Source organism: Acomys minous (assembly GCF_964271855.1).
Source record: "Acomys minous genome assembly, chromosome: 7".
In the NCBI taxonomy this organism is placed as follows: Eukaryota; Metazoa; Chordata; class Mammalia; order Rodentia; family Muridae; genus Acomys; species Acomys minous.
In genome coordinates this window covers 104,016,272-104,150,357 of record NC_140488.1, presented here as the reverse complement: position 1 = coordinate 104,150,357, position 134,086 = coordinate 104,016,272, and the positions used below count along the sequence as shown (strand labels likewise).

At 43.3% G+C, this 134,086-nt stretch overlaps 2 protein-coding genes and 1 pseudogene across 6 annotated transcripts; 2 read left to right on the top strand and 1 right to left on the bottom strand.

Annotated features, from left to right (window-relative positions):
* Nucleotides 1-20,657: 20,657 nt before the first annotated feature.
* LOC311602307 (chromobox protein homolog 3-like) lies at nt 20,658-21,214 on the top strand (annotated as a pseudogene). The gene has a single exon. The product of its transcript is annotated as a chromobox protein homolog 3-like (transcript).
* Nucleotides 21,215-55,568: 34,354 nt separating this feature from the next.
* On the bottom strand, nt 55,569-63,608 carry MAGED2 (MAGE family member D2). 4 transcript variants are annotated; one of them, XM_084790206.1, is made up of 13 exons: nt 63,510-63,608; nt 61,896-61,962; nt 61,044-61,541; nt 60,108-60,416; nt 59,888-59,951; nt 59,552-59,631; nt 58,942-59,036; nt 58,199-58,278; nt 58,065-58,107; nt 57,676-57,738; nt 56,733-56,847; nt 55,875-56,334; nt 55,569-55,707 (listed from the first exon to the last, which is right to left on the bottom strand). In XM_084790206.1, exons 2-12 carry the CDS (start codon nt 61,938-61,940, stop codon nt 55,882-55,884), a joined length of 1,845 nt encoding a protein of 614 aa, XP_084646332.1. In that variant the 5' UTR covers nt 61,941-61,962; nt 63,510-63,608; the 3' UTR covers nt 55,569-55,707; nt 55,875-55,881. The 4 variants fall into 4 exon arrangements, with proteins under 4 accessions (XP_084646332.1, XP_084646333.1, XP_084646331.1 ...); XM_084790207.1 differs by having other exon boundaries at nt 63,437-63,575; XM_084790205.1 differs by lacking the exon at nt 63,510-63,608 and adding an exon at nt 62,847-62,936.
* Nucleotides 63,609-72,465: 8,857 nt separating this feature from the next.
* ITIH6 (inter-alpha-trypsin inhibitor heavy chain family member 6) lies at nt 72,466-105,338 on the top strand. The gene is given in 14 exon segments (XM_084790204.1): nt 72,466-72,605; nt 73,672-73,826; nt 83,691-83,801; nt 86,587-86,834; nt 89,968-90,137; nt 93,648-93,764; nt 95,457-95,628; nt 96,127-98,018; nt 98,020-98,182; nt 99,916-100,008; nt 101,366-101,401; nt 101,669-101,782; nt 103,175-103,552; nt 104,654-105,338. Coding segments are annotated over 14 exon segments (3,963 nt in total). The 5' UTR covers nt 72,466-72,503; the 3' UTR covers nt 104,866-105,338.
* The last annotated feature ends 28,748 nt before the right edge of the window (nt 105,339-134,086 follow it).

The following is a 134,086-nucleotide window of genomic DNA, read 5'->3' as shown; positions in this document are numbered from 1 at the left end:
TAGTATGCAGCCATTGTTGGACTAGCTGGACCACAGCCTGTAAGTCACTTGAATAAACCCCCTTCCTATAAATATACAGATAGATCCATTCTCTCAGTTCTGTTCTGAGGGAAGGAACAGAATGTGATCAAAACATATTGTGTGAAATTCTCAAAGGATCAATAAAAACATTAAAATGTATTTACACACATACAGATGGTATATGTGTATATAGTTTGATTTGGGAAGAAATTTTAACTATGCTATAAGCCTTAGGAAAATGTCCCAGTTCTTGTATGGAGCTGATATTATATAAAACTTAACAGTCATGTTGGTTTAAAAATGTTAAGCTTATTCTTCCATTTATATAAGAATAATATACTCTAATAAATATGTAAGACTTTATCTACATTGTTTTTATTATTTATAACAATGATGTTATAAAGTGATACATGTATGTTTATTCACAATAGCTAAAATAATGGCACCGATCTAGGTGTTTGGATAAATGAGTAAAGAAAATGTGTTCAGATAGGTATAGATATATGAGCCATAAGAGAAGGAAATACTAACATTTGGAGCAAAATGGAACTGGAGAACATTAAGTTTTATTAAATGAACCGGAAACAGGAAGGCAAGTATCCTACTATGGAATGGTCCTTAGTAGAGGGTAGGCAGATGGTTGATAAACACAAAATTTGATAACAGCACATTTTGCACATGTGTTAAAATATCACACAGAACCCACATTAATATGTGTATAATGTTAATATGAATGTGTGTGGTGGTTTGAATAGGATTAGCTCCCATAGACTCATGTGCTTGAATACTTGGCCCATAAGGAGTGGCACTGTTAGGAGGTGTGGCCTTATTGGAGGGGGTGTGGCCTTGCTGAAGGAACTGCGTTACTGTGGGAGTGGGCTTTGAAGTCTTAGATATGTTCATGGCGGACCAAGTGTGGCATTCATTTCTGCTGATTGAGGCTCAAGATGTAGAGCTCTCAGCTCCTTCTCTAGCACCATGTCTGCCTGCACGATGCCACGCTTCCTGCCATGATGATGGACTGAACCTCTGCAACTGGAAGCCGGTCCCAAGTAAACGGTTTCTTTTGTAAGAGTTGCTGTGGCCATGGTGTCTGTTCACAGCAACAAAACCCTAATGAAGACAGTGCATTAATAAAATATTTTTACAAATTAGAAGAATCACCTACTTGTACATAACTGAGTCTGATATTTGCAAATTCCAATGGCCATTTTCCATAGGGGTAGATATGACAGGGAAAAATCTAGAATTCATTCTCTCAAAAGTAGTCTGGATCTTTTTACCCTGCCCAAACTCATACTTAAACATTCAGGTTAAATGCATGTACCCTACTGAGTCACAACCCCAACTGCTTTATTAAGTGTATGTCCACTGATAGATATGTCATGGTCATCCTCAAGGATTGATTTTCTCCTTTAAGGGCCTACCTAGGAGCTGGAGAGATGGGTCAGTGGTTAAGACGTTTTGCTGTTCTTATAAAGTACCAGAGCTCAGTTCCCAGCATCCATGTCAGGTGGCTCACGACTCCCTTTAACTCCAGCTCCAGGGAATCCAATATTCTCTTCTGGCCTTGGAGTGCATTGCATGTGTGTGTGTGTGTGTGTACACACACATATAGCGGCTACCCTATCTTTCAGTTTTACTTAGGGTGGTATACAGTATTAAAAGAATAAACCATATCTGTGGACCTGTTTTCTATTGAACAGTTTTTGCTGTAAAGGCAGTGCTAATTAATGTCTAATATGTTCAGAACAATTCAAACATGTAACATAATCTAAGATTCATCAGATACTGTCCTATATGTTTGCTAAGCAGATAGAGATGGCAGTGATGTACAAAAAATGATCTGTAGAAGCCAGTACTATCTTCAAGAGGCAGGGAGGGGGAGGCTGGGGGCATGGCTTAGTGGTAGAGCATTTGCTTAGCATCTATGAGGGCCTCAGGTCCATCTCCAGCACCACACACACACACACACACACACACACACACACACACACACACACACGGGTAGGCTGTCAATAGGTACCCCATTTTCCATAACTGGCCAGGTCTGGTGCCTTTGAATATGCGCCTCAAACCTCCCTTTATCACATAGCTATGTGCTGTTTGTCTAGACATAATTGCCAGAATTTTAGGCTTTGTGTTCTGAGATCACTACATCTTGATTTTGGGGCTCAGTTCTGAGTCACAATTGCGCAAGGCCATAACTGAGTGGGAACTTCTCCAGATGTATGCTTCTGTGTAGTGCTGATTTGATTATCCCGTTATTGCCCTTGATGCTCATCCTTAAAGAATCCTTTGGACTGGGTGTTCATGTGGGTCTTAAACAGGGGTTGTGGATCTTGTGTAATTTTCCGCAGTAGTGTTTTGTCTTCGTGCAGGAGGCTGTGTCATTGTTTAGGCATCTTACTTCCAAGCACTATACTGTCAGCTTCTCCACTCCTGCCCATGAATCATTAAAGGTGTAGCAGGGCTCACTCTCTAGGGAAAAAACCGTGGAAAAAACGCAACTGGTCACAGCAGTTCCTGCTCCACACACAGTTATAATGCATAGCTTTCTTGGAGCACCACAGCAGCAATGCCTGAGGACCCTTTGGCCTTGAATTTAGTTGATTTACCTGTGAAGCAGGCCTAGACATCCTCTAGGACCTTACCACACTAAAGTCCCCAAAGTCCAAGATACCAGCACAGACCCCACATCTAAGACGTACTCATCTAGAATATAACCAGCTAAATTTTTACATAGCCAAGACTTTGTTAACCCTCAACTTTCTTTATTTCTTGATATATCACTTCTGCTTAGTAACAATCACTTTTCTGGACAGCAACCACTTTGTTGGCAGTTTCATTTCTGACCTATTTCACGGTAGTAATGTCCAAGGGTCACAATACTGATTATTGCTTCCTTAGGTTCTAATAGTCTTATTAGCTTCTCGTGACAACCTAAATGGGGTGTATTATGTGGTCATGTATGACAACTGCTGTGTCCAGCACCCCAGAAGACATAGTCTGCTGGCCACATGGCATTGTCACCACTTGTCAGTCACTGACACTTGGAACATTTAAGAATGGCTTCTTGAGGATGACTGTAAGTCTGTAAAATCATTTTCTTAAGTATGTTTGTCCCTGAAGTCTCTAGAAAAACACCATCTCAAACCCTGAGTGACAAGTCTTTCTGCTAACCATTGTTCTGGTTCTTACAAGACATTACCTAGCCAGGCCAAACAGACATTTGGGGTGGTAGCTGCTCACTGCTGCAAAGCCAGGTCCTGAACTGAACCAGACAAAATGGACTTGAGATATGAAAGACACCTTCTGTGAGGAAGTCATGTCTAACCTTCTCCCTCATTGCCTACCCTTCTTTTCTCCCCTTGCTCTTAAAAGGACTTCTGTTCTTTGTTTAGACTAGAAGCTCATCTATGACGGAGTCTTCCCAGCTTCTCCTTAGTCTCTGTTCAAAATCTAACCTTTCCTTCACTGTGGCTGTCAATTTGTTATGGAGTCCGTAACTCTGTGAGGGAGAAAGAAGACAATTGAGAATTTTGACTCTGTGGCTGGGCTGGGGGAGCTAATTGGATCTCAGTGCTGCACTTATCCTTCTATTGTTATTAGAACTGTGAAATGACCCCCATTTGGAACATCCCTTAGAAACAAGAGAACTGTTACACATGTTTAACACATCTCTTCCTGCAATTCATTGACCAGCATTAGTTCATTTAGCAGCACTTGAGCATGCATTGGCCCCAGAAGACTTACTCAAAAATTACATCATTCCATTGTACAATCTGAGTCAGTGCCAAATCTAGTTAAAGTCATTTCCCCAACATGCTCATGGGTTTAGCTCAACACCACAGTAGCTTATTTCTCAGTTTCCAAAAGATCTGAGAAGGCTGTTGTTTAAAAAAAAAAAAAGATTTATTTTCTGTGTAGGAGTGTTTTGCTAGGATGTATGTCTGTGCACCACATGCATGCCTGGTAGCCATGGAGGTCAAGGGATCAGATATCCTGCGACTAGAGTTACTGAAAGTTGTGAGAAGCAAAGCAGGTGTTGGGAATCGAACCTGGGTCCTTTGAAAAAACAAGTTCTATTAAGTGCTAAGCCTCTAGCCCCAAAGATTAGAAAATTTGACAGTGTGGTTATAACATCCCCAACAAGCTCTGACTAGAGGGTCCTGGTCTTACCTTTTTTTGAGCAGATGGGATCCAGGTCAAGACTGTACTGAAATTAGTGGGTAAAGCATCAGTGTTACCAGCACAGCAAGAGGTTCTGCTCACTCTTACTTCTTCTCCCCTTGTGCATCCTAACCGCAAAGGCTGACCACAGAGGCCTCTGCTGAATCTTTTTGTAAGAATTCTTCCATTTTTTAGCCCTTTAGTGGCCTGACAAGACAGACTTTTTCTCATGGAAACAATTATCAATCTATCTTTGGGACCCTCCTATACAGTAGCCAAGTCCACAGAACCTTTAATTGCCACCCTTTTCTTCTTTGTCCCAAGGTCCTGTTTCCTAGTCCTCTGTTGAGGCTCTCATTCTGGACCTTTGTTTCGCCAAAGCTAAGTACTTTTCTAGAGACCATCTCAGAAGCACAGGAGATTTAATTATCCCTCCTAGCCTGGTGGTACCAACTAAACAAACAAACACAATAAAAATCTCATAGCTTCAGGCCCTTTCTTGAGTGACTTGTCCTTTGACAGCACACGTTCTCTATTACAAATCCAGGTTGGAGCAATAGTGATGAAATAAAAGTCTACAGGTCAGCCCAGTAGTGGGGAGAAGGACCATCATTCTTTGAGGCAAGGCAAGGGCTATAAACGTGTTCCTCTCCAATTTTAGACGTCTATCTCTCCAGCTAAGTTGAGGCTAGTGAACATTGAATATAGGTTCTTTTTATTCCACTCCCCCCCACTACTCTTTCCTCCATCCTAACAAGATATAAGTGTTAGGAACACACTAGTGTCCTCGTGGGTATGTAACCATGGTGATCTTGGGCTCTAGGAGCTACCAGCAAATGTGTTCTTTCCACCAAAGAATGAACCTGGAAACCGTAGTGGCATATGCCTGTAATTCTGTATGCAGGAGACTAAGGCCAAATATTGCCAGCTTGAGGACAGACTGGACTATGCAGTCATTCATAGAAAATATGTAAGCACAGCTCCATCCTTTAGTGGGGGCTAGGAGCCTGTGTGGCTCTCCTCTCCCATTTTCTGCAGTTGCTGGGCACAGCAAGATGGGCAGGGGTGTAGCAAAGGTCAATTGAGCTGTCTGTCCAGAGACAATTGGTTTGGTCAGGTATGGATGCCTCGGGCTGTCCTGATGTGATTGGCTGCTGGTCCATTGTCCTCACTCCCCCTCTCCCTCTGCAGATCCTGAGGACTGGGTCAGGGAGACAAGTGGAAGGGAGAAGGCCAACACCCCACTCTCACCACCACAACCTCCAAGGTCCAGCATCTACTTAGGCCAGTGAGTCCAAGACTGACTGGGGGCTGAGGCTACTCTATAGTGTTAAATGTGAGGCCTGAAGTCCTAGGAAGACTCTGGGAAAGTACCCTATCTTCTTCCCTGCCATCAGGTACCCTTTGGCTACAGAGCCAGATCCTGCTTTTTCCTTCTTCAGAGGGAAACAAGAGATGGAAGGACAGTAGGGCAGAGTCTCTGACATGGCACTCTGACCTCCTTATGATCATGTAAACAAAGGCTTAAATTGTAGGTGTTTGAAACAGGAGCTCCTTATGAAGCTCAGATTGGCCTCAAATCAATATACCACACATATCTAACTTTATTTAATGCCATTCTTGGTTGAATGTCTGTCCTTCCCAAATATGAACTGATGGGAGGATTATGAGGAGCATAGAACAAAGCCATTTCCCACTTACTTTCCTGACTTACCTAAGAGACTGTCTCCTGGTTGTAGTAAAGTATGGCACACCTGGCTTTACCCTCTTCAGAATAAACTATAACAAAGAAAACTGTTTAGCTGGAGTCTGGAAATAACTTCTCAGAAGCAGGGCATGCCACAGTGTGTGTTGTAATAATATGACCTCTTTTGTGGTAATGTCATTCTTCTTAATGTATGAGAAAACATCTGAGAGGGGTCAGCATATTTTAATGTATTTTGAATCTGCTCAAAATATATTATATGAATTTCTAGATAGATACCACTTACTAATGCTAAGTAAGATCAGGTAAACATATAAATATACCTGTAACCCCAAAAGGAAATAGAAGCATCATTAATAATCTCCCAACCAAAAAAGCCCAGGGTCAGGTGAGTTCAGCTCAGAATTCAACCAGACCTTCAAAGAAGGGCTAAAACCCTCAAATTATCCCACAAAACAGAAGCAGAAGGAACATTGCCAAACTCATTCTATGAAGCCACAGTCACCCTGATACCAAAACCACACAAAAACCCAACAAAGAAAGAGAATTTCAGACCAATTTCCCTTATGAACATTGACACAAAATTACTCAACAAAATACTCACAAACTGGATCCAAGAACACATCAAAAATCTCATTCACCATGACCAAGTAGGATTCATCCCAGGCATGGTTCAACATACAAAAATCATACATGTAATCCACCATATAAACAAACTAAAAGAAAAAACCACATGATTATCTCATTAGATGCTGAAAAAGCTTTTGACAAAACCCAACACACCTTCATGTTAAAAGTCTTGGAGAGATCAGGGATACAAGGGACATAGCTAAACATAATAAAGGCAATTTGCAGCAAGCTTATAGCCAACATCACATTAAATGGAGAGAAACTCAAAGCAATTCCACTAAAATCAGAGACAAGACAAAGTTGCCCACTCTCTCCATATCTCTTCAATATAGTACTTGATGCTCTATCTCGAGCAATAAGACAACTAAAGGACATCAAGGGGATCCACATCAGAAAGGAAGAAGTCAAAGTATCGCTAATCACAGATGATATGATAGTATACATAAGTGACTTTAAATATTCTACCAGAGAACTCCTACAGCTATTAAACACCTTCAGCAAAGTGGCTGGATAAAAAATTAACTAAAAAAAACAGTAGCCCTCTTTTATACAAACAATAAACAGGCTGAGAAAGAAATTAGAGAAATAACACCCTTTAAAATAGCCACAAATAATATAAAGTATCTTGGTATAATTCTAACCAAGCAAGTGAAAGACCTGTATGACAAGAACTTCAAATCTCTGAAGAAAGAAATTGAAGGAGATATCAGAAAATGGAAAGATGTTCCATGTTCACGGATTGGTAGGATCAACATAGTAAAAATGGCCATGCTACCAAAAGCAATCTACAGATTCAGTGCAATTCCCATCAAAATTCCAACACAATTCTTTATAGACTTTGAAAGAGCAATTATCAACTTCATACGGAAAAAAAAAACCAGGATCACTAAAACAATTCTGTACAATAAAACATCTTCTGGAGGTATCATCATCCTTGATTTCAATGTGTAGTACAGAACAATAGTAGTAAAAATCACATGGTATTGGCATAGAAACAGACTAGTTGATTAATGGCATCAAATCAAAGACCCAGAAATAAACTCACACACCTATAAACATATGGTTTTTGATAAAGAAGCCAAATCCATACATTGAAAAAAAAGAAAGCATCTTCAACAAATAGTGCTGGTCTAACTGCATGTCTACATGTAGAAGAATGCAAACAGATCCATATTTATTATCCTGCACAGAACTCAAGTCCAAGTGGATCAAAGACCTCAACATAAAACTGGACATACTAAATCTAATAGAAGAGAAAATGGGGAAGAGCCTTGAACTCTTTGCCATGGGAGACAACTTCCTGAAGTGAACACCAATAGCTCAGGCTCTAAGATTAACAATTAATAAATGGGACCTCATGAAACTGAAAGGCTTCTGTAGGGCAAAAGAAACAGTCAACAGAACAAAATGACAGCCTATAAACTGGGAAAAGATCTCTTTTAGTTGTCTTATTGCTTAAGATAGAGCTTCAAGTACCATATTGAAAAGACAGAGGACTAATATCTGAAATATATAAAGAACTCAAAAAATTAGACACCAACAAACCAAATAACCCAATTAAAAATGGGGTAAAAAGAGACTTCTCAACAGAGGACCACTGAACAGCCAAGAATCATTTAAAGAAATGTTCAATATCCTTAGTCATCAGGGAAATGCAAATCAGAATGACTCTGAGATTCCATCTTACACCTATCAGAATGGCTAGTAAAAAGTTCAAGTGACACCACATGCTGGCAAGGATGTGAAGAAAGAGGAACACTCCTCCATTGCTGGTGGGAATGTAAACTTCTACAACTACTTTGGAAATCAATCTGGCGCTTTCTCAGAAAATTGGGTATAGTGCTACCTCAAGACTCACCTATTCCACTCCCGGGCATAAACCCAAAAGATGCTTCACCATACAGCAAGGAGATTTGCTCAACTATGTTCATAGGAGCTGTATTTGTAATAGCCGAAACAGGAATTGGCATATCTTATTATGTTTCTGTGTAATGTTCATATAAATAATAAAAAGCTTGAATCTGAAATGGGCTCATTGTTATAAAGATAAACATATATTTTGTGCTCTGTCTGTAGTACAATAATTTTAGCAGCATTTTCCATAAACCATAGAAATCCTCCCCAAGCTAGGCTGTGTTGGTGCACACCATTAATCCCAGCACTCGGGAGGCAGAGGCAGGCGGATTGCTGTGAGTTAAAGGCCAGCCTGGTCTACAAAGTGAGTCCAGGGCAACCAGGGCTACACAGAGAAACCCTGTCTCAAACAACAACAACAATAATAAAACAAAACAAAACAATAAAAAAAGAAAGAAATCCTCCACAAATATCTGTCTTATTCTGGTTCCTCAGCTGGCCACCCTCATCCCCAGATCTTTTGCCTGGAACCACTCACTTCCCTGGAATGACTTCAATGTCCATCCATTGTCCCAGCCTTTCCTGAGGCCCCACAGCATGCCCTGGAATTTAGAAGTAATTCTCTATGCCACAACTCCTTACATTCTCCTATGCCAGACCTCTCTCTTGCTTTCTTTTTGCCCCACTCTGATACATGGCTCTACTAGACAAATCCCTATTTAGAATGTATTCTGCCTTTGCTATATCTCAGTCAGGATGCTGCAGATGATGAAAATAGTGAAGTCAATTCATTTTTTTTGAAAAATAAAAATATTTACTTTCAACTTTTTATTTATTAGTGTTTCATAAAAAGTCATCTCTGACAAACAAATGAATATTCAAATGTGATGTTAAGATTAAATTCCACTGACCAAATCTGTGTTACTCGTCTAGCAAATTAGCAGCTGCACAACAGACTATGTTTTATAGTTAGAAGCAGAACTCAGTCTTTGTTTCACTGAAAGCTCACAGGCACCTTGTGATGCTCCATAAGGAGCCTCTCAGGCTAAGATATGAATCATGTCCTTTGACTACTCTATGTCAGATGCATACATTTCAAACACCAAAAAGCAAATCACCTGTATGTTAGTAAATTAATAAGTCCAACAACTTCTATTACTAACACAAAGTTTAAAAATTATTTTATTGGTATAGGTGTTTTGCCTGCATATATATATATATATATATATATATATATATATATATATATATATATATATATATATATATATCTGTGCATCACATGCGTGTCCAGTGCTCACAGAGGCCACAAGAGGGCAATTAATGAACTGGAAGTAATGATGATTGTGAGCCTCCACGTGAATGCTGGGAATAGAATTCAATTTCTCTAGAAGTCAATATTCTTTTTTAATTAATTTTTTATTAACTCATTCATATTACATCTCAATTGTTGTCCCATCCCTTGTATCCTCCCGTTCCTCCCTCCCTCCCGCTTTCACTCTGTTCCCCTCCCGCATGACTGTGACCGAGGGGGACCTCTTCCCCCTGTATATGATCCTAGGGTATCAAGTCTGAGAAGTCAATATTCTTAACTACTGAGCCATCTATCCAGTTCCTTCAGCAATTTCTTTTTTCTTTTTCTTTTTTTCAGGTCAGAGAGTTTATTTGGGGAAAAAAAACTAGTACAAAAAACAACTTGTTGAGAAAGCTTCTCTGTTACCAATTTTTTGTTTTGTTTTGTTTTCCTTTACACATGAATAAAACTACATACAGCAGGGAGAACCATGTGACAATCATGAGTTCTATAAATGTTACATTCATAGTGGTTTGACTATTTGTATTTGTCCAGCTTGAAGTAAACGTCTTTCCTGTCTTGTTGGGTCTAAATTTCTGAATGAAATTCAATATTTATCTCCACTCTAATAACAACTTCTTTATCTTGATCTAACAAGACCTTATCACCTAACCAACTAAACTTGATTCTAAAATTATACTATCTGGCCTTCAATACCCCTCAGAGTCTTGAAAAGGAATAAAACTTAAATTCCTGAGTGAACCAGCAGCGCGGGTTAGCAGCTTCCAAAATGTACAAATTGACTTAGACTGTTTACCGCCTGAACAGTCACCCAACACTCTCTATAACGTTGGAGCCCAGAGTAAAGGGCTGTAAAAAAATTTCCAAGCAAATAGACTCAAGAAACAAGCAGGAGTAGCCATTCTAATATCTGATAAAGTAAACTTTCAATTAAAATTGATCAAGAAGGATCAAGAAGGACACTTTGTCCTAATCAAAGGAAAAATCCACCAAGAGGACATCACCATCCTGAATATCTATGCCCCAAATACTAGGGCACCTGCATTTGTAAAAGAAATACTTTAAAGTTTAAATCACTCATTGGTCCCAACACAATAATAGTGGGAAGCCTCAACACTCCACTATCACCAACCGACAGATCCTCAAGGCAGAAATTAAATAGAGAAATAATCAAGCAAACAGAGGTCATGAATCAAATGGACCTAACAGACATCCACAGAACTTTTTACCCAAACAGAAAAGAATATACCTCCTTCTCTGCACCACACGGAACCTTCTCCAAAATAGAGCATATAATTGGTCACAAAACAAGCTTCAATAGATACAAAAAAAATCAAATAATCTCCTGCATCTTATCAGACCACCATGGTCTAAAGCTGAGCATCAACAACAGTAGAATTAACAAAAAGCCTGCAAACACACGGAAACTGAACAATGTTCTACTCAATGACAACTGGGTCAGGGATGAAATAGAGAGGGAAAGCAAAGTCAATACTTGACTTCTGACTTTTAAAAGCCTTGATCTGTCAGTAAAGCATCCCCCTAGTTATTTTCTCCCTTTAAGATTGTTTTAAATTTCTTCAGTATCAGATGGGGGAATCTGGATTTACACTATATTTTAGCCAAGAGCACAAGAAACATTTAGATTTCAAAAGATTATAGGAACAAAATAAAGAGAAATAGACTAAAAATAATTTAATCCTTATTCTCAGCATAGTAAAAATTACTTATCTAGAAACTATATCTAGTCACCATGGACTCTGAAGACAGAAATGATAAGCCTGGTAGAACACAAGCTGAGATGTAAAGCTTACATATTGGTCTGAAAATTGGAAAGAGGAGAAAGCACTGTCTCTTCTCACCCCACCCAACCCCCAGTATAGAGAATAAGTATCTGGCAAGGTTCCAAAATCTTTACATGAGTAAAGAATTGCCTCTGTAGGATTTAGGCAAATAAACCTATTCATAATTCCTGTAGGTGGGAGCAGCACACAAACAATGGCACATTTCCTAGGAAAGGCAACTGAAGTCTATGATCAGAAAAGGAAGATGTGTGAGAGACTAGCACAAACAAATGACTGAAAGCCATATAAGAATATCTCAATGATATTGGGAGATAAAGAGTATGGAATATTAGATGCTCATTGCACATCCACTCTAGATTTTAAATATCAGCAGCAGAGGCTCAAAGGGAAAGGGGTCAATAAAGAAATGAAATTGTCCACCATCCAATGCAACAGTAAAAGAAAGGATCGGTGTTAGAAATAAAGTAGAGTACAACTTACACCTTTAACGTGATGTGTGTGATATTTGTATTGTTGATATAGGTAAGTTTAGAAATAGTCATAAGTGGAAAAGCCCAAACTTTTTAAGTGAACTAATCACCTCTGCCTCAGAGAAAAAGAAGACTTTTCCAGCCACCTGGTGGCAGTATACTCTGCTCTGTTTTGAGGGGTGAAAAGCTTCTTTCTACTTGCCATACTGTTTCATGGTCTTCTATGTGTGGTACGGTTCTCCACATGCTGTCCTTTCTGACTAGAAGCATCCTTGAAGAACTATGCCCATGGAATGAAAGTCAGGCTTCATTTCTGCTTTATCTCAACTGAAATACACATTTTCCCCTCTGAAGCCTTTTTGTTTCTCTGTTTATGGTTCCTCACCTTCAGAGCAAGGAGAATTTCTTCCTTGTGTTTTAGTAAGTTAATTTTGATGTCTTAATGTCATCCAGACCAATTATTGCTGTCACTTGCTTTCCTCATATCTTCCTTATCAATAATGGTTAGCTCACCAAGGGCATGAAGCTAAGTCTAAGTAATCTTGATGCTTCCAAATTAGAAAGCAGAAGCCAGCCAGATTATGAAAGCTTAGTGGTTGTTCAAAAACATGTTTTATGGATATATAAAGAAAAAAATCATTGTCCTTATTCGAAAGACGTGTTTATATATTATATTTCACCAATAAAAGCTAAATCACTTTTATTTTTTGTGTGATGTGCTCTGTTTCAACATAACAATGTAAATGTCTACAATAAATGCACGTTTCTACTTCCTGTTCTAATGCTTCTGGTGGTAGGAATTTGGCTCTTATGTTGTTATGATTCTGTCAGAAAATAGAACATGTTGTCATCATTGGCAACATTCTTCATCCCATTCAGCAATCTGACGCTTAAGTTTCACTTTGTTTAGGACAAATGTGCGTGTGTGTGCGTGTGTGTGTGTGTGTGTGTGTGTGTGTGTGTGTGTGTGTGTGTGTGTGTGTGTGCTTTTCATGTCAAATATTCCAGGCACCTCTAAGTCTAGAGACCTCAGCTGACTATGGGACTTGACCATACTTCTGTAGCTAGGGAATGGAGACCAACTGTCAATTCTGGAGTCCATTCTCTCACTGTTTGTCCAGGTTTGCTCAACTCCACATCTCCAGTGATGGACCTTAAAGTTTTCCAAGGTGCCTCGTTTGGTGAAAGCCAGTAGTCTCGAAGTGGCGAATGGTAGAGGATATAAATATAGGCTTCTCCCCTCCCTATTGTACTAGAAGGGAAGCAGTCCACTTCAGCTGTATGCAGTGGCGGTTAAAGTGAGGGGGACTCAGTGGACACAAAAGACAAGGAAAGGGAGTGTGGAATGGAGGAAATATTAATAGAGATGCGGACCAAGCAAGAAGCATGTTGTATGAATGGAGATAACAATCTACTACACATCTCTAAAAGAGGAGTGAAAGGGTTTTGAAAAGTTTTATCATGAAGAAATGATAAATGTTTGAAGATATAAATTTTTAAGTATTATGGAGTGTATATATATTGAAATATTAGATGATATCCTGTTAAGGAGTACAGCGCCTGTGTTTTGTTTGTTTGTTTGTTTGAGACAGGGTCTCTCTGTGTAGCCTTGGCTGTCCTAGACTCAATGTGTAGGCCAGGCTGGCCTCGAACTCACAGAGATCCACCAGCCTCCGCCTCCCAAGTTCTGGGATTAAAGGCGTGCGCCACCATGCCTGGCCCAGTGTCTGTGTTTTTATGTATAGGCTTTAATAAAACCAGACACAGAGGCAGCAAGAGGAATACTGTGTGAGACAGTGAGAGGTTGAACCATGACCACTGCCTGTTGCCTCCCACGTCCTCCATGCCCACGTAATGGTAGATGGTCAGGTCAGCCATGATGCCTGAGCTGGAGAATGCAGACTGGTCCTGCAGTGTTGGGGAGAAGGTGATGCAGACACAGGTCTTCAATCCAGAGATGCAGGCATGGTTCAACACACATATATCAATGAATGTAATTTACCATATAAGTAGAGTCAGAGATTAAAAACATATGATCATGGCATTAGACTAGGAAAGGCCCTTGATAAAAAAAAACCCAACCTCCTTTATTAATAAAACCCCTATAGAATCTAGGAATATAGGGGATATAGCTCAACATAATAAAGGCAATATATAGCACTACAGCTAACATCTTGTTAAATGGAGAAAAACTCAGTGTCTATCTACAATTCTAGCCATACAGACGGTGTTAGAAAGACAACTCCAACCTAAGGAGGTTAACTACACCCATGAAAACATAGGACATACATAATCTCCAACCAGAAAAATCAAAAGAAGGGAAGCACACACTCATACCACCACCACTACATCCACCAACAACAAAATAACTGAAATCAACATTCATTGGCCATTGATATCTTTCGATATAAATTATCTCAATTCCTCAATAAAAAGACACAGACTAACATAATGGATGTGAAAACAGGTTTCATGCTTCTGCTGAATGCAAAAACACACTTCAACATCAAGGATAGACATTACCTCAGAGGAAAGGTTTGGAAAAAGATGGACCTAAGGTCCAAGGAAATGGACATAAGTAGCAAATTGGTATAGCCATTTTAACATCTAACATATTAGACGTCAAAACAAAACTAATCAAAGGAGATGGGAAAACACACTACATATTCTTCAAAGGACAACATCCACCAAGATGACATTTCAGTTCTTAACATCTATGCCCCAAACACAAGGTCTCCAAAGTTTGTAAAAGAAAGACTGCTACAGCTTAAATCACATATTGACCCCCAGGTACCAATAGTGGGACCTATCAAACCCCACTCTCACCAATGGACATGTCATCCAGACAAAACCTAAACAGAGAAATGATGGAGGTAAAAGACATTATAAAACAAATGGGCCTAACAGATATTTACAGGGCATTCTTATCAAAACACAAAAGGATATACCTTCTTTTCAGCATGTCATGGAACTTTCCCAAGTCTCATCAGATAAAAAAAAAATTGAAATAACTCCCTGCATCCTATCTGAATACCACAGATTAAAGCTGGACTTCAGAAACAACAGAAAACCTACAAACTTATGGAAACAAAAAGAAATCAGACTTCCTAGAATTTAACGAAAATGAAGGCACAGCATGCCCAAATTATGGAACACAATGAAAACAGTGTTGAGTAAATTTATGGCACTAAATGCCTACATTAAGAAAGGGCAAGGTGGGAGGGTGAGGGAAGGGGGCTGAAGAGATGGCTCGGTGGTTAAGAGCACTATTTGCTCTTCCAGAGGTCCTGAGTTCAATAAGTAGCTCACAAACATCTACAATGGGATCTGATACCTTCTTCTGGCACACAGGTGTACACACACATAGGGCACTCATATATACAAAATAAATAAAAATAAATAAATCTTTTTAAAAGGAGAGATATTCATACTAGCAACTTAATAGCCTACCTAAAAGCTCTAGAACAAAAACGTAACCACACCCAAGAGGAGTAAATGGCAAGAAATAATCAACTGAGGTCTAAAATTAATAAAATAGAAACAAAGAACAATACAAAAATAATTTAAACAAAGAGTTGGTTCTTTAAGAAAATCAATAAGATAGAAAAACCCTTATCAAAACTAAGTAAAATCCACAGAATATCCAAATTAACAAAATCAGAAAGGGGGACATAACAGCAGAGACCGAGTAAATCCATAAATTCATAAAACCCTGCACTTCGCCAAATAGAAAATCTAAAAGAAATGGATAATTTTCTTGATACATACCATTTACCAAAGTTAAATAAAGATTAAATAAACAATTAACACAACCCTATAACCCCTAATAAAATAGAAGCAATCATTAAAATCTTCCGGCCCATCCCACTCCCCAAAATAATTAGAGCCCATTTGGTTTTAGCACAGATTTCTATCAGAATCTCAAAGAAGAGCTAATACCAATACTCCTCAAATTATTCCACAGAATAGAAACAGAATGGACACTGCCTGGTTCATTTTATGAGGCCACAGTTACCTTGACACCCAAACCATGTAAAGACTCAAAAAGAGCATAGCAGACAAATTTCTCTTATGACCATAGATACAAAGATACTCAATAAACTCTTTGAAACTGAATCCAAGAACACATCCAAAAGGTCATCCACCATGATCAAGAGATATAGGCTTGCTTCAATCAGTAAATGTAATTTTTTCTCCCAAATCAAATGCCCTTTTCTTGACCAAATTGCCATGTTTTTGAAATGAAGGCCCTCAAATTTGCATATTTAATTTAAGCCATTACAATAGATTAGATGGCACCCTTCCCTACTGAAGTACAACCACAAAACAGTCTTAGTTATTTTTTGTTTTGTTTTGTTTTGTTTTGTTTTAAGACAAGGTTTCTCTGTGTAGCCTTGACTGTCCTGGACTCACTTTGTAGACCAGGCTGGCCTTGAACTCACAGAGATCCGTCTGCCTCTGCCTCCCGTGTGCTGGGATTAAAGGTGTGGGCCACAATGCCTGGCTGTCTTAATTATGTCGTAATTATTTTCTCTGCATTAACGTTTGAATGCTATAAGAATTGTTTTCAAGTATTTTTAAATTAATACTTGTTTGTTTGGTTCTGTTTTGTTTTGTGGCACGGGGTCTCACTAACTAGCCCTGGCTGGCCTGGAGTGGCCATGGAGACCAGAGCGCCATGGAACTTCCAGAGCTCCTCCTGCCTCAGCTTCCTTAGATTAAAAGCATGTGCCATCACACCTGACTCTATTTATTTTATTTTATTTTTTATTCCTTTGAGATTATACTATTGTCTTAGTCAGGATTACTGTTGCTGTGGTGAAACACCGTGGCCAAAGCAAGATGGGGAGGGAAGGGCTTACATGTCCATACCACTGTCCATCACCAAATGAAGTCAAGCAGGGCAGGATCCCAGATGCAGGAGCTATTGCAGAGGCCATGGAGGGGCGCTACTCACTGGCTTGCTTAGCCCGCTTACTTACAGAACCCAGGACCACCATCCAAAGGGTGGCACCATCCACAAAGGGCTGAGCCCCCACTAATCACTAACTAAGAAAATGCCCCACAGGTTTGCCTACAGACTGATCTTATAAGATACATTTTCTCAGTGTTCCCTCCTCTCAGATGACTTTAACTTATGTCAAGTTAGCATAAAACTAATTACATCATTTCCTACTTTCCTCCCTTTATTCCCACCCCCCACCCCCCGCCATATACCTTTCCTACTCCTTCCTCTCTTTGAAATTCCTGGCCTCCTGTTTCAGTAATTGTTATTACACGCGCGCGCGCGCGCGCGCGCGCGCACACACACACACACACACACACACATTGTTGTGTTCAGCTAATGTTTAGGCAGTCATGCTGGGGAGACTGTCTGAGTGTAGCTTCTGCCATTTCTAGGCGACACAGTCTAAAGCAAAGTACCTCACCCTTTGGCTCTTACAATCTTTCCGATCTCTCTTTCACAATGATCCCTGAGCTGCAGGTGTGGGACTCCACAACTGTGCATTTATGTTTATTTTTAAACATGTAAACACTCATTAATTGGCTATCATGTGATAATTCAAAATGCACACAGCATACACAAATCAAATCGAACTAATAGCATTTTCATTTTGGTTTGTTTTTTAGTGGTTTTGAAGCAAAGTCCTACTCTGCATCCGAAAGTGGCTTGAAATGCGCTTATAGAAATTCTTCTTCCTCCATTCCTCAAGTCTTGATATTATAGACACATGCCAGCAGGCCTGGATTTTCTCATTATTTATGTTTGGGACCCTATAGTGACTCTCTTCCAGTTCTTCATAAAGTACTGTGCTGTGGAACATCAGCAATGCAGAAGGTAGACAAATACCAATATTATTTGTGACCAAATTTATCTAAGATATATTCTGATGTTTGGCTGACAATCATAAATCAAAGTTTGAGTAATAGTGAACTATCTGAATAAATGTTTTGCTAATATTTATTGTCAGGCTAATAATATTACTTTCAATGAAATATGCTTACTTAGTGGATTATTCATTTAGTGGAAATATGTGCAACAGTTATCCCAAGGCAGAAAAGGGAGTAAATCTTCTCTTACTTAAAATTTATTTTAGGTCTGTACCTCATGGTTTATTTGTTTGTTTGTTTACATCTCCAACAGATTTAATTTTTAAAGGAGTGGTCTTAGGGAAAAAATGGGGTCTAGAAGTATGGACTAAAAAATAAATACAGATGTAAGCTGTTTTACTAATTATTTTATAATCACAAACTTGTACAAAGGATGATGCTCTGTACAAAACAGCAGATCAAATGAGGCTTAAGACTCAGCCTCTGGTATTTGGAAGTTAGAATGCAGTCCTTGGTTTTGGATGGATCACTGGGTGTTTGGTCATCTGACTCAGGTAGAAGTAGATGAAGTGTTTGGTTTTATGTGTCATATAACTACCCAAGTTCCATCCCACAATGCAGTGCCAGGTGGGGCTGTACTTCTTATCAAACTCCTTCTTGATATGGGCCGCAACATCCTTCTCAATGTTGTACTTCTCCAACGCCTGAGTAGCACACTCCACCGAGTCCTGTTGCATCTCTTCTGACATGTCTGCATTTTTCACCAATGCCTTCCAGTCGCACATGGTTACTGTGGAGTAGGGGACTTCTGATGGAGGTGTTGGTGCTGCTGAAGCAGCAGGAAGGGATGCTCACTATGGAAGCTGTCGTGCATCTCTGTACCCCATTTTTAATTGGGTTATTTCATTGGTTGGTGTTTAATTTGATCTCTATATACATTTTGGATGAAGAGATCATGTTAAAAGCTGTCAGACTCCATTTTGTTAGAAACAGCCTAACTCTATCCCAAAGACCACCAGCTCTGGGATAATTCCCAGCCTGAGGGTCAAACTGACCTTATACCAAGATACTTTGTTTGCACCCTTGTTATCTATGAGTCAATGGTGTTATAACTCATACTTTGCTATCTATATACTTGGTTACACTTTGGATGTACCCTAAACACTACCAGGCACATTTTCAACATTAGCAGGATCTTGTTGTTAGCAAAATAACTTGAGTCAGAGCTGAACACTGTGTTCCACCATCCACCCCCCTGTAAGAACTAATTGAGTTTTTCAGCTTTAACTATGCAATACAACTTCCCCTCAAGGATGAAGTTCAGATCCCAAACTGACCAACTCCCTGAGGTCAGAAAATAAAGCTTTAATTTTAAACTTCTGCATTTGAAGTGGGTTTTCTGGGTTTCCACCCCAACCCAAAATTGATATTAGCCTTCTGTGGAATGCAGGGTTGGTGAAGATCTTTTCCCATTCTATAGGCTGCTGTTTTGTCCTACTGACAGTGTCCTTTGCCCTACAGAAGCTTTTCAGTTTCATGAGGTCCCATTTATTAATTGTTGATCTTAGAACCTGAGCTATTGGTGTTCTGTTCAGGAAGTTGTCTCCTGTGCCAATGAGTTCAAGGCTCTTCCCCACTTTCTCTTCTAATAGATTTAGTGTATCTGGTTTTATGTTGAGGTCTTTGAACCACTTGGACTTGAGTTCTGTGCTGGGTGATAAATATTGATCTATTCAGATTCTTCTACATGCAGACATTCAGTTAGACCAGCACATTTGTAAAGATCCTTCCTGTTTTCCATTGTATAGTTTTGGCTTCTTTGTCAAAAATCAGATGCCTGTAGCTGTGTGGGTTTATTTCTGGGTCTTTGATTCAATTCCATTGATCAACCAGTCTGTTTCCATGACAATACCATGCGGGTTTTATTACTATTGCTCTGTAGTACACCTTGAGATCAGAGATGGCAATTCCTCCAGAAGTTCTTTTATTGTACAGGATTGGTTTTTGTTGTTGTTGTTGTTGTTGTTTTTTTTTTTTTTCTTAGCTATGCAAGGATTTTTCTTTCTTCGTGAAGTTGAGGATTGCTCTTTTAAGGTCTGTAAAGAATTGTGCTGGAATTTTGATGGGAATTGTATTGAATCTCAGCAGAGGAATCTCTAATGGCTGAGAAGCACTGAAAGAAATGTTAAACATCCTTAGCCATCGGGAGAATGCAAATCAAAATGATCCTGAGATTCTGTCTTACACCAGTCAGAATGGTTAAGATCAAAAACTCAAGTGACAGCACATGCTGGCCAGGATGTGAAGCAAGGATAGCATTCCTCCGCTGTTGGTGGGAGTGCAAACTTGTACAACCACTGTGGAAATCAATCTGGTGCTTTCTCAGAGAATTGGGAATAGTATTACCTCATGACCCAGCTATACCACCCCTGGGCATATACCCGAAATATGCTTCACCAAACCACAAGGACATTTGCTCAACTATGTTCATAGCAGCTTTATTTGTAATATCCAGAAACTGGAAACAATCTAAAAGTAGCTCAACTGAAGAATGGATAAAGAAAATGTGGTGCATTTACACAATGGAATACTACTCAGCTATTAAAAACAAAGACATCATGCAATTTGCAGACAAATGGATAGAACTAGAAAAGATCATCTTAAGGGAGGTAACCCAGACCTAGAAAGACACACATGGCATACACTCACTTATAATAGATATGAGCCGTATAGCACAGAAGATTCATACTACAGTTCACAGACCAAAAGAAGCTAAGTAACAAGGAGGGCCCAAGGGAGGATGCTTGAATCTTACTCAGAAGAGGAAATAAAATACACAACTGGGGATATGGCTGAGCTGAAATGCGCAGCCAGGAGACGTTTGCAGGCTCCACTGTCCCGAGCATCTGAACGCTCTTCAAATCTTCGATTAAAAAAAAATGGCCTCCAATAAAACTACATTGCAAAAAATGGGAAAGAAACAGAATGGAAAGAGTAAAAAAGTTGAAGAGGCAGAGCCTGAAGAATTTGTGGTAGAAAAAGTACTGGACCAGCGTGTAGTGAATGGGAAGGTGGAGTACTTCCTGAAGTGGAAGGGGTTCACAGATGCTGATAATACTTGGGAACCAGAAGAAAATTTAGATTGTCCAGAATTAATTGAAGCATTTCTTAATTCTCAAAAAGCTGGTAAAGAAAAAAATGGTACAAAAAGGAAATCTTTATCTGACAGTGAATCTGATGATAGCAAATCAAAGAAGAAAAGAGATGCTGTGGACAAACCAAGGGGCTTTGCCAGAGGTCTTGATCCTGAACAAATAATTGGTGCCACAGACAGCAGTGGAGAATTAATGTTTCTCATGAAATGGAAGGACTCGGATGAGGCTGACTTGGTGCTGGCAAAGGAGGCGAATATGAAGTGTCCTCAGATTGTCATCGTCTTCTATGAGGAGAGGCTGACTTGGCATTCTTGTCCCGAAGATCTTGGGTTTTGAATTATTAGTGTGAAAAACATAGTGTTCTAATGAAAAATGAGTTTGCTATGCTGGTTTTGAAAGTATTGACAGTGGTTAGGATATTTTGGGGTTTTGTTTTGCATCACAAGTCACTGATTGCATTGAGCATATAAGAGCTTTCTGTAGTTGCTTCCTTTAACAGTAGAGTGTTTGATACCGTGTTGTATCTCCTCGGCTTTGAGAAACAGCTTCTCTTAAATGCTGGGGAGAAATTACAGTCATTACTCAATCAGAACTTATTTTTAAGTGGGACACAGAAGGACCATTCTGGGTTTTTCGTTTGTATGCGTGTGTGTGCATAAAACACGTAACTGTTTTTGGTTTTGTCTTTTTTTTTTTAATACTCAAAATAACAAAAGATGAAAACACAAGTTGATGAGATTCCATCGTTGTGAACGTTTTTCCTGAAACCATAATCTTCCCAATTAAGCAGGTTCTGTAATTTATTTGATAGTTTTAAAAGCAACCACACCAGAATTTGTGTATTGCCACATAAATACAGTAGTTTATTTACAAAATTTTGTCCACACCAACCCCCCCACTTCAGAAAATGGAATTAGACAAAGTAGTAGTATGATTTAATGACAAGACTTAAGTGTGGTGGCGCATGCTGTTAATCCCAGCACCCAGGAGGCAGAGGGATCTCTGGTTTAGAGGCCAGCCTGGTCTACGAGCGAGTTCTAGGTCAGCCAGGGCGTGTAAAAGTTCCTCTGTAGAAAGTTGAAATCTGTACTAAAAGGTTATGATTCGTGGAATCTGTTTGCTGTGGAGGTGGAATCGTGGTTAGAGATGTCGGCAGTTACGGCCTGCCGGCATAAGCAAGTGAACAACCCTGGCTGACATCAGTTAATGCCCGGCATAAGCAAGTGAACAGCCCTGGCTGACATCAGTTAATGTCCTGCATGCCTTTTCCTTACCCTGACTCATTCCTTCCAGTAGGATCAATCTCTTCAGTATTTGGTTCTGGTTCAGTGAGCCAGAAAAGTAACTTTGTAGTATCAGAATGTCATCCAACTGTATATTTACTTTATTGTAAATAATGGTGAGCAGTGGTCAATAAATAGTTTTATATTCCTTTAAAAAAGAAAAGAAAAGAAAAGAAAAGAAAAGAAAATACACAACTGAAGTAGATGGACGGAAGGAACTGGGTGGGAGGGTGGTAGAGAGGGTAATTAAAGGTAGGGATCAGCTATAGAGATAACAGCAATGGGGAACGGATTGGGTGAGAGAACGGAAATTGGTGTGTGTGTGTGGATGCATCTCTGGAACAGGAGATGCTCCTGGAGTCTGTGGGGGTGACCCTAGCTGAGACTGCTAGCAGCAGCAGTTAAGGACCCTGAAGTTGTCACCTCCTGTAGCCAGGTGGGACTTTCAGTGGGGGAAGGGGGACACCAAGCCACTCATAAAACCTTCAACCCTAAATTCGTTCTGCCTACAAAAAGTGTAGGGGTAAAGACGCAGCAGAGATTGAAGAAATGGCCAACCAATGACTGGCCAATTTGAGACCCACCCCTTTGGAGAGAGAGCCAACCCTTGTCACTATTAATGATACTCTGCTATGCTTGCAGACAGGACCCTAGCATAACTGTCTTCTGAGAGGTTTCATCCAGCAACTGATGGAAACAGATGCAGAGATCTACAGCCAAACAATAGGCTGAGCTCCAGGAATTTTGTGGAAGACTGGGAGGAAGGATGGAGGGAGCCAGAGGGGTAAGGAGACTACAAGAAAATCTACAGAGTAAACTAACCTGAACCACCAACCAAAGAGCATGCATGGGCTGGACCTAGATCCCCTATGCATAAGTAGAAGATTGCAGCTTGGTCAACATATGGGTCCCCAAAGACTGGGAGTAGGGGCTGTCTCTGACTCTGTTGCCTGACTCTGGATCCCTTTCCCTTAGCTGGGCTACCCTGTTAGGCCTCAGTTGGAGAGGATGCTCTTAGTCCTACTGCAACTTGAGATGCCAGGGTGGGTTGGTACCCATGAGGAGACTTCCCCTTCTCTGAGAAGGATAAAGGAAATGAGGGAGGGGTGCATAAGGGTGGTACTGGGAGGAGAGGAAGGAGGGATACAGCTGGGATCAGGCTGTAAAGTGATGGGAGAGGGGGGCGGGGGAGGAGGGAGGGAAGGAGAGAGAAATTACTTAGAGCCTGGAAAGATGGCTAAGTAGTTAAACAGCACTTGTTTCTCTTGCAGAGGACTCAAATTCAGCCCCTAGTGCCTACTTTGGTGGTTCACAGCCACATGTAATCTAGCTTCTGAGGATCCATCACCCTCTTTTGGCCTCAGTGTGCAATGCACTTATGTGCACTAACTCACACACATATACTCATAATTCTAAAAAAAAATCTTTTAACATTAAAAAATTAATGTTTAATTTGTATTCACACACTTTTCCATTTTAGAAAAGAAGACTATGAAAAATTAAGTCACCATTAAAATAAACGATATTTGAAGTTTTAATTTAAAAATTGCCTCTCATATATTACAGCCCAATTGCGATTTGCCCTCCTTCCCTTTCTTCTAGACTCTCCCCTAGATTTCCCACCCCCTTCAGAAAAGAGCAGGCCTCCCAGGGGTATCAACCAAACGCAGCATAACAGGCTACAATAAGACCAGGCACATAGCATCATACCAAGGCTGGATGAGGCAACCCAAATAGGTCAGGAACATACCCCACTCCCACTGAACACCAAGCCATTCAGCCATAACATATACATAGAGGACCTTAGTCAGGCCCCTACAGGATCCCTAATCTTTGCAAGTTTCCGTGATTGCTAGTCAGTTGATTCTGTGGGCCATGTTCTCCTGGTGTGTCCCTGACTATTCTGGTTCCTCCTATCCTTCCCCACCTCCTCCACAGGACTCCCCAAGTTCCACCTAATGTTTGGCTGTGGGACTTTGCATCTGCAACTGCTCCATCAGTTTCTGGATGAAGTCTCTCTGGTCTCTTTGATGGAGATTCACACAGTGCCAGAACCAGCCACCTTCTGTAACCAGGCAAGGCCTCAAGTAAAGGGATTGGGACACCAGCACAGCCACAAAAACCTTTGACCTACAGTTTGTCCTGCCTACAGTGTGTGCTGGGACTAGAGCCTAGTAGAATCATCATTAAAGAAATTTATTTTTTAATGTTTAAAAATGTATTGTGTGTATGACATGCATGTGATCACATGTAACAGCATGTGTATGAGGTCAGACAAGAACTCCATGGGGCCATTTACTCTTTCCACACTTATGTGGGCTCTGGGGATCAAACTCAGGTTGCCATGTTTGTGTGACAAGTGCCTTGCCACTGAGCCATCAGCCTAAATTTTACTCGAGTCCATGTTCTGCATTATCAGACCCAGTTAAAAAACAACTATGCTGGAAAAAATAGTGCTGACATCACAGGTAAGTTATGATCCTATGTTTTTATTGATGTACGTACTAGCTGTTCTCTACGACAGCCAGTGATTTTCATTCTATGACTCCTTAGTCATTCTTTAAATTTCAGTGCAAGTTTAAAACCAGGGAGAAATAAATTTATAAAATTTTGTGGATGAAGATCTTTCAAATACGAGATTGGCTTTCTAGGTAACAAGTCACAACCCTCTAGGAGTACAAATAAATGTCATAAGGTCCAAAGCAAAAAGCCAGGCCATCCACAACCCAAATCAGGACAGAATCTTGTGCAAGTCACAATATCACACACTGCTCACTGGAAGATAAAATGGTATAACTATGACAGTTTTGTATATCCTATGGCAAGACAATCATGTTGTGTTATTCTCTCATACATATACATGTTACTGTGAAGGTATGCTGTACACAGCAAACCATAACATCAGTTAAAGTAAGGTTGATAATATAGATGCACCTGATCTAACCCCTTAAAAGGTCTTAACAACACAATTTAGGAAATTGCACATGTGACCTTAGCTTTAACTAAGTTTCTACTTGTTCTTTCTGTTTTCCTGCCCTATAGGTGTTTTTACTTATTATGACAGCTCTTACTGTCAAGGAAGTCAATAAATTGTAGTAGTAAATTTTTAAAACATATTTATTCTATTTGTTCTGTTATGTGGTGGATTGGACCATGACTGATAAAATGACTTTGAAAAACACTCTAGATTTCCTATTAAAAGTGAGCATGCATCTGTCGTATGGCCCAGACATTACATTTTCTAGAAATAAGAAAGCATATAGTCATACAAAGACTTGTATAAAAATGTTTATAACACATTTGCTTGAAATAACTAAGACCTGGTTTATACTCAAATGCCTTTATCAGCACATAAATAGATATCAAAATATCCAAAAGACATTACTCAAGAATATAAAGGAATCAACATGGAATACTTTTGGAATAATTTAGCTGGATTACAAAAATCTAGACAAATCAAGGAAACATCCTTCAGTAAAATGATACATCCCTTTTATACAAAGTTCTAGGAAATGAAATCAGACTTATAGCAACAAGAAACACTTCAGTAGATGCCTGGGTTGAGAAAGAAGTGTCTCAGAGAAAGAGAAAACGAGAATTACAGAAGACAGAGAGAGGATGGCTCTAGAGCAGTGATTCTCAACCCTCCTAATGCCTTTAACACAGTCCCTCATGTTGTGGCGACCCTCCCCCACCTTAAATTATTTTTGTTGTCACTTCATAACTGTAATTTTGCAACTATTATGAACCATGATGGAAATATCTGATATTCAGCTCCCAAGGGGTTTGAGACCCACAGATTGAGAACTGCTGCTCTACAGCTAATGGCTACGCTCATTATCTGGACTGCGAAAATGGCTTCTTGGGTCTATACGTATTCCATGGGATAACATGATGCCTCAATACATGCATGCTTTCTGTAAAGTTTTTCTCTTCTTTTTCTTTCTTTCCTTTTTTTTTTTTTTTTGGTGTTGGGATTCAAACCCAGGGCCAACATGTATTCAAGCGGTATGTAGTTTGTTTTATACATGTGTAATAAAATAAAAGTATTAAAAATGTATCAAATACAGTTAATTTGGACTCAGGTGGCCTGGGAGACCCAAGAGATAATGCAGCCTTGTGACTTTGGGCAAATTATTCCCAATGCTTAAACATCAGTCTTCTTAGATGTAACACAAATGGGAAATAGACATCTTTTTTGAGTGGGGGAATAATATTATCTGAAATAAAGAAAACATACAAATTATATTCAACCCAGTGCACTCCCAGAATATTATTTGGGGGGAAACTGGGCATATTCACACAGGAAAGTCATCCAGGTTTTTATTGAGACCACCTGTGTAAAGCACTTGTGCAAGGACCTAGTCCACAGGAAGCGCATGCTGAATATGTTGTTATTTTGCTACAGCTAGATGCTTTGCAGATACTGGTACTTGTTTTCTCTGTGATCATTTTAGACCTCTCTTCTTTGTAGACAGAGTTCAGTCTGCACCAGCTCTGTCTGAGAGCCAGAACATTAATATCAAAGGCAGAATGTGCACTCAAGTCTGTACTTTGTCTTTCCAATATGCCACAGTTCATGGGGCCAACATACAGATAACCTTGACAGGGCGAAGTAGAAACAGGCTCCCATCTCTAACCAAGATGCTTTCTTTCTCCAATTGACATTGCTTGCAAAGAAAAAATTAGTTGTCTCAAATGAAGACTCACTGGGCATATAAGTCACATTTAAAGTAGGTCCCAAGCCTAGCACATGTGCGTGCACATACACACACACACACACACACACACACACACTCTCTCTCTCTCTATAAAAACACAAAATCAGAAAACATAACATGCAAGCAAATAATTAGTAAGATAAAAAAATACCCAAACAAAAAATATGAGACCAAAAAAAAAATCTACAAAAATACCTTAGGGATTGTTCTGTGTTGGTCACCTACTGTTAGTATGGGTGCTTGGGATTCTGCAGTTAGAAATATTACCCTTCCATCACGAGAAGTCACAATGATCAAAGTCATTCGGAACTTTGGTCTTGGACTTCCTGGCTTCCAAAAGTGTGAGAAGTGAATATCTGTTGTTTATGATACAGCACCCTGAATATGAATCATCAAGCATGACTCTTGTTCTTAAGTTAACATACAGACCACACCTGACTTTATGTGATTAAACTTTTCATTTTCCTACTTTGCAAGCAGTGAAAAGTGATATGAATTCAATAAGAACTTTTGGGCAGAAATAGACAATGTCTGTGCCCAGTCAGAGATGCAGTTACAGGAGCAAATAATAAGTAATCTACATTGAATTATGTTTGCAGCCCTTTAATGTAACCCTGTTAAGTTGAGGAACATTTTTTTATATTTTAATAAAAATATCAAAGTAGTTTTAACAATATTTTATTAATTTTTGAGAATACCATACAATGTATTTTAATCACAATCATAACCAGAATGCCTAACTCCTCCAAGATTCACCCTACTTCCCTTCCTGTAGGAGAAAATCACTGGGCATTGGCACCTAACCCTCTTTTGTTATCACTGTTGGCGGTCAGAGGACCTTGTCATCATCAGCTGTTTGCTAATAACTCTAACCTATCTCCTGATATGGGTAGTACAGGAGAAGATTCTAAAATTTGGAATGACACCATTCCCATGCCCAGATACTTTCTCTGCTTTCATAACCCTTACAACCTATTTACCTATGCTATTGTCTCTTTAGTTGTAATATGTTGGTTGGCATATTCTTCTCATTCATCAGGAGACTCTCAGCTTTCCATAAAGCAAAATAATATAGTGGGGGGGGATTGTAGGATAAAATGCAGGCATACTTGGCACACTGTGCTTCTAAATAAGCAGCATGGCACACCATGCCCCAGAAAGTCAGAACACTTAATTTTGAAGTAGCATGAGTAGCCAGTAGCTGGCCTGTGGACAAGTTTGCCCTCTCCACATCTCCTTTAATGTGCTTCTTCTGCATCGAGCCCCTGGGGGTATGAGTGCTCACCATCCAATCTGAGATAATGTGCTAACCAACCGTAATCAGTAGGTATCCTCTATATAAGTGGTTGCTCATGTGTAATAAAGAAGATGTTGCTTCCTGAAACCATCTCCAGAGTGGTTTATCTCCACACCCTTTAATGACCCATGTGCATTACTGTCTTGTGGGGTAATGCCCCCATAACAACAGCACTGTCCCCCAAATTTTATGTCTTTAAAAAAAATCTCATCTTCAAAGTGGTTGTACAAGTTTGTACTCCCACCAGCAATGGAGAAGTTTTCCCTTTTCTCCACATCCTCACCAGCATGTGCCAGCACTTGAATTTTTGTTAGCCATTCTGACAAGTGTTAGATGGAATCTCAGAGTTGTTTTGATTTGCATTTCCCTGATGACTAAGGAGATTGAGTGTTTCTTTTAGTGTTTCTCCTCCATTTGATATTCCTCTGTTGAGAATTCTCTGTTTAGTTCTGAGCCTCACTTCTTAATTGGATTATTTGGTTTGGTGGTGTTTAATTTCTTCAGTTCTTTATATATTTTGGATATTAGACCTTTGCCAGATGTAGGGTGATCATTTCTCGTTCCATCCATTTGCATGCAAATGTCAAGATTTTCTTGTTTTTAATAGCTGAGTAGTGTGGTACATTGTGTAAATGTACCACAGTTTCTTTATCCATTTTTTGACTGAGGGACATCTAGGTTGTTTCCAGATTCTGGCTACTGTGAATAGAGCTGCTATGGATATAGTTGAGCAAATGTCCTTGTTGTGTGGTGGGTCATCTTTCAGGCATATTCCAAGGAGTGGTATAGTTGAGTCTTGAGGTAGTCCTATTCTGTTTTCTGAGAAAGCGCTAGACTGAAGATACACATGGTGTATACTCACTTATAATTGGATACTACCCCAACATAGATGTCCTCTGAGAGTGTTCACTCAGCGGGGGACTGAGACAGATGCAAAAACTTGCTATTGGTACTCCAGGTGAGAGTGGAATGGGAGAATGGGGAGGTAGAAGCGCCCAGAGGGTCCAGGAACCCTACAAGAAGACCATCAAGGCTGGTGGATCTGGACCCGGGGGGGGGGCTGCAAAAATTGCTGTACCAACCAAGGACAATGTATGCAGTAAACCTAGACCCCCTATTCAGATCTAGCCAATGGACAGCACACTTGCCACAGTTGTGTGGAGAGTGGGGACTGACCCTGACATGAACTCTGATGCTCCCTATTTGACCACTTCCCCTTGGTGGGGAGACCTAGTGGCACTCAGAGGAAGAGTAAGCAGAGTATCCAGATGGGACCTAATCATCATGGTCATATGGTGGGGGAGGAGGTCCCCTTCTCTCAAAGACCTACGGGAGGGGAATAGGGTGAAAGAGGGAGGGAGGAGGGAAAATGGGAAGATACAAGTGAAGGGATAGCAATCGGGATGTAATCTGGATAATAAAATTTAAAAATAAATAAATAAATAATATTTCATCAAGTCTAGTTTGTGCTGCTCATATACTCATGGGCATGTGACTATCAACTGGACCTAACAGGGGCACAGCCTTAAAGAAGATTGCCTCATCTTCCCCCAGAAGCAATCGACTGTCAATAGCTCCTTAGTCATAAGTGGTTCATTCACGACCCTTTATATCTCCATAACAAAATGTTGAGTACCTTGATCTTATGCAGGCAACAACAGTTTCTGTGAGTTTATGAATGCATCACTCATGTTCTGTCAAGAAGAAATGTTTGTTCTGGTCTTCCATGACCTCTGGCTTTTATGATTTTTTCCAAACCATCTCCTATAATGGTCACTGATCTCTCTGTCTCTGTCTCTCTCTGTCTGTGTCTGTGTCTGTGTCTGTGTCTGTGTCTGTGTCTGTGTCTGTGTCTGTCTGTCTGTCTGTCCATCTCTCTCTCTCTCTCTCTCTCTCTCTCTCTCTCTCTCTCTCTCTCTCTCTCTCTTCTCTCTCTCTCTCTCTCAAAAAGAGAAGGACAGTAGTGGTTTAAATAAGAGAGGCCCCTCATAGATTTGAATACTTAGTCACCAGGGAGTGGCACTATTTGAAAGGATTAGGAGGTGTAGCCTTGTTGAAGGAAGTGTGTCACTAGAAGTGGGTTCTGAGGTTTTCAAAAGCCCAAGCCAGGCCTGGTGGCTCTCTTCCTGCTGTCCACAGATCTGTATGTAGAACTCTCAGCTACTGCTCCAGTGTCTGCATGCGTGCTGCCATGCTCCCTCCATGAGGATAATAGACTAAACCTCTGAAACTGTAAGCAAACCCCAATTAGGTGCTCTTTTTTAAAAAATAAGAGTTGCCTTGGTCATGGTGTCTCTTAACAGCAATAGAACACATACACACAAAGAAAGAGAGAGAGAGACAGAGACAGAGACAGAGACAGAGACAGAGACAGAGAGAGACAGAGACAGAGAGACAGAGAGACAGAGAGAGACAGAGACAGAGAGACAGAGACAGACAGAGAGAGACACAGAGAGAGAGAGAGACAGACAGACAGACAGACAGACAGACAGACAGACAGACAGACAGACAGTGCTAGTTCTCTGGTATCTCCTGTCTGGCCTGTGATCTTATTAAATCAGGACCCTCTTATGACACCATTTAGCCTTACTTACTTTTCTTGAGGTTCTATCTTCAAATACAACCACATGAGGCTTTCCTTGTTGCAGGATGGGCACAAACAAGTTTTATGTGTTTATTTGCAAGTCGAGTCTAGTTCTGCTGGAACATCATGGAAGAAATGCGCCTTTTCAACAGGAACACCTTTGTCCCATTACTAAGTGTCATTGCTTCCTCAATATGTCTGCCAGCTTCCTCCCTTCTAAAGATGCAGTTCTCAGCATTATAATTAAGTATTTTGTGTGAAGTTGTTTGAGTTATAAAAATCTCATTGCTCATCAACTTTTTAATGACATGATTTTAGTATTTATTGATGATCCATCCATTTAAATTCAAGGTAGATACCAAGTGATTTTAGAATTTCATTATTAGTCGACATTTATTAATCAATAGTTTACTAAAGCATAAGGTTTTCCCTTAGCCTGTATTTATCAGCATAGGTTAATAGATTTTTCATTTATTTTATCCTTCTACCTTTCACTTCATTCCCTGGCATATATATGCATTTATGTATGTAACTATGAATCTATCTGGAAACACATGTGCGTATAACAATAGCTCTGTCCTGGACTGAATATTTGTGTCCCCTAAAATTTGTATGTTGAAATCGTAGTTGCTAACATACCAATTTAGGGGAGGCCTTTGGGAGGAAATTAGTTCATTAGCATAGGGCCCTCATGAGTGGAATTTGTTCTTTTATAAATGACACACCGGGAAATTCCCCTTGCCCTTTCTACAGTGTGAGGATACAGCAAGAAGATGGCCACCTACAAACCAGACAACATGCTCTTACTAGATACCAAATCTTCTAGTACCTTGCTATAATGCTTTCGAGCTACCAGAACTGTGAGAAACACATTTCTGATACTTAGAAGTTTTGTCTCATTTTATTATAATATCAAAGTCGATTTAAATTTTAACAGAATTGTTTGTCTACTAAGAGAACAGTGTAGCCTTAGTGCCTGAACAGTTTCTGGATGTCAGTAGCTGCTCTCTTCCTTCTGGCTTGCTGCCACTTTCATTGAAGGACAAAGTCAGGCCATAAGATAGTAATCTAAGATATCCAGATTTTACCACCCTAAGATTTGGCTAATTACGATCAGAATGATATCCCGTGGATGTCACCTGTAGTAGATTCAAGGTGGGTCTTTCCTGCTCCTGCTACTGGGGGAGTTATTTGTTGGATCTTCAGGCATGACAGTGGGTGCATGTAGCATTTGAGACTTTGTAAAAGATAAGTCAGCCAGATGCAGCATAGGTAATTATCAGAAATAAAATTACTTTTGTTTTTTTTTGTGGATTCATATATAAAATCATCAATTTTATTGTGGCATTTTCATACATGCTTTGGGTTTTTCCCTTGTTTGTTTTGCCCTCCTTTCTCAGTTCCCTACCCTCTCCTGAGTGGTACCCTTTCTGTGTTCGCATCCCATGTATCCTATTATTCTCTCTTTTCTCCCTTAAGTTCTCTCTTTTCCCTTGTCATGATTCCCTTTCTCGTCTCATTACCTACACTCACATATAAACATATACACATATGTAAAATGAAAGTCTAGCATCCATCTGTGGAAGAGAACATTCAAAAATTGGCTTGTCTGAGTCTGAGTTATCTCACATAGCAGAACAATCTCCACTGCACCAGTTTTCTAAACAACATAATTTTATTTTTCCTTATTGCGACATAAAATCCCACTGTGTACATATATATCAAGGTTTCATATCCATTCGAGTGTTACTGGGCATCTAACTTAGTTCCCCTTCTCTGCCTCTGTGAATACTGCAAGAGCAAAGTCTGGTGTGCGGCTTCCTCTGCAGTAGGATGTGTATGTGCTCAAGAGTAGTAGGGAGGGGCCACATAGCAATTCTAGTTTTAGCGTTTTGAGGAACCTACACACTGAGGTCCACAGTGACTGTACCACTTTATATTCCCATCAACAGCAAGTTAAAGGCTTCATTTTCTCTGTATCCTTGCCAGCATTTCTTCTCATGTGTTTTCTTTACAAAATTATTTCCTTCCTTTTTCTTCCCTCCCTCCCTCCCTCCCTTCCTTCTTCCTTTCCCTCCTTTCCCTCCTTTCTTCCTGTCTTTTTCTTTCTACATATATACAGTGTATTTGCAAAATCATGAGAGTGGGGAGAAATTCTGTGAAACAGTTTTCTGTATGTTACATGGCCATTGTACTCATGAACTCAGTTGCTTTCTTTTTTATCATTAAAGAGATTTTTCTTTATTAATCTCTTTTAAAAATGTATTTGTTTATTCACTTTACATCCTGACTGTAGCCCCATCCTTCCTCACCTCCCAGCCCCACCCTTCCTCCCTCTCTCCAGACTACTCTTCAGAAGAAGGGAGCCCCCCTTCCCAGCTCATCAAGTCCTATCAGGGTTGAGTGTGTCCTCTTCCTCTGTGTGCTGACAAGGCAGTACTGCCAGAGGAAAAGCTGGCAAGAGAGTCCATGTCAGAGATAGCCCCTGGTCCCCTTACTAGGGGACCCACATGAATCCTGAGCTGCCCTCCTTTCTCAGTTCAGGTTTTAAAAAAAGCTATCCTAGGCTTCCTCTGTCTCCATGTGAAGCTAAAAATTGTCCTTTTTAGGATTTGTCAAGAATTGTGTTAGAATTTTGGTGGGGATTGCATTGAGTCTGTCTGTAGGGTGCTTTTAGTAAGATGGCCATTTTTACTATGGTAATACTGTGTTCCATGAGCATGGAGATTGTTCCATTTTCTGATATCTTCTTCAATCTCTTTCTTCAGAGACTTGAATGCTTTTTTCATACAAGTCTTTCACTTGCTTGGTTAGTTGCCCCAAGATATTCTGCCTCCTTTAAGGCCATCATGAGAGGGGGTTTCCCTGATTTCTTTCTCAGTCTGTGTTTCATTTGTCTATGGGAGAGCTACTGACGTGAGTGAGTTAATTTTAACTTTACTGAAAGTGTTTATCATCTGTAGGAGGTCCCTGCTGGAATGTTTAGGGTCACTTATGTATACCATTATGTCATATGCAAATAAAGGTACTTTGATTTCTTCCTTTCCAATTTGTTTTAGTTTTTTGTTGTTGTTGTTGGTGGTGGTTTTTTTTTTTCTTTTTTTCTTTTTTTGGTTTTTCGAGACAGGGTCTCTCTGTGTAGCCTTGGCTGTCCTGGACTTGCTCTGTAGACCAGGCTGGCCTCAAACTCACAGCGATCCACCTGCCTCTGCCTCCCAAGTGCTAGGATTAAAGGCATGCGCCACCACGCCCGGCTACTTGTTTTAGTTTTTTGTTGTTTTGTTGTGGTGGTGGTGGTGGTGGTTTTGGTTTTTCCAGACAGGGTTTCTCTGTGTAGCCTTGGCTGTCTTGGACTTACCTTGTAGACCAAGCTGGCCTCGAACTCACAGAGATCCACCTGCCTCTGCCTCCCAAGTGCTATTCCTTTTCAATTTGTATCCCCTTGATCCCCTTCAGTTTTCTTATTGCTCTAGCCAAGACTTCAGGTACAATATTGAATAGTTATGGAGAGTGTGGACAACCTTGTCTTGTTTCTTATTTTAGTTGGAAGTGCTTTGAATTTCTCTCTGTTTAGGTTGATGTTGGCGATGGGCTTGATGTAAACTGTCTTTATTGCATTGTGGTATGTCCCTTGTATCCTTAAACTCTCCAGAACTTTTACTTGATAAATTATATTTATCAATTTACACATGATGAGTCATCTCTGCATCTCTAGGATGAAGCACACTTGATCATTGTGGGATTTCTTTTTGTTCTAGAGCTTTCAGATGTGCTGTTAAGTTGCTAGTATGAGTGAGATATCTCCAATTATTTTATGTAGGCACATAGAGCTATGAACCTGCCTCTTAGAATTGCCTTCATTGTGTCCTATAAGATTGTGTATATTGTCTATTCATTTTCATTCAATTTTAGAAAGTCCTTATTTTTTTCTTAATTTCTGTCACAACCCATTTTTCTTTTTAAAATTATTTTTAAAAATTTACTTATTCACTTTACATCCTGAGTGCAGCCCTCCTCCTCACCTTCCAGTGTGCCCCCCTCATGGACCCCTCCCCCACTCTCCCCTCTCCTTCCCCTCAGAGAAAGAGGAGGTCCTCCATGGTTACCAAACCGCCCTGGGACACTGAGTCACTGCAGAACTAGGTGCATCCTCTACCAATTAGGCCAGACAAGGCAGCCCAGTTAGGGGAACTGGACCCTATGGGAGGCATCAGAGTCAGAGAGGGTCCCCAATTCAGTTTTGGGGTATCTACATGAAGACCAAGCTGCACATCTGCTACATATGTGCAGGAGGCCTAAGACGAGTCCATGCATATTCTTTGGTTGGTGGTTCAGTCTCTGTGAGCCCAATGGGCCCAGGCTAGTTTATTCTGTAGGTCTTCTTGTGGAGTCCTTGACCCTTCCAGCTCCCTCAATTGGTCCTCCAACTCTTCCATAGAACTTCCCAAGCTCTGTCTAACGTTTGGCTGTGGGTCTCTGTATCTGTTTTCATCAGCTGCTTGGTGAAGCCTCTCAGAGGAGTTATGGTAGGCTCCTGTCTGCAAGCATAGCAGAATAACATTAAGAGTGTCAGGGATTGGTTCGCCCCTATGGGTTGGGTCTCAAGTAGGGACAGTTTTTGTTTGGCCATTCCCTCAATTTTTGCTCCATCTTTGTCCCTGCACATTATGTAGGCAGGGAAATTTTGGGTTGAAGTTTTGGAGGTGGGTTAGTGTCCTTATCCCTCCATTGAAAGTCCCACCTGGCTACAGGAGTGGCCACTTCTGGCTCCATATACCCCACTGCTAGGAGTCTCAGCTAGGGTGGCACGCATAGACTTCCTAGAGCCTCTCCTATCCCAGGTCTCCGGCAAGTCCCAGAGATGGCCCCCACCTCTGATTTCGGTTCTCTCATTTGGCCTTTTCTCCCCTGCTCTCCCTACTCCTAATCCTCACCCTTGCTCCCCTCCCCATCTCCTTTCTTACCCAGTTCCCTTCCTCCATCTACCCCCAATGCCTATTTTATTTCCCTTTTTAGTGAGATTCAAGCATCCTCCCTTGTACCCTCATTGTAACTTGCCTTCTTTGGATCTGTGGATTATAGCAAGGTTATCCTGTACTTTATGGCTAATGTCCATTTAGAAGGGAGTACACATCATGCATGCCTTTTGGGGTCTGGGTTATCTCACTCAGAATGATCTTTTTTTAGTTCCATCCATTGTCCTGCAATTTTCAAGATGCCCTTGTTTTTAATAGCTGAGTAGTATTTCATTGCATAAATGTACCACAGTTTCTTTATCCATTCTTCGGTTAAGGTACATGCAGGTTGTTTCCAGTTTCTGGTTACTATGAATAAAGAGGCTATGAACATAGTTGAGCAAGAGTCCATGTAGTTTGTTGGAGCATATTTTGGGTATATTCCTTCCCAGTAATGGTATAGCTGGGTCTTGAGGTAGAACTATTCCAAACTTCTGAGAAACCTTTCAGTTGATTTCCACAGTGGTTATACAAGTTTGCACTCCCATTAGCAGTGGAGGAGTGTTCCCCTTGCTTCACATCCTCTCCAGCATGTGCCGTCACTTGAGTTTTTAATCTTATCACTTCTTAAGAGTGTAAGATGGAATCTCAGGGCCATTTTGATTTGCATTCCCCCAATGGCTAAGGATGTTGAACATTTCTTTCGGTGCTTCTCAGCCATTAGAGATTCCTCTGTTGAGATTCAATACAATTCCCATTAAAATTCCAGCACGATTCTTTACAGACCTTAGAAGAGCAGTCCTTAACTTCATAAAGAAAAATAAAAAACACCTGGATAGCTAAAACAATCCTATACAATGAAGAAACTTCTGGAGGAATCTCCATCCCTGATCTCAAGGTGTACTACAGAGCAATAGTAATAAAAAAAAAAAACCCCACATGGTATTGGCATAGAAACAGACTGATTGATCAGTGGAATTGAGTTGAAGACCCAGAAATAAACTCACACACCTATTCATACTTGAATTTTGACAAAGAAGCCAAAACTACACAATGGGGAAAAAGAAGGATCTTCAACAAATGGTGCTGGTCTAACTAGATGGTTGCATGTAGGAGAATGCAAATAGATCCCTATTTATCACCCTGCACAAAACTCAAGTCCAAGTGGATAAATATAAAACCAGATACACTAAATTTATTAGAAGAGAAAGTGAGGAAGAACCTTAAATTCATTAGCACAGGAGACAACTTCTTAAGCAGAACATCAGCAGCTAAGGCTCTAAGATCTACAATTAATAAATGAGACCTCCTGAAACTGAAAAGATTCTGCAGGGCAAAGGACACTGTCAGTAGGACCAAATAGCAGCCTATAGAATAGGAAAATATCTTCACCAACCCTATGTCCAACAGAAGGCTAATATTAAATATGTATATAAAGAACTCAAGAAATTAAACACCAAAACCCAAACAATCCAATTTTTTAAAAATGGGGCCAGAACTAAACAGAGAATTCCTAACAGAAGAATCTCAAATGGTTGAGAAGAACTTAAAGAAATGTTCAACATTCTTAATTATCAAGGAAATGCAAATCAAAATAACCCTGAGATTCCATCTTACACCCATCAGGATGGCTATGATCAAAAACTCAAGTGACAACATGTGGTGGCAAGGATGTGGAGAAAGAGGAACAGTTCTCCATTGCTGGTGGGAGTGCAAACTGTACAACCACTGTGGAAATTAATCTGGCAGTTTCTCAGAAAATTGGCAACAGTTCTACCTCAAGATCCGGCTATCTGTAATCCCAACACTTGGAGCAGCAGAGGCAGGCGGATTTCTGTGAACTCAAGGCCAGTCTGGTCCAGGACAGCCAAGGCTACACAGAGAAACTTTGTCTCAAAAAACAAAACAAAAAAAAAAAAGAAAGGAAGGAAGGAAGGAAGAAAGAAAGAAGGAAAGAAAGAAAGAAAGAAAGAAAGAAAGAAAGAAAGAAAGAAAGAAAGAAAAGTAATGGAAAATAAAAAGACCCAGCTATTTCACTCCTGGGCGTATACCCAAAAGATGCTCCACCATACAACAAGGACATGTGTTCAACTATGTTCATAGCAGCTTTATTTGTAATACCAGAAACTAGAAAAAACCTAGATGTCCCATTTTTCATCCAGTAGAGAGTTGTTCAGTTTGTGCAAGTTTGTAAGCTTTCTGTTGTTTCTCTTGTTGAAGTCCAGGTTTAATCCATGGTGGTCTGATAGGATGCAGAAAGTTATTTCCATCTTCTTGTACTGTTGAGACTTGCTTTGTGTCCAAGTGTGTGGTCAGTTTTGGAGAAAGTCCCATTATGTGCTGAGTAGAGTTATATTCTTTGGTGTTTGGGCAAAATGTTCTGTAAATATGTTAGTTCTATTTGGTTTATAACATCATTTAGTGCCAGCATTTCTCTGTTTAGTTTTTGTCTGGATGACCTGTTTTGCTGAGAATAGGGTATCCAAGACTTCCACTATCATTGTTTGAACATCAGTATGTGATTTAAGATGTAGTAGTGTTTCTCTTATGAGCTTGTGTGCCCTTATGTTTAGGCATAGTTGTTAAGAATTGCAATGTCCTCTTGGTGGATGTTTCCTTTGATAGGAATTAATGTTCTTATCTGTCTCTTCTGATAAATTTTAGGTTGAAATCTATTTTGTCAGATATTAGAATGGCTACACCAGCTTGTTTCTCAGGTCCATTTGCTTGGAATATCTTTTTTCCAATCCTTTACCCTGAGGTGTTGTCTACCCTTGAGGTTAAGGTGTGTTTCTTGGATGCAGCAGAATGATAATCCTGTTTCCCCATTCCTTCTGTCTGTCTTTTTTATTGGGGATTGAGACTACTAATGTTTAGAGATATCAATGAAAAATGTTTAGAACCATCAAACAGTGTTTGTTGATTTCTGTTGTTTTGTTGTCATGGTGGTATCAGTAGTGGTAGTGGGGTGTGTGTGTGTGTGTGTGTGTGTGTGTGTGTGTGTGTGTGTGTTCCCACTTTTGATATGCTGGTCTGAGATTATTTATTCCCTGCATTTTTCTTGGATGGGGTTATTTTCTCAGTTGATATTTTTCTTCTATTGCCTTCTGTATGTAAACACATATTGCTTAAATTTCGTTCTGTTATGGAATGACTTATTTTCTCCATCTATTGTGCTTGAAAGGTTTTCTGGGTATAGTCTGATCTAGTATCTGTAGTCTCTTAGACACTGGAAGACATTCATCCAGGCACCTCTAGATTTTACAGACGACATTGAGAACTCAGGCATAATCGTTACAGTATTTGTTTATATATATGAATGCTTTATTTGAATGTATGCCTGTATGACAGAAGAAGGCATCAAATCCCATTATAGATAGTTGTGAGCCACCATGTGGTTGCTGGGAATTGAACTCAAGACCTCTGGAAGAGCAGGTGTAATTCAAATAGGTTTGCCTTTATATTTTACTTGGTCTTTTTCCCTTACAGATTTTAATGTTTTCTTTTTTCTGTACATTTAGTGCTTTGATTGTTCTGTGATGAGGGCACTTTCTTTTCTGGTCCAGTCTATTTGTTGTTCTTTATTCTTCTTGTACATTGATAGGCATCTCCTTCTTTAGGTTAAAAAAAAACTTTCTTCTATGATTTTGTTGAAAATATTTTCTGTGCCATCTACCTGGGTTTCTTCTCCTTCCTCTATTCCTATTATTCTTAGATTTGGTCTTTTCTTTATGTCTGAGATTTCCTGGATATTTTTTGCCAGGATTTTTTATGCATAATATCTTCTTTGAAGTATTTACTTCTTCTATCATGTCTTCAATGCTTAAGGTTCTCTCTTCTATCTCTTGTGTTCTATTGGTGAGGCTTGCCTCTGTACTTCCTGTTTAAGTACTAAAATTTTCATTTCCAGATTTTCCCCAGTTTGGGTTTTCTTTTTTTTTTCTGTTATATTTCTTTTTTTTCTCCTTTATTAATTTATTCTTGTTACATCTCAATGGTTATCCCATCCCTTGTATCCTCCCATTCTTCCCTCCCTCCTATTTTCCCCTTATTTCCCTCCCCTATGACTGTTCCTGAGGGGGATTACCTCCCCCTGTATATGCTCATAGGGTATCAAGTCTCTTCTTGGTAACCTGCTGTCCTTCCTCTGAGTGCCACCAGGTCTCCCCCTCCAGGGGACATGGTCAAAGGTGAGGCACCAGAGTATGTGAGTAAGTAATATCCCACTCTCCACTCTACTGTGGAGAGTGTTCTGTCCATTGGCTAGATCTGGGTCGGGGTTTAAGGTTTGCCACCTGTATTGTCCTTAGCTGGTGCCTTAGTTTGAGCGGGACCCCTGAGCCCAAATCTGCCTAACATAATGTTCTACTTGTAGGTTTCTAGGACCCTCTGGATCCTTCTACTTTGCCATTCTCCCATGCTTTTCTCATCTAGAGTCCCACTAGAATGTCCTCCCCTCTGTCTCAGTTTCCTGGTAAGTGAAGGCTTTCGTGGGACATGCCCCTTGGGCTAGTATGGAGATATAAGTGAGTATATACCATTTGAGTCTTTCTGCTTCTGGGTTAACTCAGTCATTATGATCATTTCTAGCTCAATCCATTAATTTGTTAATTTCACCCCTGAGTTTGATTATTTCCAGACGTCTACTCCTTTTGGGTGTTTCTGCTTCTTTTTTTTCTAGGGCTTCCAGTTGTGTCGTTAAGGTGCTTATGTTCGATGCTTCCAATTTCTTTTTAAAGGCACTTAGTGCTATGAATTTTCCTCTTAGCACTGCTTTCAATGTATCCCACAAATTTGGGTATGTTGTTCCTTCATTTTCATTGAATTTCAGACTCCTTGATTTCTTTATTTCTTCTCTGTCCCAGGTGTCATTTAGCAGAGAGTTGTTTAGTTTCCACATACGTGTAGGCTTTTTGTTATTTCTGTTGTTGTTGAATTGCAGCCTAAGCCCATGATGATCTGATAGGATACAAGGTATTATTTCAATCCTCATGTATCTGTTGAGGCTTTCTTTGTGAACTACGATGTGAGGGTTTTCTTTATTGATCCAATTTCCAATTTCAGGTCTTGAGCAGTTTTATTCGTTTCCTTCCACTGTTTGTATTTTCTTGGATTTCCTTAAGGAATGTATTCATTTCCCCTTTAAGGGCCTCTATAATATGAATAAACTGTATTTTAAGATCTTTGTCTTATGCTTCAGCTATGCTGCAATAATCAGGACCTACTGTTGTAGGGTTGCTGGGCTCTAGTGCAGACATATTGTCCTGGATGCTATTGATTGTGTTTTTACCTGGCATCTAGGCATCTCAGTTTGGAAAGATTGCAATTCTAGGTGTTGATGTCTGGTCTTGTCTTTGTTGGGTGGGTGTTTTGTTCCTTAGTTTCTGGTTTCTCTCTGGTCCTCAGGGGAGTGTGGTGGGTATGTGTTGCCTGTTGTAAAATCTTCCAGGATCCTGATAGGTGTGGCCACTGGGGGTTCCTGGTAAAATGTGTTTGTAGGTTTTGGGAATTGACACTTAGAAATAGGGCTAGACTTGGAGGGCGTGGTTGAGGGAGTTCTCAAGAGGAAGGAAAGGAGAGTATTCCACTAGGGTCTGCTTAGTCCCCTGGGAAAAGGAACAGAGTGAGGAGAGACCACAACAAGTCGTTTGCTACAGAGCTGTGCCTGATACTGGGGAACTGGATATGGAGGAGAGGAGGGAGAGCAAATATCAGAAGCTTGCACAGGTGCTTCATTGGCCTCCTACTTGTTTCTCTACAAGGCTTGGCTGAAGGATTCCTAGAGAATGCCTGCTGGAGTTGTAGGCTAAGATAAAGTAATGAGTAACGAGTGGAGCAAAGTAAGTTTGGGAGGGAGGATCTGTGTAACCCGTAGAGGGTAAGGTAGGATGCTGCAGACAATCTGCTACCAAGTTGGATACAAAACTAAGGGACTAGATTTGGAGGAGCTGAGGGGGCAATGAAGATTTGTGGTTAGCTTACCTGTGGCTAGAATGACTTGTTGGTTCCCAGGGAATACAATACCTGTATCTTGAAGTGTTTTCCCCATTTTACTACAGCAGTTTCACTCTTTGAGCTTGATATTAAGGTCTTTGACATAGTTTTAGTTGAGAGATATGGATATAATTTCATTGTTTTGTATATAGATAGCCAGTTTTGTCACAAAGATTTGTTGAAGCTATTTTTTTTCCAGCATGTGTTTTGACGCCTGTACTGACTAGTTTCATGTCAACTTGATACAAGCTAGAGTCATCAGAGAGGAGGGAGCCTCAATTGAGAAAAAATTCTATAAGATTGGGCTATAAGCAAGCTTATAGGATATTCTATTAAGTAGTGGTTAATTGGGGAAGGCCTAGCCCATTCTGGGTGGTGACTGGTGGTCCTGGATTCAATAAGAAAACAAGCCAAGCAAGCCAGTAAGCAGCATCCCTTCAAGGCCTCTGCATCAGCTCCTTCTTCCAGGTACCTACCTGCTTGAGTTGATGTCTTGACCTTCTTGAATGAAGAACTGTCATGTAGAAGCATAAGCTGAATAAACCTTTCCTTCCCCACATTTCTTTGGTCATGGTGTTTCATCACAGCATTAGTAACCATAACTAAGACAACACCTTTATCAAACATTAGAAAACTTTAGCTGTGTGCATTTATTTCTAGGCCATCTATTTCTGTTAAATTTGGCTATTTATTTTGGTGCCAAAACGATGGTGTCTTGGTCTCTATGGAGCTGTACTTTAATTTGAACTTAGATATTGTGATGCCTCCAGCATTGTTATTTCTGCTTAGAATTACTTTGGGTATTTGGGAGTTTGGGGGTTTATAAAAGAATTTTAAGACCTTTTTCTTTTTCTGAAAGGATGTCACTGGAATTTTGTAAGGATTGTATCAAATCTGTAGACGGCTATTGGTAAGAGAGCTATCAGAAACAAAACTATTAGCCTTTGTAATTCGTTTTTAAACTGTGTACCTAAATTGCCAACCATAGGCAATAAAAATTGTCACTAATCCATCCTTAATTTTGAGATCCCAATTTTCTTTCCATCTACTCACAAGTTGTTCTACTTACTGGGAGTCTGTCTTTATACCCATATAATACAAATTATTTGATATAGACCAAATTCCTTCTTGACTGATTAAGTTGGGAATAAAGAGCTATTTATATAATTATGATTGTTTGTTGAGCTTCAAGAGCAGACATGGTACCATTTATATCTTACAGTGAAGTTAGAAGTAAGGTTTGAGCTCCCTCTTCTAGTTGTATTATCCCAGTGTGGCAATTACAGTTTGGAGAGTATACAGGAAAGAGAATCAGTTGTGAATCCTAAAGGTTCTCCTACATACTATGTGTAGCTTTACTCTGGAAGCTGCTAAACATCCTTTTGGTGGCTATATGATGCACTAGGCAGATGATGAGTTTAGATGTCTAAAATAGTCTAATAATCACTCTGTATATAGAAGGTAAGTTGGGGTTCATAGACAAGTATACATCTAATGCTCACATAAGAAATAGTATCCCAATGTTGCATAGATTACATAGAAAATATCATTATCATAGATTAAGCAATCTACATATATAAATTCCTTGATTCCAATTAAATAGTTCCTACACAACAGGCTAAGGAGTCTCTGAAGAGACCAAAGTAACTATCACATGATCTGTAATTGAAAGATTTTTGTTTGGGAGCACAAACTAAAGGAAAAAATATATCCTTAAGACATACTGTAAAAACCTTACCAGTCATTTTTGACAATTTCCTTAGCATTAAAAGCAAAAAGGCACTGATTCTTGGTCTCAAGTTTAGCACACTCAGAAGAAAAAGAAGGAGGAGGAGGAGGAAAAAAAGAAAGAAGAAGAAGAAGAAGGAGGAGGAGGAAGAGGAGGAGGAGAAGGAAAAAAAGGAAGAAGAAGAAGAAGAAGAAGAAGAAGAAGAAGAAGAAGAAGAAGAAGAAGAAATTGGCTAAAGCATCAGGCCATTGGGAGTTTTAGACGTTTTAATGTAAAAACACTTCATTCCATTTATTTATAATTATGTATATATGTGTGTATAGACATGCACACATGCATGGACTACTGCACACATGCGGATGTCAGAGAACAATTCTTGGGGTTGGTTCTCTTCTTCCACTGTGTTTCTAGGGATCAAACTTGAGTCTTGAGGCTTGGTTATAAGTGCCTTTACCCAATTTCACTAGCTCTATTGTAGATATTTAAAACTACACAAATCAATATTAGATCTTTTCTCATTTTTAACATTAAAAATATCATCACTCAAGCAGTACAAAAGATCATTGTGTAAGAAGAGAATCAGGGCTGAAGATATGGGGTGGAGATATAACAACGAATATAGAAAAATATAGTTGATGAACATAAACTCAATAAAATACCAACAAACCTAATTTAATAACACATCAAAAAGATCACATTCTCCATATCTGAGACCACAATCCCACCAACCCCCATCTCAGACCAAGCACAGGATCCCGTGGAGTGCAAACTACTCCCTAGGTCAGAGACTACCCTCTTTCAGTGACCCCTAGAACCATTTCAAGCACTTGTCTGCTCCCCAGATCAGAGCCACCCCCTTGATGATCCATGGCACCTCAACCTCCATGACTGTAAGCAAGATACCTCACTGGAACTCCTGCCTACTCATCAGGTCAGAAGCCATGCCTGACGGACCCTGGGTGTCTCACATGGCATGCCTGCTGGTGAGATCAGAGAGTGACTAGGTGAGCTGGGATCAATACTGTAACTCTACTCATAAATCAGTACTGAGTATTTTCATGACTAAACTTGAAGTATTGCCTAGCTGATCCAAAACAAGCCAAGCTGAGCCAAGCACATATCCAAATACCCACTCAATACAGGTAGGCCAGAAATATGCTAAGAAAGTTGTTAAGCAAATGAGCTAAGATAGCAAACATTTTACAATTAGCACTATGACAGGAACAATAGGACATACCTTTTCATAATAAATCTGAATATCAGTCTCAGTTACCCAATCAAAACACATAGATTAGCTGATTGGATCAGAAAACAGAATCCATTTCTTCACTGTCTACAAGAAATAATCTTCAGTGCCAAGTTCATGACACCTCCCTATGAGTTCTAAGTCAGGAGCCTCAGTGACTCCCAAAACAACACAGGCTATGTAGTCTGCTAGGGGAGAAAATGCATCAGTGGTCTTATCTAGACAAAAATCCTGTGGACTAGAATACAAACTTGCCAGGCAAGGGCTCTTCACTTGGGCAATAGTAACATGACTGTTAAGGGGGCAATCAAACACTCTCTGATTGGTTTTGAGGTTCAATTCTCAAGAGGCAATCTCTGTATTGATATGGTAAACCTGACTAAAATCCCACGAATGAGAAGGTCTTACATCCTAGGGAGTACTTACAATTACTGTTTAGTTAAAATTTTTGTTTGTTTGTTTGGTTGGTTGGTTTGGTTTGTTTTTTTTGTATTTTGAGACAGGGTTTCTCTGTATAGCCTTGCCTGTCCTTTTTTTAGATCAGGCTGGCCTCGAACTCCTGTCTCTGCCTCCTCAAGTGCTGGGTTTAAAGGTATGCACCACCAAGCCCGGCTTGTTTAGCTAAATTGGCATAGTGCCAAACTGTCTTCTAAATACTTGTGTTTATGCCTTATGGACAAAATATGCTTTTATTCTTAATAAGAGAAACTTGCCTTTTCAAGAAGGGCTGTGAATGCAGACACATGGATGCTCAAGATACTAAGACTAACCTAGAACCGAGCTTGCCCTATTCATCCCACACACTTAAGTCTATCTCTGATCACACAGCTCCTATGATGGCCCAGCCTGAGGCAGGCTAGACACTCACATGAGGCACATGAGGCACACTGCCAAGGAAAGAAATTCACATGCCCAGGCCACACCACAAATAAACAAACATCATGAAAAACCAAGACAATATGCTCCTCCTGCCAACCGTATAGAAATACTAGTCGTGTAGAAATATTCTCCAATGAGAAGTAAGTAGATGAACTCCAGGACACAAACTTTAATCAAACAATCATAAGCTTGCTTAAAGAATGCAAGGAGTTTACTTTTTGAGATAGGGTTTCACTGTGTAGTCTTGGCTGTCCCAGATGCACTTTGTAGGCTAGGCTGGCCTCGAACTGACGGATCTGCCGGACTCTGCCTCCCTGAGTGCTGGGATTAAAGGCATGTGCTGTCAAACTGGGCTAAAATGCAAGGAATTTAAGGAAGACATAAACAAACAGCTCAGTGGTGTAAAGAGGATGGAAATAAATGATTCACTGAGAGTCAAGAAGATGAAAAAAATATATATAATGCATATATATGGCTGAAGGAAATGACAAAGAAAATTTAGGATTTGAAAACTTAATTCAACAGAGCTAAAAATATTGAAGAGAATTCAAGTTGAAATGAAAGTGAAAACAAAAAAAAATAGTAATCAAACTAAAAAACTTCAGAGACAGCCATACAAGTAGAATGGTTTAAGTAGAAGCTAAAATATCAAGACATGAAGATAAAGTAAAGGAATTGGACCAATCAATGAAAGGATCTGAAAAAAATAAACACATAAAAGAAGCATGCAGAAACTATGGGGTACTGCAAAGAAATCAAATCTTCAAATTGTGCATGTAGAAGAAAGAGAAGAAACCCAGGTTAACGGCATAGGCCAGATCTTCTGGATCATAGATGAAAACTCTCTCAACTTAAGGAAAGACACATATGGATACAAGAAGCACAGAGAACACTAAACAGACAGCAACAGAAAAAGGAACTCCCCATATTGTAGTTCGCAGCGATGCATTATTATAAAAAACACCCCTTCCATTAGAAGAGACTGAAACTTTTGCTGGACCTCACAGCCAAAGTTAATAATACACCTTGAGGTCACTTAAGACTTAACACTGATATCCTACTGTGTACTCAAACTGTTTGTTTAACCTGCCTTTAAGAGAGCAGTGTAACAGACAACTTTATTTGCTTTGGATTTCCTGTGTAATCAACTTTTACAACCTACGATAATGCGAGGCTGCAATCTGAAGTTATGTGCTTACTTTCTCAAGCCCCTGACCCAAAGCAGTGCAGCAAATACAAAAGTTGAAAGCAACTTCCTAAAATCTCCCAGAGGGTTGAAAGCAACATTGGTAGGTATTGGTTGATAAACAATGATGTTTGTTGTCTGGGTCAGTTGGGATTATTTGGAGCCAGTGACTTAAGCCCTTGTAAAACTCTGTTAAAGATTTCTGTAAAGCATCCTTTCTCCATGTGATGCTTTCTGTGCTGTGCAATAAATAGAAAATGAAGCCCTTTTAGGGGATAGACATCCACAAACAGAAGACACAGGGACAGGGACAGACAGATTCACAAGAAAGCCTTCAGGCAAGAACAGATTCAGACTTACAGACAGGAGGTGGAAGACACAGAAAGCGTGGAGTAGAGGATTCAAATCTGGTCCCACTCTTGGTTAAAGGATTCCCAGGGGAAGTGCTTTTATATCTTTCCTTAATCTGACAGTAATACAGTTTTGGTAACTCAGAGTTAATCACTAATGTCTATAATCCACGCGATAGTTAAAACACTACAATAAGGAGAGAATATTGAAAGCTGTGCGGGGAAAGACCACAACTTACATACAAAGAAAAATCCATGAGCCTAATAGTTGAGTTTTTTATGGGAAATTTAAAACTCTGAAGAGCCTGGAGCATCGGGTTCTAAAAGATCATGGATGCCAACCAGCTGGGCAAACTCCAAGCTCAGCATCTCCATCTCTGATGTCAAAACACTCTTTAGCTCTCCAACTCCTTTCAGCTTTGTTGACTACAATATACCTCTTTCTCTCCAGCTGTTTCCACTCCCTGTTAGCAGTTCTCCCAGACAAAAAACTAAATGGAGAAATAATGGAGCGACCAGGCATTATGAACCAAAAGGACCCCACAGATATCTGCAGAACATTTCACCAAAATACAAAATAATATCCCTTCTTCTCAGCACCACAAAGAACTTTCTCCAAAAGTGACCACATACTTGGTCACAAAGCAAGTCTCAACAGATTAAAGAAACCTGAAATACGTCTCTGTATCCTATCAGATTGGCACAGTTTGAAGCTGGACTTCAAAAACAACAGTAAGCCTACAACATATTGAGATTGAGGCCAATCTGGGCTATAGTGCGAAAGCTTCTTTCAGAAAAAGAGCAGCAGGCGCTTTAAAGAAAACCAGTAAGCACAATAATTGTGCACCATCAAAAGGGGAGATAGGTGTGGATTCCAGAGGAGGCACGGAAAGGCCTGTTACCTGTTGCAACTTGGTTCCAAACATGGAGCCACTCACGTCAATGACAAACACCACATTCTTCTCTACTGGCTGGAGGCCTCTGGGGGCAAAGTAATGAATAAAATATCCACCATAGACCTGGACAGAAAGGAAGGGAGCCAAGAAGACTGCTGAGAGCCAACGTGAAGCAGGCCCCTCTCCCTCTCCTGCACCCCTCTCACCACGCCCTCCTTCCCTTCCCTGGCCAGCTCACTCTCCCTGGCTGTGTCTGCTGGCTGAGCCTTCATCTGCACACCAGAACTGAAGCTCGGCTCTTCAGACCTTCCTCCCAGGCCTTGCCCAGAGCAGCAGCGTGAAGAAGACAGCCTTGGGCCCAGGCACACAGGGGGTCAGCATCTCTGGACTATGTGAGTTCCTGTCCCTGAGGCAGCCTGACTTGCATAGGCTTGAGGGTCCCCGGGGACCTTTGTCTGGGCTCCAGGAACGGAAAGTATTGTTTTAACCTCCCTCAACAGAGGGATCCTGGGGCCCAGCTCATTGCTGCCAAGGGCTGGGAGCTTGCAGGGCCTCCTTCTCCTCCTAAACCCTCCTTTCTGCTGTTGCTGGGCAGAGCAGGGAGGGAGGAGGAAGCAGAGGCCAGCAGAGCTGTCTGTGCAGAGGGGATTGGTTAGCACCAGGTGCAGATGCCTTGGGCTGTGTCCTGATGTGATTGGCTGCTGGTCCCCTGCCCCCACTCCATCCTTCCCTCTGCAGAGCCTGAGGGCTGGGTCAGTGCAGGGAAGGGAAGGAGAGGGCCAGGAGGCCCCTCAGGACCAGAGTCATCCCCAGCCAGGGAGGCCTAGGCTGCCAGGAAGCCTCCTGCTTGAGGCCTAAGGCCTGAGGGCTGCCCAGGAAAAGCAGGATTTGCTGCTGGCTGCCCTCAGTCACTCTGTGAGCTCCCTGCTTTTCCAGGGGTGGGGGGACTGGGAAGAGGGAGTTCTCTGCCATCCATCCTGCCTCTGAATTGAGCCACATGGAATGGGGTGGCCTGTCCCACACAATCCTGGCTTCCTGTCCCCTTACTCCAAGGCTTCCATCACTAGCCCAGCCTGTCACTCACAACCCATGAGCAGAAGAATCCTTGGGGACCCCATTGTCCCTGGTGCACCCGGGGAAAGGGAAGTGTGCCTACCAGTGCTTGACCCCATTCTGACCAGGTCTCCTGTGACTAGCCTGTAACCTGGGTGCAAGAACGTGCCCAGCAGCCTCCCACATCCCTCAGTCAATCACGCCACGCCCTCAGCCCAGGAACACTCTGAGGGCCACCAAGTCACAGAGGCTTGTATGACCCAACTTGATTTCCAGAGGGGATCAAATGCCCAGGAGTGGCTTCCTCTGTCTGGGGCCACCCTGCCTTGCCATGGCCCCTGTATGAGGCCAACCCTCACATTTCCCTCTAGATGGCTCTCCTAGAAACACACCATATTGGTCTTCCCACCCAACCCAAGGCCTGACTCTGGAGGACTCTCTTGCCCCAGCTCCACCAGGAGTGCCAGTCTCCTTCTGCGGAGACCCGTGGAGTGCGTGGTGAGGACAGAGACAGACATGGTGGCACTTCTCCTTTCTGCTGTGAGTCAGGGCAGGCCAGCAGGGTTCTCCTCTGAGACCCAACCCCATGGCTTTGCTTCTCCATCTTCCCATTGTGACCCAGAATCCTGGGTGTTGAATGAGCCTCTTAGAGTCTCGTGAAATCACTGGTGCCTTTTGGTTGTGGACATCTGCGGAACTAGCTGCAGGGTCAACTCCTCTGGCCTTTCAGTCCGAGACAAGTGTCCATGTAGAAATGTCCCAGTGCCTCCTTTTCTCCAGAAAAGGGAGACCTGGGAATTCTGCTCCCCCTCCTTCCTGCCTCAGCTGTCAGGAAGCTTAGGGGCAAGCCGAGCCCCCATGCTCTGAGAGCCTGCTCACATACATTCCCTGGGCTTCCTTCCTTCCAGGCCTCTTTGTTTTGTTTTATCCCCACAGGACTACTTCTATCCTCTGTTTTAACCTTTAAGGAGAAGGGGGCGGGAGCTGCCATTTATAGCTTAGGGCCTGAGCATGCAGGCCACTAGCTTCAGCTGGCCTGTGGTCCCACGTTCTTGAGAGTGCCCTGTGTGCTGGGCCAGTTGTTCCCTATCTCCACAGCCACAGCACAGGGGTGACAGTGGCCCCTGGGTCATAGGAGGCTGTCTTAGGGATTGCATGTGTGCTCGTGGAAACAGGCACTTGGAAACACACCTGGACCTTCATGAGTCTCAATTGAAGGGAACTGTTCCACCAACACCAGTATTCGTTATGATGTTTCTGGTCACGTGGCAACAGGAATGGTCTTGTTTCTTCAGTGGGTCTCTGGTTGTAGCTCTATGAGAGATAGGTCCCCTGGTTTGACCAAGGCCCTGGACTCCTTCCTTGGCGCTGAAATACATAGCTCTTCTCTCCCCAATTTGAGAGATTAACAAAGGGAAATATATGCCTGGGCTGACTTGCTCATATCACCCCACATTACAGCAAAGTCACTCTGGCCTTGGAACTGAGTTTCTTGGTATGTCTCTACCCCCATGTAGATGCTTTCTTTCTGGCTGGGCAGGTTCCAATCAGCCAGAGCCTCTAGTCATGAATATCTCCGCAAGGATACCCACTTGAGCTATGTAATTGCCCTGTTTCTGTCCACTCAACTCCCAGGGAAGTGTTTAAATTGGTTTAGTGGTCCCCTAGCTTGCCTGGGTGTCAAGTTTTTACTTGACACTCCTTCACCATGGAGATTCCTGAGAAAGGTGCCCACAGGACATGTTAAAAGCCATTTACAGTGCCAGTGACAGTATTGGGATAGCCCATGCTGGCTCCCATATGACTACTGCTTCTGACAGACCAGTTGAAGGATCTTCCAAGGCTGCCCAGATCTGGCTGCTTCTCGAGCTCCATCACAGTGACCATCCTTAACTTACCTGGTGTCTCCCTTCATCACTTTCACCACTATGTCATTTGTTTATGACCACTCTTATGTTCTTTTTGGTTCCTCTGTCAGCTGGTAACTATCAAGTGCATAGAGAGATGAGCCGAGGGCCTCAACCTGAATCTTTCTTCTCATCACTGTGTTGACATTGTCCCCTACCCAGTTAGAAGAGTCATGCTGTCCCCACCTAACTGCCTCCTTTTTGCTCCCTTTATTCCCTTCCCACCTCCTGCTCTAAGATCTGCTCCTCCAGGAAGTCCTTCCTACTTGCTACTTACCCCAGGGGATACTGGCCTTTGGAAACATCTCTCACTATTCTGGTTTGTTATTGACTCTTTTGTTACGAGTCTCCTTGTCTTGAGAAAAAACAAAACAGAACTCCCTGTGTGGCACAGGTGGGAAATGACTTGATGGAAAGGCATTCACTGCCCTTCCCTTGCTGTTTTTATCAATCAGCTTCCACGTGTGTGCTCTCACTTGATTGACAATGCTAGCGTGACTCAGGCCTAACAGTCATAGCTTACGAATGAGGAAGCTGAGCCACAGAGGAGCAGAGAGCAGCCCCGTGTCACCTGACCAATGCATGGTAACAGATACAGCACTGAAAAGCAAATCTTCTCGCTTGACCCCAGCATTCCTGCTGGAGAGGTGAGAAATACCTTGGACCTGGCCTGCCCTCTGAAGCCCTGTCTTTGCTACCCTTCTGTACACCTGGAGGTATCCTCTGACTTGATTCTCAGCTCTCCCACTTTCTAAAGCAGAGAAAGAAGGCCCCTGAGGCATCAGTCTATTCCATGGCTTCACCTTCCTCTCTGGAGTTTCTTCCCTGGCACTGAGCCTGCCCTGCCTATGAAGCTCAGAACCCTATTTTGCGGGTGGCCTTGTCCATATGAGTGCCTCCTGCACACACATACAAATGTGTGCATGTATGTATATACCATACCCAAACCTTCACACCTGTAGGCACAGTGTACCAGGCCTGGCTTCTTTCTTTCTTTTCTGTGTGTGGCACGTGCATACATGTCTGTTCATATGTGTTGGGGCCAGAGGTTGATGTCATGTGTATTCCTCAATGGCTCTCCACTTTATTTACTGATCCAGGGTCTCTCACTGAACCCCAAGTTCACCAATTCAGCTAGATAGCCCACTTGCCCAGAGGGTCCTCTGTGTCTACTGCCTCTTGAGCACTGGGATTAAAGATAGGTTATCATACCTATTAGGCTTTTTATGTGGGTGTTATGGACCCTAACTCCAGATCTCATGCTTGCACTCAAATACTTTATCCACTGAGCTATCTCCACAGCCCCTAGTTTCAACCATCTGTATAGTTCTCACTTAAGCAGTCTATCAGGAAGTGGTCTTTGGTACTCTCCACTCAATATTTAAAGTAGCTCTCAAAACCTAGCAAATGAATGCTGCTTGCATCTTGTGGGCAGGGTATGAAGGCAGAGATGGGCAGGGGCATACCTGAGGGCACCTTGTAAGTGAGCTGATGACATTAGTCTTTCCCTTACAGTTCCTGGCAAGGGCTTCTTCTGCCAGTGCACACTGAGTACTGACTATCTATTCTACCAGTCTGTGCCTGTATGTATTTGTGCAGATGCACCTAGCACATGCCACCTTTGATTAATAACATCCTGTACACAGGAGAGCAGGTGTTCTGCCCCTTGAGGCCCCTACAGTTCATGCCCTCTTCATCATGTAGTGGCTCTTCTGAGAAACAGCTTTTTTGTTTGAATGTAACTTAAAAATTATCTAGCCAGTTTCAGATGCCTAGTAATGGAGCCCCCAAGGGACACCATGCACTACATACAGAAGTTTGGGGTCTCTGATCCATCAAACATAAATTTGGCAAGCAGGGGCAATGCTCCATTACCAAAGAGTAGTGGTGCATATGGGATTAGACTGGAGTAGGCTCCAAATGTGCTTGTGAATTACACAAGGCTTATGCTCTCTGTAACACCCACCTGTCCATTGCATTGCTTAGCTCCCCCTAGGGCCCAGCTCAGAACTCCTGATAACCAGCTTCCAGGAGAGAAGCTAGGAAGTTATGCATAATTTCTAGATGGGTTGCCTTTCACATTTAACTTTTAGCTTAAAACATTTTATCTAGTCATTAACCTTGTGTTGGATTTAAAAAAAAAAGAGTGATATTTATGCTATTGCAATATGGCATGCTAAGGAGTGAACCAAGAGCCTTCTGCAGGGCAGGCAAGGACTCAACTACCGAGCTACATCCTCTGGTCTTTTGACTTATTAAGACAGGTTCTCAATGTTTGCTCCAGCTGGCCATGAATTTACTTTGTAAACAAAGCATCCCTTGAACTTGCAATCCTCCTACCTCAGCCTCCTAAGCAGCTGGGATTTCAGGTCATGTTTACTTTATCTTTACTCATGAAGCATACCTGTGTTGCATGATGAGTGGCCACTTAGGGAAAACAAATTTCAAGGGAAGGGAACAATTTGAACCCAAACATCTACAGGTGCTTTAGAAGGTGAAATTGTTCAAAGGACCTTTCCTACCCCCAGACAAGGAGAAGATACTCGATATAATGTACAATTATTTGGGTTTAACTAATGTTATCCTAAAGGAAGGACTGGAAATTGCAGTGTCCATTTGCTACAATGATGCATCCAGGTTGATAAAGGTGACAGAGACAGGGTCTTTTGCTATTTTCTCTGCCATGCTGCAACTCCACTTGCTACGAATGATTTTTCTCTCCCTGTCCCACCTGTCTTCAAGGCCTGACACTTGGAAAAGAGGCAACACCTAAGTGTCCCAACAAGTGAGGAGCCCTACAAACCCAGTGACCTATGGAGGACACATAGCAAGGGCAGAGTTCTTCATGACTGATTCACTCTTAATTCTATCAAGTACTTTAAACCCCAGTTTCATATTAGACCCACAGTCCCTGAATTCTTCAGTACCCTCCATTATCTCCTAGACCCCATTTTTACATAGGCATCACCTGGCAACGAGGCAACCTTTGGCATAGTACCCACTGACTCCTTCCTAGGATGCCAAAGCTGACTCTGCCTGCCTATTATAGGTACCACCCAGCTTCCTGATGAGACCATGACCCCAGTGGAAGGACCTTCTTCTAGTGAAGACATCCCCAAGAGAGAAAGTAGGTCTGAACTGATGGCCATAGTTAAGAGCAGTTGCTCTCTGTCTGGAGTTTTTGTTTATTTGTTGGTTCTCCAATAGTATTTCCTAAGTAATAAATGATGTTTTACTTGCATATAGAGTGGAAGAGGTGGCTATTACAAGGAAGGGCCTTATTGCCCAAAAGACTTTCTCAGCCACTGGGACTGTGATCATAGGAATTAAAGATGGTGAAGGATTCTTCCCAGAGAAAAGGGCAAGACTCTCCCACAGACACTGAAGTCAATCTCCAGTGGCCTTTGTGCCATGTCCCTTGGCAATGGCAGGAACGGCCTTTATCCACAGGGGAGGACTTTGGGTTTCTTGGTTCATAGTGGTCCCCATTCTTGTTTCTATATAGGTGATCTGACACCTATACAGATAGCTCAACTAACGCCGTGGCCTCCCAAGCCATTGTCTTCTTACATATAAGCGCCCCACTGTGACTAAAACTTAAGTTCTCTCAATAGTCACCCCCCAACACCTGGAATACAGTCAGGCATACAGCAGCCACCAAGGATACTTATTTCTCTTGGTGCCCCATCCTTGAACTTAAGACTCCTACTCACAGACCTCCACACTGGGCCTTCATCTACCTCACATACTTTCCGTTCTCACATCTGCCTAGGTTATACTATCCAGTCTCTCCCACCCACCTTTGCAACTGCTGTTTTATTTTTTTTCTTTCATTTTGAATTTTAATTAATCTAGTATAATTTATTCAGATTACACCCAGATTGATAGCCCCTTGCTTGTGTCTTCCCATTCGTAACTGTTTTAAATCAGGCAGCCAAGGTCTAGGTTCACACTCACTGCTCTTGGTCCTGGGCTCTTATTCTCAATGCAAAGGACAAAAGCCAAGCCTTGAAGTAAAGCGATACTCGGACCGGCTGCTATACCTGGAATGCCAGGCACGCTGTTATCTCCGCCCCTTCCTGGCCCTAATCATAAGCTCTCTGCACTATCAGCATTTTCCTACACTTGACATCTCCTCTCTACGTCCTGTCTGGACAGTGCATTCTCCCAGGCTATCCAGCAAGCCAGGCTTTTTATCTCCAGTGTTCAGCTTCTCCCCGGCCATAGCACACTCTTCTTCCACGGGAAAGCATTTCTTTTGTTTGGGTCTCTCTAACCACTCACATTTCTGTACATCTTTCACCCCCATTTCTCAAAAGGAGAGTCAGGTTCTTTTGAAATAGTTCCGAGACTACAATCCCCATCACTCTCCCCCCACAGAAAGCCTCCCTCCCCTACAGGAGAGCAATGTCCGATCTATTCCAGAGAGATGTGTTAACTTCTCATTCTCAGGAGTCCAAGCACTGAGATGGAAGCTTTGCCAATGGTTCTTAAAATGTGACCACCTACCAAAAAAAAAGCAATAAACTCAGAAATGGCAAATAGATTTAATATAGAATGTCGACTTCAATTGATTGATAGTGGCTGCCTAGAGTGCTGGGTTGAGTAATAAGTTTCTGAGAGCGCACCCTGGCTTGAGAAGAAGACGCTGCGATTATTAGCAATATCTGCAAACACAAGTAAAGGAAAACCATTCAGTTGAGATGTAGCAAACAGGACACAGCAACATCACAGCAGTGTCTCTGCACACACGCCATCTTATCCCTACCCAGGATTCCTCTCCCCATCCTACCCCCATGAGCCCCAGCTGCCTCACTGCCGCCATGACAAATACCTGCATCTCACTTATAGGAGAAACCACAGGCACCAGAGCTGCTGCTGGTATTGGCCCCAGCTCCACTAAGGCCAGCGAAGAGCCCAAATGTGAGAGTGGCAGTCAGGCTGGAGCTGGTACTGAAGCCACCACTGGCACCAGCACTGGCACTGGCACTGGCACTGCCACCGGTACCAACACTGGTACCGGTACTGGCACCGGCACTGGCACCACCACTTCCTTGGGCTTTGGCTTTAGTTTCCGCTCCTGCTTGGATCCGGGCCTTTGCCCAGGGTCCAATATCAGCTTCGTCCCAGTTGCAGGGCCCAGCTGCATTCTCAGAGCCGAGCCCGATGCCCATCTGAGCTCTAATCTCAGCCCTCGCCTTGGCTTCAGCAGCAGCCTCAGCTGCAGCCTTCAAATCTGCTTCCATTGCCTCTCGGTACTGAGCTGCCCATTCCTTGGGATCCTTCTTTTGCACCTGCAATGGAAATAATAAGCCTCAGAGGTTCATGATCAGAGAACGCAGCACCTTCTGTTTGCAAGGTGCCATACTACACATGGTAGACCACATAACAATACAGTAACGCAAGCTGTCCTGCCCTGGCCATTCCGTCTCTTCACCACCACTTAACTGGCTCCATGATTCGGATACATCACCTGCCAACTTCTTTGAGGCTGTTCTCACAGGGGAATACAACAATGCCGTACCCGTTGTGAGGATTCAAGGCTCTAGATACAGTGCTTGCCACCGTGTTTGATAATTCAGAAGCTTGAACATATCCAGATATGAGCTTCAGGATGCTCTGAACACCGAATCCCCCATCCCGGGGTACTCCATGGCCTTCACATGCCAAGTGCAAATGGTTCTCCAATTACCTTACAAGCAAACTTGAGAACTTTCATCTTGCTGGTCTCATAGTAAGAGCGCAGGCCCCAGAAGAACTCATACTCAGGAGGATTGCTATTGGGTACTCTGGCGTAGTCCAAATACCTTTAAAAAAAAAAAAAGAATCAAAGTCTATTCCTAGGGTCCACTCAGGAATGGACTAGATAGGCAGTAGATGCACACATTCCCAACCAAATACTTCAGGCCTTCCCCCAAATGGAGCCTTATCCTACTGATCATGCCGAAAAGCCAATGTGGAAGAACTGGGGGGAAACATGTTGGGCACTTGCTCACAGGGGACACAAGGGTTGTGTTCCTTGTTACAATGGCCCCAGATTCCTGTTGGGTGTGTTGTAAACAGAGAAGTAACTCTTCAGGGTCCCTGCTCTGAGCACACCACACTGCAAGGATTTGGAAGGAGGAATAACGAAGCTCTGGAAAGATCCACTATTTTTAAAAAAAAATTGAGACAAGGTTTCTCTGTGTAGCCCTGGCTGTCCTGGAACTCATTTTGAAGACCAGGCTGGCCTCGAACTCAGAGATGCCTCCCTCTGCTTCCCACCTGCTGGGATTAAAGATGTGCACCACCACGGGCTGGTGGAAATTAATTTTTATCAAGTGCTACTTAGCAGAATAAAAAAAAAGTCAAGTTTTAAACACAACTTTTATTTGCTACCTGTGTAAGCTAGAGCAGATGACTTTATTTCGCTAAGACTGTTTTTACACATGTACAAGGGTGCTAATAACCCCTCTCTCACAGAGCTGTTCTGAAGCCACATCTGAAATAAACATCTATGACTGCTCCCAGAAACCACCTGCCACTAGCATATATACACGCACACATTCAGACCACAAACGCATGCACAGAACATATCCATCATCAAAAGAGACAAAATGCATGGAACACACCAGCAGAAGAGCAACGGCACTTACTTCTGCTTCACAAACTCATCAGTAATGAGCTTCTTCACGTCCCCAAAGAGTGAGTGATGTATCCTGAGAAAATAGAAAGCTGAATAAGCAAATAAATATAATCAGATCTGTTATACTTCAGAGGTGCTGGCAGAGGCATGTCCAAGATAGAAAAGACAGTTACACCACAGAGAAAATTCCATGGAAGTTCAAGAAATGGTGAGAGGGTGAGCAGAGACGGGAGCCATTTCCCCATCCATGCAGGTCAGAACCCCGGGGGCCCACTCCCCAGTCCAGTATTTGCCCCCCTCCTCTGCTCCATCAGACCACCAGGCTGAAGCAATCCTGGGACCGTCCTCTCTTGCCAAAAGACAACACGGACAGCAAGTGCTGAGAGAGCCCAATCATACCCAGGGCGCAGCCCCAACTTGCGCAGCACCTCCCAGATGACAGCTGCAAAAGGAGGCAAGGAGACAAAGACAGAAAATGAGCACCTGGAATTCACACAACAGCCACCTAGTCAACTGCATGCTCAGCCACTCACCCTCACTGGACCGATTTCCATTCATGAAGATGATGCTAAGAAGCACCATGAGGAGACCCAGCTTGGGTGAGTCCTTGGTCCTAAGACAGAGAAAGTTTGCATCCAGGAACCATCTATAGCTCAAGGCCTACGGAACTCATTAGGTCAGCCTCTCCCAGATTCCTCAGATACAAAGACTTCCGCCCACTCTTCAGTCCCAGCTATCTACGGCCCGAGGCAAGGTGCTTTCACTCTAGAGCCAAACTCTATTCCCGGAAACAGGAAACCACTTGCTACCCTACCCCACCTAGGGTTAGGACAGGGAAGAATGTTGTCAACCTAGGCCATGTGGGCATTCAGTCAACAGGAGCCATTCTTTCTCTCCCAAAGCCCCAAATTCCCAGATGGAGCCCTAGTGATACTCCCGCCCTCAGGCACCATGGTCCACACCAGAAACCCCTCCCTCCTCTGGAGGCTGCCCTTCCACAGCCAGGCCGGGCACTCGGTAGAAGGCACAAGCAACAACAGCAGGCTCATTTCCAGGGAGTCTGTTGGGAAGAAAGCCAACCGGACAGCAGGAGTGCCCCACTCCAGGCTCTGAAACCCTTCTCTCAGTCACACTCTGGCCCCACTACTGCCCACAGCGATCCAGCCATACGTGGGAGCTGGACAGGGGCGTTTAGACCCTCGCTCCTAAGAGGACATGGAGAGAGGGATGGCTGGAAGCAGAAGCCCGTTCCCACCCTAGCACTTTCCCAGCTTACGTTCCCAGTATGCCCGCATCAGTGGGCTCTAAGGTACTGAGAAGAATATACAAGTGGTCACTCTTGTCGATTTCCTTCAGTTGGATTCCAAATACCTGTGGATGAGGAGAAGAGCTTATAAAATGATAAAGCTCAGCTTCCTGTAGCTCCTCTCATAGCTAAGGGTTTGTGTGTGTATGTGTGTGTAAGAGAGGGGGTGGTGAATGAGGTTAATGGTATACGGTATATAAAGCACCAAGCTAAGTGCGTATTACACACATAACAAGCACAGGGTGGTTGTCCATAGCATCTTTGTAATCAGTGGGAGTTTAGGGAGACAGAGAGGCGAGCATCCGCAATACATGTGATGGGGTATCCAGCCGCAGCAGAAACCAGGACTAACCTTCATGGCTTTAGTACTAGCTGTGTTCCCACCAGTGACTTGCTGTATGGTCAGCGGCTGCCCGTCCCTAGGCTACCATGTGCTCCTCTACACAGTGATGTCGAGGTGATGTATTAGGTCTCTGTGCTTTCCCCATCCACCACCCACTCAAGGAGAGTGGTCATAGACCTTTTTTTCTCTGTTTAAAGTCTCCCCGGTGCACCCATCCCCCTAGAGCTGCCCTTTCACCTTCTCCAAGGAATAGCCTGCTCGTTCAATGATTTCAGGGTAAACATCAGTATATTCTTTGATGATGTCCTTCAGCATATCTGCAAACGGAGAGTGTTACAAGCATCTGTGCTATAAGAAATACCAGGTGACCCTCACGCTCAATCAACAGACCCTTTGTCGTCCATGCCATGGGTGGGGTAACTAGCTTTGGGGCTTAGCACTAGAGATCTCACTGTTGGGGAGAACTTTGGGAGAGGAGACAGGAGCGGGAGAGTGAAAGATGTCCTGAGCACATGGGAGAAAAGACAAGAGGTGGCAGAGCTCAGGCGAGGGAAGGTGTTTGTAGGACTCTACCTGAGCGCCTGATGGGAATCTTCGTCTGATCTTTAGCCAACAGGTACTTCACCAACTCGTTTGCCTAGGAGAGAAATGGTGAAAAGAAAAAAAAATTAAAAAAAAATTTAAAAAAGAAAAAAGAAAGAAAGAAAACAATCGCAGGAAACTCCAAAGCACAACAGAGAAGATGTCAGGCAAGGCGGTGGGAAAGGTGGGATGCAGCGAATGGAGTTCATACCCTTCCTTGTAAAAGGGCCACGTCTCTGGGTGGGGGAGCTTCAGGTTCTTGGGATGACTGCAGCTTGGCAGCTCTTCTCCGGGCCTTGCCTCTCCGAGCTCTAGGTGATCTCAGGGAGAGCAAAGCTCTCCGAGCCCAAGCAGCCAACCGAGTCCTTGATGCCCTGCGGGCCCAGAAGGCTATGGGGCCCCTTGAGGCTCTGCGGGCCATTGAGGCCATTAGGGCCTTTGAGACCCTTCGGCCCCCTGTGGTTTCTGAAGCCTGACTCTGATCACTGGTGCCATCCTCTTCCCTGTCCGGGTGTTTCTCCTGCATTAAAAGAGGGGGCGGTGGACTTCAGCAAGTGACAAAGGTGGTGCTTCCTCCTAAGCCCCTGTCTCTTCTGGGATCTAACCCCCTAACCCTCCTGCCCTTGCAGGAAGAGTCTGCCTCTCTGGACACTAGCCATCCTGAGTCATGGGCATTATCACTGACTACCAGTTGGGAACTTCCTCCCTGAGTGGATCAGAACAAGTCAGAAATAAGGCCCAAGGCTTCTTGTCTTCCTACATCCACCACTGACTCTGCTTCTACCACCCGGACTAGCCTTCTTTTTTTCTGGACATCAGTGTCCTTCTCTATAGAAGGAAACCGTAAGGGGTTGCTTTCAGATATGATACTATGTGTGTGAATATGCCCATCTCAAGGCCAGCAGCGTAGAGCTGCTTTGTAAATGCAAACCGCATCACATCGAGACTGCAACTATGGAGATTCCTGCCTCATCCCCCTCCCCTCCAGCCTGTGAGCTCTGTGGATACAAGAACTATAACACATTCCTCTTAGTGGTCCCCATGTCTTCAACAAGCACAGGAATCTTTTCTCATGTCGGCAGCACAAATGAATCAAATGACAAAGTCGAATGTGGGGAAGCAAGGACGGCGATGGCAGAGGTCTTACCTTTTGGGTATTCTTGGCTTTGACCTTGGGCCGAGTATCCTGATTCTCCTGAGCCTGAACAGCTGCACCCTCAGGCTCTGGTTCATCCGCCCCAGCCTGAGAGGCAGCAGCCTCAGTCTCTGGGGCCTTTGTATTGACCTTCGGTTCAGCAACGCAGGTGACCTTTTTGGTCTGGGTTGCAGGCACTGCCACGGCCTGCAGGTCAGCCTTCTGCGCCTTGGTGTCAGCTGCTGGACTCTTGTTTTCAGCTGCCAGAACCTGGGTATCAGTCAGCTGTGCGGGAGGTGAGGCCGGGGTGGCAGCTGCCTCGGGAGCCTCTGGGGCCTTTGAGACCTCAGTGGCTTTTGGGTTCCCAGAGGCTTCTGGAACCTTTGCAGGCTCTGAGACCTCCGGTACCTTTTCAGCCTTTGGTGTCTCTGAGACCTCCAAGTTCTGGGTCACGGTCAACAGGTCCTGCATCACGGAGCCAGAGCCGCTGTCCTTTTCTGAAGCTTTGCCCTGCAGAGGGAAGCAGGGAAGGTTCACTGACTTTCTTCTCACCCTCAACGATGCAAACGGTCCCAAAATTCTAAGGTTGCGCTTCTCTGACCTGCGGTGTGCTCTGACCACCTCAGCCTAAATAGGCCTCCCCTTCCCCTGAGTAAAAAAGTAATGACAGAAAAAGGGCCCGGGCCCGCCCACCCTCTCTTCCCCGTTCCTCCTGGCCTCCCTTCCAGTGGGGAGAGGGGATGCATCCAGGCAAAGAAGTGGGTGTAGAGTGACAAGGATGGAAGAAGCTCCAAGGATTTGGAGCAGCAAAAAGGGGCTGAAAAGGCAAAGCGGCAAGAAAGAGTGGGGAGGGATCAGTCTTACCTGAAAGCGAGCTGGATCTGCACCACTCTCGCTTGTCTCAGACATGGCTCAAGTTCACCTGGCAAAGCTGAGTTTGAAGAGAAGGCCTGGGTCAAGTGGAGAGCCCGCTGCTGCACGGTGTAGCCCTTGTTCTGCCCAGAAGCTGATCCTCACCTTCTATAGAGCACCAATGTCCAGCCCCTTCCTGAGCCTCAACCAGTAGATTCTCAGATACAGAAATTCAGTCTCTAGGTCTCAGTTCTCCGCAGCCGCACCCTCCCCTCCTCCAGGAAGATGTGCCAGCGCGGCAGCTCTGAGGACCCCGCCCCCTTTTCCCAGCGCACCCCCCCCCCAGCCGCAGGCCTAGAGTGCGCATGCGCGTCTGCTGCAGCGCCCTTTCAACCCCGCCTGCTTTCCCAGTACAAACCCGTTCTTTGAAGTCCACCGTGCACATGCGCATTCAGCAGCTGGCCCTGTCTCCGTGCGAGTCCTTCTCAACACGCCCCTTTCTAACTATACATAAAGCGCATGCGCAATGGCCACGGTCTCAGTCCAGCACCCAGCCCCTACACACGCCCCTCTCCAGGTCCGCATTGCTGTTCGGCCCCGCCCCCTCCCCAACAAGCCTTCCTTCTAAATTGTCGCAGTGTCTGGTGGTCCCAGCCCCTCCCCTACTCACGTCCACCCTATCAATTTCACAGGGCCTTCAGGTCCCGCCCTTTATCCTAACACGCCCCCCTCCAAACGGTAAAACCCAAATTGGTTTGGCTCCTTCCCTGTAACACCCCCTCCTCAACTCAGTATTGAACTAGTGATTCCATCTTGGGCCCAGCCAAACGGGGTCCAGTCCCCTCCCTCCCTAGCTGGATGGATTCGGTAAGATTTGGCTCTTAAGGCAGATTTTCTCCAGATCCCAGAGGGTGGGGCCGACCCCTAGCAGGCTCTCATCCAAAGCTGGGGCCCATAGCTCACCTCGTCCTCCTACAATTCCCAAGTGCGTCCACTCTCTCCAAGCCCCTCCGAAACTCAGATACTGCCCTCCCCACTAAAGGCCGGAAGTGGTCCCGCCCCTTTCCGCCTCCCTAGGGGGCCTCCGTCCCAGCCCGTCTGCCCCTCCCCCTTCAACACTTCTTATTCCCCCCCTCCCTATTCCCTCTGCCTGACTCCGGACTCCCTATTTCCCATCGCATTTCCTATTTACTCTACAAAATCTCTTCCCATTCCGTATATCCTCCTCTGTATTACCTGCGTGCGCGCGCGCGCGCGCACACACACACACACACACACACACACACACACACACACACACACACACACGTTTCTTAACCCTTCTCTACATCACCTATTCACGTCTCTGGATCTCGTCTTCCCCGTCTCATTTCCCCGGATTCCCTGTTCTCCTCACAACATGCACAGTTCACCCTTTTCTCCCCTCCACCCCCGCCAGACTCTGCAGTCCAGTTTATATACAGCTTACTACTTTCTTGGTCGTCCTTAGTCCCACACCTCACTAAATGCAGCACCTCTGCTCCAGCTACAGTGGTCAAATAAGAATTGCCCACCTGTCCAGCTGTAGGTTTCAGGGGGCTAGAACCACTGTCTGGTCGCCAGGAAAGCCCAGTCTTGTCCCCTCACCTTGTCCTCCAGTGAGTCTGGGATGCGTGTGCTCGCTCCTCAGTCCCTCTCGAAGTCTCAGCCTCCTGGACTAGAGCTGCAGACAGCCCAGCCCAGCCCAGCCCCTTTCCGCAGCCCCCTGCCCCCCGCCCCCCTTCCTCGGGGGTGGGGCAATGGGGCCCTGCTCAATGCTGTCTGACGCCAAAGCCCGTGTTTATACCACTGTACCAGGCTCGGTCTGAAGCCCTTCCAATCCAAACTGCCCCATGAAAACGATTCATTCATTGAATTTATTTATTTTATATCGTTATTTTTCTTTACTACAAACGTAGTGTGTTGTGTGAAAATCAGAAAAATGCAGAAATATGTAACAGACAAGGAAAGGCTATCTTTAGTCTCCTTCCCCAGAACTACTCATGATTAACATTTTAGTTTTTTACTTCATAGTCTGATTATTTGTGTTTTCACCCTACACGGGCTATACTATACCTACTCTTCTTTAAGTGCTTTTTCAGTCATGTATTCAAACCTTTTCCTTAGTGGTATTTTTCTTAGTAAAGTATCATGTTTTCTTGAATAGATGTCCTATAATTTATTTACTTGGTTCAGCTTGCATGTGTTTTTTGGATTGTTTCCCTTTTTTCAAACTGTTAATGAACAGTGATACACGGAACATCCTGGTGTCTATATTGGACTCGTGTGTGTGTGTGTGTGTGTGTGTGTGTGTGTGTGTGTGTGTGTGTGTACACATATATATGTATATATATATACATTTGCTGATTCAAATCAGTTGAAAAAGACTTGCATTTTCAGAGTTAGTTGTATGAAGTAATGAGTTTTATTATGGCATTTATATATTCACCCCATCAATGTTTCTCATTAGTTTGAAATGACACTTCTGTTACCTAATACATTCACATAAGCAATTGAGTGTCTTTAACAGGGTAGACAAAAGTATCATTAGCAACAGAGCATGTGAATGCAGACACAGAAAAGGCTGCAATTCTATAAATTATATGTAAAAAACTATAACTCATGACAGTTATGGACATAAAATCCAAGATCTTTCTTATATGCAAACAGTCACTAGTGTGCTTCATGAGATCACCTTTGCCTTTACTAAAACAAATTATATATAATGAATCCCTGTGCTCTATGGGCAATTTGATTCACATACATCATCAAGGTAGGTTTATATACTCCTGTCTCATGTTCTCCCAAAGTTGTAGTGTCACCCTGCCGCTTTCTTACCTTAGAGAAGGCTCTTGCTTTCTTCTGATTCTGATGCCCCAAGTTCCTACCCTTTCCAAGTTACGACAAACCTGCAATACTAAGGCAATAAAGTTCTCAAACCTGGGGGCATGGAGGGGCCTTGGAAGCACCCAACAGCTAGTGGCCACATGGAAGTTGGAGGTGTGTGCTTTAGAGAGAAGGTCTGAGGTGTTGTATTGGGATTGTGTGTCTTCTTGGAAATAGACCTTGGTAGTTCTCCAAACAAGCTGCGCTTGTGGTTTGGCCTAGAGTGTTAGCAGGGGAGATAGTGAGGAGATCGGCAGAGGTGGGGTGGGGTGTGCATTAGGACTTTAGGAGTAATTGGGTTGTGGAGGGATGGATTGGAAGGAGGAACATATTCAAATCTTGGGATCTTTATTTAACGGATAGTACGGACGGGGACCCTTACACTGAGACATGGAGTAATAGAGTTAAGAAAAAGTGAATGTTGATTTTAAAGCACCTGTGGTACATACAGGTAGCAGTGCTGTATTGGCAGCTGAATGAGCATGTCTGAAACTCAAGAAAAAGGCCAGAGTAGAGAGTATCAATCTAGAAATTGCTACTAAATAAATGGGTCTTTACTTCACAGAAAAGTGCACTCAGGAAGAAGAAAGGCATCAAACTGGAAGATACTGGACCTAGGGATCAGCTCTACAGACCAGCAGCATGTATGGATGGTATGGATAAAATTTAAAAAAAAAAAGAGGCTTTAAGGAGTGATCAAAGAAAAAACAGGATTTGAAAAGAAATGTTTTAAAGCAATGGTTCTCAACGTGTGGGTTGTGACCCCTTTGGGTCACATACTAGATATCCTGTACATCAGATCTTTTTTTTTTTTTAATGTGGGGGTTACCACAACACGAGGAACTAACTGAACTTAAGGATCTCAACATTAAGGGAATGAGAATGACTGTTTTAGAAGTTAGAAAGTTTGGTGTGAGTGTTACAGCACTTGCCTAGCATGCATGAAGCCCTGGAGGATACAGGTTTAAAAAATACACATATTGCTGATTTTTTTAATAGCTAGGCATGGTGGCATACCCTGATAATTCCAGCATTTAGGGGCCATGACAGAACGATTAGCAAGCCTGGGCTATATAAGGGGAGAGGAGGGGAGGAAGAGAAGAGAGGGGGAGGGAGAGAGAGGGCAGGAATAAGTGTGTTTATAATGTTAAATATTGCTGAAGTTGAGAAAAGCAAAGCATAGGAAAATGTCTGGGCATGTTCACAGGTAACTGCCTGGTGAGCTTGGAAGGAATAGCTTCAGTGTAGACATTTACGGAGTCAGCTGCTCATCACTTAACCTGATACCCGCTCACCTTATTTTGTTTAGTGATTTTAGGGAACGTGAGCTCTGACACTGGCTAAAGGCCAGGAAGATGATAGTTATACTTTAGGACAGTGGCGTAGTCAATGACAAGAACTGAATTCCTGACAACTTTGTGGAACAGACTGCCTACTTCTGGGTTTCCTTTAATGAGATAAAGGCTTATGCCTCATTTAGCTACTGGGTTTTCAGACTCTAAGTGGTACAACAGTTTCCTGGGGTTTCTCAGCGTCATATGTGCTGTTAATGACAGTGAGCAGATTTTCAAGAACCACCTGAGCTTGTCATCTATCCCTATTTGCCAGCTGCTATTTTTCTTCTGAAAAGTACATAGAGTTGCCTATATTCCAGGGAAATTGCACACTTGACTATCAGTAGATGCTTTCTCTTACCTAGGAACTTCTTCCCTCCCACCAAACCTGCCTAGCAGATTTCTCTTCCCCAGACCTATACAGAACCAATTTTTATGAATTTTGGAAAATTCAGAGACAGTGCTGAAAAAGAGTGACAAAAATTCCTTCCAGGGCTACTTGTCATTCCTTCTGTCACCTAAGCTGCACAGTCCAACAAATTGGCAATCCATCATTCCTCAAATACCACAGCCTTTCTCAGTACTGGGGAAAGCCCTATGCCCCATGCTTGGGGTACTTTTCTGTCTTCTACCCTTATTGCCAGCTTACTCCTTTCCATTTTAAAGATTTCCCCTCCCCCCCCCCCGACCCAATAGGCTTTCACTATGTAGCTCTGACTTTCCTAGAACTTACTGAGTAGAACGGACTGGTCTCGAACTCACAGACACCTCTGCCTCTCTCTACTTCTGGAGTGCCAGGATTAAAGGCAGCACAACACAGGCTGTTCTCTCTTTTGAGCTACTAGTGTAATCCTTTTGTAATGCATTTTAACTCAGTCTATGTTATACTAAACCCTAAGAACTATGCAGAGAGGTGGGGGAGAGGCGGAGAGGAAAGAAAAGAGACTACTTTTTGTTAAATAAAAGTCAGATTCCATATATATATGAAATCCTGATACCTACTTCTGGACTAATACCACTTCCTTCAGGTTCTTCATACAAAAAGGCCTCCTAAAACCAAGTCTGTGAGAAAGGAGTGGGCCACCCAAAACAAAACGGAGTCCAGCTATGTTAGTAGGCACCATCACAAAGGCAGCCCTTGCTCTGAAAAGGCTTAGATTTGAGCACCTCCTTTTCAAGGCCTCTTTTGGTTACAGGGAGCTGATTCTTTACTCCCCAGTAAACTTGGCAAAAACATGAAGGCTTATATTTCTACAAAGTGAGCACCAGTCTCGTTGCTAGAGGACAGCATTAGGAGGTTAAAAAAAAAAAAAGATAACTTATCGGAGGCGCGCTTCCATCTAATGGGTGTCTAGTACAGAGGGGACTTGAGCCCAGGCCAATGGATGTCAAATACCAGAGTTTTAACCACTATACTGCATTGCCTATGAGGTGCTAAGTACGATAAGTTTTCTGAGTCCTGTGGTTTAGTTTGAATGTTGTATCCCCCAACTCTTCCTTAAGACTCCCTGTGCTCTGCCCAAAGTTTGGCTGTGAGTCTCAGCCTCTGCATCGATGCCCTGCTAGGTGGAGTCTTTCACAGGACATCTATGGTAGGCTGTGGTCCTGATACCTCTCTTCAATGCTTCCAGTTTGGAAGGTGACTAAGTCACTGGGCTAATCACTGTTTTTGAGACAGATTAATGACATTCTCTTGGGACTCAGGTTAGTTTTTCCTATAGTTGTGAATTGTTATTCACACCTTACTGTCTGGACATTTTTTCCCTTGTTTGTGCTTCTACTATGATGCTGTTCAGCCGTGGCTGCAGGAGATGGGACTAACTAATCTTGGTCTTTGCACATGCAGCCTCAGGCACTTTGTTATAGCAATGGAAAACAAAACACTAGCCCTCTTCCTAAATATGGTAAGGATGTTACAGCATGATTTCCATATGTGGAGGCAAGTCTAACTGGATATTCCCATTTAGAAAGTGTCATGAGACATGCGCATTTTGAGACTGGGTTGACAGTATAAACCCAGAATCACCATGTTTGGGAGGCAGAGGCAGATGATTGCGCCAACATTCCAGGCCGCCCTGGTTTTTATATCATGAGTTCCAGGCCGGCCAAGGGGCACAGGGTGAGACTCCAATTCATGGGAACAATTCTATTTCATTTGTGAGATCACAATAAGGTTTTTAATATTTTATTTTTAAATTAAATTCTTAAGTATACATAATAACAATGCAAACAAAAGAATAGTATAAAAATGGTCCTATGCCTCAACCCCCCCCATCTCTATCCTACACTTCTGAAGCTAGCTTTTGATTATTTTTTTTACGTTTTCATGCAAGTATATATTGCACTGTTGAGCATGTTTCCCCCTCCTCCCTTTTCTTATCCCCCTCCATCTTAGGCTTCTTTGTCCCCCTAGGCACTTTCTCTTCAGTATCCATTACATAATTTTATGTATCTATATCCAGTCTAAGAACCACAAGGAAGAGAAACCATATAGTCTTTCTGAGATTGGCTTAATTTGAGTAATAATATCATCTCCAGCTGGATGTGTTTTCCTGCAAACAATGTAATTTGGTTCTTGAAGCCACCTTTTCGGTTTCATGTCCACCTACAAGTCTTGACATTAGGATATGCTACTTCTTAGTATATAAAATTTAGTCAATACCTCATTAACTCCCCAAGATGGCAATGAAGATGTTGTTCATGAACAGAGCTTCCTTGCTTTTCTCCCTACTCTCCTGCAATGTCAGGCTTCAATCCTTTTTCTGTTATCACTTAATTTTTAACCTGTAAAAAAAAACCTATTTTTTCATTATTTTCTGCCCCTATTTCCTTTTTTGACAATGATTTCAACTGCCTGATTTTTATTATATTTTTAAGTATTTTTTAAAATTTGAGATTATTATATAATTACATCCTTTCCCCCTTCCTTTTCCTCCTCCAAACCCTTCCAAGTATCCATCCCCTGTTTCTTTCAAATAAATGACCTATTTTTAAACATTGGAAATATGTGTGTGTGTGTGTGTGTGTGTGTGTGTGTGTGTACCTAAAAATATAGATATAACCTGATTAGTCGTATTTATATGTTTTCCAGGATGACAGCTGGTATGGGATAACAAATAAGTGTGGGCTTCCTTAGGCAAGATTATTTCTCCTACTCTCAGCATTCCTTAGTTGCCTGTAGTTCTTTGTCTAGGGCTAAGGTACCTTCTACGTGATCACGTTTATTGGGATCTTCCTTGTTCAAATAATGTTTAGGCAGCCATGTTGTTTAGAGGCTTAGTGTGTCTAGTTTCTCTGACCTTTCTAGGGAACACAGTCTCTCAGCAAACTTCCTATTTCTCTGGTTCTTTCACTCTGTCTGGTCCTTCTTCTGCAGTGGTCCCTGAGCCTTAGGTAGAGGAGTTGTGTTGTGAATGTGTCAGTTGGGATTGGGCTCCACGTCTCAGCATTTTGATTGGTTGTGATTTTCTTTAAAGATCTTTCTCTCTGTCGCAAGGAGGAGTGTCCTTGAGGAGGGGGGAGAACTACAGTTATCTATGAGTATAGAAGTACCAGAAGGCACAATGCCAGCTCAAAAGAAGGGAGGCAGCCAACAGCATTGCACAGCCATGATGTCTATGAACACAACGGGGTTGACTAGTATGGCGCCTTAACCTGAATGTGCATGAATAAATTGGCAGTAGCTGGGGAAATCATGCGTGGTAGTGGAAACCTAGCCAACTACCAGGATCTAGTGGAGTCATGGATCTTGGGGAAGAAAACCTTAGAGCCACCATTTCACTAAGCCACCATTATCCCTAACTGCCTGCTTTTAAAAACAAGGATATTAATAACTGCACACCACCCATCTGTGCCCCCCATTCTCTCTCTTGTCTTTCCTTTTACATTATGCATTTTTTGACATTTACGTTCTGTTCTGAAGTATTAACGAGGTCTTCCTCTCTTTGTCTTCCCAGTGGAGCTCTTAAACCTAAAAACCAATAAACAGTATTTACATTGTCTTGACTATGTAAATATTTTTCCCAAAATCCAGCTAAGTGGTGAGCCAAGAATATACTTCCTTCTTTTCAAGTCCAATGTCATAAAACTTGGGCCTCTTAAAGGAGATTTTTTTTCCCCCCTAGCATGAAGGTCTTGTATTGTTTCACATTTGAACCACTACTTTCTTGCATATATACAGATTTTGTAACAGGTTTTATTTTTCCATAAATTATATGCCTTTATTATATCAACTCTTTCAACACATATTTATTGAGGGTCTGCTGGGTGCTGGATACTGTTCTGGGAGCTGAAGGCATCACAGCAGAAAAGACAGAGAGCCATGTCTGTTTCTGGTAGGGCTGATTCTAGCAAGGGGGAAGAAAGGAAACAATTGGATCAAGAAATAAAGTCTGTAACAATTTCAAGAAGGTGCTGTGGAGAAAACAAACGCCAGGTGTAATGGTGGACTCCTTAATCCCAGCATTCGGAAGCCTGGAGTTTGAGGCCAGTTTGAGTTATGCAGTAAAGCTCTGTCTCGGGGAAACAGGGGGCAGGGTACAGGGAGGAACTAAAAAGCCAAGCGAAAGAGAGCCCGCCAGTGAAGGAAGGAGATTCTTTGGGCTTTAAATAGGTTGGTGCCGAAGTAGCTCGCTGAAACGGTAGGATGTGAACAGATACTTGCATGCGGTGAGAGAGCTAAGTAGGTGTCTGGAAAAGGCTTCCAAGCAGAAAGATCAAAGCGAAAACGTGCCCGTGGCATCTTTTCCCGTTCCTGGTATTTTGAAAGAACACAAAGTCCAGGTTCGCTAGAGTAGTAGGAGGCGAAGGGGCGAGAAGTAATGGACTGTGTGTTGAGACAGGTAATGAGGGCTTGCTTCATTAGCCGCTCTCTTGTCAGGCTCTGTAAGTGAACCATGCAGGGTTCCATTTTACCAGAAAGAAGGAAGACTGTGGACTGAATTTTAAAGGGACTCGAAAAATCTACTGATGGAGGACAGAAGAAAGGATGATAACATGGAAGAGAACTGGTGTGGGCCTGCTGCGGTGAAGAAGGGGATCCACAGTTCCAGTGCCAAGCTAGCCAAGAGTTACAGAGTGAGACCTTGTCTCCAAAAAACAAACAAACAAAAATAAAACTGTGTTAGAAGGTAATTTCCTACAGCTAAAGGAAGGTCTCCAGAGCAGGCTCTGGAGGCTTTTACCTCTGTAGGTAGATGCTGGATGTCTTGTAAATGTAACCTGTGTGCATATAAATGAGATAAAGGTTCTGCTTTGCACTAATAGCCCCTATGCATGTACACTCCTCAATCCACGTTCCACAGGACCTTCCGGCACTGGGCTCAGAGCACCTCAATTCTGTATCTTTCTGTCCCTTTCATGTCTACACTGGGATAAGGGACTCCCCATACTCTTTTGTTGCTGTTTTTGAGGCAGGATTTCACTGCATAGGGCAACTTGGCATGGACCTCACCATGCAGCATGGGCTGGCATCCAGACCATCGCTCTTCTGCACCAGTCTCCCAAAGACCGGGATGATAATTGTGTAGCACTATGCCTGACCGCCATACTTTGATTTTTGCCATACCTCATCCCAGCATGTGTTTATTGAATATTTACCAGATGGCAAGCATTCCAAAAGTACAAGCTCGGTGACAATACTTTTACGAAGTGCTACCGTTATCCTCATTTCATGGATGAGGGAACTGAGGCCTCACCGTAGTTACCATCCTCACTGAATATCATGCAGCCAATAAGCTAGCTGCAGAACTGTGATTCGAATCCAGGTGTTCTCAGTTCTGCGGCTATATTTTAAATGACTGAATCAGACTCTTTCTCATCTCAGCTGCAGCCCATCTTGACCTCTGATTATTCTTTAGACTGGAAACCGTGCGTCTGTGGGGCCTCTTCACTGCTATAGTCCCTCATGTGTCAGCACTAGAGTCAGCAGCAGAAAAGACCAACGTTGAGTGCTTGCCTCTCCAACCCTCTTTCAAGTCGGCCACCTTCTTAAGACGATCGGTACTGTGACCTTTCTGTGGCTCCCGTTACTGAGCTTCAGTGGATGTTTATAGGAAAGGAAAAACCCCACCCTGAGCCAACATAGCAAACAGACAGACCCAGCACCCTGGTATGTTTAGTTTCCATTCATCTTACAGCTGGATGAAGGGGAAAAAGGAGGCACAGAAGTGGCCCTTCTCCAGGCAAGATGCCAGCCGTGGCTCTTGGACAATCCTGGTTTGTGTAGGCCTCAATGCCACATTCAGAGCCTTCCCTACCCTTCAGCATGGTCCCTCCCTCTCCAAAAAAAAAGGGATACCTGGAGGTTTAAAAGTGGGTAGGCTTGGAGCTCAGGGTCAGACACTCTGCATGAGAAGAGCAGGCCCCGGCCAGAAGTGGTACCATGCCCGAATGGAGGTGCCTTGGCTGTGTGTGCATTTTGCTGACCATCCTCCTAGGCCTGACACACCAGGGACCCCATGGCTCGGCCCCATCAAGCACCAAGGTCAGTTCTAGCGTGGAAGGACAAAGCTCTGGGAGTTGGGAGAAAAGTGGCTCCTTAGGGTGGGAGGAATAGAAGAAGTTTCTCGGTCTGTTTCTGCTGGGCTGAGAAGCTGGGGATAGAAAAGACAAAAACAGCTACTGTTGCCGGGTGCACTTCAGGTGCTGTACCAGGAGTCTTGTTATTGTTTCAGTTAGTGCCCCCCCCCCAGCATCCCTGTAAACCGGGCTCTCTTATTATTCCCGTTATTGAGAGGAGGAAGCAAAGGCTTGGAGGTTAAGACATAGGAAACAGCAGAGACAGAATGTGAACCTACGCCCATCTGACTCTAGATTATCTCTGTGTCCCACTTCCCCACTTAGAACAAACGAGGTGTACGTGATGTGTGGGTAGACAGAAGGATCATGACTTTCAGGAAGATGATATGAAAGAAGATAGTTATCTCACTGCTGCCTGACCTCGGGCTCTGAGCCTCCATTAACTCTTCTGTAAGATGTGGGGAATGCTAGAATTTAACCCTCAGACTGTGAGGAGTAACTAGGACCCTGCAGGACATTACTATACTTATCAGGCTTAAGCTTTATAGCTGAAATCATAAAGAGGAAAAGCTAAATATTTATCACACTGCCTTGTAAAACTGTGGGGCCCAATGAATACATGCATGCTGTTATATTCGGAAGCTTTGCTAAAATGTTATGTTCATTCTAAAGTGAAATCCATGGACCAGCAGCAGCAGCAGCAGTTTCAGGGAATTTGGTAGCAAGGAAACACTAGCTTCTCCCTGCCCCAGGGTTGCTGAATCAGAACTGGTGTTTAGCAAGATCTATGTTCATTAAAATTGGAGAAGCACTTGTCCAAAGGTGCTTTGATTTGGGGTCTTCTATAATCCTTTAGTTCTGAGATTTTCTTGCTGCACTCTCAGGCAGGTCCACATACGAAAGAGGTCACATTCCCTTCAAGGCACCTCAGTTTCTTTTCCTCCAGCCTGAAACCAGTTCAGGAACCTTGAGATCCCATCCGGGCCAGTAAAGGACTCTCTCCAGCTCATCTCCCTTGTGTTATTTCTCAGTTGTTGATGACAAGCTATTCCATACATTCCACCGTGGTGTCTCGTTATTCACACACTTTGGTCACCTCGGTCCTCTTCAATCCACACGATCAAGCCCATGAAGCCATCTTTGACCTGGATCTACCTCGCATTGCCTTTATCTCCAACTTCACAATGTAAGTTCATTCGTTTATGCATACATTCACTCAATCTTTTGTTCCTTCACCAGTGCAGAGAAGTTAAGAGGATAAATTATAAAGTAAGGCATCTTGGCTTTGAATCCTGCCTCCACCAGCTGGGGGACTCAGAATAAGCTACCTAACTTCTGAGTCTTATTTTACACATCTGTAAAATGCAGATAAAATTAGAAACCACTTGCAATGATTAAATGAATTACAACACGTTGAAATCTATGCTAACACTAGTGCCTGGCTTATGATAAATATTTGATAAAACTTGTGTTGGGGAAAAAAAACCCAAATATCAAACTTTTTCATGATACTGAAGGCGTGACTTATATATGCTGGCTAGATTTTATGGAAAGATAGACTACACACAGTCCGTGCTCTCAGTCTACTGTCTAGTGGGGAGCACAAAAAAGGAATCAGGTGATTTATAGCACATCTTTTTGTTTGTTTGGGTGTGTGTTTTGTTTTTGTTTTGTTTGGTTTTTGGTGGGTTTTTGTTGTTGTTGTTTGTTTTTGGCTTTTCAAGACAGGGTTTCTCTGTTATAGCCTTGGCTGTCCTGGGACTTACTCTGTAGACCAGGCTGGCCTCAAACTCACAGTGATCCACCTGCCTCTGTGTCCTGAGTGCTGGGATTAAGAAGAAAGTTTTGGAGAAATGACACTGAAGCTAAATTGGAAAATATGAAATGTCCACTGTCTGAGAAGTATGGAAACAGGCCTGAAAATTCCAGGCCAAAAAAATTCAGATGCAAATGTTCCCTGATGAGGAGAAAGTGCATGTACTTCTAGGTCACTGATGTCTGGAGGATACACAGAGGGTAGAAGAGTAGTCAGCATGAGACTTGAGAGGTAAGAAAAGACTAGGCTCTTAGGGGCTTCCAATGTGAAAGCAAGTGTATGAAACACTATATTATAGAACATATGTGTGTAAATACATACATACATATATATATATATATATATGTAATCAAAGAACAACGGAAAATTCTATAAATAGAACACTAATATTTGTCCATTCCCATTTGATTTGTTCCCAGCATCCCTAGAGACATGTGCATTTCACTCTAGAAATAGTCAAGTCCCTTAATAACCAGTCATGGCAATGTGGTAAGCAAAGGGTGACACTAGTGAAGCAGGGGTAAGCTGGAAGAGCCAGCCAAGAAGGTGGGAAGCTGAGAAGAGTCCTGTGCTAGAACATGGGACAAGGACATGATGCTGGCATTTGAGAGACCATTGGCAGCAGAAACAACCTGTTTATGGTGGGCATGTGAATGGTGATTGGCGTTTTCCTGGTTTGTGTCATTGGATGACAAGCAATGGATGAGATGCTAAATGAAGGAAGAGGAGCAGATGAAAGGAAAGCTCAGCGGGGGGGGGGGGGCATTAGCACACACAAATCTTAGTGTGAGTTCTGAAATGGCTTCTGAGGTTGGGAATGTAGCTTGGTCAAATGTTTTCCTAGTATACCTAAAACCTTAGCTCCAGTTCCCATCACTACACGAAATGGACATGGCGGCACACACCTGTCACACCAGCATTCGGGAGGTGGAAGCGGGGCGATCTGCAGGTCAAGGTTACCATCCCCAGCTATATGTAATGTCCTCACATTCAGTGCCAGCCTCAGCTACACGAAATCCTCCTTCAAAAGTCAAGAGGGGAGGGGACTTTTGTCTTTGAGTGGAGACACTCTCAGAGTTAGTAGGTGAGAGAGTTGAACCCAAACAGAAGTTCTGCCCTCATTGGGTCACTGCCACCCCCATGACGGAGAAGGATTTTGTGCCATAAGCAATCTTTACAGTCCTAAACCCATACTGTGCCATCGAACCTCCTGGTCTCACATTGGGCAATGGCTAGGTTGGGAAGAGGTGATTGGTATGACGTCAGCATAGGGGAGAAGAAGTGAGAAGAATGAAGGGGGCCTTCCCTGCAACAAGACTTCCAAGTTGGTAATACTTGAAGGAACCAAGATCCTTAAAAGTAGGGGACCAAAAGAATCAAATACAAGACTAAAAGTAGTCCCCAAGTAAACAAACCCCAGGGATGATATGTATGTAGTAGGGGCAACCTGAGTGTGGGCGCAGTCAGTTGATGTAAAGAGCAAATAATAGACAGAATGTGGCTTCATTTCAATAGAATTAAAAATTTTTTAAAAAACACCAAAAGGATTTATTTTAAAAAAAAAATTAAGCAGAGCAGGCTGGAGAAATGTCCCTGGGCAGACTCTGTGGAAAGTATGCTGGCTAGAGGCAGCACACACACAGAGGCCCCAGTGTGCTACTGCCAGAGTCGCTCCACCCTACCACCCCAGCCCCCAAGAGACCTTGAGGCCCAGCCAGCGCTGTCCGCCCCCACACTAGCCCAGTCTCACCAATACTGTTTCAGCTGCCTTGAAACACTCCTTGCTGAAGTAGTCTCTCCTGCCAGTTGTATATCTTCCCTTATCGTTCCTGGAAGCTGCTCCAATATGTGCCCTAGTTGCTCCGTTTCTGCAATGGAGACAGCTGTTCAGGCCTCCCGCAGAGGTATATTAATGTTCTCTAGGACACCAAGCTGTCACACCTCAAAGGTTGCTCTGACCCCATCTACTTCTTCCCAGCCCGAGGTTTATCCAACACTTTGCATTCCTTGCTGCAATCTGAGCTTGTTGAATCTGGAGTTCAAAGCCCTGGATTCTCTAGCCATCTTTCTATAGCTCCCTTCTCTTCAATCCACTGTTCCATGGAACACACTCTGGCTGTGCTGCCGTTCTGGGATGCCCATTATGAAATAAATGATTGCGTGAGTCCTGCATGCCAGGCATTAGCAGCAAACAGGGCAGGCATTTCTTTGCCTTCAAGGAGCTCACAGTCTCCTAGAGAAGAGAAGACATGGGAAGCATACACTGACATGCATCAGTTTGTCTATGAGAAGTTTTACCAGAGAAAAATAGCAAATAGAGCAGAGGAGACAGGGATTGAGTACAGGTACTAGTCCAGAGCGATCAAAGAGCAGAACCCTACAGAGAGTCCTGTGAAGGCATACCAAGGTCTGGAAGAGAAACATTCTAGACAAAAGGAGGAATAATTACCAAGGCTCTGGGACATGAAGGTGCTGAACAAGTTCAAAAGAAGAGAAGAAAGCAAGGAACACTACACACACAGCAGCTAAAATACAAACAACCTAAGGGTCTACTTGCTGAATGGATACCTAAATGTGCCATAAAAAGCAATGAAGTCCTGTGACAGCATAAATGGGCTGGGCATAGAAAAAGTCGTGGCTAGAATATTGGGAGCTTAAGCAGGCTTGAGCCACGTACCGAAACCCTGTCACAGAACAGTTTTTGCTTTTGTTTTAATTCTGATTTTGAGCTGGGTGCAGTTGCTCATCCCTATAATACCAGCATTTGGAAAGCTGAGGAAGAAAGATTGGGAGTTCAAGGCCAGCCTGAGGTAGTACAAAACTCTGTCTCAAAAACAACAAAAAAAACCCTCTCACAAATTGGGGTTGGAGAGATGACTTGGCAGCTAATAGCACTGCTTCCTCTTCCAGAAGACCTAGGTCCAATTCCCAGCACCCACATGGTAGCTCACAACCATCTGTAACTCTGGTTCCAGGAGATTCAACACCCTCTCTGGCCTCTGCAGGTACCAAACATGTACATAGTATACAATCATATGTACAAGCAAAGCATCCATACATGTAAGATAAAATAAGAAACTAAAAAATTCAAATTCTCAAACACAGCCAAGTGGTGTCAGGGGAGGTCATTACACTAAGTGAAGTATGCCAGGCACAGAAAAGGGAAATACCACATGATACATTCACATGTGGAGTCTAGATTGTTACTTTCATAGAATTTCACAGTGGGATGATGATTTTCAAGGTTGGTAGGAGTAAGGGGTGAGGCGCGATGGGGACACCTGATCCCAATGAGATAGGAGCGACAATCTCTAAGGCTCTTTTGCACAGTGTACGTGACGATTGTGCACTGTACTTCAAAGGCCAAAAGAAGGGAGTTTGAACATTTCATCACAAATGATCAATGCTGGAGAATACACATGGTTACTCTGATGTAAACATTACACAAGGTGTACATGTATCACACGGTTATCTTAAGTACATACAACTTTTATGGGGCTTTCTGTGTGTTATGCATATGTGTATATGTGCATGGTTTTACATGTTGTGGAGTCCAGAGGTTAACATCAGGTGTCTCTCAGGCACCAGCCACTGTTTTTGTGAGACAAGCTCTCCTACTGGCCTGGAACCTGCCAGGAAGCTAGTGAGCCCCGGGAATCCAGTTGGCTCTACCCTCCTCAATTCTGGCAGCCCAAGAATGCTTCACTCTCTATGCTCTGTCTTTTTGTTGTTTGTTTTTTGTTTTTAATTTGTTGTTGTTGTTTTTCCAAGACAGGGTTTTTCTGTGTAGCCTTGGCTGTCCTGGACTCACTCTGTAGACCAAACTGGCCTCAGACTCACAGCGATCCACCTGCCTCTGACTCCCCAAGTGCCACCACACCCGGCTGCTATGTCTTTTTTAAAGTTTTTAACTTTTTTAATTCTTTGTGAATTTCATATCATGCACCCCAATCCCACTCATCCCCCCCTTAATACCTGTCCTCCGCCATTGTAACCTCCTCACCAACAGAGAAAAAAAATCTTATTATGGAGGCTGTGGTGTGTCACATTTCTTTGCTTGCATACGTTCATTGCAATGAGTCATTGGTCTGGTTCGAGGCCCCTGGCTTCTACTGCACCATCAATATTGGATCCTCATGGAGACTCCTCTCTGATATTCCATTGTTGTCCTGTGTCATGCAGAACCTACAACTTTAGATCTGTAAAATCAACCCCTTAATGCACTCCAGCAGTTCTTCCATGGGATAGATGTTGGGGGTGGGCTAACTCAAAGCCCTGAATTTGGGCCTGGGTGGTAGCTGAGCTGGTCAGCTGGCCAGCTCTTCCATACCCACACTACCAGGGTGAGCGGGTGAGCTCTCCAGCACTGCTCCAGCTAGCTCACCCAATGCTGCAGCCAGCAAGAGGCAGAACCAGCTCTCCTGCTCTCATGCCCTTGGGGCTAGTTCATATGTACCCACACCAGCAGGGCCAACTCTATTTATTGCCCAGGGAAGGTGTAGGGCTCCCTCTCCCAAATGTTGCAACCCATGATGGACAATGCCTTATCTTTTAAAAACATGGGTTTTGGGGATTAAATTTAGCTTTTGTACTTACAAAGTAAGCTTTTTATTGGCTGAGCTATTTCCTAGGCATCACCTTACATACTTTCATGCATAATTTAAAAATAATTTTAATTTTTAAAATTATCAAGAAGTAGAGGCAAGAATATTACATTCAAGGCCTTTTGAGCTTCAGAGTAAAACCTGTTCAAACAAGAGCAGAAACATAAAAAGCAAAGGAGAAAAAAAAAGGCAGAAATATCATGCTACATAGTGAGTTCAAGGCTAGCCTAAGCTACATAGCGAAGACCTGTCTCTCAAAAAGCTGATGATATAGTTTGGTCACAAAGAACTTATCTAGCATGTGCAAAGCCCTAAGTTCTACCCCCATCTTTGCAAAAAAGAAAAAAAAAAGAGAGGGAGAGAAGGAGAAGGAAGGAGAGTAAGGAGTAAGAGGAGAGGGGGGAAGAAAAGGAGGGAGGGAGGGAGAAGAAAGGAAGGAAAAGGAGAATAACTAGAGGCGGATGGGTGACAGAAAGAGTAGGCAGTCATGGAGCTGAAGAGGTAATAATCAGCCAGATTGTGGAGACTACAAAGTGCCCAGTGAAGAGTTTTGCTTTTATTTTCAGTTGAGATGAAAACTACAGAGAATTTGAGCAGGGGAAATAAACTGGCTTGACTTAATATTAATGAGATATGACAGGCATCATGGCAAATGCCTTTAATCTCAGTGCTTTGGAGGCAGTTGCAGGTGGATTTCCATTGCTATAGGCCAGCCTGAACTCATAGTAAGACCCGGTCTCAAGTAAACAAAAGATTAATAGATATTTCTCCTGCTATGAGATCTATAAAGAGCAAGGATTTAAAGATGGAGACCAGTTAGCAGGTGTGATGAATAGCTTTGTTGTTGTTGTTGTTGTTGTTTTGTCAATTTGACATACACTAGAATCATTTGGGAAGAGGGAACCTCAACTGAGAAAATGCCTCCATCAGATTGGCCTATCAGCAGGTATATGGGTCATTTTCTTGATTCGTGATTGATATGAAAGGGCCCAGCCCTCCATGGATGGTCCCACCCTTGGGCTCTAGGGTCCTGGGTTGTATAAGGTAGTAGGCTGGCCAAGCTGTGGGGAGCAAGCCAGTAAGCAGCACCCCTCTATGGCCTCTGAGTCAGTTCCTGCCTCCATTTTCCTGCCCAGTTTGAGTTCCTGTCCTGACTTCCCTTAGTGATATAAGCTTTAAACTGAAATAAACTCTCACCCTTCCCAAGCTGTTTTTGGTCATGACGTTTATCACAAAAACAGAAGGCAAACTAGAACAGAAAGTGGTATCAGGTTCATGGGGTAATTGCTGTGACAGGCCTGACCATGTTGTTTGGGAGAGGATTGTAGAAGATTTGGCAACTTTGGACTGGAAAAGCTGCTGAGTGCTTAGAGCTTAATGGGCTGTTCTGTAGGAAGGTAAAAGAGAAGAATGCTCTGAGCAGTGTGGATGGTAGAGACCTGGGGTGTCAAGTTTCCTAGGGAAACAAAGACTTTATCAGGCTGTTCTCATGATATTTTGAATTGAGAATCATCTGGGACTAAAAAATCAGCTGCGATTAACAAGAGGCCAGTATCACTAAAGTGAAAACCTTGCATTCATGAGGCAATCAGTGCTGGTTAGCTGGGGATGAAGAATCAGCTGTGATTAATAAGAGCCCAGCAATCACTGTGGTGAAATCTTGTGGGAAGTAATTCCTTGGGGTTAGCACACATAACCTGTGGTCCAGGAACTCCCAGGCTGCATCTCAAGCTGTTAGCCAAACCTGGTACTGTGTAAGAATCTCCTATATAGTGCTGATTTTTGAAAATGTGATCAGGTCGTGGATAGCAGCTGAGGCTTGGCACTGTGAGAAGCCAGGAGAGGCCATTGGTGAAGGTGCAGCTTCAGTAACAGTGCAGACCCAGCACTTTGGAGGTGCCAGGACTATGGTATGACAAACAAGGACAGTGGCAAGTGTGGTGTGGAGATGCCCTGAGCCTAAGAGACCAGCTATGTGTACGGCAGATGATAGAAGTGGGTAAGTAGAGCTGCCCAAGCAATTTGGAGCCCAGAAGATTGTGAGTGAATCCCAGATATTGGAATTTTTAACACTATTGGAGTTTGGTTTTCCATTTATTGTAGCTGTGCCCTGGTTCTTACCTCTTGGGATAAGAAGTATATAATGTTTGTTTGTTTGTTTGTTTGTTTTTACAAGAGCTCATAGTTAGGGACTTGGGATTTTAGAGAGTTTGTGTATCTTAAAGAAGCTATACTTTTAAAAATGTTTGACTATGGCACCAGCCAAGGACAGTACGTGCAGTAAACTTCGAACCCCCACTCAGATCTAGCCAATGGACAGGATATTTGACAGGACAGGACAGTTGACTGGAGAGTGGGGTCTGACTTTCACATGAACTCTGGTGCCCCATATTTGACCACATCCCCTGGATGGGGAGACCTGGTGGCACTCAGAGGAAGGATAGCAGGCTACCAAGAAGAGACTTGATACCCTATGAGCATATACAGGGGGAGGAGGTCCCTGTCAGTCACAGTCATAGGGGAGGGGAGTAAGGGGGAAAGCGGGAGGGATGGAGGAATGGGAGGATACAAGGGATGGGATAACAATTAAGATGTAATATGAATAAATTAATTAAAATTTTAAAATAAATAAATATTACTTAAAAAATAAAAATGCTTGAATTTTAAAAGCATGTGAGATGTTTAAAAATTTTGGTTTATATTGTGATATTAACATTAGATCTTGGGAATAAACAGGAAAGGAAATGCTATGGTCTAATAGCGATATATTTGTGTGTCACGTTGACAAGGGGGCACTTGTACTAGTTAGTTTTTTATCAACCTGATACAAGTTACAGTTATCTGGGAAGACGGCACCTCAATTGAGAAAAAATGCTCCCATCAGATTGGCCTATAGGCAAGCCTGTAAGGGCATTTTCTTAATTTGTGATTGATGGGTGGGGGCAGTCCATTGTGGGTGGTGTCATCCCTAGGCTGGTGGCCCTGAGTTCTATAAGAAAACAGGCAGAACAAGCCTTGAGGACCAAACCAGTAAACAACACCCCTCTATGGCCTCAGCATCAGCTCTTGCCTCCAGGTTTCTGCCCTTCTTGAGTTCCTGCTCTGACTTCACTCACTGTTGGAGTGTGACCTGAAGAGTTGTCAGCTGGAATTAAACTCTTTCTATTTCTTCCACTTTCAGCAATTCTTAGTTGCCTGTAGTTCTTTGTATAGAGTTGAAGCCTCATGACCTTTCCTCCTTCTGTGTTAAAATATCTATTGGTGTCTCTCTTGTTCAGGTCATGTTTAGGCAGCCATATTGTTGAGACTTCGTGGCTGTAGCTTCCCTAACATTCTAGAAGACACAATCTTACAGCACACTTCATATTCCTCTAGCTCTTACAATCTTTTCATCTCCTCTTCTGCAATGACCGCTGAGCCTTAGGTGTAGGAGTTGTGTTGTATATGTACCAGCTTGAAATGGTACAAAATGCTGCACAACTCTGCATTTTGGTTGTGGGCTTTCTGTATGTAGTGGTCTCTGTTTGATACAAAGAGAAATTTCCTTGATGAGGCATTAGACCTGCATTTATATGGTGACATGAGGATAAATATTTAGAAGGTACCTAGGGATTCTGCTGGTTCTGTAATGTGATGATTGTAGGTTCTTCTCTAAGATTCACGATTTCATTAGCCCCGATAGCTGGCTAGGTTTCCAGTACCAGGCATGGTTTCACTCTTCTTGTGCAGATCTTAAGTCCAACTAGAGAGCTGTTGGTTAACACCAGGGTATGTATGCCACTACTACACTGTTGGCGTCATTGTGCCATGCTGGTCATTTTTGTGGCTCATAGGAATCATAGCTGGGTAGGACTGCTGGATGTTTCCCTCCTTTAGAAGAAGCTTGTACAGTGCATTCTGGTACTGTGAACATTAGTCCTAAGGGAGGGGCCATTCAGATCAGATCCAGCTCAAGTCCTTCAAGGCCTGTGTCACTGACAATTTTTACAATTTACACCACGCACAATATTTTTTACCTAATGTGTTTTAGTTTAAAAGACATACTTTTAAGATTGTTATTCAAATCCCAAGCAGCAGGGCCTATGAGTTAATAAATTGAGAGAGAGAGAGAGAGAGAGAGAGAGAGAGAGAGAGAGAGAGAGAGAGAGAGAGAAGCCCTTAGTGGCTTTACATTTGTCATTCTCCTGCCTCAGATCTCAGATTCCTGGCTGCTGGAGTTATATGTATGCAGCATCATACTTAGCTTGATGTGTTTTACTTAAAAATAAATGTTATAGCAAATATACAACAATTACAATAAAAATGTTCAGCTATGTTACACCTAAAAATATGTCTCTGTGTTAAAAGGTGAATATTAACACTTTGAGAAACACAAAATCCAACACTGGTCGACCATATGCGTGTGGTCTCTCTTTCCCCAGTTAACAAATAGACTTCAGGAGAACATCTTCACCTAATTTATCTCATTCTCATTAATTCTTCCCACTCAGTTTTTAGTTTAATGACACTACTTTGTCCTTTCTTCTTTCCCATCTCCCTTCTTCTCCCTTTTATTTGTATCTATGTTTTTGACCATCTTTTTTATTTCTCTGTCTCTGCTATCCTTTCTTTTTTTTTCCTGCCCCATCAGGACCATCAACAATAAAGTCTATGTTGCAGAAGTCAAGGAAAAACACCAGGCAAAGAGAATCTATGAGAAAGCCTATCAGCAAGGAAAGACAGCTGCTCATGTAGGCGTCAGGTAAGGTTGCATCTCATCTGAAATGGGATTCAGTCATCTTAGATGAATAACCTGGGAAGATATACCTTCTCTCTGTGCCTCATTCTCTACTTCTGTAAAATGAAAAAATGATTTCTACCTCATAGGATTTACATAAAAATGTGTGAGTCAATAAATACCAAAGGTTATAACCGTAGATATTTAATAAGTGGAAGTTTACTTCCTAAGTTCCAGCTTCCTTCTGCTAGCAAGATGTGTCTTATTTAAGAATTGGTACTTTGGGGCCGGGTGTGGTGGCGCACGCCTTTAATCCCAGCACTCGGGAGGCAGAGGCAGGCGGATCACTGTGAGTTCGAGGCCAGCCTGGTCTACAAAGTGAGTCCAGGACAGCCAAGTCTACACAGAGAGACCCTGTCTCAAAAAACCAAAACCAAAACCAAACAAAGAAAATTTGGTACTTTGGAGGAAGATTATGTACAAGTGAGTTTTTCTCTTCTTATTTTTATTTTAATATGATATTTTATTTATTCTTTGAGAATTTCATGCATGCATACAATTTGATCATACCCAACTTTCATCCTCCATACTACTCCTCATATACTCCTTAATACAGCCCCATCCCCATGTCATTTCCTCTCCTTTTTTTTTCTTTATAATGCTCTGTGTCCAGGTTGTGCTGCCCATAGTAGGTGTGGGGCCATTACTAGAGCATGAACAACCTACCGGTGACTGCATCTCCCAAATAAAATGACTTTCCTCTCTGACACAAGCCATCAGCTAGCTCTTCGGTGAAGAGTAGGATCTCTTGGGCCCATCCCCCATTCATGCTGGGATTTTGGTTGGTTTGATCTTGCACAGGTCTTGTTCAGTTAATCATAGCTGCTGTGAGTTCGTGAGTACAAAAACCATGTCATATACAGAAGACACTGTTTCTTATTATTCCTTCTGGTTCTTCAGCCTTTGCATTCTTTTGGCCCCCTATTCCATGATATTACCTGGGCAACAGAGGGGGTGATAAAAATGTCTTATTTAGGGCTGAGTCACTTATTTTCAGCATTTTTGGCCAGTTATGAGACTCTTAACTAATCACCACTCAGTGCAAAAGGAAGCTTTTCTGATCAAGGTTGAAAGCATTTGGACATCATGACCATTTAGTAAAACAATAATGAGTTCTTTCTTAGGGCTTGTGACCTACTCAGCCATAGGTTTTTGACTATGTTTTCAGTACCAGACATGAAATTCGTCCTCTGAAGCATGATTCAAATCTAACCAGAGAATGGTTGGTTACCCCTGGTTCAGTCATATCACTATGGCACATGTTGCCAGGTAAGCTGGTATTGTAGTATGCTAGATATAGCTCCGGGGAAGACAACTGATACATCTTCTCCCCAAACAGCCTATATTATACATTCCAGCACTAGGAAAACTAGCTAGCAGGAAGGAAGTTTCCTGGTCAGTTCAGGATTGATTTTTCTATCTCCTGAACCCAAGTGTTTGGTGTCTTCAGCAATAGGGTTTTACCATCTTTCTATAGGAGGCAACACAGAGAAATGGTAATAACCTATCTTATTTGGGGGCTTCTGAGGCCTCCTTGAACAAGAACTCATAAGGAGGTATCTCACACTTCACATTAGGATTTTAGTTTTATAACCCATGGCTTCTGAGAGTAGCATTTCTACCTATGTAGGGAACCTCCATTAAAACTCCTTTTTTAAAATGTTATTTTAAATTAGATGACAAAATAAGTTTCCATAAGGCTTTTTCATACAGTCTTAATTTTGGTTAACACACATTCCATACCCTCATCTCCCCCATATTCCAACTCTCATCAGTATTTAAAACTTTAGACTCAGTGTCTACCTTCCTTCATGCTACATATGTTCTGCTCATCCCATTAAGGCCTCTTGCCCTTCCCCCCACACGCAGAGCACCCTTCTGGCTTCCTGATTTCTATAGACACTCCAAGTTTAACATAGATATCTATAAGTTTGAAGTTATAATCCACATGTGAAGGACAAAATATACGATTTGTCTTTCAAGCTTGGGTTAAAAAAACAAGACTTTTTAAATTGACTCATTTCTTAAAAGAGTTCCATTCATCTGGTGTAAGTATTGTATTTTTTATGGATTCCTCTCAGCTTCTGCAAAAGTTTCACTTTACAGGAGTGATACTTTAGATTTCGTTACTAAAAACTGAGTTGTTGCCATATAAAAAGCTCAGTTTAACACAAGGATCAGACAGGTTTAAGGGACTATTGAAAGGGAGAGAGGCATTGTCTGTATAAATGGAAAACTCCTTTCACTAAAACATTAGCCCTAATTGTTCTATTCTCAATTCAGATTTTTAAAAAGATTTATGTATTTATTATGTATACAGTATTCTGCCTGAATGTATGCCTGCAGGCCAGAAGAGGACACCAGATCATATTATAGGTAGTTGTGAGCCACCATGTGGGTGCTGGGAATTGAACTCAGGACCTCTGGAAGAGCAGTCAGTGCTCTTAACCTCTGAGTCATCTCTCCAGCCCCTCAACTCAGATTTTTATCAGCCGTGTTTCTGTGGGGTGAGAGCTACCTGAGAGATCATTTTTTACGTAGAATGTTCAGGAGAGGAGATGAAGGAGGAAGAGAGGTTGACGAGTAGATGCCTGCATGCTTGACTGTGGTCCAAGGACTTAACTGAGGCAGAAGCCTGATCATGTCCAGTTGGTTAAGGGCGAGGGTTAGCAGAAGCATGCCATCTAATGGCTCCCCTCCACCACAGGAAAACCAACACCCTTCCTATCTATTTCTACTTCTTGCCCAGGGACCGGGAGTCAGAAAAATTTCGAATCTCCACTAGGCTGGCAGCAGGTACAGAGGTAACTTTTGCCCTGGCCTATGAGGAGCTGCTACAGCGACACCAGGGCCGGTACCAGTTGGCGGTAAGCCTGAGGCCTGGACAGTTGGTGAAGATGCTGAATGTAGAAATAACTGTGTCTGAAAGGACAGGCATCGCCTATGTGCACGTACTTCCACTGAGGACCAGCCGAGTGTGCACCAACAACCAAACAAGTATGTGTCCAGTGCTGAGTTACCAAAGATATTGCCAATCTTGAAATGGAAGCCCTAGACCTTGTGTGGGATGATCTTCCAGTAATGTCTCCTCTACCATTCCTTTAAAACAATCAGAAAGAACAGGGCTTTCTTAGAGTTCAAGATATTTGGAGACCAATATCTGTCCAGTTCTTGAAGTCAGTGTAAACTTGGCATGAAATAGAATCTCCTGAAAGTGGGAATAGAGCAGACTGAGAGGCTTGATGTGGCTAGGATGTACTCCCAGCTTTAAGTTAATTAGGGGGTAAGACAGGGTAGTGGAATTCATGGACTGCAGGCTACTGTTAGGGATAAGTTTGGGACAATGCTGAAGAGTGGTGTTGAAGTTGTTAGCAGGTGTAGTGGTTCTTTAATAAATGTTTTATTGCATAAAAAAAGAATCTTCTGAAAGTACAGGAACAATTATTGATTTTAATTCATGGACCAGACATGGTGGCACATATCTTTAATCCCAGCCATCAGGAGGCAGAAGTAGGCACCTCTTTGAATTCCAGGCCAGCTTAGTCTACATAGTGACTTCCAGATCAGCCAGGGCTAACCTGTGAGACCCTACGTCAAGGTGAAGGAGGAGGAGGAAGAGAAGTGCTTGACAAGCAGATATAATAAAAAAGAGAATCATGAAGTACTATTGTATTAATAATGTTGAGGGGGATGGGTCCTGCTTTTCCCTAAATGACCACAAAGAGAATAAGGAAAGCAGAAAGATAGGGTGGGGAATTCTGAGATGCCATGTACGCCAGAGAAGCATCTTGACCAATAGGCTTACTGCCAGGTCTATCTGTAGGATTATGACAGGAGAACTGGCTGCAGTGCAATCAGGATATAACATTAAAGAGACATGGAATCCAGGGCCTCATCCTACTGGAACCTGGTACTTGAGTCAGGACCACAAATCTTCATGTTGAAGGAGTCTCAAGTGAACTTGGCACCCAGCCAAGCTGGAGGACCACTAAACCAATTTAAACACTTCCCTGAGAGTCGAGTGGACAGAAACATGGAAATTACATAGTTCAAGTGACTATCCTTGCAGAGATTTTTCATCATAAGAGAGTCTGGCTATTGGGAACCTGCCAAGCCAGAAAGACGGCACCATGAATGTGGTACAGGCTGGGGTCCAAGCTCACATTAACTTTGCCATAAGATAGAACCATATGAGCAAGCCAAACTGGGGCTATGTTTCCCTTTGTTGAGCTAGCAAATGCAGGAGAAGACAGCTATGATCTAGGACCACAAGGAGAGTTTTCCCCCAGACTTGAAGAAGAAGCCTAGGTCCTTATTTCATGCCAGGTGCTCACTCTTTCATGAAGTTACATCTTGTCTTAGTTAAGGTTTCTATTGCTGTGAAGAGATGCCATGACAAAAGCAACTTGTTGTTGTTGTGGTGGTGGTGGTTGTTGCTATGGTTGTGGTGGTGGTTGTTTTGTTGTTGTTTGAGGCAGGGTTTCTCTGTACAGCCTTGGCTGTCCTGGAGTTGCTTTGTAGACCAGGCTGGCCTTGAACTCACAGTGATCTGCCTGCCTCTGCCTTCCCAGTGCTGGGATTGAAAGCATACAGCACCACGCCCAGCTCAAAAACAACTCTTATAAAGTAAAGCATTTAATTAGGGCTGGATACACTTCAGAAGTTTAGTCTGTTATCTTCATGGCAGGAAGCATGGCTGCATCCAGGCACACATGGTGCTGGAAAAGCTGCTGAGACTTCTACATCTTGATCCAAAGGCAGCAGAAGGGAAAGCTGCACTAGGCTTGGCTTGAGCATCTCAGACCTCAAAGCCCAACCCCAGTGACACACTTCCTGAAACAAGGAAACACCTCTTAATAGTGTCACTCCCTATGGGCCAAGCATTCAAATAAATGAGTCTATGGGGGCCGTTTCTATTCAAACTATACATCCTAAGACCTACTGAAGAAACAAGACCATTCCTGCTGCCACGTGACCAGAAACATCATAATGAATACTGGTGTTGGTGGAACAGTTCCCTTCAATTGAGACTCATGAAGGTCCAGGTGTGTTTCCAAGTGCCTGTTTCCACGGGCACACATGCAATCCCTAAGACAGCCTCCTATGACCCAGGGGCCACTGTCACCCCTGTGCTGTGGCTGTGGAGATAGGGAACAACTGGTCCAGCACACAGGGCACTCTCAAGAACGTGGGCCCACAGGCCAGCTGAAGCTAGTGGCCTGCATGCTCAGGCCCCAAGCTATAAATGGCAGCTCCCGCCCCCTTCTCCTTAAAGGTTAAAACAGAGGATAGAAGTAGTCCTGTGGGGATAAAACAAAACAAAGAGGCCTGGAAGGAAGGAAGCCCAGGGAATGTATGTGAGCAGGCTCTCAGAGCATGGGGGCTCGGCTTGCCCCTAAGCTTCCTGACAGCTGAGGCAGGAAGGAGGGGGAGCAGAATTCCCAGGTCTCCCTTTTCTGGAGAAAAGGAGGCACTGGGACATTTCTACATGGACACTTGTCTCGGACTGAAAGGCCAGAGGAGTTGACCCTGCAGCTAGTTCCGCAGATGTCCACGACCAAAAGGCACCAGTGATTTCACGAGACTCTGAGAGGCTCATTCAACACCCGGGATTCTGGGTCACAATGGGAAGATGGAGAAGCAAAGCCATGGGGTTGGGTCTCAGAGGAGAACCCTGCTGGCCTGCCCTGACTCACAGCAGGACGGAGAAGTGCCACCATGTCTGTCTCTGTCCTCACCACGCACTCCATGGGTCTCCGCAGAAGGAGACTGGCACTCCTGGTGGAGCTGGGGCAAGAGAGTCCTCCAGAGCCAGGCCTTGGGTTGGATGGGAAGAGAGGTGGGTGAGGTTGCGAGTGAAGGGCAGACCCTCTACCCCCAATGTGGGGAGCTGAGGGAGGGCTGGGTCTGGCAGACAGGGTGTGGTGAATGGGTGGGGCAGGGCAGGAGCTGGCCATGGAGCCTGTGACAGTGGCAGTGGAGCAGCTGGAAAGGCATGCTGGGAAGGCGGAGCAGCTGGGAGTGACAGGAATTCCATGCCTCACCCTCCCCACACATCGCTCCTCTTACTGTCCCCATCCACGACGTTTCTCTCTGCTGAGCCCTCCATGCCACCCGGATGCCCATACAGGTGAGGGTGACTTGCCCCCATCCACCAGGATACAGAGGGGAGAGACCTGTGTCCGCATCACCTTCTCCCCAACACTGCAGGACCAGTCAGCCTTCTCCAGCTCAGGCATCATGGCCGACTTCACCATCCACTATGACGTGGTCATGGAAGACATCATTGGAGACGTGCAGGTACCTGTACTCCAGAGCTGCAGAGGTCTTGGGCACACAATCCCTTAGGCCAGGGTCATGCTCTGGGCTATAGCAGCTGTCCTTCTGTGTGTACCTAGGAGTATGTGAGAGCTCCCACCAGGGCACAAGGCATGTGACTTCACTCCTTGCACACACCTCACAGTTAGAGACACAGGACTGGAGGACTTGAAACAGGGCCTGGATGGAGCCACCTTGTTCAATGGGCCCAGGCCCAGCTCTGAAAAACCCCCTTTGCAAAGCCAGGTATTGCTGAGTAATTGGTCTCACAGGCTTTCTGAAGCTCTCGAACTGCCCGGTTGTCCTTGGCTTCCTTGCTGTGGTTGGCTTCTTTACCCTAGTTCCCCATCATGAGGCCCTTCCCTGCACAGGAAGTGTGTCAACTCTGAGCCTGAACACCCCTGGAGAGAGAGGGGAGCCCCTGCTCTCCAGCTGAGCAGGGTAGCCCAGGGCTTGCTTGTGAAGTTGGCCAAAGACTGGCAAGTCAGCTCTCAGAAGGTTTTCCTGCCTCCCTCCTCTTGGCCTGCACACAAAGGCACTTGCTGACAGGTCCCAGGCCATCAAGCACATCCCCCCACCCCTACCTGGGCCAGTGCCACAGGGCACAGGAGCACTGATTTGCTGGGCTGCCCTGCGGCCCTGGGTATGTCTCCTTCCAACTGCTCCACTGCTGAGTTGCAGCCTCTCCACCCCAGTCTCCGAGAAACCTCCCTGTCTCCATCCCCTCACACCCACGTCTCTCCCACTTCTCTCTACCCACAGCACACAATGCTGGGAACAAGCCTGCTCCTTCATCTCCATCACCACACCCCTCCCCCAGCAAAACTACTGGAGCCCAAGGCCCAACCCCAGGAAACTGGGCACGAATTGGACTCAGCTCCCACATTCGCCCCCACCTACCTCCTGGTTAAATCCATGCTGGCATCAGAGGTCAAATACAGCATGGGTGCCATGCTGAGCAGTATGTGATGTGAGAGGTGCCAGGCAAGGAGGCATCAGGACAGTCTTCCTGAAAGAGCTAAGGCCCAAGGGCAGAACTGAGTGGCTCTGTCCTGGAGTGAAAGGAAAAGCACAGTGCTGGGGTTGGGCAGAACATACAGAGTGAGAGCAGGGATGCAGATGGAGACCCATGGCAGGCATGGCTGTTGCAGAGAGGCAGGGTGGGAAAGACTGCAGTAGGACAGGGAATCTGAGAGTGAGCGGGCCACACTAGAGACAGGGCTGGTATCGGGACATGAAGAGGACAGGCAGTCCTGCAGAGTTTGTAACAGATAGGAGCAATGGGGACAGGTGACTACCTGAGAAGGAGGGCCAGGCTGGCTCTCAGACCCCATGGGGAGGGACCCCGGTGATGGCGATGGCACCCATTAGGAAAGCATGGCAACATGGCTGGCGACGGGCAAAGGTCAGGCTGGGCCTTCCAAGTTGGAGGCACCTGAGCTCTCCAATTCTTCTTGTGTCCAGTGAGTGAGACACAGCTGAGGAAAGGATGACGGGGTGCTATGGCCTGGGGAAAGTGACAAGTGTGGTGGTGGCCCAGTGGTGTATGGAAGGCAGGAAGCAAAGTCACCCAGAGACCATGTGTGCTAGCAGACAGCAGCAACTCAGAGTAACTTTTGAGTTCAGCAGGCCTGGCCTCAGGCTCAGGGTACCAGGAGCCATGGAGGGGCCTGCTCAGAGCCACACATCCCCACCAGCTTCCTTCACTGACTGATGCTCTCTTAAGCTTCCCCTGTGCATGCAATGTCCTAGCAGACTTTGGACATGGGCCTTGGCCCAGGGGGAAAAGAGAGCCAGAGAAAGAGCTCTAAAGAGCAGTCCTGGGATGGCAGGAGGAGAGCTCAGGCTCTCAGAATCCCAGAGCTTACAAGCAGGAGCCACGTCAGTGAAGCGGGTTCTGCAGAGGGTGCAAAGGCATCTAGTAGCTTTTGAAGCCAGCTCCTCCTAGTTTCCCTTCTTGTTAGACCTGGGGCTCTGGGGAGGGAGGAACATGTGCCCTGTATCCGCGGGAATGAACTACTGGCAGGCGACTCTGCCCCTGCCCATGGCTTCAGCCTGGGGCCCCAGCAGGAAAGGAGCTGGTTAGAAATCTGAGGGCAGTTGGGAGCAAGAGGTTGTGTCTTTGGGTGCAAAGTATATAGTCACCTACATTCTAAGGAAGACCAATATGGTGTGTTTCTAGGAGAGCCATCTAGAGGGAAATGTGAGGGTTGGCCTCATACAGGGGCCATGGCAAGGCAGGGTGGCCCCAGACAGAGGAAGCCACTCCTGGGCATTTGATCCCCTCTGGAAATCAAGTTGGGTCATACAAGCCTCTGTGACTTGGTGGCCTTCAGAGTGTTCCTGGGCTGAGGGCGTGGCGTGATTGACTGAGGGCTGCGGGAGGCTGCTGGGCACTTCCTTGCACCCAGGTTACAGGCTAGTCACAGGAGACCTGGTCAGAATGGGGTCAAGCACTGGTAGGCACACTTCCCTTTCCCTGGGTGCACCAGGGACAATGGGGTCCCCAAGGATTTTTCTGCTCATGGGTTGTGAGTGACAGGCTGGGCTAGTGATGGAAGCCTTGGATTAAGGGGACAGGAAGCCAGGATTGTGTGGGACAGGCCACCCCATTCCATGTGGCTCAATTCAGAGGCAGGACGGATGGCAGAGAACTCCCTCTTCCCAGTCCCCCCACCCCTGGAAAAGCAGGGAGCTCACAGAGTGACTGAGGGCAGCCAGCAGCAAATCCTGCTTTTCCTGGGCAGCCCTCAGGCCTTAGGCCTCAAGCAGGAGGCTTCCTGGCAGCCTAGGCCTCCCTGGCTGGGGATGACTCTGGTCCTGAGGGGCCTCCTGGCCCTCTCCTTCCCTTCCCTGCACTGACCCAGCCCTCAGGCTCTGCAGAGGGAAGGATGGAGTGGGGGCAGGGGACCAGCAGCCAATCACATCAGGACACAGCCCAAGGCATCTGCACCTGGTGCTAACCAATCCCCTCTGCACAGACAGCTCTGCTGGCCTCTGCTTCCTCCTCCCTCCCTGCTCTGCCCAGCAACAGCAGAAAGGAGGGTTTAGGAGGAGAAGGAGGCCCTGCAAGCTCCCAGCCCTTGGCAGCAATGAGCTGGGCCCCAGGATCCCTCTGTTGAGGGAGGTTAAAACAATACTTTCCGTTCCTGGAGCCCAGACAAAGGTCCCCGGGGACCCTCAAGCCTATGCAAGTCAGGCTGCCTCAGGGACAGGAACTCACATAGTCCAGAGATGCTGACCCCCTGTGTGCCTGGGCCCAAGGCTGTCTTCTTCACGCTGCTGCTCTGGGCAAGGCCTGGGAGGAAGGTCTGAAGAGCCGAGCTTCAGTTCTGGTGTGCAGAGGAAGGCTCAGCCAACAGACACAGCCAGGGAGAGTGAGCTGGCCAGGGAAGGGAAGGAGGGCGTGGTGAGAGGGGTGCAGGAGAGGGAGAGGGGCCTGCTTCACGTTGGCTCTCAGCAGTCTTCTTGGCTCCCTTCCTTTCTGTCCAGGTCTATGGTGGATATTTTATTCATTACTTTGCCCCCAGAGGCCTCCAGCCAGTAGAGAAGAATGTGGTGTTTGTCATTGACGTGAGTGGCTCCATGTTTGGAACCAAGTTGCAACAGGTAACAGGACTTTCCGTGCCTCCTCTGGAATCCACACCTATCTCCCCTTTTGATGGTGCACAATTACTGTGCTTACTGGTTTCCTTTAAAGCGCCTGCTGCTCTTTTTCTGAAAGAAGCTTTCGCACTATAGCCCAGGTTGGCCTCAACCTCAATATTTAGCTGAGTATGATCTTGAATTTTTGATCCCCTTCTTTTACCTTTCCGTGCTCGAATTATAGATATGCATAGAGATGCCCAGTTTTTGTTTTTTTTTTTTTGTTGGTTTGTTTGTTTGTTGGTGCTGGGGGTCAAATATAGGGTCTCATGTATGTTAAGGAAGTATTGTACCAACATACCTAGATTGCCAGGCCTTTCTAACACTTGGTGTTTGGTCTGTATTTCTACTCTAACAGCTCCCAGCTGTGTGACGCTGAGCCAATGACTCTTCCTCTCTTTGTGAGGCTCAGTGCCACTATGTGAAAATAGGGATGATATCAGTGTCTTTTTCAGTATGTTCCTGCAACACCTATATGAGCTGATACAGCTAAAGTATCCATCAATAGGACATTGATGTGTCCTATAAGTGATTCCTAATACTGGAGTCTGCTTGTTGTCGCGCCTCCTATATATCTAGCTCTCGGTAATTATTGTCATGGGGGAAAGAGAGAGGAAGAGGAAGCATCCTGAGTCATGTTCTCAGAGGATCTGATATGTGACTGGAAATGAAACTGTTCCACGTGAGAGTGTTAATAAACAGTGTGGGGTAGAGACTATTTGGGTGAGAGGCGGATAGCTCAAGAAAGTGCTTTCCACAGAAGGGGCAAGTGAAAAGCCATTGAAGGCGTGTTATCTAAAGGGCACTCGAGCCAAGTAATGAAGTTGCAATGGGATTTGGATTATCCACGGGCTCTTGAGAAAGGAAGCCTGGAGGAAATAGAGGGGCGTGCGAAACAGGAGCTAGGGTCTAAATGGAAGTCAGACCTAAGCAGACTGAAGCGGGGCAGACAGGGATAAAGCTTTGCAATCACAGGGTCCTCCAGCGTGAAGGGATTGAAATCATTCAAGCCAGGGTCACACAGGCACAGACATTGACCATACAGACCGAGGCGCCCTGTGAAGAAGAGAACCAGAAACCTTGAGAGTGAAACTATCCCTCAGACCTTTCTTCTATTGTTTCTTTGTTTCCTTTTTAAAAAATAGTTGATTTTTCTTTTATGTTCATTGATGTTTTGTCTGTGTGAGGGTGTCAGATCTTGGAGTTACAGACAGTTGCGGACTGCCACGTGGGTGCTGGGAATTGAACCTGGGTCCTCTGGAAGAACAGTCAGTGCTGTTAACCACTAAGCCATTTCTCCTTTGGTCAGGCAGTCTAGGTACCAGGGCTACCTTAGAACTCACAGTCCTTCAGCCTCGGCCTCTTGAGGGGATGTTTCTTGATGCTAACCTCAAATGTTATACTATCTAATACAATAGCCACTGGCCCATGTGGTCATTGAGCACCTGAAATGTGACTTTTGCAAGTTAAGAACAGAATTTTTTTCCTCTGTTCAACAATAAACTTCTAGGCTTTAAAGCCAAACAGACATTTTAACTGGATGCCCTCAACTCGCAGAAAGTAGAGGTGAAGCGGGTTAAAGCAGCTAGGTATCTTGTGCCTTTCAAGTTCATGGGGCTTGGGATTTGTTTCATCTCCTTCGTTCTTATCCCACAGACTAAAAAGGCCATGAACACGATCCTCAGTGATCTGCAACCCAGCGACTACTTCAACATCATTACCTTTTCTGACACAGTCAACATCTGGAAGGCAGAAGGCTCAATTCAGGCCACTGCCCAGAATGTCCATAGTGCCAAAAACTACCTGAGTCACATGGAAGCAGACGGCTGTGAGTGTTCGATTTGACTTCCAAATATTTGCCCTGGTTCTGATTTTAGTTAACTCTTCTCTCAAATAATTACGCAATCCTCCCAGTTAATACTACCTCTGTCATCTAAGCCAGCTTCCCCCCCCCCCCCCCGAGGCAAGAAAGGTGGTGGCTCTGTCTTTGAGTGGCTGTCATCTGACCTAGAGAATAAAATTATCCTGCCCACCCCCCCCCACACCCTCCACACACCCTGGGAAACAGTCAAAGAACGGTCTGAGACAGGGAGTGATAAAAAAAAAAAAAACCAAGGCCATATGGGCCCCACTATCAGGTCACATGAGCCAGGGTGAGAGTGAAGGACTCAGGAAGGATAAGCAGTGGGAACAGCACAGCCACAGCGTGAGAAAAGATAAAGTGAGTGGGGAGTAGGAGCCTGGGAACATGGGGCAGTACCAGTGTGACTCTAGTGGGAGTAAGAAATGGCTGAGAACATGGTCTCATTGTCTGCTTCCCAACTAGGGACCAACATCAATGCAGCTTTGCTGGCAGCTGCATCGGTGCTGAACCATAGCAACCCGGAGCCTGGAAAGGGCCGTGGTGTGGGGCAGATTCCTCTTATCATGTTCCTGACAGATGGGGAGCCCACAGCCGGCGAGACAACTCCCAGTGTGATCCTTTCCAACATTCGTCAGGCCCTGGCCCACAGGGTATCTCTTTTCAGCTTGGCCTTTGGAGATGATGCTGACTTCTCGCTGCTGCGTCGTTTGTCCCTGGAGAACCAGGGAGAAGCAAGACGCATCTACGAGGATGCTGATGCAGCCCTGCAACTAGAGGGTCTCTTTGAGGAGATTTCCAAGCCTCTCTTGGCAGATGTGCACCTGGACTACCTGGGTGGCTTGGTTGGGACCTCCTCTCGGGCCCTTTTCCCTAACTATTTTTGTGGCTCTGAGCTGGTGGTGGCTGGCAAGATGCAGCCAGGTGAGCAGAAACTGGGCATCCACCTGGCAGCCCGTGGCCCAAATGGTCAACTTCTTGTTGCCCACCATAGTGAAGAAGCCACCAACAGCAGCCAGAAAGCCTTTGGTTGCCCAGGGAAACCTGCGCTCAGTGTGGCCCACTTTATCCACCGCCTGTGGGCCTATGTCACTATTGGGAAGCTGCTGGAGGCACGCTTCCAAGCCCGGGACACTACCACTCGCCGTCTGCTGGCCACCAAAGCCCTCAACCTATCCCTAGAATACAACTTTGTCACACCCCTGACTTCACTGGTTGTGGTGCACCTCGAGAAGACCAATGAGGAAGCCGTGAGCCAGCCAGCCACCACAGCAGAGACAAGCACAGTCACACCCTCACCCAGCAATAGTCTTGGCCTAGGAGCAGGCATAACTCAACCACCCTCAGTTCTCACGGTTTCTTCCAAATCAAGGCCCATGAAACCAACCTCAATTCTTACTGCCCCGACAAAGAAAGTGCCCAGTTCCAAGGAGCTGGGGACACTGGGTCCATTCTCTAATAGCCTAACAGTTTCAATACAATTGAAGCCCCAAACTCCAGCACAACAAAACCTCAGCACCTTGGTAGTGCCAACTTTGAATATGAAAGTTCTTGCCCATGAGCCTTCAAATCCTAATGACCCGCTGCCCCAGAAGCCCAGCACTTCATCACGCCCGAACACTGGTATCACGTCATTTGTTAATTCTAGGACACGTGTCCTACCTCTAAATCCTGTCAGCTCTTCCCAGCCCAAAGGTGGCACCATGAAACATCTTAATCCATTAACTCCTTCCAAACTCCCTGCTTTGCCAGAGGCCCAACCTACACTAGCTGCCCCCTCATACCATCAACCTGGGGAACCCATATCACAGTCACCCCAAAGCTTGCCACAGCCCAAATCTAGCTCCACATTTCAGATACCCAAGAACCCATTGCCCCTCAGCTCCAATGGTCTTGCTCTCAAGACTCCTGCAAATGCACCACACGCTAAACCAAGGATTGTCCTGCCCAAGCCTCTTAAACTCCCTTCATCTCATAAACCTAGTGTGTCATCTCACCAAACTTCTACTAGCTTATTACTTTCTAAGTCCAGAACCCCAACAACCTATAGCACCCAGATCCCTCTGCCTGCCAGAGCCAAGACACCAGCTCCTCAGAGCCTCAGCACACTGTCAAACATACTCTCGAATTTCACAGGTGCCAGCAGTACTGCAGCCACCTCTATCCCCGGGGGACCCATCCCTTCTCCCTTTACCCCTACCCTGACCTCTTTGCTGCCCACTGCAAGACTCTGGCATCAGCAAGACCCGCTGCTTGGACCCAAGAACACCAGGCAAGTTCTGGGACCATCTCTGCCAGAGATTCCAACAATGGCCCTACCCAACAGCTCTGGCCCAATGCCAGAAGGCAGCCGCCCAAAACCTCCCAATCTTGCTGCCTTCCAGCACTCTCCCAGAGGCCATCAGTCTTCACCTTCTCCCAGGGAAACTCGAGCTGCTGCCAAAATCAGTGGAAGAGCCCAAGTTCGTGGAGTCCTTGAACCCACCAGTCTTCTATACCTTCCTCACTCCTGACAAAGATGGTGAGTGTTGCTGGCAGGAGGCCAAGCCAGAGCAGAGGAGGTGTGAGCGGAGAGAGCAGAAGCTGAGAGTGTGTGAGATATGGACGGATCCTAGTGGTGCTCTAGAAGCCTCCTTGGTTACTTTGGGACTTTGGAGTAGTTAACATTTCTAGACCTCAGTACATGGGCACAGAATTAAAGGCCTTGGCAAATAAGATTGGAAAGGCTAAACAGAACCAAGCTGGCCCCAAGCAGGGGAAGAATGTGATAGTATGAATTGGAGCATCACTAGCTAAAGCAGGTCTTCTTGTTCCTTTATGCTCCGTGAACAGCCCCACTTAATCAAAGAGATACAAATTCGAGGGAAAATGATGGCATTTTCTATTACATTTCCCAGAGAGTACTAAGTAATATTGTCCAGCTCTCCCTATGTACAGGTACTTTTCTTCATATCATGTTTCTAATTCAGTATTTAATGCCCCATGAGCAACTATTGTTATGCATTTTAGACACAGGGAAACTGAAACACAGAGACAGGAACAACTCTTTTAATGTCACACAGCTAGTCAGAGACTACAACCCACGCATTCTGGTCCCAAAGGAAATGTGTTTCACCACCCCACTGGTTTTCTTTAAATAAGAGGAGTTTCTTGGGTTACTTTATGACACAGGGTTAGCAAGGGTTATAGGCATCAAGACCATCATGCTGGGCAACATTTTTGACATACCTTGTGCCTCACTTCTCCCAATATCCCACCCACCCCTACATCCTGGTACTCTAATCTGTTTTCCAAATCCACTGACTTCCCATGATCTCGACGGCCGCTGTTATAGATCAGACAAATACAACTGTATTACCTAAAATAGCTGTTTCTGCCTCCTCGGCTGTCTCCTTGTTGGTGTTTTCTCTTGCTCTCTTGCAGGCCAAGACCATTTTCGAAGAAACAGATAAGTTCATGTCCCTTTCCTACATAATGATTCTTGGGGATTTCCCATCACACCCGGAATAAAGTTCAACGTCTTCTTTAGGGCCTGCACGCTGTGTTCTGCATGCCCACACCATGCCTGACTTCTTCACCTTCTCAATTCTCCCGTTCATCCCCTGAATTCTTTCTTCTTCACTCCTCCCACTGTGCCCTGCCTAGTCATCTCTCAGGTACTTCTTTCTGTGTATGGCTTCTCCTTGATAGCACCTGGTCTGCCCTTTCCTATACTCGGCATTCCTTCCAGGCCCCTAACACTCCAGCTTGTGTCTTGGATCTCAGACCTACTCCCTTACGCGCCTTCCTCCACAGGCCATTTTAGGCTTGTATCACGCCCTTGATCAGTCCACTTTTTTTTGTATAGCATCCACCACCACTGATAATCATGACTATGATATTTCACCATGTAAGAAACCACATATGCTTTTTTCTCACCATTGTAACCTGATGTCTAAGCATTGTCTGCATGAATAAATGAATGAACAGATAGGTGTATAAGTGGTATGAGAAATAAATTTGAATGTATCTGAACTTTAAAAAGACTGTAACAAGTATAGATAGACACAAGCAGGCAGTGTGGGTAGCCACCGGGGACTCTCTCAGTTAGAAGGGGAAAGGACCAGACATGAAGGTCACATAGAATCCTGGCACTTGGGCGACTTCGGCATTAGGATTAGTCGCTGGAGGCAAGCCTGGACTGCACAGTGAGACCCTGTCTTCTCTTTGACCCAGGCGTGGGAAGGATTAGTTTTATTTCTTTGTGTTTGGCAGGAAGTCCACACTGGGATGGCAGTTCTGAGAGGATCCTGGGAGGAGCTGACCATGACATGGACTCTAAGGAAAGTTCTGTGGAGCTAATAAAAGGTAGGAAACAAGGGGCTCCTCTAATTCCTCTAAGTCCTCGTTTCTATTCAGTGTCATTTGGAACTGTCATTGACAACATGGGAGCCCAGAGGAGGGGCAATATATTAATTTTTCTGTCACCATGTAACCAATTACAATCAATTGAGGAGTTTAAAACAATAATTATTGAAGAATCAGTTTTCTCTGCTGGAGTCTCACTGAGTATCAGCCATGCAGTGGGGCAGGTTCTATGCCCATGTTAGCCAACACAGTATAAATTCAATAGTCCTTTTGCAGACTTATTTGTTTCATATTGCTTTCTTCGGACAGTTTTTTTTTTTATCTTGTTGGTCTTTTCCTTGTTTTTTCACTTTCATTTTTGTGTTTTTCGGTTTCTTGTGTTTTTTGTTTCTTTGCGTGTGTGCATGCACGAGAGAGAGAGAGAGAGAGAGAGAGAGAGAGAGAGAGAGAGAGAGACAGAGACACAGACACAGAGACAGAGAGATAGACAGAGACAGAGAGAGAGAGAGACAGAGAGAGAGGGAGCATAAAGTCAGGTGTGTAAGGAGGTAAGAAGAATCTAGGAGGAATTAGAAGGGGAAAACATGATCAAAATATATATGAATTTTTTCAATAAAAAATAAGATAGCACCCATTCTCTTCCTCCGTGTTCTCCTGCTGTAATGGAATGCTACAGCATAGGTCATTTATAGAGAAGAGAGGATTACACATCCCACGATTCTGGATTCTGGTCTGGTTGAGTGGCTGTATCTCCTGAGAATCTCCTTGATAGTTGGAACTCTGCAGAATCTCAAAGCAGTACAAGGCACCACCCAGCAAGACAGAGCTAGGCAGCCAAAAGAGGTGGCTTTTAGAATAACTGTTCTCTAATAATTCATTTGTCTGTCAGTTGATTGGACCTTGAAGGATAACTAGAAATTGACTTGAGTTTTAAAAAAAGGAAGGAAAGAAGAAAGAAAGAAAGAAAGAGGAAAAGGAAAGATTTCAAATGGCAGGAAAAACAGGAAGTAGCAAACAAAGAGCAGGCATCCATAACAACGGTCAGTTCAGGGTCAAGTGTGATGGTCATGTGTGATCTCAGCACTCTGGAGACTGAGGGAAGGAGGATTGAGGGTTCAAGTTCAACTTGGGCTATACAGTGAGACACTGGCTCAAAGAACAAGCAGTAGCAAATACGTCAGTTTACTGGGATAGGATAAAGCATAAAGACAAAATTGGAGAGGTAAATTTCAGAAAAACGTTTAAATGCTAAGCTCGGGAATTTGCTTCCTACCTAGCACTCAGAAGCCAGAGGGGCCCAGGGTTGTTGGTGTGTTAGATCAGTTCCTTACCAAGGTATGTCCTCTACCCTTTGCAGGCACATCACCAGGCATCTTCACCTTCTCGTCCTCTGGTAATCCATTCACCACCACCCCCACCCAGTTGTGAACTGGGGCTAGCACTGGGCGCTCTCTCTCTCTCTCTCCCTCTCTCTCTCTCCCCCTCTCCCTCCCTCCCCCTCTCCCTCCCTCCCTCCCTCCCTCCCTCTCTCCCCCCTCTCTCTCCCTCCCTCTTTCTCTTCTCTCTTGGGAAATAGGCGTAGCCTCTTTTATTCCCCTCTTCTCCTTTCTCCCATTTCTTCAAGACCCGTAACTTCAGAGTTTCATTTCCTGCCTTCCAGTGGACGGAGACCCCCACTTTGTGATTCACATTCCTCACTCACATGAAAAGATCTGCTTCACATTGGATGGGCGCCCAAGGGACCTACTGAAGCTCATAGAGGACCCTAAGGCAGGTGAGAACCCCAAGGTCTCCATTGCCACACATGACCCACAGCTGAGTGCTCTCATGTCAATAACCCTAGACGTTTAGCACTTTATTATCTATATCTTATAGTAGAGTATATAAAATAATGACACATCTGAAGCACTACTTTATAAAGATAGTTTGTGTTGGCTTACAGTTTTGGATGTTTAAGGACCTCTGGTATATATATATATATATATATATATATATATATATATATATATATATACCATATATATATATATATATATGCAGTACCTTATAATATACAGTAATATACAAGAATGCATATGAAAACAAATACATGACTCACAAACATCTGTAACTCCAGTTCTGGGGGCTCTAACACCCTCTTCTGACCTCCATAGGCACCAGGCATGCACACAGTGCACATATATACATATATACATACATATATACATACAGGAAAAGCATTCACATACATAAATAATATAATAGTATTGTAGTAGTGTGTACCCCTTTAATCCCAGAACTCAGGAGGCAGAATAGGAGGATTCTCTATGAATTCAAGGCCAGCCTATTCTGCATAGTGAGTGCCAGGACAGTCAGAGATACATAGTAAGATGGTGTCTCAATAAATAAATAAATAAAATTTAAAAGTGAAAACAAACACATTCACAAAAATACCAAGATAGTAACGAATACATAGCAGGGCAGATGGTAAACTATTTTGACATTCTGTATACCCATAGATATGCAAATAGGTGCCACACGGTAACCCATACACATCAACAATTCAGACACAGAAGACTGATGAGTCCAGATTCATCCCAATCCCCAGGAATCAAATACATAGAGGCAGCACTTATTCTCCAGCACATCAGACACATGAAATACGCTCCTGCACAGAAATAGTCACCTGACACACACTGACATGACTCTAGATGCATACATACTGACACTTTATACCCGTTCGCATATCCCACAAGTAATCAGGCATACAAAATCCACATTGTCACACCAAGACGTAGAAAACTAACATTTCTAGAGGTTCATACAGTCAAAAATACACATTGTAACCTGTCATCTTCTTCAAACATGCACTGATATTCCCAGAGTTATTCATTGGAATATAATTAAATACAGAGATTTACACAGCAGTGGGCAGACATTCACATATACATGCAAATAACCACATAAGGGTATGCGTGTACACACATACTACATTGCCTCCCTTACACACAGCTCAGGGTGGACCACAGTGGAAGCATTTCCATATAAGAGCTAGCATTTTAGCCACAATTCTGAGCTATGTCATCTGGACCTGGGACCTGAGGCCTCATACCTGCCTGTGCCATAGGTTACCATATGCACACTGTGGTGAAATCCTGTGCTCTGGGCCTGTATTTCCCCCTTATAGGGCTCCATGTGAGTGGAAAGTTGCTTGGAGCACCACCAAGACCAGGCCACAAGGACCAGACCCGTACATACTTCCAGATGATCACAATCAAATCAGATAAACCCCGGGCCTACACCATTACAGTAAGCCGCACTTCCATCTCTGTGCAAGGCGAAGGCACCTTGAACTTACCCTGGGACCAACGTGCCCGGGTGAAGAAACCCCAGCTGGAGCTCCATGTGGTTTCTGCATCCCATCTCACCCTCCGCCTTGGGCCCCACCTCAGCTTCCTCATCCTTCGTCACCAGTACAGACACCCCAGCACACTACAGCTACCCCATTTGGGCTTCTATGTGGCCAATGGCTCAGGCCTCAGCCTCTCAGCCCGTGGCCTGATAGGTAAGTGCTGTGGAGGCAGAGAGGGACCAGGGTGTATCAGTCCTAACAGAAATCTCTTCCTTTTCTTTTTACTTGCATTCTTTTTATTTTTATGTGCATGAATGCTTTGTCTGCACATATGTTTGTGCACCACATATCTGCTGGGTAGCCCTGGGGGCTAAAAGAGGGCCCCAGGTTCCCTGAAACTAGAGTCAAAAAAAGTTTTCGAGTCTGTATGTGTACTGGCAACTGAATAATAAGATGTTATCAAGAAGAGCAAGTGCTCTTAATTTCTGAGCCTTCTCTCCATGCCAGAGACTTATTTTTAGAAAGAAGGTTTAGTGGGCCCCTCATATTCAGTAATCTCAACTTGGAAGGGGCATGAGAGTCAAATTTTACCTTTAGGAAGCTTCTAATATGGGAAAAGGAAAGAGTCGGACATAAAATAGTGCGCCTGGGGATGGGCTGAGTGCAAGGCAGAGAGCTGCACAGCTAGCGTAACCCAGGGTGGGAAGATTTTCCCAGCCTCAGAGCTCAAGAAAGACCTCTCAGAGGAGGGAGGGCACTGCATCTGGAAGGCTAAGCAAGCTGGAGCGCAGGGGGAAAGGATAGAGACTGGCGGAGCTAGGGCGGGCGTGATTGACCTGAATGTCAAGGTGAGGAATTTGACCTTATCTCGAAGGCAGGAGAGGAGTCAGGAAAGGTTCTAAACAGAGACAAGATGCAACAAGGGCTTAATATTACAAAGCACCATCCGACGTTTTAGCCTTCTGTAAATGTGGATGGTGGGTGCCTAGATGAAGTCAGAAGACCCCAGAAGCACCTGAGGCCAGGGATATGATAGATTGAACCTTTATCTTCACCTCCCCCTGGCTCCTTGAACCTCTTCTTCCCCTGTATCCTCCTGTCTTCTCTAAGCCCAGCTGCTCTCTTTATCTCCTCTCTCTTGAATCTCCACTTCCATGCCACACCCTGGTCCCATCCGTCTCATCTATGCTCTACACAGTGTCTAGCCTCTCCCCTCCTGTAGGCCTGCCACTCTCTCCTGCCACTTCGCTTCTAGATTCCCTGCTTGCCGGCCTCCCCAGAGCTCTGATGGGTGCTACATCTTCTCTCCCTCAGGACAGTTTCAACACACAGACATCCGGCTCGTATCGGGACCTGCTGGGTCTTATCTACAGAGGCACCATGGCCCAGATGTGCCAGTGGTGCTAGGCAAGAGGTTACTGAAAGAATCACCCAAACTGCTTCCCCGCTGGACTTCATGCTGGCTGGTGAAACGCTTTCATGTAGAGCAGCTGCTGGGTCAGCCCTACCTTGCCTATGTTCTGTGATGGCTCCTGAATTCAGAGCCAGGAGGTCTGAAATTTGGAAATCCAGAGGCTATGGCATTAAGTCAATCATGGCTCAGGCCAGAGTATATCAAGGTACACATAAAAGATACATACACATGCTCTAAGGGGCAAATATATCAGTATACACAAAGATACACAAAGCTAAGTGGAACTTTGGGCAAAGAAGTTTTTTAGTACTCTTGCCTTGCTTATAGTCTTGTTTATAGTCTCTACTCCTTCCAAATTCACATTAGCCCTGGAAGTTACTTTCCTTTTTATTCATTCTTTGAGAATTTCATACATGTGTACAATGCATTTTGATCATATCAACCCCCCCTCCATTCATCATTCTATTCCTCCCGGAATCCCTCATCCCACCTCCATATCCCCCTCCCAATTTCATTTTCTTTTTTTCATAGCCCACTGACTGCCTTTCTTAAAACCAAAACCTCTGAGTGACCAAGCAGTCCCACTCACAGCACCCCTTTATTCCTACAGTGTACTCATAGGTCTTGGAATTTCCCTAATAAACTCCCTGCCGTTGAACTTCTGCATGTGTCCATCCTTTTGTGTGGGGCATTCTTCCTTTGTTGTATCTAGCTGAACTCACTTCATATTTCAGTTATTATTCCTCCCAGAATCACCTCCTCTAGAAGGCATTCCTTGGACCCTCCATAGGGGTGTGTTTGGTGCCTCCTCTATGTCTCCCCCAAGCTCATGGCATTTTTGGTACTGTGCATTAATCATCTGAATTCTGGCAGAGCCAGTAAGCTCTCCAAGAGCAAGAATCTATTTGGAATCCTTTTTATAGCCACAGTTCAAGGCACATAATAGGTGCTTAATAAATATTTGTAAGATAAATGAATGAACAAGAATAACCATGAAATAGCAGTAAGTAACATACATAATACAACTAAAGACATAAGACACATGCATAAAAAGAGCCACAAAGACACAAGTATGGAAATTCAGAGACAGAGGAAAAATAGCAGCAGAAACTATAGGGAACTCAATGAAATGAGGACAGCTGGGCGTGGGGCCATATGCCTGTAATCTCAGCATTTGGTAGGCAGAGGCAGGAAAATGGCTGCAGCTTCAAGGCAAGTCTGAGCTATATAGTGAGTCTGAGGCCAACGTGAGCTATAAGGTGAGACCCTGTCTCAAGCAACAACAGCACTGACAAAAAGAAGCACATAAACATATGAACACAAAGACATAAAAAGGACAGAGTGCCAGAGTGATTGTATCAGAGACAAAAAGCATATACTTTCTTGCTGGAGTTCTATTTTCTCATGACTTTGAGTTATTGTCCCTTCACAGAAATGCAGAGAGTCAAAAACAAGATGACTTTAGAACAAACATGCAGTGGCAAATGTGAAAAACAGAGACATAACTACATAAAACTAATAGACACAGAGATTCAGACTAGACAGGAGAGACTAAGATCAGAGAGACATGAGGATACAAAGACAACCAGGAGACATTGGTCAGAGTCACAGTCTAAAAAAGCCAAGGGCAAAAATGTAGAATCGTGGAAATACACTGATACTCTGATTTTCAGATGTAGGTAGAGATAAGATAATAGAGAGATGTGAAGCTAGAGACATGCCAGGTGTGGAAATAGACACTGCAGAGCCACAGATGTGATGGCAAAGAGTCAGTGATATCTGCACATGCAGAAGAAGAATGAGTCAACATCACAGATACATGTACTCCAAGATCCGGAGACAAAGAAGGAAGACCCCTGAACAATGAAAACAACAAAAAAGATATAGACATTAAGCCAGGCAGCAAAGACACAAGGAAAAGTGGAGTACCAACTGAGGTACAGTGGGACACTGGGATGCAGTGACAGCAAGGGAGTGGCATAAAAATTCAGAGGCAGACAGAAGTAGTATATATGGGAATGTGAACCCACAAATCTAGTCACATGGACCTACAGTAGATTTGTAAACAGAAATAGATACAAAGGGAAAGATAGGAAGGAAGAAAACTAGACCCAGGCAAGCAGGCAGAAGCATGATGATGAAAAAAGAGTAGGGAGGCAAAAACAATGAATCACAGTACAGCCAAGGATACCTATATATCACACATGTATATATCACACATGGTGACATACAGCAGGACACAAAGCAAGGCTATAAAAGGATGAGGACAGGGATTTCCACCTAAGGGCTCGATGATTAAGAAGCATGGCTCCAAGCTGGAAACAGTGGCTCATGCCTCTAATCCCAGCACTCAGGGAGGTAGAGGCAGGCCTGTGAGTTTGAGGTCAGCCTGGTCTACAAAGCAAGTCCTGTCTCAAACAATAAAATAAACAAGAAAACAAAAAGCGTGCCTCCAGACTGCAGACAAAAATAGAGTGGCAAAGACATGAAACCAATGACAGTAAGACAGAAAGAAACAGATGCGGAGAAATAAACTCACAGAAATGTGGATACCATCATGTGGAACCCAAGACAAGGACACGGGGACTTGGCGAGTACAGTTTCAATAGTATACCTAATCACACACAGACATTGACAAAATGTGGGCGAGAAAGATGGAGAAGAAGCAAAACAGTAAACCACAGAGATTTAGACACAAGAAAGGAAAGTCTGGAGATGCACAGACTCGGGGCCTTTTCCTTATCAGGCACAAGGAAGGCAGCATTTACAGACCATGAACATGTATACACCGTGTGGGACAAAGGAACTCAGGGACACATGTGCTGGATCACAGTGCTCATTATCCATCACACAGAAATGTGGATAAATTGAGAGTGGAATACAGAGGCTGATGAGTCCCAAGTCACTTTAGACAGCCACTAGGTAGCATGCAAACACACTCAATGCCATGCAAAGAGTCTCAATATACAGATTCAGGGTTGCACAAAGATTCAAAGACATGAAGAATTGTGAAGATACAAAAATTGAGAGGCATGTGAAAAATCACTGGAGCCAGGTGTGGTAGCTCACTCCTTTAGTCCCATTACAAAGTGAGTCCGGAACAGCCAAGGCTACACAGAAAAAACTTGTGTCTCGGGGGGGGGGGGAGGAAGCAAATAAACAAACAAAAAGAGTCACTGGTAGCTAATTAGGAATATACAAAACCTTACGTGGTCCACAGAAAAGGAGGCACACATACACTCACAGCATAGCATTTCAGTAGCTACGCAGCAGGCAGTGAGATATAGAGCTTCATGGGCACACAGTGACAGGAAGCCACAGACACTAGAAAAGAAGTTGGTGGCATGCTAAGTCTGAGGTATGTTCAAGAGTAAGGAAACATAGGCATGTAAACCTATACCTAAGGCTTGTGGAGAAAAGGTCAGAAGTAAGGAATATGATGTCATGGGGATACCTAGAGATATGGCTAGGTTGTTACTGAAACACAGAGACTGATGGATTTATGACACAGAGAAGAGTTAAGAGTTAGAAAGAGACTCTCATAGACTTACTGGCAACCACGGACATACAATTACTGAATCACAGCATACCATAGAAACCACACACACCAGGACACAGAAACCTTGGTATACATAAATCTTGGGAAACTGAATTATGCAGACATAATTCAAGTGCCTGTCAATAGACATTATGATTCACACAGCCAAAGGAAAACACACATAGCCACTAAAATACACAAACACACTGGCATGAACAAATATTTAACACACACACACTCACACACACAAGCTCTATGACAGGTGTCAGGCGCACAGAAATGCAGATGCAATAGCACCAAATACTGGTACACAGAGACGCTGGTATACATAGATGAAGGAACACACAGAACCTGAGATACTAGAACACAAAACACTAGCACAGAAACTGAAGCAGATGGAAAAGTAATCTCAGAGATAAAGCACTAACACTAGAACAACTAAACACTGACGTGCATAGGCAGGTTATGAGATACCACTGAGATACAGGGATACCAAGACTGATGACAACCACGGGGAAAAGTTAACACCGGGCCACACATATGCCAGGGTAAACTGGCAGTGGGACACAGAAACACTGGCACATACACTCTGAAGACTAGAATTAATGATGAGGTACACACATACAGGCATAGAATTTTATAGAACTGGTCTTTACAAATACTGTGACACAGACACGAGAAAAGAGACATTAAGAGACACATTGTGGCTAGGCAAGCAAGCAATCTAACTGGAGAGCTTCACCTCTCTGCTCCAAGTGCAAATCCCCAGGCTCATCCCCAGCATTGCAGCAAAACGCCTGCTGCAGCCTCCCTTCCCTGCCTGCACCCATCTCCAGAGGATTCCCCACAGATCCCTCTCCAAACTTCCTTCCTCTATCCCAGCCCCCAACTCCAGCAGGCACTCCCTGGGAACCCACAGGCCACTCCAAAAAGGGAAACAAGCAATCTAATTGCAGATCCTCATCTCTCTTCCATTCCTCCAAGTGTAATGTCCCAGTCCCGTCCCCAGCCCTGTAGCAGCCTTTCTGCTGTGGCCTCTCCTCACTCACAGCCCCCATTCCCAGGGGACTAACTAAGCAGATCCTGGTGGAGCCCCCTTCTCCCCTCCCTCTTATGAAGGCCCTCATACCCACCCCCAGCCCATCTCCATTCCTAGGTGTCAGGTCCCAATACTCAGAAACACATTTTACCTGGAACCCCCCAGTGCCCACACATATCAGACCCCAGAAAAATTCCCCACAGGCAACACACAGCCACCACATTCTCCCAAGAACCAAGAGGAAACAGAAACCAAGGAACAAAACACCCACCTAACAAAGTCAAGACCAAATATCAGCACCTAGAATTACACTCTTCCCAATCCCAGATGCCTACATGCCACGATAAAAACAATCAATAACAGCCAGGACAGTGTGTCTGCACCAGAGCCCAGCAACCCTACCAGAGCAGGCCCTGAGTGTTCCAACATGGCGAACGCACAAGAAAAAAGACATTAAAAAGCCTTTGTGCATATGATAGAGGTCCCTAAAGAGGAAACTAATAAATTCCTTAAGGAAATCCAGGGGGGAAAACAGTGGAAGTAAATGAATAAAACTGTTCACAAACTGAAATCAGAAATAGAATCAACAAAGAAAACCCAAACTGAGGACATTCTGGAAATGAAAATTTTAAGAATTCAAACAGGAGCTACAGAGGCAAGCTTCACCAACAGAATACAAGAGATGAAAAAGACAATCTCAGACATTGAAGGTACTAAAGTATAAATTGATACATCAGTCAAAAAACATTAGACCTAAAAATCTCCTGGCAGACAACTTCCTGAACAGAACACCAACAGCCCAGGCCTTAAGGTCAACAATTAATAAATGGTAGCTCATGAGGCAGAGAAGCTTCTATAAGGCAGGAGACACTGTCAACAGAACAAAGTGACAGCATACAGACTGGGAGAAGATCTTCACCAACCCTACATCTGACAAAGGTCTAATATCCAAAATATATAAAGAACTCAGGAAACTAAACACCACCAAACCAAATAACCCAATTGAGAAATGCTCAGAAGTAAACAGAGAATTCTCAACAGAAGAATATCAAAAGGCGGAGAAACACTTAGAGAAATGCTCAACCTCCTTAGTCATCAGGGAAATGCAAATCAAAACAACTCTGAGATTCCATCTTACACCCATCAGAATGGCTAAGATAAAAAACTCAAGTGACACCACATGCTGGCGAGGATGTGGAGAGAGAGAAACACTCCTGCATTGCTGGTGGGAATGCAAACTAGTACAGCCACTTAGGAAAGCTATCTGTCACTATCTCAGAAAACTGGGAATAAGGCTTCCTCAAGACCCAGCTATTCCACTCTTTGGAATATACCCAGAAGATGCTCCAGCACACAACAAGAACATTTGCTCAACCATGTTCATAGCAGCCTTATTCATAATAGCCAGAACCTGGAAACAGCTTAAATGTCCCTCAGTAGAAGAATAGATAAAGAAACTGTGGTATATTTACACTATGGAATACTACTCAGCTATTAAAACAAGGAATTCCTGAAATTTGTGGGCAAATGGATTGAACTAGAAATGATCATAATGAGTGAGTTAAGCCAGAAGCAGAAAAACTCAAATGGTATATACTCACTATATATGGACACTAGCCCAAGGGGCATGTCCCATGAAAGTATTAACTCAGCAGGAGGATCAGAGGGGAGGACATTCTACGGGATCACTAGGTGAGAAAAGCATGGGAGAATGGGGAAATACAAGGATCCAGAGGGTCCTAGAAACCTATAAGAAGAACATTAAGATAGGCAGATCTAGGCCCAGGTGTCCGGCGCAAACTATGGCACCAGCCAAGGACAATACGTGCAGTAAACGTCGAACCCCTACCCAGATCTAGCCAATGTATAGGAGGCTCTTCAAAGTTGAGTGGAGAGTGGGGTCTGACTTTCACACGAACTCTGGTGCCCCATATTTGACCATGTCCCCTGGAGGGGGAGACCTGGTGGCACTCAGAGGAAGGATAGCAGACTACCAAGAAGAGACTTGATACCTTATGAGCATATACAGGGGGAGGAAGTCCCCCTCAGTCATAGTCATAGGGGAGGGTAGTAAGGGGAAAATGGGAGGGAGGGAGGGAGGAATGGGAGGATACAAGGGATGTGATAACAATTGAGATGTAATATGAATAAATTAATAAAATATATTTTTAAAAAGTGAAAAAAATCTCCTGGCATAAAACCTCCAGGAAATATGGGACACTATGAAAAAATCAAACCTAAGAATAGGTTTCGAGGAAGGAGAAGAAACACAGGTCAAAGTCATAGAAAATATTTTCAAAAAAATCATAGGAGAAAAATTTCCTAACCTAAAGAAGGAGACATCTACAAGGATCAAGAAGCATACATAAATATCAAATAGATTAGGCCAGAAAGAAAGTCCCTCAGTACTTAATAATCAAAGCATTAAACATACATAACAAAAAAGTATAGTAAAAGCTGAAAGAGGAAAAGGCCAAGTAACATATAAAGACAGACCTATCAAAATTATGCCTGACTTCTCAAAAAAGATTCTGTCAGGGCTTAGACAGATGGGCGGCAGACTCTAGACTACTCTACCCATCAAATCTTCAATTACCATAGATGGAGAATATAAAACATTCTATGATAAAACCAAATTTAAGCAAGATTTATCTATAAATCCAGCCCTACAGAAGGTGCTAGAAGGTAAACTTCAACCTAAAGGGGCTAATTGTGTCCAAGAAAACACAGGAAATAAATACTCCCAGATCAGCAAGAAAATTGAAATAACACCCTGCATCCTATCTGACCATCATGGATTAAAGCTGAATATCAACAGCAGAAACAATAGAGGTTTACAAACTCATGGCAACTGATCAACTCACCACTGAAAATGAATACACAGCAAACTTATGAGACACAATGAAAGCAAGAGGATTGTAGATGGCAAAACATAGTCAAACTGAGGGCTGAAATCAACACAATAGAAATAAAGAACACAATACTAAGAATCAATATAACAGAGGGTTGGGTCAACAAGATAGACAAACCCTTACCCAAACTAACTAAAATGCAGACCGAGAATATCCAATTTAACAAAATCATAAACGAAAGGGGGAATAACAACAGACGCTGAGGAAATCTGGAGAATCATAAGGATATACTTTAAAAACCTGTACTCCATCAAATTGGAAAATCAGAAAGAAATGGATAATTTGCTCAATATCTACCACTTTCCAAATTTAAATGAAGATCCGATGAGCAATTTAAACAAACCTATAACCACTAGTGAAATAGACAAGGTCATTAAAAGTCTCCCACAAAAAAAAAAAAAAGCCAAGGCCAGATGGTTTTAGAGCAAAATTTTACCAGAATTTCAAAGAACAGTTAATGCCAATACTCTTCAAATTATTAAAAAAAAATAGAAACAGAAGAGACACTGCCCAGTTCATTTTACTGAGTTACCCTGATACTCAAACCACATAAAGACCCAACAAAGAAAGAGAATTACAGAACAATTTTCCTTATGAGTATAGATGTAAAAATACTCAATAAAATCCTTGCAAACAGAATCCAAGAACACATCAAAAATATTAACCACCATAATCAAGTAGACTTCATACCAGAGATTCAGGGATGGTTCAACATATGTAAATTGATAAGTGTATTCTATCCTATAAATAAACTGAAAGACAAAATCTACATGATCATCTCATTGGGTACATAAAAGGCCATTGACAAAATCCAACACTTCTTCATTATAAAAATCCTGGAGAGATTATGGATACAAAGGACACACCTAAACACAATAAAATCAATTTATAGTTAGCCTATAGCCAACATCAAATTAACTGGAGAGAAACTCAAAGCAATTCTACTAAAATCAGAAACAAAACAAGGTTTCCACACTCTCCATACTTATTAAATGCAGTACTTGAAGTCACAGCCTTAGCAATAAGACTAGTGAAGGAGAACAAGAGGGCACAAATTGAAAAGGAAGAAGTCAAAGTATCTTTATTGGCAGATGATATGATAGTATACCTAAGTGATCCTAAAAATTCTACTGGGAAACTTCTTCAGCTGGTAAACACTTTCATCAAAGTGGTTGGATGCAAAAATAACTCACAAAACCCCTGTATACAAAAGACCAGCCGACTGTGAAAGAAATCAGAGAAACAACACCTTTCACAACAGCCTCAAGTAATGTAAAAATATATTGAAGTAACTCTAACATAGCAAGTAAAAGACCTGTATGATTAAACCAAAAACCAAAAACAAAAACAAAAAAACTTTAGTCATTGAAGAAGATATCAGAAGATGGAAACATCTCCCATGCTCTTGGATTGGAAGAATTAATATTGTAAAGATTACCATACCCCCAAAAACAATGTACAAAGTCAATACAATTCCCACAAAAAATCCAACACATTTCTTCACGGATCTTGAAAGGACAATTTTTGCCTTCATATGGAAGCACAAAAGAACCAAGGTAGTTAAAACAATCTTGTACAGTAAAAGAACTGCTGGAGCTCTCACCATCCCCGATCTCAAGTTGTACTACAAAGCTGTGTTAATAAAAAAAACACAGCATAGTATTGGCACAAAACAGACACATTGATTAATAGAATTGAACTGAAGATCCAGAACCCTGATTTTTTTTATAGATAGCCTAGAAATACACGCTAGATAAAAGACAGTGTGTGCTAGTCAAACTGCATGGCAACACATAGAAGAACCAAGAGAGATCCATATGTATCACCCAGCACAAAATTCAAGTCCAAATGAATCAAAGTTTCAACATAAAAAAGTATACTTTGAACCCAGTGGGAGAGAAAGTGGAGAATAGCCTTGAAGTCATTGGCACAGGAAAAGGCTTCTGAACAGAACACCGTTGGCACTGGAACTAAAATCAACAGTTAATAAATGGGACCTTATGAAACTGAGAAGCTTCTGTAAGGCAAAGGACACCATCACTCAGACAAAGTGGCAGCCTACAGAATGAGAAAAGTTTTGTTTTTTGTTTTTTTGCCAACTACATAGCCAATGGAGGGCTATCAGATTGAAGGCCCACTCCATGAGATGGAACCCATACCCAACAGTGCTTGGAGGACCAGGAACCAGAAACTAGATAGCCCAAAGACCGAGAGTAAAACTAAATACTAACGGTCTAAAAAAAAAAAGAAAAAAAGAAAAAATATCTAGTGATAAAATGACTTCTAATGCTATTCTGTTATATCAGTGGCTTGCTCAGCCATCCTGAGAGAGGCTTCCTTCTGCAACAGACAGGAATAGGTACAGAAGCCTACAGCCAGACATTATGAAGATAGTGCAAGACCTTGGAACACTCAGCCCTAAATGGGATGCCTCTATCCACTCCCTTCCTCTCAGAGCTCAGGGCAACTCAGGGAAGAGGAGGCAGAAAGAGTGTAAGAGCCAGAGGGAATGGAGGACACCAGGAGAACAAGGCCCTCTAAACCAACATGAGCAAAGCTCCTTTGAACTCACAGAGACTGAGGCAGCACGCACAGGGCCTATGTGGGTCTCCACCAGGCCCTCTGTGTATATATTATGGCTTCCACTTTAGTGTTTTTGTGGGACCCTTGGGTGTAAGAACTCATAGGTCTCTGATTCTTTTGCCTTCTCTCAGTTTTTTTTCCTTCTGTTAGTTTGTCTTGTCCAACTTTCAATGAGATGTTTTTTTGTCTTATCTTAGCGTATTTCCTTTTCTCATATTTTTAAAAAGTGAATGAATGAATGAATGATGAGTGCAAACCTAGCCACTAGGGTAAAGGTTAACAACTGAACTGTCATTTATCCCTGCAGGGAGAAGGAAAATCAGTTTCTCCAATGGAGTGTCACTGTGTTTCTCAACCACTCCAGGGTAGGCCTCATGTTCAGGAGTATTTGACCAGTATATAAGGGACTCCACAGGTTTGTGTGTGTTTTCATTTGGTTACAGTTTGGTGTTTTTGTTTTCTGAGGGGGTGTTTTTATTTTTTTTATTGCTTCTGGTTTTGTTATTGTGTTGGGTTTTGTTTTTTAGAAAGAACTTAAAATTGGGTGGGTAGGGAGGGCAAAACATCTGAAAAGACAGGATAGGGGAAGAATATGATCGAAAAATATTTAAATTTTAAAATTGTTTTAAATAATAAAATATAATCAAAATAAAGAAAAAGAAAAAAGGAAAAATATATGCCACCTCAGTGAGGTATAAATACAGAACTATTTTTGTATTAATTAGGTAACCTATGAAGGACATTTTATTAATGTATTCATTAGTATTAAATAAAAATGCATAGAACAGAACTTTCCAACCCTCTCAACATCTTTTTAAAAATATTTTTAATTGTGCGAGTCTGTGTTGTCATTGAATGTGAGTGAAAGTGCCCTTGAGGGCAGAAGAGGATGTCAGACCCCCTGGGCCTACAGTTACAGATGGTTGTGAGCCAGCTGACACAAGTGTTCTTCACGAGAGCAGTGTGGTGGTTTGAATGAGACTGGCTCACATAGGCTCCTAGGTTTGTATACTTAGTCCTCAGTTGGTGGAACTGTTTGGGTAAGATTAGGAGGTGTGGCCTTGTTGAGGGAGGTGTGTCACTGGGGACAGGCTTGCAGGTTACAAAAACTGGCGGCATCCCCAGTGTGCCTTCCCTCTCTGCATCATGCTTGTGGACCAACATGTAAGGTCTCAGCTGCTGCTTCAGCTGCCTGCTGCCTGCTTCCTCTTATTCACCCTCATGGACTCTAACTCTATGAAAATGTAAGACCTCAAATAAACTCTTTCTTTTATGTTAAAAAAAACTCAACTAGGAGATACAATGCAACATGCAAGAGACCACCAGAATATACAGCCACTAATTTATATAGACTCGGCAACACATATGGTCATTCAGACAGAAACAATTACAGAATCATGTAGACATTACAGTAAAAAGAGACAATCTATTGGTAGTGGGACACAAACACTGTAACTCATAATCTTTGGGATATATAGACATTGAGAACAGATCCTACAACCCAGAGACACTGGAACACTTAGACATTTGGCTCATAGTCAGAGATAAACACAGAAATTTGAACTTAGGAACATTGGGGCACACAGACACTGGGATACAGAAATGTTGTGATTCATAAATATGGAAATATGGCCCTGACATACATAGGCACTTGAGTGTGTGACATTATAGGGGATATAGTCAGTAGAGTACTCAGACATTACCAAACAAACTAGTGGACAGAAACCAAGACCAACAAATGCTGGAACACACAAGTGCTAAGACATAAATGAGGAAATACAGACATGTGGCACTCAGGTACTGGAACATACCAACTGGGTGCTCAGAAACCGAAACATATCCTACAGACACTGGGATACATAGTCATCGAAACATACCTCTTTCTGAAACATAGATATAGAACATACAGAAATCAGGACATGAAGAAACAAGCACAAATAAGCCAAGGCACCCTAAAACACTAAAAGCTAACTCTGAGACACACAAACACTGAAGCGTACAGACACTAAAGTAAATGAGAAAGGGATGTGTGGAATCTGAGAAACAGACACTTGGACACAGAGATACAGACTTAAATTTTGTGTAAGTAGTCACTGGTGCCTACAGGCGTTTGGACACTGAGTCACATATGAATAATACACAGACACAAGTATGCAGAAACAGAGATGTAGGGAAAGGGACAGAAAACTACTAAAACTAGAGACCAAATGCAGCATGCTGCCAGAACAGACAGTGGGCCACACTGACGCTGAAAACCATTGAAACATACATGGATGCAAAGATACACAGACCCTGAGACATAAGAAAGACACTCTTTTATATATTTTTTTATTTTTGTAATTGATTCATATTACATCCTGGTTGTTACCCCTCGCTGGTATCCTTCCGTTCCCACCCTCCTTCCCTCTTCCGCCCTACTCCCCTGCCCTAGTCCTCAGACAGAAGGGAGACGTCCTCCCCCACCGTATGACCACAGCCCATTAGGTCTCAGTAGGATAGCCTGCATCCTCTTCCTCTGTAGCCTCCCGCAAGGCTGTCCCACCAAGGGGAAGTGATCAAATCACAGTGGTTGTCCCTGCTCCCCTTACTAGAGAATTCACACAGAGAACGAGCTGTCCATTGGCTACATCTCAACAGGGGGTCTAGTTCTCTCCATGCATGGTCCTTGGTTGATGCAACAGTTTGTGCAGACCCCCTGGATCCGTATTTGTTGGCTTTGATGGTCTCCTTGTGGAACTCCTGTCCCCTCTGGGTCCTTCTATTCCCCCCCCCCCACTCTTCCATATGACTCTCAGTGCTCTGCCCAGAGTTTGGCTGTGAGTCTTAGCATCTCTTTTGATCCCCTGTTGAGAAGAAAGACAATCTTAAACACAGACACTAGGGTACATGGACACTGATCTATAGAGACACCAGAATACAAAGATACTAGGCCACACAGAGACACTGACCACTATGGACATAAACATTCAAAGACATTGTGACACGGAAGCACTGGGAATAGACAATGCTACTTAAAGATACAGAGTCAAGGCAATGTGTAGAGATCCATTTCTGGGCATGTTAGGTATTGAGACACATAGATAGGAAGGTGCTCAAGACAGAGGGATGGAGGCTCATGGAAACTGAAGCTGAAAAGTACAAGTCAACATGCCAATATATGACCATGCTGGTAATGTGTGGGCTTTGAATTTACTACAGCAATGAAATACACAATTATATTATTAAAAAAAAGATCTGGAAAAACACAGATCTTGCATTCATTCAACCCAGGCATAAACGGTCAATCAGAAACACCCTGCGTGCTTCTTAGCCAATAGTACACTCTGAGATTTCATAACTCTCTTTGATTGAATTATTGTAGTTGCAAATGGCAGGAAATCCTACTCAAACTGTTTTAATACAAAATAATTTATTGGTCATATAACTAGAATCCAAAACCATAGAGATCACAAATAAATAAATGCTGACCCAGTCGACGTTTAATGTTACCAAGGATCAAGCATCTTTCTTTCTATATCTCGCTCTTCTGCCTTCCACAGAGATCTCTATCCCACGCTCATCTTGGGCAATCCAGGGATGACTGTCTTTGCAAACAACCACTCATCAAAAGTCCTGAGCTGCACTGTAACCCCCACCATGAGAGGCAATCCTTGTTCTCTGAAATCTAGGATTGTACGAATTAGACGGTGGCATATCTAGGGCCATTTTTGGATAGCTCTAAGGATTGTGGCAACACCGCCCAACTATATGGCTGCTACAGGTTGGGTGATTCAGGGTATCAAGCACTACACTACAAAGCAGTGTACTTCTAAAAAAAAAAAGCTAGTATAAATTAGGTCAAAGGAATAAGTGATGATGAGTAGCAGCAAGTGTACCAGAAAATCTAGGCAAAGTACACTTATATATAACAAACAGTGAAGCTGCAGAGTGTGGTGGCCCATGGCTGTAATCTCAGCACTCAGGAGGCAGAGGTAGGTGGATCTCTGTGAGTTCCAGGCCAGCCTGATCTGCAACGTGAGTACAGGACAGCCAAGGGGGCACAGAGAAACCCTGTCTCAAAATGAGAGAGAGAGAGAGAGAGAGAGAGAGAGAGAGCAAAAGCAAGAAAACAACAAAATGAAGCCCCAAACCTTGATCCTAGGAGCTTGCCATAAAAATGAAAACACAGCGATTCACCATGACAACACAAAACTCTCATTTAGTTGTTTCTTTTTTGAAACCAACGACAGTTATCAAAGTAGCTACCCACACCCCAAACCTTTAGCTATTTTATGTGGAATCTGTGATTGAACTATTTCCTATTAACATATTATAAAAGTGAGACGATGGGGGCGTGTATATGACTTATTCTGGAAGACAAAGCAAGTCTATAGCAGAACCGGGACTAGGCTCTTCTGTATGTCAATTCTTGAAGCAATGCAACTAAATTCTGATTTCATTAGTAAGAACCTTGCAGGTACTAGGTGCCTCACAGAATCTGAAAACACTGGATCAAGGCAAAGGAACATAGCAAACCACAATGCTCCAGAGTGCCACCTCAGAGGTTTTCCAGAAGAAGCACAGCTCACAATGCCACTAGAAACTACACGCCACCATTTTTAGTTCCCACAACATGAACACTTCTGCTACCTCTGGAAACTCAGTGGGGACTCTGCAGCCATATTCATTGGCTACTGAAAGAAAGTTACAGGTGACTCATTCTTCCCTAAGCACCAGCTCTTTAACATGTCAATAATATGATATTTGTATTAGTTCTTTGGGAATTTTAAACAACATACCTTGATCAGATTCACCCCAACTACTCCTAGATCTGTCCCTCCCTCTTTGCTTCCCATTTTGCTGCTTCTTCTTGGAAACCAACAACAGTTGTCAAAGTACTTGCCCTCCAACCTACAATCTTTATATAGTTTATGTGGCATCTATGCCTCATGTTCTATTTTTTAGTAGACATTATCTCACAGTGGTTGTCCTGGTCCTCTGGCTCCTATAATCGCCCCACTCCCTCTTTCTCAGTATTCCCTGAGCCTTAGGGGTAGAAGCTGTGTTGTAAATGCATTAACTGGACATAGGCACATCATGATCAGTTGTTCTCTGCCGTTTGGCCAGTTGTAGCTTTCTGTAACTGTATCCATCTGCTGCCAAAGGAAGCTCCTTTGGTACAGTGTGAGAGCTATACCTATCTGTGGGTATAAGGATACATATTTAGAATACAGTTAGAAATTATACTTATCTAGGAAAGTGACCATAGTAGGTTCTCTTCTAGGGTCCATGACCTTACAAGCCATGAATAGTTGGATAAGACAAAGCATAAATTCCACCCTACGGGATGGGTCCAATTAAGTGGCTGTTGCTTACTACCTGGATATAAGTGACACACACGACTGTACTTTTTGGACTATCCTTCCATGCTCGTCACTGCTGTGTTTCTTAGGCTTTAAAGCTCTAGTTTCAGCTTTAAAGGAGACCAGTTAAATGGGTAGCCTTTCCAGCGTTAATACTTGCAGGTGGAATCTGTCTTATAAAATTATGGATTTTTCGAGTGAATGAAAGGGGTTGCTAGGGAAACATAGTACTGAGTGTCCACTATATCTGGCTGACCATCAGTCTTCTCTGGACTTCTACAACAGGGCCATCCACTCTGATGCCAATTTTTCCAAGTTAATTTCCCAACATGGCAAGCTAGCCATAATAGGTAGGGATTTAGAAAAGAATACCTTGCCTTCTTCCTCAGAGGGTAGCTGGGGTGCTTTACCCAGGTCTTTAGAAACTACCACCAAATTCTCTAAAACAAGGTTTCAGACTGAGAGGGAAGTGATCTTAGAAGATAAAGAAACTTCAGAAAACAAGAGAAGAGGAAGAAAGTATGGTGAAGAAAGGATTGCATTATGCTTGATATCTGTACTACTCAATCTTCTTCTTCTTCCTCTTCCTCCTCCTCCTTCTCCTCCACCTCTGCTTCTTCCTCATCCTCCTCTTTGTCCTTGTCCTCTTCTTCTTCCTCCTCTTTTTCCTTCTCCTCCTCTTCCTCCTCCTCCTCCCCCCCCCCGGTCTGTGTTCTTTGAGAATGTCATGCACTCCTCCCCTTTCTCCCAACTCCTCCCAGATCCAACCTTTCCCCAACTTTGTGTCCTCTTTTTGTTGTTGCTAGAAGAGACTGTATTGTTGCAGATGTCCTGTCCTGGTGGTCTCAGGTTCCCACAATCTCCCCACATCCTTGTCAAAAAAGTTGCCTGAACCTAATCCCATACAATGCATTTTGATCATATTCACCTCACCCCAACTCCTCCTAGATCCACCCTAATTCCCTATCCACCCAACTTTGTGTCCTCGTTTTTTAAAAATGAACAAATCAAAAACATCATGTCCAATTTGTGCTGTTCATATACTCTTGGATATGTGACGATGTGCTGGAGCACGGTGGACCTGCTGACTTAAAGAAAACCATCTCTCCCTCTCCTACCAAGCTACTGTGGGACAAATTTGGAAACCAGAGAGTACTGAAACCCGACCCATAGCCTTGAAATATAAACACAACTAAAAGTTAAAAGTAGAAGTATATGTAGGTGCCAAGCAATGAAAGTGATAAAGGACGAGTTAGGAGAGTGGGAAGAGTATTAACCTCCCCAGTATAAACTCCATCAGCCCCATGTGCATTGAATGCAAATCTTGTTATTTGGTATAAATAACTAGTTTCTTGACCTTACATAAAGTGTGACAATATTCTCGAGTGAGTTCCAGCTACAACTGACTGAAGAGATCACCAAGTCTTCCCACCAACACTAACTATAAAGTTGACCATATTTGATTATTTTAAAAAGCAGGTTTTTCTTTTTTTCTTTCATTAATTAATTAACTTTACATCCTGACTACCAATTCCCTTCCCTCTTGTCTTCCCAGTTCTTCCCTTCTCCCACCTCCTTTCTCCCTCCACTCTTCCTCCCTTTCTCTTCAGAAAAGGGAAGGCCTCCATGGATATCAACCTGCCTTAGCATCTCAAAGTTGAGGTAGGACTAAGTGCATCTTCTCCTATTGAGGCTAGAGAAGGCAGCCCAGTTAGGGGAAAGGGATCCAAAGGCAAGCAACAGAGTCAGAGACAGCCCCTGCTCCTGCTGTTAGGAGTCCCACATGAAGACCAAGCTACAGAACTGTTACATATGTGCAGAAGGCCCAGGTCAGTTCCATGCATGCTTTATGGTTGACAGTTCTGTCTCTGTGAGCCCCTGTGGCTCCAAGGTTAGTTGATACTGTGGATTTTCTTGTGGGGTCCTTGACCCCTCTGGCCCCCTCTATCCTTCATCCAACTCTTTCACAAAACTCCCTGAGCTCAGCCTAATGTTTGGCTGTGGGTCTCTGCATCTGTTTCCATCAGTTGCTGAGTGAAGCCTCTCTGATGATGGTTATGCTAGGCTCCTGTCTGCAAGCAGAGCAGAGTATCATTAACAGTGTCAAGGGTGGGCTCTGTTCCATGGTGTGAGTTTCAAGATGCACCAGTCATTGGTTGGCCATTCTCACAATTTTTGTGCCACATTTACCCCAGCACATCTTGTAAGGAGAACATACTGTAGGTTGAAGGTTTTGTGGCTGGGTTGGTGTCCTCAGCCTTCCATTGGAAGTCTTGCCTGGTTACAGGAGATGGCCAGTTCAAGCTGCATATCCCCCATTATTAGCAGTCTTAGATGCGGTCACTCTCATAGATTCATGGGAGTTTCCATTGCCCTAGGTTTCTAGTATGTCCCAGAGATACCCGCCTCCCCTGACATACACACACACACACACACACACACACACACACACACACACACACACACACACCCTTTCCAGTTGTCACTCCTAGTACTCTCTCCCTCCATAGGAGGGGACTCAAAGACTCAAGTAATCAACTATTTTGGAAATGTTTAATTTCAAAAACTAGTGAACTGGAATTAAAACAGAGGAAATCTATGGCATTTAGGCATTAGGTTGTTTCTTCATCATTCAGATATACAAATACAGTTCTGTAGAGTCATGAGCAAGAGCAGGCTCTCCACTGCTGTCGAAGGGAACTCACATGATGTGCACCAGTAGGGATTGCCCATGACCAGTTACAGTGTCACTGGAAGTAGCTGTTAAATACTGGCCACATGAATGAGACATACTTGATCAGAGTCTACTATTTTGAAGTTACAGTCTTAATTGTGACAAGCACACTACTGGGTGGAGCTTGAGAGGGCATAAGCTTCTGGTCCAGGCCTTAGGTTTCTGCAGCACCTAGGAAAATTAGAGGAGAAATAAAAAACTGGAGCAGACTTTAAAACAATCTAAACTTTGAATCTACTTCCTAACAGGTCCATTAGCAGAAAAAGGAAGACAAATTGCATCATGATGATTGAGTAGAGTTTCTATTCAACAACTGACTCATTGATAGGTGATGCAAAAACAAGAGCTTTGAGGAAGCCAATATTTTCTTTTAAACAAATGTTTTAAAGAGATAGAGCAGCCAGGGATGGTAGCACATGCCTTTTACCCCAGTACTTGAGAGGCAGAGGCAGGCAGATCTCTGAGTTCAAGGCCAGCCTGGTCTACAGAGTGAGTTCCAGGACAGCCAGGGCTACACAGAATAACCTTGTATGGGGACAGGTTGTGAGGGGGGAAGGAGGGAAAATACAATATAAACACCATTTTAAATATTCCTTTTTATGATGTTTAAATTGTGTGTGTGTTTGGTATTGTACATGTACAGGTACTGCTCATGAATGTAGGTGCCTGAAGAGGCCAGATCCATGGGATTCTCCTGGAGTCAGAGTTATAGGAAGTTGTGTGCTGAGACCTGAACTCAGGGCCTCTACAAGATCGGTAAGGACCTTTAACCACAGATCAAACTCTTCAGCCCCTAAAGATACGAATTTCTGAAACAGTGAAACAACAACTGGAGGTGTAGATCAGTTGATAGTGTTATTGCCCGGCATGTATAAAGCCCTGAGATCAATCATCATGCCTGCATGACCAGGTGTGTGGCACATATCAGTAATCCCAGAACTTGGGAAGTGGGGGCAGAAAGATTAGGGTCACCACCTTTGGCTACATAAGGATTTAAGGCTAGTCTGTACTATGTGAGACTTTGTCTCAATATTTTTTTTTTTATTTATTTAAAGGAGAACCTAAGCCTAGCTAAATCTTGGGCCTAGAGAAAAACCAAATAATGTGTTCTGGTAAAAGAACGTAGTAATAAAATGACTCTTAATGACGTGGATCAATGTCTCACACAACTGTCATTAGATAAGCTCCCTCTTGCCATAGATGGGAATTAATACAGAGACCCACGATTAGACAGTGAGCAGAGAATGAGACACTAAGTCAGATGTCTCCATCAAATCCTTCCCCTCAGGGCTCAGGGAGCTATGCAGAAGAAGAGGTGAAAAGATTATAAGGGCAGAGGGGACAGATGACACTAAGGAAACAGTATCCTCCAGGTACAGCAGGATTGACGCACATATGAAGTCATAGTCTGTGACAGCACACACAGGGCCTGCACAGGTTCAAGCCAGACATGGTCTGGTCCTAGCACTAAGAGCAGGAAGTGAACACTGCCTCTCATCTCTACCCAAGAAACTCCCTCTAATTGATACCTACTTACCAAGGAAAAATTAAGTTTTCTCCCATGGAGTCTCACTGGGTATACAAACCAGACTTAAGGGCAGGTCCCATACCCAGCAGTAAATGGCTAACACAAAACAAATGCAGTGGCATCTTTGTAGATTTCCTTTTTGTTTCATTGCTTTAATTGGGCATTGTTTTACCTTATTGGCCTTTTGTTTATATATTATGGTTTCTGATTTTGTGTTTTTTTATGGTGTCTGTGTGAGCACATGCACATGTGTGTGTCATGTATATGGTATATGTATGTGTGTGTGTATGTGTGTCTATGTCTATTTTCTTTTTATTTTCTTCTATTATTTTAATTTGCCTGTTTGATTGAGAGGGGGAGGAGGGAAGAGGGATGGAGAGAGAGAGAGAGAGAGAGAGAGAGAGAGAGAGAGAGAGAGAGAGAGAATGGGGTTGAATGAGTGGGGAAGTGGGGAGGACCTGGGAGGAGATGAGGGAAGGGAAACCGTAATCAGAATATATTGTATGAAAAGGTGATTTTAATGAAAAAAAAATAAAATAGGGTAAAGAAAGAGTAGCTTATGTAGCTTCCTTGGATAGGTAGATCCAGGAAAGCCTCCCTGAGAAGGTGACATTTCGGCTGAGATTAAACTATAAAGGCCCAGCCATAGGCAGATCTGGAGTAAGAATGTTCTAGGAAAGAGAGAAACACGAAAGCATCGCTCTAAACTGGGAGCTTATTGGAGTATGGCAAGTTCAATGTCTTCTAAGAGTCGGTGCTCCAATGGGATAACGCCTCATTAGGTCAAGGGGCAATGGGTGTAGAGGAAAAGGTGAATCCAAACATTTCTAAGGATAAAAGCTCCAAAGCTACACAATAAACTCTAAGCCAGATGTAACTAAGGAACAGATCAAAGACCATTCATAGGCTGCCTGGAAGAGTAAGTGAATTGCAAGTGAGTGACCCTAACAGAGTAAGTCCTGGCCTTGGAGTTAAAGGATAAAATCAAATCAAATCAAATAACCGCAAGCATTCTACAAGCAATGCATATGATTATCATGCAAAATAAGTATTGATTGCTTTATACAGGTCAGAAGCAACAGCAGTAACAAGACAAAAAACTGCTCCACCTGCCCCACACACCAGGAAAGTGTTTATAATTGATACCTACTGAGAAAGGAAAGGTCAGTTTTCTCCAATGGAACATCACTGGGTATATTGACTATACTACACTCCAGGGCAGGCCCCGGGTCCAGGAGTAGCTGACCAACACAAAATGAGCTCAATGGTATTTTTGATGACCTTTTGTTTTGGCATTTTTGCCTTACTGGTCTTTTGCCTGTTCATTTTGACTTTCATATTTGTGGGGTTTTTTTTGGGGGGGGAGTATGTCTTAATCTTAATATTTTTATTTGTTATACTTGTGTGGGTTTTGAACAGGGTCTCGAGTAGCTAAGACTGACCTTGAACTTCCTGTGTAACTAAGGATGACCTAGAACTCCCAGGTCTCCTGCCTCAGTATCCCAAGATCTAGGATGACAGGAATATACCCCCCATGACAAGCTTGACAGAAACTAAAGACAGACAATGTGGTATTAAGATTAATTTTGCTTAGCACCTCTGAGTCTGCTTCGTAAGTTTTGTGTTCATAGATTTACATCTTTTCTTTGCTAACTCTTACCTGAGTTCCAGGAATACACTGGCAATGAATCATTGCTGAACAGTTCTGGACAGGAGCAGGCTATGATGTCAAAGGGTGTTTTTGAAGAAACCAGATACTATTATGGAGGACAGGAATGAGGGAATTAAGGCTTGGAGAGGACATATCAACTACGAAGATCTCTGCTCACATTTTGGATTCTGAAAATTAAGTCCTTCTCAGATTGGAACTTGAGAAGAGACTTTCCAGAGAGAGAGGAACCCTACCAAGCTTAAGTTCAGTCGGTGCCTTTTACCCATAAGTTGGCCTAGTACCCTCTCCTTCCTTCCTCCTGTAAAACAATCATTTGAAACTGGGTGTGGTGGTGCACACCTTTAATCCCAGCACTCGGGAGACAGAGGCAGGGGGATCTCTGTGAGTTTGAGGCCAGCCTGGACTACAAAGAGAGTCCAGGACAGCCAAGGCTACACGGAGAAACCCTGTCTCAAAAAGAAGAGAGAGAGAGAGAGAGAGAGAGAGAGAGAGAGAGAGAGAGAGAGAGAGAGAGAGAGAACAGATCTTTTGAGAAACTCGGGTCACAAGGAGGCTGGCAAGTCTTAGTGATGCTGTGTTTGTGAGAAATCAGTCTCATAACCAGGAAGTGCCTCTCACAAACAGTGATACTTTAGACATCAGGAAAAGGACAGGATGAGAAATTTTCATTTTAGGTTGGAAGTTTGGCTGTCAAGCCACTAAATTAGGATGATTTTTCCAAATATGGAGCTGTCTAAAGTGTGGATTCTTCCTTGACAAACATTTTGACACAGTGGGGAGTAGTATTTCCTTGAGTGAACAGTTAATTTCAGATGAATTCCAATGTCTTTTCCCATCCTGACATACTGGGTTAAGGATGATAGTAATGAGTCTTCCCCCAGCTCCCTAGAAAAATCACTGAAATCTCTACGCTTTGTTTTGATGGCATCCATGAACCTGCAGGCACTGACATGGGCTTGTTACTTCCTCTGGGAAATACCCACCTAGACCCCCAATTCTACCATTCCAGCTTCTGAGGCTGCTCACCTGCCTTGAGCAGAGCCTAGAGAAAGAGTGAGGAATGCAACGACATGGTTGTTAGATGCCCAGAACTGCTCCTATGATGCACCACTGGAGCACTGGAGCTGGGGGGGGGGGGAGTGGTGGGGGGGGGGCAGGGATGAAGAACCAATAGACCTGGATCTTGCTTTACCTGCCACCTGATCTAGAATAAAACCACAAAGGTAGCTACATATTGTCATCTTCTCCAGTCAAGACATGGAATCAACTGGAGCTTAAGAAATAATAGGCTAATTATTTCTAAGGCCAATTAACGATTAGAAGAAGTTACGTAATAGATCTGTATGCTAAAAACTGGAGATGATTCTCAGCTATACAAAGAATAAACAATTCTAAGCAAAAGTCAGTATAAGGAATGCGTAATATACTGGGCCTATCTAAATCATTACTAACTACAATAACCTACTTACACTATTCAAAAACTCTGCAGTTAGTCAATCTCCTTCATTCACTCAGATCTCATATACCCAAGGTGTCATACGCATCCTTCAGTTCTCTCTATGTTTCTGTCTCTCAGTCTCTGTCTCTCAGTCTCTGTCTCTGTCTCTGTTTCTCTGTCTCTCTCTCTCTCTTTCACACACACACACACACACACACACACACACACACACACACACACAGGCCCTTACATACTACCCACACTTACTGAAATGTCACACACATTCATTCAGACTTAGTCATCAAAATGCATGTCTCCCTTATCCGGCTGTCAGCTCTGCTCACCTAAATGTCACACATTCATACTTACTCAGAGGCCACGCAATCCTCAGACAATGGTATTGCAATGCTACCTATACTCCTTAGTACATTATGCATTCTCATGTAGGCGCCCTCAAATACATCTCTATTCAAAATGTGCTCTCTATACCAAGTGGCATTAAAATCACTTGGGAGACTGAAAAAAAAAAATGAAGAAGCTCATGCCGCACTCAGCTGTGATGAACTAAAATCTGCATTTCAACAAGACTCCTAGGTGATTCATATGCACATTAGCAGTAAAAAGCCCCAACCTGAGGACTAGCTCTCATTAACCATCATATTTCAAATGCCTATCAGGTGCTCAGTAAATGGCTTTTTAAATAAATCAGTGACACATTCTTATGTCAACCATGCTCATCAAAATGTTTTTTTTCTTGCAGTTACACTCTAAAGCATATTTCTGAAAGAAAATCTTGCTTGCGTCTCTATCAGGAGAAATGCAAAGGAATGCTCCCTGGGAAAAATAGGAATCCAGAGCAACGACAAATAAAGCATCTGTTATCTGTTCCGTGGTAGTAATGAATGAAAGTGATGAATGAAAATGACAGGCACGACCATAGATGAAAGTATAATCTTGAATGAAAAGCAATCAAGTTATAGACCAACAAATTTACATGATAGTATCTGCAGTTAATTGGCGAACAATATACAATATTACTATGGATATATTAATAATCAATGAAAATATAAAAACTTATAAGAAAATTTTTAAAAAGCACAAGTTCAAGATACTGAATTTTACACACATAAAAGAAGAGAATTAGGAGTGTCAGGGGTTTTAACTACATCTGTAACGTGTTATTTCCTAAAAAGGAAAATATCTGAAGAAACTTAGTCACACTATTAAATTCCGGCAAATCTGAGGGTAGGAGTGGGTGCCGTACCATTCCCTGATTTGTGAATCCTTGAAACGCTTAGCGGAACAAGGCAATAACATGAATGAGATGACAAAACATTCTGCTAAACTTTGATGTTTCAGCTCCTCAAAACTTCAGCATTTCTTCTTCCACTGTATTTCCCAGATTTTTTTTTTCATTTTCTCGAGCCCAATTGGTTGGTCTCTCTCCATTCACAGGCCAACACCTGTTCCCACAAATACTTGATTCATGTGGCTTTGAGCTTAACCCCTGGCAGGGCTCATAATGAGCTCCTTTGCTTCTTCCTGGCCCCCTGTGGGCTAGCATCAAGCAGGACTCTTTGAAATAATGACTACAGGCAACAGACTCCAGAGGATGCTACTTTCCAGATCACTCTTTCACCACTAATAACTCATAGTCACAATTGTGTTTCTTGCTTATTCAGAAGGCAATGCACAAATGTTTTGCACTGACCTCTCTAATTCACATTCATCTAGTCAGGGGCCTGCTCAGCACTCCTTTTTTTTTTTTTTTTTTTGCTAATTATCATACAGTGTCACAAAGCTGCATATTGGGAATGCTATGCTTCTCCCATGGTAGCATTATCACATGTCTCTAGTCAAACACCTTTGCCTCCCATATACGTTTACACGCTTTGCAGAGAACAAGCAACTTATACTTGTTCTCGAAATTGTTGGGGGATGGTGAGATGGTTCAGTGGTTGAGCATTTGCTGTTCTTGCAGAGAACCCATGTCCAATTCTAGCACCTATACGAGGGTCACAATTATATGTAACTCCAGTCCAGGGGATCTGAATGGCCTCTTCAGGATTTGCACACATGTGGTGCACAGACATGCATGTGGGCAAGACATCCATACACAATAATGTAAAAATGAAAAGAGATGATTTCTTTGTATCAGATACCCATAGGTGTTAATATATCTTTAAGTTAAAGTATCTTATTTTCATGCCTCCTGAATTTAACTTCTCTATTTTATCAGTATCTAGTATTTTTAGACTAGTAGAAAACTGAAAATTTCTACCTAGTGTCTTTGTTTTCATTTGATAGGTTTATATTTTGACCCAAAGGCTTACATATAACTAACTCTGTATCACAGTTTTACACACTAGCCAAGATAGTAAATCATCCTTGGTATCCATCAGCACGTGAGTGGATAAAGAAAGTACAGTGTATAGTCACAAGGGAGTGTTGTGTATCCATAAAAAAGGTAAAATCCTGTCATTTGTAGAAAAATATAGAGAGCTAGTAAAGTGAAGTAAATCAGATGTAGCAAGACATGTATGCATGTTTCATCTCATACGTGGAAAATAAAAACTGAAAAAAATATGACCTCAAACGAGGAGAGACTAGTAGGGAAAAGAGAGGGATTCAAGAGGTAGGAGAGCATAAAAGACAGGGTGGACATTCAATGTATGATACAAACATGTATGAAAATGTCACAGTGGAGTCCACTATAAATATGTATATTTTTAGATGAAGCTTTTATCATTCTACATAACTGAAACAACATATCAACATAATTATAGAGAGTAGGTTTTTAGATTACCTCCAAGGATCTACAGTGTTGGGAGCTACTGTCATACAATGGTTGCATTTATGGCTGGGCAGTGTATATACTATCAAGGACAAGAGGTTCCCTGAATTTTGGGTTGCTTTAACCGTGGGTTTCCATCTTGAATTTGTACTTCTGTATCTTTGATGGTCCACATTTGTACCATTCACTTCCCATATCTGAGTTATTCTCTCCTACTTGGGTCAACTGATTGATTGTACCCTGAAAATTTGTTAGGATATAATTATTTTGAACAGGGATACTAAAGTGTGTGTGTGTGTGTGTGTGTGTGTGTGTGTGTAGGAGTGGTTCTCCAGGGGCTGCCCGGATCAAGCCTGAAATGCTGCCACTTGTGTTTTTTCTTTCCTTTTCTGTCACCTGCTCACAAATTAACACAGAAAGGTTTGGTATGGTGCTTTGTTTTGTTTTGTTTTGTTTTAAATGATGAGTGTAACCAAAGGGAATCTGTAGGACAAAGGGTCAAATATGACTTAACCGAATTGAACAAACAAACAAACAAAAAAAACGTGAAATCATAACTCCTCCAGATTTCTTAGAGGAAGGTTTTATGCCTCATATATTCAGTTGTGCAGCATTGCGTTTGAACCATATTGTGGACTTTTACACCACGATGAATAAACTAGGAATCTCCAGTGCAATACAGAAGTGAAGCCAGCTGTGGTGGTGCACTCGGGAAGCAGAGGCAGACAGATCTCTGTGAGTTCGAGGCCAGCCTGGTCTACAAATCGAGTCCAGGACAGCCAAGGCTACACAGAGAGAGACCCTGTCTTGAAAAAACAAACAAACAAACAAACAAACAAAGGATAAAAGGAAAATACAGAAGTGGAAACGATTTTTTAAACTTTTTGGAAGTTTTTGGGCTAAAGATTTAAAAAACATTTTTATGGGCAACTTTGAATTATGTCAAGTGTCTGCTTAGTAACAGCTAACAATCACTTAGGTGACAGCTAAATTGCCCTTTAGTTAAAAAGAGAAATCCATAGTGCCCGTCAATTTGCATTTCTGAATGATAAGAACAGCAGCAACAATGAGCTCAGGTGATCATTATGCAATTATGCTAATACTTGGTGAATCCAAAAGCACTTTGAAAGAAAATATAAGCATTGCTTCCAATAGAAAAGTGATTCTGGTCTTGGTACCAAGCTGACAGATTTGAGTTTACAAAGAAAAATGGGCTTTCAAGTTAAATCATTTGTAACCAGATCTTTAGTCTCTAAGATTCTCTCAAACGTTACAAATGACAGCAGGGAGAGGGTGGGGGCAACTTGCATCCTACCTAACAAAACCAGCTGCTCCAGGATAACCCTCAAAGGGGCATTTGGATGAGAATGCTCCTGTGTTTGGACCCTGGTTGGTGGTGCTATTTGGGGAGGATTAGGAGGTGTGGCCTTGATGGATGAAGTACATCACTTGGGGCAAACTTTCAGCACTAAAATCCCAAGGGTGTGAGAACAGAAGAACTGGCCCAGTCCCTCCCAGGCTGGAGCACTTGGGAGGGTGGGCCCTGTGCCTTGACTGGACAGCACAGTGGAGATGGCTGGCCTCAAGAGAATGATAGCAGGAAAGCTAACCTGCCTCTGCCATTGACATCATTGGGTGGCCTAGCCAGAGCAGTTCTGGCGAGCTTGCCCTGGTGTATATAAGGGAGAACCAGTGCACTGACCAGCTTAGCCAGGGCCCTGAGTTGGCCCACCCCAATATCTATGTCCTCTGTGCATGGTTGGGAGGCATGAAAGGGCCAGTCCTGCTGATCCAAAGCTGCAGGGTCTCCATGACACAGGGCAGCAACAGGATAACAGAGAGGAGTCCCAGTGAAGATCCAATATTCATGGTGTCACAGAAGCCAGAGGCCTCGGACCAATCAGACCAATGGCTCATTGCAATGAACATTTGCAAGTGAAGATGTGTGGACAGAGGGATAGACTGTGGGACACACAGTGACATATTACAACATTCACGATGAGATGCTTTTTATGCTTTATTTTTTGTTTGTGTGTGTATGTGTGTGTGTGTGTGTGTGTGTGTGTGTGTGTGTGTGTGTGTGTTTACTCTGGGTGGTGGGTACAAGGGTGATGGGAAGATAAGCCAGACTGGAGTGCATAATGTGAAACTCACAAAGAATCAATAAAAGTTTTTTAAAAAATCCTTCTGTTGCTTCCAGGTTACTCTCTCTGTTTATGCTTGCCCAGCAAGATGTCAGCTTTCCCCTTCCTACTCCAACTGCCATGCTTTCCAGCTGCTGCTTACCCACCATGGTGGGCTATTTTCCTTCTGGAACCTTGTCTTAGTGTTCTGTTGCTGTGAAGAGACACCATGACCATAGCAACTCTCCTGAAAGAGAGCATTTAATTGGGCCGGGCTTACAGCTTCAGAGCTTTAGTCCGTTATATTCGTGGCAGGAGCGCGGTGGCACGCAGACAGGCACTGCAGCAGGACTGACAGCTACACCCTGATCCATAGGCAGAGAGAGACGCTGAGCTTGGCTTGGGCTTTTTTTTTAAATTATTCACTTTTCATCCTGATTGTAACCCCTTCCCCCATCTCCCCTAGTCTTTCCTCTTCCTCTATCATCTGACCTCAGCCTATCAAGTCTCATCTGGACTGTCTGTACCCTCTTCCTCTGTGGCTGCCCTGTCAAGGAGACGTGATCAACTATTGGGCACCAGAGTCCATGTCAGAGGCAGCCCTTACTCCCCATATTGTGGGACCCACAAGGAGACTGTGCTGCCTTTCTACTACATCTGAACAGAGTGTCTAGACCCTCATCATGCATGGTCCTTAGTTGGTGCATCAGTCTCTGCACCACCACCACCTCCAGCTCATATTTCTTGGCTCCTGTCCCCTTCAGGTCCTTCTATCCCCCTACACTTCCCTAAGTCACCCAGCATTCTGCCCCAAAGTTTGGCTGTGTGTCTCAGCATCTGCTTAGATCCCCTGCTGGGTGGAGTCTTTCAGAGGACCTCTATAGGAGGCTCTAGTCCTGTTCCTTCTCTTCAACCACTTCCTATGTCTATTCTATTTGCCCTTCTGAATGAGAATCAAGCATCCTCCCTAGGGTCCTCCTTGTTATTTAGCTTCTCTAGGTCTGTGGCTTGTAGTGTGGTTAGGGTTATCCTGTATTATGTGTCAAATATCCACTTATAAGTGAGTGTATATTATGTGTGTCTTTCTGGGTCTGGGTTATCTCACTCAAGTTGATCATTTCTAGTTCCATCCGTTTGCCTGCAAATTACAATATTTCCTTGTTTTTTAATTGCTGAGTAGTATTCCATTGTGTAAATGTACCAGTTTCTTGATCCATTCTTCGGTTGAGGGACATCAAGGTTGTTTCTAGATTCTGGCTATTACAAATAAAGCTGCTATGAACATAGTTGAGCAAATGTCCTTGTTGTATGGTGGAGCATCTTCTGGGTATATGCCAAGGAGTGTTATAGCTGGTCTTGAGGAAGAGCTATTGCCAATTTTCTGATAAAGCCCCAGATTGATTTCCAAAGTGGTTGTACATGTTTGCACTCCCACTGGCAATGAAGGAGTGTTCCCCATTCTCCACATCCTTGCCAGCAGGTGCTGTCACTTGAATTTTTGATCTTAGTCATTCTGATAGGTGTAAGATGGAATCTGAGTCCCTGATGACTAGCATTTCTTTAAGTGTTTCTCATTCATTCAATATTCCTCTGTTGAAAATTCTCTATTTAGCTCTGTACTCCATATTTT

Excerpts from the sequence above, each read along its gene's own strand:
- MAGED2 (XM_084790206.1), bottom strand. The coding sequence starts at position 61,940 with ATGTCTGAGACAAGCGAGAGTGGTGCAGATCCAGCTCGCTTTCAG. Across the intron at positions 58,108-58,198 it reads TGGAAATCGGTCCAGTGAGG|CTGTCATCTGGGAGGTGCTG; the intron begins GTGAGTGGCTGA and ends CTCCTTTTGCAG. Across the intron at positions 56,848-57,675 it reads GATGAGTTTGTGAAGCAGAA|GTATTTGGACTACGCCAGAG; the intron begins GTAAGTGCCGTT and ends TTTTTTTTAAAG.